This window comes from Podarcis bocagei, assembly GCF_964188305.1.
Source record: "Podarcis bocagei genome assembly, chromosome: 3".
In the NCBI taxonomy this organism is placed as follows: Eukaryota; Metazoa; Chordata; class Lepidosauria; order Squamata; family Lacertidae; genus Podarcis; species Podarcis bocagei.
Genome location: NC_138127.1, coordinates 37,952,194 through 38,078,297, shown reverse-complemented (window position 1 = coordinate 38,078,297; position 126,104 = coordinate 37,952,194). Strand labels below are relative to the sequence as shown.

The 126,104-nt window shown below is 40.9% G+C and overlaps 1 protein-coding gene across 13 annotated transcripts; it reads left to right on the top strand.

The window, feature by feature from the left end:
• The first annotated feature begins 4,523 nt into the window (after nt 1-4,523).
• On the top strand, nt 4,524-114,468 carry FYN (FYN proto-oncogene, Src family tyrosine kinase). Of its 13 annotated transcripts, none has more exons than XM_081186715.1 (14): nt 4,525-5,083; nt 57,136-57,208; nt 69,930-70,008; nt 84,429-84,686; nt 86,851-86,947; nt 90,076-90,174; nt 91,642-91,745; nt 92,590-92,739; nt 98,274-98,438; nt 101,253-101,432; nt 106,295-106,371; nt 106,459-106,612; nt 111,774-111,905; nt 112,830-114,468. In XM_081186715.1, the coding sequence occupies exons 4-14, from the start codon at nt 84,440-84,442 to the stop codon at nt 113,036-113,038; spliced, it is 1,614 nt and encodes a 537-aa protein (XP_081042841.1). In that variant the 5' UTR covers nt 4,525-5,083; nt 57,136-57,208; nt 69,930-70,008; nt 84,429-84,439; the 3' UTR covers nt 113,039-114,468. The 13 variants fall into 13 exon arrangements, with proteins under 13 accessions (XP_081042838.1, XP_081042841.1, XP_081042842.1 ...); XM_081186716.1 differs by having other exon boundaries at nt 69,855-70,008; XM_081186720.1 differs by lacking the exon at nt 69,930-70,008 and adding an exon at nt 63,055-63,142.
• The last annotated feature ends 11,636 nt before the right edge of the window (nt 114,469-126,104 follow it).

Genomic DNA, 126,104 nt, shown 5'->3' with positions numbered 1-126,104 from the left:
TATTGTATTTTAAAATACTGTATTATGTTTGCTTTTGTTTTGTGAACCGCCTAGAGAGTTTCATTGATGGGTGGTAATATAAGTTGAACAAACAAATAAAACAGTAAAATATGTATGTTGGCGCTTTAATTTTACCTGCAGCTTTCATGCACCTGTCATCCTTGGTCAAATTATTTTCCACATCATGATAGCATCCCATCAGGGCAGAGCATATCTAAAGGAGAAGCAACAGAATGCTGCTTTTCACATTGCAAGCTTTGTTCAAGGGAGCAGGACTGCAAAACATTTCCATTGCCAAAAAACGAAAAACAAAACACCACACAAAAAACACATCACTTAAATGTGGGAAGGATTTACAGTGGTACCTCGGGTTACATACGCTTCAGGTTACATACGCTTCAGGTTACAGACTCTGCTAACCCAGAAATAATACCTCGGGTTAAGAACTTTGCTTCAGGATGAGAATAGAAACAGCAGCAGCAGGAGGCCCCATTAGCTAAAGTGGTGCTTCAGGTTAAGAACAGTTTCAGGTTAAGAACAGACCTCCGGAACGAATTAAGTACTTTACCCGAGGTACCACTGTATATTTTTTTTACCTTAGAATCCTGGTGAGTTCCCCAGCATACTTGTTCCTGACTTAAAATTGGAGATGGGTTTTCCATTATGTTTCCACGTTATGTTTTCCATCAAGGATATAGTTCTACAATCACTGTGAGATGCATCATGGATGGCACTGGTTCAAGCCAGTGTTTACCAGCCTAGAGGGATCGTGATGGGGAGTTACCAGACTTTCCTCCTTGGTCACCCACAGTTTCATGCTCCTGTCTTAACTGGGTACATTATAAAGTTGTTTTGCTTGCTCTTCTTCCCCACCCACTCATCTCCTTTGCTCCACAAGCTTTCCCTCTCTAAAGTCTTGCCAAAAGTGAGGCGGAGCAGCTTGAGGGGAATCTGACCTTTTAATATGACAGGCTTTAGCAAGGATTTGTTTTATGTAATCTGATGTGGCACTTCACTTGTAAAAATTATCATAGTAATCATTTGGGTTTTTATTTTCACAGACAATAGAAGATTGGACAGCAAAGCTTAGAGGTTGTACTAGATTTGCATAGTTGGCTGTGAATTTTTATCTCCTTTCAAAATATTTATAATATTTTCAAAGTGAAGGCAGACCTATGAAACCTAATCAAATACATGTTTATTCAGAAGGAAGCCCTGCTGAGTTCACTGAGATTTTAGCTTCCCACAATCTTAAGTCCCGTACTTCACATTTTTACATTAATTTACTCTCTCTCTCTCTCTGTATATGTGTGTGTGTGTGTGTGTGTGTGTGTGTGTGTGTTCATATATTCATGAAAAAGTCATTAGCCTTTTAGCATGAATTTCCCCTAATTTTGATATCAAGGCTAGAGCCGTGTAGGTGCAGCAACATGGCCAATCCATCACTCCAGTTGGTGCAGTTGCTTAGCCACAACCTCACCATCACTCTGCCCCACACAGGTAAGCAGAAACAATGGAAGTAGCACCACTCTCAGGAGGACAGGGGCATGACACTCCCTCATTGTACCAGCCACTCCTGGAGGTATCGCCAGGCTGGGGAAAATCCTGAGGTTTCCAGAAGTACATTTCTTTTAAAAGGAATCAGTGGCGTAGCGTGGGTTGTCAGCACCCGGGGCAAGGCAAGTAGTTTGCGCCCCCTAACCCGTGGATTTGCGCCCCCTAACCCTAACCCCCAGATGTTGCGCCCGGTGCGGCCGGCACCCCCTGCACCCCCCATGCCATGCCACTGAAAGGAATAATCCCTGAGGTGGGTGGAATTCCAAATAGCACAATGAGAACTGATCGTGCTTAATGAGTGTAGAATTTGGAGTGCATGTTAGCAGTGGGAGGTATTGGGCATGGGGAAATAGAGGAAGGCATGGCTGGCTGGAAAGGTGAACAAAAGCACATTACAGTGCAACATTTTGCTACAGATCGCATGTGTGAAACCCTGTTTGTTCTCTCCATCTCAATACCTGCTGTCTTCAGGTTGCTCTTATGAAAGTCAAAGGATCTTTGATACGTGGTTCTGAAGGCTCACAGAAACTGTCAAAATACCACATTTGGAATGATGTGTGATCAAAGGGTAAAGATACGTTGCTCAGAAGTTAGAAGGAGCTAGGAATGTGCAAAAAACCTTGGATGTTTTAATTAATTCTGAGATAAAAGGAAAACAGCTATATGAAATTAACAGCCCAGTCATATCCTATGCACAGAAACCTACTTGGGCTGGAGTAAGTCCCACTGACTTCTGTGTAGATTACTTCTGAGTAAGGATTTATTCAGTTGCACTGGCTGGCTGCTCACATCATTTAAAAAGGAAAACATTGATAGAGAAGGGAATTATTGAAATGTTTCTACACTTAGGCTGCTTCTAGATGGGAAGTGGTATCCTATCATTGTTCTTCTGTTGTAAGCTACAAGGAGGATGACAATAGACTTTTTCTTTGTGTGTATCTTGCTATTTCTCTCATCAGTACTTCGATAACTTGTTTCAGCATTTTATTGATTTGTATTATAATTTTATAGTAAAAATTGACTTCTTATTGGTATTATTATTTATTTTTACATTTATGCCTCACCATTTGCCCAAGGAGTTAGTTAAGTCCATTGGTTAAGACTAACCAATTTGTAGGGTTCAATACATGCTTACCACTAGGTCAGCATGTAAACCCCATGGAATTCAGTGGGGCTTACTTCTGAGTGAATGTAGGCAGAGTGTATGTACAGTTACTGTAGCATAAACCCACTTCTGACCATAGAATATTATGTCACAATAAACATGTTTGTTGGTTGTTGCAGTTAGTTGACTGTTGCAGGTAGTGTATCCTTAATGAGCAATAGCACAGTCCCTGAAATGCTGAAATATATTATGGAGGAGCACAGGCCTATACATGCCCTCTCAAAATTAAGTCTCATTGAGTTAAACAGGTAAGTGTATAAGATTGCAGATCTACCTCTGACCGCAATGCAGTGTCGGGCATAGAATTTAAGAGGCACATAATTTTCTGCACATGTTGAAACAATGAGGGGGTGAGGGAATTAGGTGTTAATCTAATCTGATAGTCTTTAAGGTTCCACAAGTGACTTTTATTCTACACATAGAAATGAGACTATGTTTCTAATTGCATGAGAAGAGGTAAAATTTAATTTGGTGGTTTACTTTTGATATGTTCGTTTTCTGTTTACCTCCAATGTATAGATATCTCACTGCAATCCTACAAACACATCTACTAAGAAGCGAGCCTTAATGAGTTCAATGGGATAATTGTGTATAGGATAGCAGATTACATTACCTTTAAATTATACTTTGAAGACAAGTGCAAATGCCTTGCTGTCACTGCTTTGGGGACCACTGTGTGGGACCAAAAAGCGGCCTAGATATGCTATTCTACATAATCATACTAAAAAAAAAAACCTAAAAAGATGGAGTGTGTCTGTGTATTCCACCTAACACACACACTCATGGACTGCAGTCAGATTGGGAAGCAATTTATTTTTTTCTTTGTCATATGAATGAAGACCAACAAAGTCATGTTATCTGAACCCACCCACATATTATTGCCAAACATTTGGCAGGCTGAACTGAGGATTTCATAATTCTGTGGGCATTACAAAGTGCAACATTTCAGTGAATTCTGTTTTACTGAAGAATAGGAAACAGATGTTTTATGGTGGAAAGAGGTGAGGTGCTAAACGCCAGTGTTCCTCCCTCCCTAATCGGTGGGAAGGTCAAGAAAACTTTGGCATGGTCAAGCTCCCTTTTGGAGTCAAGAGCACCAGAGATCTACAGTGTAAATTTATGCATTCATTCAGTGGCTGAAAAGGAACCAACAGGGGTGTACCACAGGCAGCACCAGAATTTGGTGGCCCCAAATGGAAACTTTGAGCCTCTTTCTAGCATTTGGCCCAGCCCAAACTTAAGTACCAAACCTGCCCACTAGGTCAGTAGAAAACACCTACATTTCTATGGCTTGACAAACTGTGAAAAGCATCAAGTCATTCTGATCAAACTAGCACCACCAGATCCCTATTCACGTTTCCTTGGATTGATTCATACAGGGATGCTGGCGCGGATGGTCACTGCGGGCGGATGAGATGACACGCTGGTTTTTCCAACTCTCTGACTCACTCAGTTCTTGCAATGCAAAGCCCAGGCATTTAAAAAAAAAGAAGAATCTCTCCCTCTGTTCCAGTTTCCTTTCCGTTTCATTGGGCGGCTGGAAGAACCCTTCCCCAACAAAGCGCTCTGTCAGCTGGGCGCACCCACCCCATCCATCCCACAGAGCAACCCGAGATGGGATGTGCAGAAGCGAATCCCACTGCGCCCGCCTTCCCGAGTGGCGCGCGTGCCAATAAGAACTGGAGTCCCCTCTCCCCGCCTAACCCACCCCAAAAGCGCTTCGCCATAGGCCGGCTAGGGATGTCAGTCTTCCCTCCTCCTCCGCGCGTGCGTGCGCCCCCCCCCATCCTCTCCCCGCTTAGTGAACTGACGCAGGGGTGAGGAGGCGAGGGACGGCGAGGCAAGGCAGTGGAGGAGTCCAGGCTCCATCCGCGCGAGCTGGCCAGGAGGAGCGCCAAAGCAGCGATGCTGCGGTTGCGCCATCTGTCAGGAGCCTGGGTGGCGGTGGTGGGAGGAGGAGGAGGGGAGGAGACAGACTGAAGCGGCTTTGGCTTGAGTCTTGGGCACAAAAAGAGAGAGAGAGAGAGAGAGAGGCAACGGAGCCGCGCAGCGCGAGCCCATCTTCCTCAGGACAAGCAGCCCGCGCGCCAGACAAAGCTGCCGCCCCCTCCTCGGCCATTTGGCGCCCCCCGGCAGCTGAGGCAGGGACGTCCACCCCACCCCACACCCTCCTCCCGTCGGTCCTCACGTTAAGAATAGCAAGGGGGAGCGAGCGACAGATATCGCCCGGAGCTTTTTTTTCTCTGGAAAGGGGACGCCTCCCGCCGCCGCCGCCGCCCTCCGGACCCTGCAGAGAGCGCGAGGGGGAGGGGGCGTTGGGGTGAAGGCGGCGCTGCAGACCCAAGTCCGGCTGCGCTTCAGGTAAGCACGAGAACGCGCCGCCCGGACTTCCCGCAGCCCCTGCCTTATAGAAGGGAGGGAGGGAGGGCAGCGAGGCATGCGCCGGCTTTTGTACCACCGGGCTGGGTTCCCCGCTTTGTGCTGGCGTGTGTGTGTGTGTGTATGTGCGTGCGTGCGCGCGCGCTCTTCTCCTGAAGTGGCTCTGGGAGCAATTGTCTTGCTGCATGTCGTTTCTCGCGCGGAGCTCCCACCTCTAGAGCCGTGTGTGTGAACGCCAGATCAAAGGGGATGGGACCTAGAAAGGGAGTGATGATGGGACCAGAGGCGTGGGTCCGTTTATAATTCGAGAGGCGTGGGGGTGGCTGGGCCTAAAGAAGATTTGGAAACCAGAACAGAACGCTTTCATTCCCCATGCAATAACGGCATCGTAGAACATGGCAGAGAGGTGTGGATGGGGAGCCAGAATACTGTAATGTCATTTCTAAAGCATGGCATTCAACGTATTTACTAGCTCTCTAAAGCCCTGCTATTTCGATATGCCATTTGTGTCCAGCTCTTGTTGGATAAGGGTGCCCTGTGCTGGCCTCTGGGAGGAACAGTCTGCAGTTAAGAAGTTTTTCATTTGAGATTTATAGGATGTTGTGTGTGCGTGTGTGGCTGCCTGTCCCACGCCTTTGCAGAAATGCTTCATAGCTATCAAAAGCAGAGATTTATGTGAGCTGCTGTCTGCTCTGTAGGATTGGCCCTTCTTGTGACCCTGCTGCTGACGGGGTTGGTGACTGGCGTGGCCATATGACAGGATTTTCAAAACAGGGGCACTTTGGAGATGATGCCTCTGATCTACAGAGTAGAGCTTGGGCTTTCTCAAATGAGGACTGCTGCCTGCTAGGTTCTACGTGCTGAGATGTTGTGGAATACAAAAACCTTCTTTTTAAAAAGAAGGGGATTCTGCTTCTGTATAAGGGACATTTGTCAACCCCTCATGGGGATGCACTGTGATTGCAAGAGGATCAATTAGATAATGTTTTGTGGCACGTTGAATGAGGGAGAGGGTGAGAATAACTACAATGATGTAATCCTTTAATAATTGATAGTTGTCCTATACAGTAGAGTAGAGTTTTCCACATGCACAAGCTGCTTCCCCCTTCCTTCTTGGCAAAAATGCTGAAATTTGTCCAGATCCCCACCTTCTTAACTCACACAGACTGATGATTTTACTAGAGAGGGGAGGGGAGGAAACAGCTGAGAATCATCCCAAGGCTTTATGTGCTGCAACTTAACTGCAAAAAGGGGGAGTGGGAAAAATAATAAATAAAGTGACTCCTCCCCCTCTTGCAAATAGATCTTGAAGTGTGTGTGTGTGTGTGTGACAAAGAAGGCTTTCAGCGAAGAAAAGAGATTCACACAATGCTCAAGGGTAGTGAGGTTTGAAAGAGACCCCCTTTCCCCCTCCCTTCTTCCTTTGGTTGTTGTTGTTATTATTTGCTTATTCCCTGGGGCTTCTTCTTTCTCTTTCTCCAGAAGATACCAGTGAACTGTTCTCAGTATCTTTCCAGGCACATTTAGTCTAGTGAAGGATTCCTAACACCACACATGGATTGCCAGCATTTTGCTGTGCCTGCAGAATCACAATTTATACGTTAAAGCCAGCTCTCTCACTCTCCCTCTTTTTTAACCTGTGAAATATTAAAAAACATAGAGTGATCTTTGCTGCTTCCATCAGGAAAGATGATGAATGAAGGGAAATTAGTAGAACATCAGGGGCACAATTCTGTGCATGTCTGGTAAGTCACATCAATATCAATGAGACTTACTCCCAGGTATGGGAGTGTATGGGATTGTAGCCTAAAAGACATAGTGTTTGTAAAATGCTCTCTCTCTCCCCCCCCCCTGCTCCATCACTGTGGTACATTCATTTCTTATGCTCAGAAGTGGGGGCAGGGTGTGTTAGAAAGGCATGCATAGAAATTGAAAATTCTCCCAGGATACTTACCTGCTCACATGTGTTCTCAGCCCCACATTCTTCTTTGTATTACCTGAAAAAATGTGTAACAATTTGTAGTTCTTTTAAACAAACTCTTCTCACGAGAACTCTGTCAGCATTTAAACAATTGGTGAGCACTTTTGGTTATGTTTGCAGACGATACAATCTGTTGTGGTTTAGTCTGAAAGGTAAATTTGAAGGGTCCTGTTTTTGCAGTTAATTTAGTTCATTTTTCAATGACAGAAAAAGGAGAATAGTTATTCAGATGCCCACCATTTTATTATAATTTACAGTTCTTGGACAAAATGTAAATTGAGTTCTCTAAAATAACCACTGATTGTAGGGAGCAAAGTGAAGCACATGTTGATTCTTAAATTATGTCTGTGCTTTCTTACAGTGAAATCAAAGACAGTAAGATCCAAATTAGACATGGTGGCAGCAACCCCCCGCCCATTTTAGATGTCTGGATCTGCAAACATCTCATGCAATGGGCTTCAGAATACCCATCTTGGCTGAATTGTGCTTATTCTTTTTATAATTAAATTGGTATAATAAACTCTTTGTTCTAAAATTTGAGGTTGTAAAATATAATTTAATAATTTACAAGCTTTAGGGGCACAGAGCAAGTGAAATGGTAACTTTATTTGAATTACATCATGTTTAAAATGTGGGGTGCAGTATTTTGGGTTGTACATACTGTATAGGATGTTTCTCAAGCTTCATGTTCAAGAAGCAAGAAGGAAAGAACAGAAAGCTGTAGCTGTTCCAGGCACTTTGTCAAATATACTATCTTCAGACTTTTCAATACCATGCCAGAGGAAATGCTAGCATTATCTGCCTTTGCAACAGTGCCACAGTATTTTATGTGAGACAATTGAGGCAGAGAGCTGTATATCTCTGCTGTCCTTGCTATTTCAAAGGAATGCCTGGCACTTGCAAGGTGGTGGTGCTCATGTTGGTGCTACTTCATAAGAGTTGCAAGGAGCTGCATATACCGTAATGCTCATATCCAAAAAACACATACCGAAAATTTGCCTTAGCATTGCTGTTGTGCCATGCAATACTTTCTTTTTCTAGAATAGCAGTGCTAATTATTGTGATCATTTTGAGCTCCTATCCACTCTGAACTTGACAACACAGTTCATGCAGGTCCTACTATCTGGTAAAAGTTAATGGGATCACTTTCAGTTGTATCCTGACACTGTGGACTGGGTGTTGCAGGGGTAGGCCATCATGACTTTTAAGATCTAACAGTGAGGGACTGACTGGCTTGATACAGAGTGGTTAATGCCTCATTGTGGGAAGGTACATGGCTGCTGCCTTGAAAGGGACTGTGGTGTGGTCCCTCCTGAAGAGGTTGTCCCTGGATCCCAATTGAACTACCATTCAATTGCAAATATTTCTTTCCTGGGCAAGGGGATTGAGAGAGTGGTGGCTGGCCTGCTGCACACATGCATGGATAATGTGTAGGCCCATTTCAGTTTCTATTCACCATTGAAACAGCTTTGGTCATCTTGATTATTTATCAGGGGACAAACAGTGTTTGGTATCGCTGACCATGATATCCTTGAGCAGTTGTGCAGATTGGGACTCAGTTACAGTGATTCTGCTTCTGCCTGTGGGGTCATTACCAGAGAGTAGCGTTGAGGAGCTTCCGCTCAGCCCCATGACACAAGGAACTTACTTGTCCCCCCTTCTATTGAAATTCCTAGGAGGTTCATTTGGGGATCTGGAGCATGGTCTCACTGATTTACTGATGACACTACATTACATATGAATTAGGAGAGGTGGACCAATGTCTGGAACAGTGATGGCCTGGATGAGTGCCAGTAAACTGAGAATGAATCCTGACAAGATGCAGGAGCTATGGACAGGTGTTTCTTGGGTCCAAGAATTGGGGGAATTGCCTGTTTTGAAGTGGGTTGTACTTCCCCTGAAAAAACAGGTACATAGTTTGTGGGTACTCATTCATTCCAGGCTGTTGCTAGAAGCCTGAGTGATATCCAGCTATGACTGGTTCACTAGTTATAGCCATTCCAGGACTAGGATAGCCCAGCTTCAGCAGTATTAAACTCACATTTTGACCTTGTGACCTTATGTGGCGGTATCCTTGAAGACAGTCCTGTAGCTGCAGCTGGTATAGAATCATGGAATCACAGAGTTTAGAATTGTAGAATCATAGAATTGTAGAGTTTAGTCAAGTAGCACGATGGGCTCAGATGTCACTAATCCTTATAGAATTGCATTCTGTGTCTGTGAGCTACCAGATGTATTTCAGTGTGCTAGCACTAATATGTAAATGGCTTGGGGCCTGAGCACTTAAAGGAGTGCTTCTTCTAATGCCTACCAGCTCATGCTTTGAGATCAATGGGGGAAGCACAGCCCATGGTCCAGCCGATGAATATGGGTTGTGGTGTTGTAACATGAAAATGAGTCTTCTCAGTGGTAGTGTGCCAACTGTGGAGTTCTCTTCTTGAAAAAGTGGGTCTGTCTCCTATGTTGACAAGCTTTAGGTATCAACTGATCATGCATTTGTTTGCCTGGGCTTTGAGGACATAAATGTGTTATGGAGTCCATGGGATGGATTCAACTAACTAGTCATGCCAGCAGAAGCCCACACAAGGGCTTCCATTAGTGCAACAGGACTTCCCCTGCTCCTCCTTCCTCTCATGTCACACCAAGTTGGCTGTGAAGGGAATTGAGAGACCCCTAGAACAACACTGAGGTCAGGGGAGAAAGTAGAATGTTCGATCAGGGAAGCAGAAATACTTGCACCGGTGGAGTGGCCTGCTTAGCAGTACATTAAATTCCTCCCCAACAGTTTTACTATTGATGTTTGCTGCACTGTGTCTTTGATTTTAGCTACACAGTTTTAGATGTTTTAATTATTGCTTTGTGTTGGTTATATTTTATTATGCTGCAAACCGCCCTGAACTCCTATGGGAGTAAGGGTGGTATAAAAATACATTGAATAATAATAATAGGAACGGCAGGCTTCCAGCATAGCAATCTACTGTTACGGGTCTGAAAACCCTGAACACAATTCTGTGCTCTGTTGTCTTTGCACAGCGGGACATAGGATTTGAGTTTTTAATCATGTCAGAATAAATGTTCTTGACTGTAGTTCATATGTATGCTTTTGGAAAGAGTTGAGCTGCTGAAAACAGGCATTAACTATGCGTGGAACTGTGTCGTTATAATAATGAGCATCCTTTTCCCATAAGCGACATGGCCTATAGTGGATAATTGTTGATTTACTGAGCAAATTCCGTTTTTGCCTCTGTGAAGCATATATACTTCATCAAAAACAATATACATGTTAGAACATTCAGATATGCTATTTAAAGTTAATGTTTGAGCTCACATTGGCATTAGAAAAAACCTAAGTAGTAACAATATTTATTTCTTACCTTCAGTACTGGGCACACAACTCATAACACTTGTAGTAATCTTTGTTACCACTTGATAGAGATGGCATGTTTGCATTCTTTGGAAGCAGTTGTCAGATGGACAAACAGTGGGCTTTTGAAGTAGGGATTATCTGGTGATTTTTTTTCAGAGGGTACAAATGCAAGGCATAGCACGTGACAACTTTTGCTTGTGGAGTTTTCCAACAAAGAAGATCACTTCTAAAACAGATTGCTTTCTATGTATAAAACAGTGAATTTGCAGTTGTGGAATGTGTTAATACGCAACAGTTATCCTGCTTAAGGAGCCTGAGTAATGTTATCTAGATATATATATATATGGAACAGTATGTGAAGATACCATTGAGGCCAACAGCCCCATGGGCTTCATTAGGCATGATATGATTTGCAGTCAATTTATGGTCTAATAAAAATGTGATTGGACAAGTTAAAACTGTCTAGTCTCTGCAGAAGTATGATTCACTTTACAGTATTTTTTAGTCATTGCAGTTAGACTAAAACTGCAGGTTTTGGGGATCCTATTTCCCCACAATTTATTATTCATTTTATTCACACATTCTGTTATTTATTTATTTATTTAGTCACTTTGTTTTTACCAGGCCAGCCCAAATCAACTTAAAACCAAACAAATAGACAGATACCCCCCCTCCCCGAGATAAATTAAAACCAAGAGGAAAAAGAAATACATTAAAAATATCCTGTCCACTTCCATAAGGCCACAGATAGTTAAAGGACAGAGGCCCAGTTACAAAGGGGAAAAATTGCATGGCACATAAAGATACACAATGATGGCACCATCATTGTATGGGGAGAGCATTCCACAAACAGGGAGCCACCACAGAAAATGCCCGTTCTCATGTTGCCACCCTCAGAGGTCTCATAGAGGGGGCACAAGACGAAGGGCCTCAGATGATGAGTACGGGGTCCAGATCCGTTCATATTTTTCCAATCTAGGAAACTGTAGGAAGGCTCAGCGACAGATGTTCAACAAAATTTTGTAGCCTTAATTTGCACTGTTGGTCTTTTTCAGACTAAGGTAGTAAGGTTTGCTTCCCTGTTTAGGGACATTGTTAATATTTGATGTTTTATCGTATTTTTAATACTCTGTTGGGAGCCACTCAGAGTGGCTGGGGAAACCCAGCCAGATGGACGGGGTATAAATAATAATAATATATTATTATTATTATTATTATTATTATTATTATTATTATTATACATAATGAATGCTGAGTGACTGTTAAATCTCCCTTTAAAATATTGCTTTATAGTTATATTTTAGTAGTTCTGCTGGTAGGGCAAGCACAACAAGAAAGAAGAGCTGAAAATAATGCGAGCAAAATTAATAAGGCATAATTCTGTGTGTGTGTGTATTCCCATGCAGATAACTGAATGCTGATGAATGTTGCAGTGAAACTCACATTTGGAAAATTCATGCATTATTTCATGATTTGGGAAGAACTGCTCCAGCATTATTAACTTTCAATTTGATAGGAATTCAAATTGTGTGCTTCTGGGTGCTTAGGGTGCCATTTGTGTTTGCCTCTTTTATCAGTGAAACTGAACCCTTCTGCTGAGATAGTTTGTCCAGCCAACTCAATATTGTCCACTCTGACTGGCAGCAGCTCTCTTAACACAGTCTTCCACACTCTAGTACCTTCTAAATATTTTGAACTAGTAAGTAGTCCCAGCAGCCCCAGCCGGCATAGCTAGTTGTCTAATGGGAGTTGTAGTCCAAAACATCTGGAGGGCATCAAGTTGGTCAATGCTGCTCTAATACAGTGGTGCCCCGCAAGACGAACGCCTCGCGAGACGAAAAACTCGCAAGACGAAAGGTTTTTTCGTTTTCGAGTTGCTTCGCAAGACGAATTTCCCTATGGGCTTGCTTCGCAAAACGAAGCTTGCCCCCGCACCCCGGACCTCTTTTGAAGCAAGGGGCGGCGGGGAGAAGATCGCTTCTCCCCGTTGCCAGCCCCGCAGTCTCCGGGGACAGAAGGGAAGGCGCACGCGCGCCTTCCCCTCTGTCCCCGGACCCCTTTTGAACCAAGGGGCGGCAACGGGGAGAAGCGATTCTCCCCGCTGCCCCTTCCCTTGCTTTAAAACAGGTCCCCTCTGTCCCCGGATGGTCTCCATAGGAACGCATTGATTGATTTTCAATGCATTCCTATGGGAAACCGTGCTTCGCAAGACGAAAAACTCGCAAGAAGAAAGAACTTGCGGAACGAATTAATTTCGTCTTGCGAGGCACCACTGTATATGACAAGGTGTTTTCAGCACTGCTACTTGGAGGTCACCTTTTTAGTGTAGACATTCTGTTTTTTAAAAGCACATAAAATGTATTGAATCCTAGAGAAAGAATAGCATTAAGCATACTCAGCATGCCTGCTTGTAATCAGTTTTTTCCTATACGGTGACATGACTCGTTGACTTCACGTGTCAGCAATGCAGAATGGTGCTGTATTATAATATGAGCATTTGCTCTTTGGAAATTCTGTTTCATTCCACATAAAGCAAAATATTGGCATCATATATGATAGTCTGTCTGTGACTGAGCAGCTGAAACTCTTGATTCCCCACCCCGTTAGAGTAGTTTAAGTAATTTTTTCTAAATCCCTTCATAGTGGTGTGGTGTACAAAGAGAGAAGGGAACACTAGCATTACTATGGAGCCTCTGTGTTTAATGAATGCATCTCAGGAGTCAGCTGTTCTTCTTTTAGGGCTTGCACACGTATTACATTTTGGAAGTTCTTGCTCAGTGGAAAGGACTTGCATTCTTATAGACCAGGCTACAAACTCTAGTTAAGAGACACAGGGAAAATAAGAGGAAAACCAGGCATGACCACAGGAAAAGAAGTTTGTGGTTGTGTTTTCAGAAAATGCAGAGAATTTTATCCTTTAGGTTTAGAGGAGGGTTTTGGGTTGTTTTTGTCTTTAGCTGGCATCTGAAATTGGAAAGCTAAATAAACTTTCCTGCCTTACACTTAAAAAAAAAAAACTGCTGATGATCAGAGTTGCAGACTAAGGCTGCAATCCTGTGCACACTTATCTGGGAGCACGTTCTATGGAACGAATACAGCTTTCTTCTGAGTACAAGTGCATATGATTACACTCTACAATTGCCTTGTTTAGGCCTGACAATTTCACTCAGATTCAAGACTACTTCTTGTTTACGTTTCCTACCTGGGTATGGAATCCTTGGTTTAATAAACAGGCATCTTGTTGATTTAGTTGAGAATGATGCATGTGTGTGTTAAATCCCCGCTTTTGCTCATTAAATATGTACAGACAGCATCAAGAAAGAATTGAGCCACTTTTAGATATAGTTCATTGGAAAAAGTGGCAATTTCAATGTGTATGAGCTGTTCCCAACTAATAGGAAGTTTATGCATTTTGTACTTGAGAAACATACCACATTTTTCGCCCTATAGGACGCACCGGCCCATAGGACGCACCTAGATTTTTTTTTTGGGGGGGGGAAATAAAGGGAAAAAAATTATCCCCCCCCAGGCGCGGGGCTGGGGAAGCTCCGGCTTTGGCAGCTTTGGCATCGCTCTGGGAGCTTGTGGGGCTGGGGGCGGGGAAAGCGGAGCTTCCCCCTCCCCCAGCCCCCAGAACAGGACCCAGAGCCATGTGGAAGCTGCGTGCAGCTTTGGCATCGCTCTGGGAGCTTGCGGAGCTTCCCCCTCCCCCATCCCACAGAACGGGACCCAGAGCCATGTGGAAGCTGCGTGCAGCTTTGGCATCGCTCTGGGAACTTGCGGGGCTGCAGGAGGGGAAAGCCCTCCGCCAGCCTTCTAGCCAAGTCGGGGGACAGCGGGAAAGGCGCGGCGCGGCTCTCCCTCTGTCCCCCGAGTTTGCGGGGATGGCGACGTGGAGGAGCAGGCTTCTCCCCCCCACCAGCCTTCTAGCCAAGTCGGGGGACAGTGGGAAAGGCGCGCCGCGCCTCTCCCGCTGTCCCCCGAGTTTGCGGGGCTGGCGACGGGGCTCTCCTGAAGCCTGGAGAGCAAGAGGGGTCGGTTCGCACCGACCCCTCTTGCTCTCCACGCTTCAGCGAAAGCCTGCATTCGCCCCATAAGACGCACACACATTTCCCCTTTATTTTTGGAGGGGAAAAAGTGCGTCCTATAGGGCGAAAAATACGGTATACATTTATAAAATGTAAAGTGAGAAATTACCTTCAGCTGGCATCTTATTTCAGAGATGCTAAAGGATACCAGCGGATTGCAGAGCCTTTCCTAGAACTTTAGCGACTTCAACTTTGCTCCTGAACCTAAGATACAGCACATTTCTCCAGTCTTCAGCTTTTTTCTTGTAGTCACTTCCTGAACAAATAATCTAGAGTTCAGAGAAAGGAAATGAGGGCAGTGAAGGCTGATGGGGCAACATGCCTCAAGGACTGAGCAAAAAAATAAAATAAAAATTACCTATTTTCTTTCTGGAGCATCTAGAATTTTCCTTCTCATGGGCTGGGATATAAAGCACTCCATGAGGCATGAGACACCATTGCGAGAAGAGTTGTTTGATGACAACTACCCATCATGCATGGAAATGTTTTGTTCATGTGCTTCAATGGATCACAAATATGGTGTACTGGATAATGTGAAATTGTACACAGTAAAGCTTGTAGTTTATAGTGAATGGGATTTATTAGTGTTCATGAATTTATCTTAAAAAATGTCCTCTCACGTTTTCTCTCTGGTTTTAGTATCCTGTGGTTTGAATTCTGAAAGTTAATCAATAGGTAGGTGCCTGAATCCAGCTCTGTGATTCTGTGGTAATCATTGTGAACCCATGAGTGGATGGTTAGTTTGTAAGAAATGGATGGAATGGGCTTCAGAATTCTGGTAAATGTCAGGCTCAAAGGATTTCTTTTATGTTTTGTGAACAGTCACTGGAATGTGTTGTCTTTTTCTAGGTTAACTGTTCTAAAATGCTTGGAAGCACTACCAATACCACTTTGTCCTTTCAGCTCAGGTTGACTTAATAGCAATTTCCTTGCCAATATTCTGGGCAATGAAGGGTGCCAGAAGCAAACCAAGGGACACCTGATACCTTTTCACTCTTCCCAGCAAGCACTTTCATCTCTCCCCCAAATGATTTCCCCCCTTTCCTTTTTGTGTCCAGGTAATTACTTTAGAGAGAGCCTTCAGTCTATTAATATGGCTTCAAAATGGAAACCATCATTCTGTTTAGCAGCCATTATTCTGATAGATGATTTCACACACATACCCTTCAGAACAAGCAACACAAAACACTACTTTCAGGGGAAATCTTAACTTTGCCTTGAGGCATTTAGTCCATCTTACACCCCAAATATATACAATCACTCATTTCTTCGTGAGCTTGTATATCTTCTACACATGAAATATGTTTAGTTGTGGCTTCAGAGGATTTGATAGTAATGCTTCTGCTGTTGCAAATTGAGCTTATGTATTTTCCCTCTAGCCCTAATTTTGAATAACTGTACTTATTCATTTATTTAAGATATTTTTATGTTCTTTTCGATCTGTAAACCAATTCCAAAACAGGTAAAGGTTGAAGGGTTTGAAAAAACAAAAACAAAAAACACCTCCAGCAAATAACTAAAAACAAGAAAATCAGCAAATTAAAAAAAAAAAGCCCTAGAAATTTAAAATCAGGGAATAAAATCAATTCATATACAAACTTTTGGGTTCTGTCCATAAAGCCAGTTAAAATGCCTGGTGAATAAAATAATTTGACCTGCTGTCTGAAACTTGTTAGTGAAGGTGGCATGTGAGTCTCTAGGGTATTCATAAGGGGGCCATCACCACCTGCCTCATTTCCGAATGTAAGGGAGCACAAAGAAGGGTCTCTAATGACAGCAAAACACAGAGCACATAGTTAAATGGTACAATTTGGTCCCACAACATGTAGCAATGGCTATCAACTTCAATAGCTTTAAAGGGAGATTCTGCTAATTTATTGGGGCAGGGAGGGATAAAGCTGCCAATGACTATCATATTTAGTGATTATGTACTACCTCCAGTGGCAGAAGAAATATGTTTCTGAATATCGGTTGCTGAGGAACATGAGTGGGGAGAGTGCTGTAGCACTCAGGTCTAGTTTGTGGGCTTCCTACAGGCATCTAATTGGCCACTGTGAGATTAGATGGACATGTGTTCTAATCCAGTAGGGTTCTTCTTCTTATGCTCTTATGTCTCATTTCTTGTGATGTTCATGCAGGTATCTGGGTCCCACTCCGTATATGGTTGCTAGGGCTTTTGAAACTCATGCTGCCCAGAATTATGGCTGCAAGCAAATAAGTCAACAGAGCTGCTTCTGGTAGCTGTTTCTGTCATCTAGTCATTACATTCTGCACCAGCTGAAGTTTCCAAGGCAGCATCACAAAATTAAACAATGTGATTTGCTCTCATAAGATGTGGAAATGGCTGACAATTTAGGTGGCTTTAAGTGGGCATTAGACAAATTGATAGAGGATATAGCTATCAGTGGCTACTAGTCATGGTGGCTAAATGCATTCCGCAGGATCAACAGCAGGAAGTCTCTTGTGCTGGGGAACAAGAACAGGAGAGGACTATTGCCTTGATGTCCTGCTTGTGTGCTTCCCAGAGGCACCTGGTTGGCCACAGTGGGAAGCAGAATGCTGGACTAGATAAGGTTCTGCTTTTCTAATGCTCATCTAAAGTTAAATGTAACCTTGTTTCTAGTATAAACAGCCTGCTGTTTTACAAATGTGTATTTTCAGAAGGCAAACGCTTGTTATATGTGCTGAGAATAACTTTGTACACTGGACCATTAAAAAAAACAAATCCAGAAGATGGCAACAATATTACTGAACATTTTGTTTAATATACTGCAATCCACCAAAAGTGTTGATCATTAACATATATTCTCCTATTCTATGTACCCTACTCTGAATTTAGTACCTGAGTATATATTTTTTACAGACATTCTTGCTTTTGCTTTCAGTGGAGGAGTCTCACTTGCCCATGTGAAGCTACATCTCAGGTTCACAGCTATTGTTCTTTAAAAAATATTTGCAAACAAAGAAGAAAAATATTTTTGTTTAAATAATAGCTTTCAATTTGGAGATGAGGGGGTTTATTAAATGAAAAGAGGACTCTGGGGTGGAGATGAATGGAACTGTTTTGCTGTATAGTGAAGTGACAGCCTCTAAGGTGCACTAAATTTTATCTATACAGCTCACTGCATTTTGATAGTTGCAATTATAAGCAGAAGCGGAAGATAAAGAGGGTTACCTTCTTTACAGTGACAGATGAAGATTATAAGTCAAAACATATTAGTCTGAATGAAGTCAGTAGACTTTAGTTCAGAGGTAAGGAACTTGTAACCTCCAGAACTTGTAGGTCTGGATCGTCTAGGTTTTAGAGCTTCTCTCCTCTTGTTTTGCCTGGTGCTTTCCTTCATCTCCTTTGTTGTATACTGGAGAAGGGTAGCAGGAATATTCACTATTTTTATCTATTATATACAGTACTGTATTTTGGAAGGTTGTTTGTATGTTTGTTCTCTATGGGTTCAGCCGCATCTCAGGATATAATCACCAAACTTGGCATGATGGTTTCTGATGTAGGGCAGCGGACTTTGTCGCTATTTGGATGCCAGGTGCCATTTTAAATCAAGATGGAGGACCAAAGCACCAGTTTCGTGTGACTTCATCCATTTTTAACATAGGTTCAGCTGCCTCTTCACTGAACTGGGCATGAGGGTTCCTAAGATGAGGGTGGCGGTCTTTGCAGACATTTGGATGCTGGTCACCATTTTGAATCAATATAGTGGACCACAACATAACTTTACCTGGGTTTTGGTATGATGGATCCAAATTCACAAATTACACTATCCATTTAAAAATCACCATATTTATTGCTTTCTAAAAATTCCCAGGCATCACCAAGCACTCCTCATTAGTTGTCTATATATGGCTGGGGCAGCGTGTGTATTTGTGTGCAGAAAAGTAAAATCTGTTTCTTATATGGACTGTTGACAGATTTTAATGAGATTAAGATTTGACTTACTGTTTGAGAACAGCAGTGAATAAATACTACTAACAAAGTCTCAGTTATTAAAAGCTCTTGCATGTCTGCGTGTTAGCCATGTGGCTGTTACAAATTAGTCAACATACATTTTAAAAAAGTTTTTCATTCCTAATTGCATTAAAAAAAAAATCTCAGAGTTTTGTTTATTCACACTGCTGTTGAACCTGTAAATCTAGCTGTGTCACTGTGTCCACTCTGTGCTGGGCCTCAACTAATATTATTGAGGATGCAAATTATATGGAGTTGTTCTATGGACAGCAGCCAAAATAGAAACTGTTTTGAAATTCCTATAGTTGCTTCCCATAGGAGAGACCAAGGAGCCAACATATGGCAGCAACTTGTACATGCCACTGTTGTGACCTGTATAATTTTAAACTAGTGACCCTGAAGGATCTTGATGTTATGTATCTTAGATTCCTCTGATCTCCTGTTCATTTGCATGTTACACACTACTGTCTGCATTGCAGACCTTAAGAAAATGTCAGATTGTAAAATCCCATGAGTAACTTTAAGGGTTTGACCTAAATCCTTGCAGCAAGTAGAAACTTAATTAAGCTAGACAGCTGCACTCTTGGCCCCAGTGATTTTGCCAAATATTGCAAATTCTGCAAATATTGTCTCATCTTGCCTTTAGATGTGCCATTTATGTAGCTGCTACATAAGAACATTTAAAATGTTCTTGTAACATACTTGCTTCCAGTGATTTCCGAAAGTCTTTTTGGGTCTAATGCATTGTAATACAATTCATTTTATGACTACATGCCCATTTTTTGGTGTGAAAATGTAATGATTTATATATATGTATAATTGGCTGGCATCCTGTGGCGCCAGAGAAAAAGACTTGCCAATCTCAAGAGTGTCATCTGATTCCTAGTTTTGCAAGCTGCTGTGATCTCTTCACAATATTAAAAATTAAAGCAAGGCAACGTTACGATGTTTACAAAAGGCTTGGTATTTTGGTTGTGGATTCCAAGGGTTCTGCTTATAAGGAAAGAGACCTAGATGCAAAAAAGAAACCTTTTAGAAAGAAGTCATAGGAGGAGGAAGAAATTTCTTGTCTGATTTGCAATTCAGTGAATAGATTGAGTATTCATTAGTTTCTGGCATTGTTCACCTACGCTGAAGTTACTGGCAAGCTAAAATCTGGAGTGGAATCTCTTTTACTAACATATGAGCATGAATGTCAAGTGAGCAAAATAAATTGTATAGGTTAAGAGAATATAGGAGGAAACATGCTTTGCCGTCATACTTTAAAACATCACATGCTGAGTAGTAAAAACAGCAGATAATAAGAGGATTTGTTGCTGAGTTTGTTTTTTTTCAGTGGCTGCTGTGACATTTAAATATGGAGCAGAATATGTAGCAATGGATTTCTAGCTCATCCTGTATGATGGCATATAAACACTTTGATATATTTAAAAACTGGTTCATATGAGAATGAAAACAAAATCTTCTTGTCCTCAAGGAAAACAGCAGAATCTTCTTGACTTGGCTTTGACACAAAGCGACGTTTGCATGAGAGCCCCAGCTGCTGCCTGAGATGAGCTACTGCTGTATTATTTCATTCAATATGCAGGTATGTATTTCATGTTCTCAATGAAATTGTGAAACCTTGTAAAAAGACGCTGTTAGGCCTTGACCCCTTAAAAGCACTATCTAAGTTGTTTACTAGAACCAACTGAGAAATTATTCAGATGGACCTGGTTGGGGTATTTGGGAACCTGGGTATCTGAGAATACAAGTTAACCAACCACTGAATGTTGAAAAGTTTTGCATTTTTTTATTTTTAGGTTATTTTATTTCTCTTCCTTGATAGCCTTCCCCAGATTTAACAAGAAACATGGCAAGAAAGTGCCGAAACATGCCGTCTTCTTTAACAATTTTTTTCTTTTACATAGGTTATTATGTGCCACCCAAAAACTTCTTTTCTCCTCTATTCTGTTGTTGGTAGGGTCAGGAAATAGTATTTCGTTAGCATTGACATTTGTAACACTGCATGGTTTTTGAGTTTCACAAATGTTAAGGGCATTGGGTTCCTTTGCAGGTTCGGAACTTGAGTGGCACTGATATGTGTGAATATCATTTCAGAGTCAGACACTTGTGAACACTAATTCTGAAATCTTGATTTGTAGTGTTCCTGCTTTCAGAGATGAAAGGTTGGGGAAAGATCTCTCCGCTTTCTCATGAATTTATTGCGTACAGGATAAAAGGAACCTGGGGAGGTCAGTGCTGTGTCCAAATTGCTCTCCAGACATGGAAAGAGCATAAGAAGAGCCCATCTGGCTCAGCATCCTGTTCTCACAGTATCCACTGTGAGTTTTCTCTCCATATTGGATGTTTAGTCCAATTTAGCACTAAAGAACAGGTTTTCCCTGGGAAAGGAGCAGGGCAAGGGGGAAAACCACGCAGACTCTTGCTCTGGGAAACCCCAAGAGCAGATTTAGGGGCACTTGTGTGGAGAAGGATGTTCCCTCATGCAAGGCGAAATCCTTCTACTGACAGAATGTTCGCCATAGTGCTACACTGAATGCAATGTAGGGTATCCAAACGTAAATTCAGGTATGCAGAATTGTGGGGTGGGGTGGGATCATCAGGATATGGCTAAGCACCTTAATACTGCCCCCTTTCTGTGTGTGCCTTAATGCAGATTAAATAAATAAATATCACATGCAGGCGTGTGTGTTTTTTATTAAATGGGCAAGTCTTTTTCAACTGTTTCATTGGGACTGCATGATCCCCAACTGCAACAGTTAATACTGAAGACAAAGTTCCCACTGGCTTGCACTGATTTAAAAAATAAAAAATAAAAAAGGATATGGGAACACTGTTATTTTGTTACTAGTTTGAACAAAAATTCCCAGGGAAAAAGATAAAAATATGTGGGGTGCTTCCCATGGGGTTCATAGTTGTCTTGTGCTATTAAACAAGTAAGATCTCATGCTATATATTTTGCATGTGGTGAAGTCATTAGGTTTCTTATTTGAAGTGCTTAAAAATAATAAAAAGGGACTTTTGTTATACAAGAATTATTATGTATGGTGTGCCCGTTTCAATGCACTTAAAATAAAAAGATCTATTTAACTTGCAGCATTGTAAATCCATTGGGGTGGTTAGAAATGTTTTTAAAATACAACTAAAATTAAGAGCAAAACCAGCAGCCCTATATCTTGCTGAGCCATCTGTTTGCTGTTTTCTCCAACCACATTTTCCAATATTCAACTGCTTTTTATATTATGCTTATCAGTTTTAGTGTGGAAGGGAGCAAAATGGTGAAAAGCTTTAATGGGCCTTCTCGGTAGTGGCGCCCGCCCTGTGGAACGCCCTTCCAGCAGATGTCAAAGTGATAAACAACTATCTGACATTCAGGAGACATCTTAAGGCAGCCCTGTTCAGGGAAGTTTTTAACGTGTGATATTTTATTGTATTTTTGGTTTTTATGGAAGCCGCCCAGAGTGGCTGGGGAGGCCCAGCCAGATGGGCGGGGTATAAATAATAAATTATTATTATTATAATTATTATTATTATTATGTATTTTCTGAGTGGGAAAGTGTGCCGTTTTGTGTGTGTGACGCTGCTGGAAGTCTTCTGTGGAATTTTGCTCTGCTGAATGTTTTATTCGCGTATCAGTATTAATTGACTTAATATTGTCAGATGTGTTCTCAGAATGCCTGTTCTGCCTTCTGCTCCTAAACTTAAAGATCATTGGGATTTTTTTTTTTTAAAAACCCCTATTGAGGTTCATATGATATACAGTGAAAAGAAGGAAAGTGTGTCCATAAATATTTAACATTTTTATCATGTGCAAGAGAACTTCAAGAACCCCGCTTCATAGGGATAAATAGCTTGCATTTTGCCACAGAAGTTTTCATTCTTGGGGAGCTACAAAACTTTGCTTATTCATAGTGGATCGGTCTCATCAATTCCTTATCTTAAAGACTATCAGACAGGATCCAAGTTCCGAAAGTAGAGGAGCAGCAGTATGACAGGACTGATATCTTCTTGGCATAGGAGCCAACTCCTAGGGGCCGTGGGAGTTTTTGGCCCCCAGAATAAAATATTTGAGGGGGCTTGGCCCCCTGCAAAGTTGATTGATTATGCGGGGTGGGGCTTAACTAGGCAATGTACTAGAATTCTTTGATTTGGTACATAACATTGGCTTGGTTCTCGCAGCATGGTAAGCCAAAGTGTGGCTTAGCAAGGCTCCACAAATGTGTGCGGTCCTGGCAAAAACCTTGCAGTCACTTTGCCAAGGTAACAGATCGCAGTTAGCGAGGAGAAAGCTTAACCACAAGTCCCAGTTTGGATGACACGCGAAGCCAAACCTTGGCTTAGTTCAAAGTGGTACAACAGTAAAAAGGACTGGGGGGAAGCAAAGAGGTTGTGAGCTTAGCTCCGGGAGCCCACACATTCATGCCATCTCTCTGCACTATATTTTCGCCTACTCTGTCATGGGAACCAGCCCATAATATTTTGGTGATGGTTGCGTAATTTCAGCTATGACCCGAAATGAGAGCCAGTGTGGTGTAGTGGTTAAGAGCGGTAGTCTCGTGATCTGAGGAACCGGGTTCACGTCTCCGCTCCTCCACATGAAGCTGGGTGACCTTGGGCTAGTCACACTTTTTGAAGTCTCACAGCCCCACTCATCTCACAGAGTGTTTGTTGTGGGGGAGGAAGGGAAAGGAGATTGTTAGCCACTTTGAGACTCCTTAAAGGGAGTGAAAGGCGGGATATCAAATCCAAACTCTTCTTCTTCTATTACTTTTTAAAGCAGCCAACTGATGAAATATGCTATTTTCAGCCTGATCTGTAGTGATGGGGTAAGCTCAAAAACCAAGATATGTTACTCTACTCAGAAAATTGCTCAATTTATTCTCACCCAATTGTCAATCAAATCAGATTATATGATATTCCTAAATATGTCCTTGGGAGCACGATAATGTTTTGTTTCTTTCTTCAGCTACTTTCCATCACCTTAACTTTTTTGCAGATCTTAGGACCAGCAGGTCTCTCCCTCCCTTCCACACCCCTCTGATACATGGCATGTTGTTATAGCCATGCTGAAAATGCATTTTTCCTCATTCAGCTGGCATCTGTCAGGGTGGAAGGGAGGACTTCAAATCTTGACTGGCTTGGATTTTAATCCAAACCAAAGACATTGCAGGGCTATGATGCTTTACCCATATTTGAGATGATGGTTGCAAGCCACCAAAATTAATGTATCTGAGCAAGGAAATGTATAATTTGGCAACTCATTTGAATCTGTCTCTATGTTCAGTTTTGCTCCTAATCTCAAACCCACTGATTAAATAGGGAGTAATACTAATTTTAATCTGTCATTGAAGCTTTAGTAAAGCTATCAATTAAATCGATTGAAAATTGTAGCCCTGGAGAAAATTAATTCAAAAGTTTATTATTACTAGTGGGCAAAAGGCCAAAGCAGCATATTAGCACAGACTTATAATCTTCACAATACAGTTGCCTAGTACATATTAATGTTGTAGTTATACAAAGAACACTTAATTATAAGAACAATCGTTTCTTTTTATAAAAACACATTTTAAAAGACTGTTTCATAGGTCAGAAAACAGCTTACTTAAGCCCATACATATTTATGGATAAAATTATCAGTAGTGAACACCCTTGAAATTCATAGGTCCCATGTATGAGAAGGTTAATGCATAAGTTTATATGAGATATTATATTCAACATCAGGCCTCTTCTTTCTTTTTCAGAGGAACCATAGGCTAAATCCTGCAAATTATAATGTTAGTCTGATTAGTTGACATGTGTTCATTTCTGTTTTTGGCACAAGTGGATGTCCCATGTGCTAACATGATCAGTGGTAAAATGGGTCAGAAAGAGAAGATGAGTATATTTATCTGTGCCAGGGCACACTTCCTGCTCCTGAGTTGTGCAGGAAAATCTACACTTCTTTAAAACAACAACAACAGACACAGACTAAAATGGCAGAAGAAGAAGGCACATGCACACTGCCCTTGGGCTGAAAAGATACTTGCATTCCTGAGATCCCAGTTCCCCCTCCTAATCTTTCCAACCACGAGGCAACATGCTGCCATTTAAGTTACAAGAACGCCAGCAATTCACTACTGTGAATTGTGCATAGGCACATGCACATCTTCCAGTACTGATTTCTTTGCACACAAGACTTCCAACCCCAAAAGTGTCAAGCCTTTTTAAAAAATCATGGCCTCTTTTAGCCTTGGCCAACCTTCTTGAGGCAACACCTCACTCTTGCACTCGCACACAGGCACATGGCCTGGATCAGGCCACTGAACTGGAGGTTTGCCATCTCTGCTTTTAAACTGTAAAGGAGGCATTATCCCAACGTAGCACAGCCCTTTCAGTCGGTGAAAGGGAGAGAAAACAAGCTACTTCTCTCCCTCCTTGCCCCTACCATGAGCCGGTGCCACTGCAGCGACTTCAGGAGATGAACCTGGTTTTTCTGCCTTCAGTCATAAAGCCAAAGACAAGCCAGGTGTAGTTTCTTGGAGGGTCTTGAGCCTGTTACTTCCCAGATGGGGCACATGGAGACCAGAAATAGCTACCTGCAGAGATGGGTGTTTGGAGCCAAGCTCAGGGAGACCCACCCCAGTCCTTATACCTTGGCTAGGTGCTGCCCTGTTGAGCAGAGGCAATGCAATGGGTATCCTAGCTAGGTTGTATTAATCCATCTGAGAAGTTCCACATATGGAAACATGTTTCTTTGCATGGATTTCCCTTTGTTTAATTAGGCATGCATCGTTGATCAGAGTGCTGCTCAGTTATTTGCACTACATTGTTTTCACTGGAGTGAGCATTTGGGCCTTATCCAAATGTACATCCACATGCTCATTCCACTGAAAACAATCCACTGCAATTCGTCATCAACCATTGCCAGTCCAAGTTAGTGTCTCTTAATTGTCTAAAACTGGAATTGGAAATAAGCTTCCAGCAGTGAAACACGCTTGTGAGTTTTTTTGTGTATCACAGAGAACAGCAATCTTGTCACATACTGGGATTGCATAAACATTCTTTTTTTACATAATCTGGATAGCCTTGGGACAACGTAATCAAAATGTTGAGAATTCTAGTCCTTTAATTTGTACTTTTGGCAGGACTTTCACATATTCAATGTCACCAACTTCAACTGCAGCTAAAATGCAGTTTAAGGCGGCATGACAAACTCATTCTGTACTATCTTTAAAGTGGTTGCAGAGATGTGAATGCAGAATAAATCAAATCAGATATCTTACCTGGGTCTGCATAAAGCATACTAATGCCTTTGCAGGGCTAACTGCTTTAAGCTTAGTGGTCTTCAAACATTTTTTCCAAGTTGTTGTTGAATTAAATCTGTGATGTAGCTACTGGAGGATTCTAATGAGAGCCAGTGTGGTGTAGTGGTTAAGAGCGTGGTTAAGTCACGTAATCTGGGGAACCGGGTTCGTGTCTCCGCTCCTCCACAAGCAGCTGCTGGGTGACCCTTTGGCCAGTCACACTTCTCTGAAGTCTCTCAGCCCCACTCACCTCACAGAGTGTTTGTTGTGGGGGAGGAAGGGAAAGGAGATTGTTAGCCGCTTTGAGACTCCTGAAGAGGAGTGAAAGGCGGGATATCAAATCCAAACTCTTCTTCTTCTTCTTATATATTGGTAAAGGACAGTCAAGTCTGAGTGAATTTAAAGAGTGTAGTGCAGGATAGTTGAGATATTTTCAGTGGATTTGCAACGCAATCCTGTACTTAGAAGTAAGCCTGAGCTATTTCTAGGGATTGATTCCCAGGTAAGTGTGAGTAGGATTGCAGCCTAAATGTCTGTAGGAGCAGCATTTGAAGAAGAGATTATTTAATTCTATGATTCTAATGGAAAATGTATGGAAAGAAGTAAGATTGTTGGTATCAGGGTCTCTGAAAGATCTTGCTCAAAAAGGCGGCCCAGGCATTCATGTTGCATCCATCTCTTTGTATGAGATAAAAATTGTGTTTGCATTACAGTTGCTACAATTTTATTTAGTTAGTTTTCTTCCTTCCTGCCAAATGGTCAAGATTTATATCAGCATAGGTGAAATAAATTTATGGAAATCCATATATTGAAACTTTCAACAAGAACCCTAATAGTGAAAGTCACAAAGGAACTGGCTTTCCTCCTCCCCATGTAAACTGATGGGTGTTCTTTTGATCCTCTACATCTGGTTGTTTGTTTGTTTGTTTGTTGTGCAAGCATACCAAATCCATTTTAATTTAACAACCTGAATTTCAAGTATGTTTTTGAATACCACCTGCTAGTCTGGAAGAGCCTTTGGACTACAGACTATGCTGGTAGACTCTGCATGGGAGATAATCAACCTTGTTAGCCAGAAAGGAATCTCCACCACTGGGCAAAGAATGTCTTTGTTTGGGACCCATCTCCTGACCTGAATACTATTTCATATCTGCTTCGTGCCAGCATCGTAGAAATGCTGCAGAGTAGACAGGACTGATGTAATTTCTAATGAAAGGATGCAGCTAGACGAGACGAAAATAGAGGAAAGAGGATAAGATTTGTTAAAGGCTACATGGGAATGCAATAGAATCTAGCTGACCCAGCAGTGTGTAGAAAATGTGAGGTCCAGGAAAATCTTGGCAAAAGTATATTTTGCTTTAAGGAGAAATCTGTAGGCAGAATAATGTGCTAATTTGGTTGATGTAGAGGATAAGGCTGATGCAAGCATGACAAGAGGCATTTAAGACAGGAGTATACAAGACAAAGACAGATTTCACATGCTTAAAAGGGCTTTTGAGGTTCTTTCCCACTGTTGTTGTGCATGTGTGAAAGACAAAAATGAAGCATTAATTGATGTACAGTGGTACCTCTGGTTACGTACTTAATTTGTTCCGGAGGTCTGTTCTTAACCTGGAACTGTTCTTAACCTGAAGCACCACTTTAGCTAATGGGGCCTCCGGCTGCTGCCACGCCGCCGCCGGAGCACGATTTCTGTTCTCATCCTGAAGCAAAGTTCTTAACCCAAGGTATTATTTCTGGGTTAGCGGAGTCTGTAACCTGGTGTATGTAAACCGAGGTACCACTGTACTGTATAATGCTATTAAATTGATTGCTGGCCATATAAGATAGATTTACAACCACATTTCATTCTGCATTTTTCATGTGTGTTGCTGTTGAGCAGATTTTTTCGAAATCTGCAATAGTTTTAGCGATCCACCAACTATTTTCCATAGAGCTTGGCTTACTTGGGAATATGTTTTTTAGCATTTTAATCTCTCCTCACTATGTCACTTTGGTTACTGTTAAGGGGTTCAGCTCCTTTACCCAATTCTACTTCCTTTTCTATGATTGTGTCAGCATCTTCCAAACCTTTCTTTCTTCTTTGATCAAACCAATAAGGTCAGGAAAAAGCCTTGTCTATTTCGTCGTTGTTTTCCAAAAGGGCATGTATAATTTTATGTTCTTGTTTAAAAACCAACAGCTGATAAGATAACTTTCGATTTCACCAGGGCTTTCCATGGTGTTGTCAGCTTCACAGGAAACTAGAAGGGAAGAGAGAATGAATAAATAAATATTCGAATGAAGTGTGGGTAGGAAGGAGTAGTGCAGAAATGTGAGTTAAACACTTTCTTGACAGTCACCAACAATGACATGATGGGATTCTATTTGCATCAAGTTGCAGGAGAGTATGGACCAGTAAGTACACCGGATAGGCAAACAAGGAAAGTGTTACCTTCCACACACTATCAAGAGGGGAGGGTGGCAGTAACAATATCAAAGCAGGTTATTGGATAATCCACAGGAATAGTGGATGGGGTGAAGCAGGGAGAATTTCCTGAATAGCATTTTAACTGCTTGAAAATGCAGATGTGATTTGGGCTAGAGGCACATAGAGCTATGCACTAAGGACAAAAGGAGAAGGACAAATCAGTGACTGTTAGTGTAGGGGGGGATAATCAGAGGTGGAGTGGTAAATACTAGTCAATTCATTTCAGTTTGTAAACTGATAGTGAGACTTAAAGGTTTTAAGGATTGGAACAATGGTAATGAGTGTAGTGGCAGAGAGAGAGAGCTTTAGGACATCCATTCTCAAGGTATTTGGCATGAGTGGAGGCTAGCAAAAGAGGTTATATAGTAACTAGACTAAGCGGCAGAATGTGGCAGTGGCTTGAATGTGCACAGAAGGAACAGAGAAGGAAAGTGCAGTTGAGTCATTGTTTAGCTCAGTATTCTTCTGCAGAGTGCATCAAGAGGTTGATGAAAGTATATTCAAACATTTTATCCTTGTTGCAAAAGACAACAATTGCTGCCCTTTTTTTTTTACTGGAAAAAAAAAGCCTGCATTCATAGTGGAGTGTGTGTTTTTCAAATGTGTATACAATACAATAACACACACACATACACACAGTAAATTTACTCAGTATTTCTAAATCTGCTTGCAGCTTAAAGTGCAAACAATTCCCGATATTTTTAAGATAAGCATTTTCAGAACGTGGCTGGCATATTCATTGGTCTGCATTAAATGAGGCTTGTGGCTTCCAGCTCACAAAAAAACGTGATGGCTGCAGCTCACATAAATAGGATCACTTGTCCCCCTCAGCTGAGATGCTAAAGGGTGAATAGTCATAAAAAACTGAATAAGCTTTTCTTTTCCATTTCCTAATGAAGCCACATGGTTAAGCAGTGTGTGGGAAGCTTGCCTATACCACAACTGTTCAGTTCATAAACGAATTGTTCAAAGCTAGTGCTCTTTGGCAACTGTCAGGAGCAATAAAATATTAGGTACACAAAAATTATTTCTTTTAAAATGTTAAAACTATCTGGGTGCTAATGTGGTGGGTGCTTCATGCCTGAGGGCCAGGGATTAATGAATTTGGATGAGAACTGTAGCTTAGTGCCTCTGTCCCAGTGCTGACCTCCTGCATACTTGGATGACATTATAGGGGTCTACCATTGGGCAGCTACTGATGTCTCAGTGTCCTCAGAGGGCAACACTGCTGCACTGAACAGAGGAAACTGGTGGGCAGATGACCCATTTGATGGGATACTGCTTAGGCTACTCAAAACTAGAACCAGCTATGCTGTCCACTATAACCCCTAAATGATCTCTGGAACCTACTTTGTTTATACTGCAGCCGCATTCTCCATGTTATTATAATTTTGAAAGTAACTACCATTAACCTTTCTATGCTGTCTTACATAGTGCTGGGATCCCTTGGACTGGGGCTATATCTCCCATAATCTCGTTTGCTTACAAGTAGAAAAGCTGTGGAAGATATCATGCAGATGACTTCTTGTTTTGTTCCAATAGTAATAATAATTTATTAAATTTCTATACCACCCTTTATCTGAGATCACAGTGTTTTACAATATAAAAACACAACAGTGCATAACATAGTAACAAACAAAAACAATAACACCCCCCGCCACTGTTTAAATGGCCATCAATTGTTTAATTAGCCAAAGTCCTGGAAGATGAGGAATGTTTTTGCCTGGCGCCTAAAGATATGCAATGTCAGCACCAGGCAAGCCTCGCTGGGGAGAGCATTTCACAAATGGTGAGCCACCACAGAAGAGGCCCTCTGGACCTTATGTGGAGGAGACTCATGAAGAAGGGCCTCAGATGATGATCACAGGGTCCAGGTTGGTTCATATGGGCAGTTATTGAAGTATTGTGATTTAAGTGTACGAGCTGTTTAAGGCTTTATAGGTCAAAACAAAGCCCTTAACTACCGTTAATTTAATTTTAAAACAAACATTAATTTGTGTTTGTGGGGTTTGTTTGTTTTTTAGTGATAAATCTATTAATTTGTTTTGCAATGGCTGCTGAGAGGACATGTTTTCCTCTACAGCTAGAAAGAGTGTGGAACTTTGGGCTTTTGGTTCATTTTATTTTGAAACCTTTACGATAGAAGAGATTATAGTCTTGCTTTTTCCTTAGCATTGCTGTCGCCTTGTTTGTTTAGGAAGGCCATAGCTCAGAGGTAGAACAGTTGCTTTACCTGCAGAAAGGTCCCAAGCTCAATCCCTGGTCTCTCTAGGATGGGCTGGGAAAGACCCCCGCCTAAAAGCCTGAATAGCTGTTGCCAGTCAGTATAGATAGATTTACCAGTAGCGTGACTTAGTATATATTCCTACATCTGGTAAAATGAATCTTTAAACAGTTTAGCACCAGCCACTAATGTAAAGCTCCCATTTGGACATAAAAGTGTATGTCATTAACTTGCATTAGCTGTCCTCTGCTAGGAAATGGCTTGTCCTAATTTCTGCTCACCTTCTGCATGTAACAGGCTTTATGGTGTATTTAAATACAGTGGTACCTTGGTTTACAAACTTAATCCGTTGCAGAAGTCCATTCTTAAACCAAAGCATTCTTAAACCAAGGCTTGCTTTCCCATAGCAACGGCAGACTCAATTTACAAATGGAACCCACTCAACAGGAAACGAAACATGTTCTTATTTCAAAGCAGAGTTCACAAACCAAAACACCTACTTCCAGGTTTGCAGCGTTCTTAATCCAAGTTGTTCATAAACTAAGCTGTTCTTAAACCAAGCCACTACTGTAGTTATTTTCTTATCAGTGTTGTAGTGTTGCTGAACTGGCCGCAGCTCTCAGCACCCTTCTGGTCCCCCCCACCCCCATCATACCAATCAGACTTGTGATTTGGTATCTGACAAATAGATAAGATACGAGGGAAGGAACTGATGTATCAGTTAGTTAGTGGTATTACTAGAGCACTGGCACCAAGTATCCTGTCAGTCATCATGGGGTTTCCTCAAATGTAGTTCTTGGAAGCATTTGAAAGGCATTTCTTCTGAGGTAGTGGGTTACAGAAAACCATAACTAGCCTGTTAATTTCTCCTTCCTCTGAGCTTTCTGATGGTACTTCCCTAGTCCAGATAAGCAAAGCTTTTAAGGAGAAGATGGAAGATATACATGAGTTCATTTGCCCAGAGACGTATGCAGCCTTATAGATGTGAAAGAACAACAAAATTGTATTGTGGCTTAAAAGAATCTTAAAAGTGGACAAATTTATTATGGTATATGCTTTAATGGACTAAAGTCCATTTCATGCTTTTGCAGGTTATAGCGGCCTTGATAAAAATAGTTCAGCCAGTGATGGAAACTGTGAACAGAAGACGAAGGAAACTCAGCAGGCAGCAATTGCATCCAATAGTAGACTACAATGCTCTGGTGTCAGTTTTTCTGAGGAGAGGCTTTGTAAAAAGGAAAATAGCTATTCTACTTCAGTGATAGCATTTGTTGTTTTCTGTTTGGCTTTCCTTACTTTTGATTCAAGAAAAACCTCCAAAGAAGCCCTGTGAGGGTAGGAGAAGCCTCCAGAAGTCTCTGCTTTATAAAGAATAACATGAAAGATTAAAAATAAAAAGGAAGTGAAACATTTTGAATTCCAGCAGTGCCACTGAAAAAGAAGTGAGGATAGTGCGAACTGGCAGAAGTTAGGGGAGGGTTTATGGGCCCACAGCAAAACTGAAATAGGAGGCTGGGTGGGTTGTTCACAACAGTTCCCCCCACCCCATAAGTGAATGAATCCACAGACTGAAATGAGCTTCCTAGCGTAAGGGTGGGTCCTTGACACTACTTCTCTTTCTTCCTCACCCCCAGCAACCCTGGGCAATGGAGAGGGGGAGCATCAGAATGTGCTTTTAGATGCTAAAGTAAGGAACAGATACTGCAAAAGCCCAGAAGGAGATGTAATGCAGAAAGCTAAGGAAAGCCAAGCAGCAAGAGATCATCAAGTCCTGTGCCCTCAGCTACTCCTGTGACATGAATATGTCCAAAGTCATACTCATCAAATGGAAGAGAATTTGGGTGACGGCACTGAACAATGTTCTTTTAAAACATTTTGGTGGCAAAATGCAGACACAGAAAACCCTAATTTTGTAACTTCTCCTTAGGCTTTATTTATACAGGCATGATCTTACCTGTGTAAAGTCTTCACATGTGCCTGAATACATTTAAATGCGGTTACCATGTGTGCTTTCCCTTTCATGTGTAATGTCATCATCCTAACAAAACCAGGCCATTGATCACTGGCATGCTACATTTACAAATGAATTGGGCAGCATACATGGCAGGTACATTTTAATGTGACTGAGCACACATATGAAGTATACATGTTTAAGGACTTTCACCATGGCCCACTATCTTCTGGATTAAGTAGGCCTTGGTAAGTAACTCTTGGTAAGCATTGTCTTGAAGTAGCTCTAACTATCAGTTTCCTATCAGACCTGGGGCTACAAGATTCCTTTCATGGGCTTTGATTAGTTGAGTCTGTTCATTTTTAACAATCACATACCATTTCTTCAGTGCTGTTCTACCCTCCCCCCATGGCAAACACCTCTGCAGCATCTGCATTGCTTCTGAATAGTGTGTTAAGGGATGACTGGCGCTGTGGGTTAAACCACAGAGCCTAGGACTTGCCGATCAGAAGGTCGGTGGTTCGAATCCCCGCGATGGGGTGAGCTCCCGTTGCTCGGTCCCTGCTCCTGCCAACCTAGCAGTTCGAAAGCACGTCAAAGTGCAAGTAGATAAATAGGTACCGCTCCGGCGGGAAGTTAAATGGCGTTTCCGTGCACTGCTCTGGTTTGCCAGAAGAGGCTTAGTCATGCTGGCCACATGACCCGGAAGCTGTCTGTGGACAAACGCCAGCTCCCTCGGCCAATAAAGCGAAATGAGCGCCGCAACCCCAGAATCAGCCACGACTGGACCTAATGGTCAGGGGTCCCTTTACCTTTACCTTTACCTCTACCTTACCATGTCAGTGAGTCTGTTATTCCATCTTCTTGGATGAAAATAGTGAAAATATTTGGAGTTTGCAGGCTGCCTAGAGTTTTTAAGTAGAAAAAAAACCTGGCGGGTGACTTGAACTAAGTTGAAAATGTTGCAACCCATGATGTGTTAATAATTCCTGTGGTGGTATGTTCTGTAGACATGGAATGATTATCGGGCTACAGTCAAGACTTAACACTGATTGTCGGCATTTTTGTTGTGCTGGAAGAACAAATGAGTCACGCAAAGAACTCAGTCTTGAGATAATCTGAGATATTCTGTTAACTTTTGAGGATTAGCTTCTCCTTGGTTGAAAGGGCAATTTGGGTTTCTTTTCACATTTTAGTTCTCAGTGGGAAGTTTGCTTTAACCCCCATTTCCTTGTTCAAGGGGTTTTTGGATGGAAAAGCACATTATATTTTAATAAACTAATAAAAAACAATTTCCCTATGCTTTGGCAGATGTTTTGAGTAATACTTCTAGATGCATTGCTATATGGTAAACCTTTAACTGATTTAATAGTAATTGCATCTTCTTAAAGAACCCTGGGATGCAATCCCTAATTGATGCTGGTCTGAAGTTTTTGCATGTCAATTTTGGGGCTGCAGCAAAAACAATTATATTCAGTCTTCAGGGGTTTTGTAAGAGGCTTAGCTGCTCCTGGCCACACCATGTCCCTGGGATGGGAGAGTGACCTTCCCCATTACCTGCCCACCCCAAAAGTAACCATTCATCCCCTCCCTTTTATGGAGGATGAATGGTCCTCCAAAAGAGCATACATTTATCTTAAACACACTTACTAGGGAATAGGCCCATTAAAAACAGCAGGACTTACTTCTGAGTAAACATGTATACGATTACAGTGCTAGAATCCGAGCAAATTCTTTGAACTTTTGCCAAACAGCAAAAGATTCTTAGGAGAAGGCCGTGATAGTTAAAGATTTCTTCCCCAACCAATATGAAACTTTGTAGTATCTGTGTGCCCTGGGTATGCTTTTCTGAAACCCTCCTCTCATACATGAAGTACCCTGCTCGCATTTTCATTTTGCTTGTGGCTCTTGGCGAAGTTGTGTGATTGCCTCATCATATGCTTAGCTAGCAATTTAAGCCTGCCATGCAACCGCAAAACTGACAGAAGCAAATTGAGCCAAAGCTTGATTAAATGCAGGTTGTGCTGTGAGCTAGGTAGGTTACACATGAAGCAATTCCACAACTTTTCAGATTTTGCAGGTGCATTTATCCTATATTCTTGATGTATCAATACGTCGACTCTTCCTGTAATTGGCATGATAACTTTGAAATTTCTGGAGGATATAGGGCATAAATTAAATGAATTAATAAATAACATAATATGCTAATTGGATAGAGATGTTGGGTACCAGATGCAGGCAACTCCCCATCTGCACACATTTGAGGCACGTAGAACTCATCTGTGCACTGTTTTCAGCACCAGAAGGGGGGGGGGTCTTACGTACGTCCTGCCAACTCGTGCGGTGCCTTGGAATTCACCCCCCTTGCAAACGGGGAGTTGCTTCTTTGAGTGGTTATTTGATTCTCTTTGGGTACTATGAGAAGCCACTGAATGCGTTTCTGAAGTTATCATTTGGTCTAAAACTAGTTTTAAAATATTATATGCCATGTGGCACTAGTATGTGGTTCGGAGCCTGTTACTAGATCAAAAAGCTGTGTTTTGCTCTTGCTGAGTAGACCAGTGCATTTGCTTATATATAAAAATGTCCTTGTCTTTTCTGCTCAGCATTTGTTCTGTGAAATAGATCTGTGTGAATGCTAAAACTGCTTCCAAATGGAAGTGAGACTTATAAGCAAGCTAAATGACACAGTTTAGAATATCTGATGTTTCTATAAATATATAGGAGGGAAAGTATAGCTTGAAAAAGTTAAGAACTTCAAAGGGCTGACTTTATACTTTTAGAGGATAAAATAGAAAGAAAGGAATCAATACTTGTAATTGCATGGATGGAGTTAAAAATATCTTTGGGGGTTAGAAAGTTGTTAACATGACAGCTGCATTTATGCTACAAATCTTTCCCCAGAGCCTATAATCATACCAGAAGTTACTGTAGATCTATATGGCTTTGCATTTTAACATAATCTTCAAAAGTAGAATAAATTTGCACGAGTTTTGGATTTCCTCAGCAGTAAATGTAGTGAATTAATTTTCAGTCAAGGAACCTCCAGTTCAGTTCTGTAATGTATAACTCTGGAAATTATCAATTGCTTGTTTCCTTTTTCTTCCAGGAGAAGATTAAGAAACCACCTTTCATTCTCGTTTTTGAAGGAAATGAATTGAGAATCATTTCACATTATGAGTGATTAAGAGCATTCTCTAGAAACTTGTTTGTACTATCAAAAACCTATCTTGTTTTAAAATACAGTGGTACCTCGGGTTAAGTACTTAATTCGTTCTGGATGTCTGTTCTTAACCTGAAACTGTACTTAACCTGAAGCACCACTTTAGCTAATGGGGCCTCCTGCTGCTGCCGCGCCGTCGGAACACGATTTCTGTTCTCATCCTGAAGCAAAGTTCTTAACCCGAGGTAATATTTCTGGGTTAGCGGAGTCTGTAACCTGAAGCATATGTAACCTGAAGCGTATGTAACCTGAGGTACCACAGTATATCCTATTGCTGTGGGTTCTAATAAGCCATAAGTTGGAGACAGTAAACCAGTAGTGAAAGCCAAAGGCTATCAACCAGTAATCTTTTTAAATACAGGCAGGATAGTCAAGCAAAGGGTACAGAGATTTTAAAAAATGTAGTAAGCTGGATTTTTTAACCAGGTAAGAAAAATCCTTAATACAGCCCTTTGTCTTCATTTGCCTTCCGCAAATCTCTTTTGACCTCCAGTGTTGTATGGGGTCATGCAAAGGGATATGCAGAGCATCCAGAGATCCACCTGTCCCAAATTCTTTTTCAGTACTTCCTCTGACATGTGTTTTGGAATACGACAGCAAAACTCAGATTTGTGTGCACTTATCCACCTGAGATTTAGGAAGAGTAATGCATATTGTTATAAATGGATTCTAAATAGGAGTCATAATGCATCTGTATACAGCTTAAAAAAATTCTGTGCTAACTGCAAACTAGAATGGATTTTATTTCAAACCTTATTAATTCATTCATAATTTCAATTTTAAAAAATAGCAAGCCTGAAAAGACTTTTACTAGTAGGGCTTTTGGAGGATTAGGCAATTGAGGGGAGTTACTAAACTGATGACTCTTTTTTGCTTTTATAAGTTTTCTCCTTTGGGCAGCACTTTCTAAGTGTTACCTATTACAGTCGGGTGAATTAAATCAACAATCTGAAAGAAGCACTAAGCAACTGCATTAGAGTTCATTCTTGGAAGCGTTCACCTATATCACACAGTACTTCCAGGAAGGAAGGCACTGCCTTTACACTGTAGTTACCTTACACTTTAATTTTTTTAAACACCAGGAAAAAGAGGAGACCTTCCTGGAACTATTTCCAATGAGATGAGGTAGAAAGCTTCATACCTTGTCATCAGTAAAGAACACACAGTAAGGCAGCCATCAACACAGTGGCCTGGTTCACAAGTCACAGTAAGCCAAGTCATGGCTTATCAGGACTGTGCGAATCTTCTGGAGATTAGGTTGCACACACTCTGTTTCTTGCTGGTCCTTTTAGCTCAGCGTGATACAGCAGCTGTATCATCCAGATCAGGGATTATGGTTAAACTCTCTCTTCCTTAGCTATGATCTGGAACCAAGAAAAAAACTAGTGCTCTTTCCTTCATGTACCACTTCAGTGCTTTATTTCTAGCTTGTATTAAGCCACAGTTCCCTCTTATGTCAGAACAAGACACTTTGGCTTAAGGTGTGTTCTATTAACATATGACATTAAGCTAGATATGACATTAAGCTAGAATTCCTTGGTTGGACATAATGGGGTAACTGTCTTAATACAATCCAGAAATGAAGTGCCACATTGGTATGGAAGAGGAGAAAAACTCATCCCTGGCATTTGTTCTGGCTTCATAATCATGGTTTATGAAACCTGGAATGATCATCTACATCATGCCATCTGAATAGCTAGACCATGGTTTGCAAATGTCTAGAAACCAGAAACCATGATTTGAAATGGGTTTGTAAACCATAGTTTGCAGTACATCTGTATTGATTAGAACATGATTTTGATTATTGCTCCAGAAACCTCCTTACTGTAGAGATAGAAGTCTTCAAGCAGGCAGAAACCAAAAGCTCACACTGTTGTTTCCTGAGCACAATCTGTTTAGCACTGTGGTTACACTTGCAGGTTGTGTCACTTCAGCTCTTTGCACCTCTCCTCTGTTCAGAACAGGAGGGAGGGAGGGTACCCAGTCCTGGCATCCAATGAAAAGTATGCATGTTAAGGGGGGATTATATAATGTATGAGAGTCTGAGCCACTGCAGATAAGAAGAGCAAACAGTGTTTTATGCATTTTAGATTTTAAGGGAGTATTTACTGAGACCTTTCAAGAGATACTGGTCAGGACGCTGCTGACCACTGTGGAGGGCACCAGGTTGGTAAAAGTTTCCTTGTGAATTCATAGTAACACCTGGGCAAGATATATTCGATGAAGCCTTTGAGTTTGTGTGTGGGTTTAGAGTTTTCTGGATAGTTTATCAAATTATGCTTTACAGGAGGGTTGACAGGGAAGAAGGACTAAAGCACAGCTAGACTAGTAGCAGTGGTGATACATGTCTTGTTAACTTTTGTGTGGTCGTTTCCTCCTGTTTGTAACTGTACAGTGGTACCTCGGGTTAAGAACTTAATTCCTTATGGAGGTCCGTTCTTAATCTGAAACTGTTCTTAACCTGAGGTACCACTTTAGCTAATGGGGCCTCCTGCTGCCACCAGAGCACGATTTCTGTTCCCATCCTGAAGCAAAGTTCTTAACCCAAGGTACTATTTCTGGGTTAGTGAAGTCTGTAACCTGAAGCGTCTGTAACCCAAGGTACCACTGTATATGGTATTTTCTACTCTTTGGCGTACTTTCAAAGAGAAATGGAAGAATGTCTATTTCAGTGGCATTCGACCAATACAAAAGGGTTAATAAAAGCTAAAGAATACACCCTGAATCTAATTGAGATCTCTGGTGTACTTGAACTTCCTGATTATCTTGCTTCCCTCATTATGTTATTTTAGAAAAATTTCTGTAAGTAAGAAAAAAATATGCCTGTTTTCTCTGTCCTGGATGTAGAAACAGCATTAATAACACGAGCTTGAACAAAATAATAAGCACTGAAATGCTGATTTCAAGAACAAGACATAATGAGAGTGAAGGAAGCTGTGCATTACTTCTTGTGTGAGCTCTGTGTGTGAAAGGAAGGCATTTTATAGGTCTTATCATTGTGAAACATCAGAATGGTTTATTGCAACGTCCTTGTGTGTTGATGATTTTGTGTCAGTTATAGATAAAATGAAAACCATGTAGGGGTGTGTGTGTTTCTTGGCTGCTCTTGCACACATGCATGTATACAAGAAATGTATGAAAATGGTTTCCCAGACACCATTGAGGCCCAGACATACATAGTTGCAGAGATGAATGTGCTTTTAGACCTCTGGTGTACATTATATTTGTGTTCATTCTATGGTCTTTGTTAGCTTTGATTGTGGCAGAGGTGTGAACCGATTTATTTGGTCAGGTTATATTTCCTCCCTTTCCTTTTCCTCCGTCACTGGGCACCTCCAGAGTGTGTCACTGTTTCCTGCTGAAATTCAATCACAAACCATCAAATTCAGGCTACACAATTAGAATTGATTTGGAACTATTTTGCAAGAAATTTACTTCTCAAAATCAGATTTTTTTGCAATAAGAAAAGTACAGTAACAGTGAAAGGCCCTGAAAAGTGTGGGATAACATTTGCTGAACTCCCTGCACACAAATCAGAACAAATCCTCAATAAAGAGCTAGTGTCCTCTTATTTTCATGCAAACAAATTAGTATGAATGTTCAATAAGCAGGTTGCCTGGAAGTACCTACTCTCTAACTTTTTGTCCTACTTTCAATGTCTCATTTTGTGTTATCCCTTTGCCTGCATATTAAATCCCCACAACCCTTACCAGAGTTGGGGAAAGAACTATTCAGCATGAAATATAGGTTTGGTACAGCATAGCTTTCATAGGGACCCAAGTACATGCATGCAGTTCAGGAAACTAGGTATAGTGACAGCACCAGTTAAACAAAGATTGATGCTTGAAGCTGGAGGGAAGCTAGGAGCAGCATCTGGTGCTTTGAGGGGCCAAGGAGGGACCTCCTACACTTTAAATTTAATACAAATTAAGGCATTTGATTGAAATAGGTCAGCACTTACTCATCTGGTTTATTGGTTCATTACTTGTATAGAAAATTGGATAAAAGAAAATGAAATGTAGATCTGAATGAATAACCCTGTAAAAATCAAATATTCAAAAAAGAAACTCATGATGAGCAGATTTTTAAAATGAATTGGCAGAAATTGCTTGAGCATAGTGTTGTCTTGAGCAAAGTCTGTCTTGTTGATCTCCAAAAACTCATTGTCATTTACCTGGGCTTTTTCTACATGTATGGAAGTAATTTCCACAGGTATTCTGAAATCTCATGTAATGCTGAAGCAGAGAACTCAGTAGCACTTGGTTGTAACAGAAGAGCAGGGAAGTCTCTCGCTCCTTTCCTTCTGTGGAGAGACCTTCTGAGACCATCCACAAACTCCTTTAGCACTCTTGGGTTAAGCTCATGGGTCCCTGGAAATTTGAATTCATTTAAAGTAGCTAGGTGTTCCCTTACTACCTATTTTTCCTGTCTTGGGCTGCAGCACCCTCCTTACATTCTTTATTCTATTATCACAAGGTTGGGCACCGCTTTCCTTTTGGGTGAAGATAAGAGACAAAGTAGGTGTTGAGCAGTTCTGCCTTCTCTCTGTCACCCAATAGCATTTCTCCACCTTCTCCACTGGGAATTACTTTCCCAGGGCATTTCAATCGCAGTGTTGTGGATGAGAGATGTTGAAATAACAATGTGTTTTACCCCCGTTATATGGGGATAAAATAGAGCTGCAGATTTAACGTATCAGATTTGGACCCAAATAAAGAATTGAATCAAAACAATACAGATCAGGATGCTCTCAAACACGGCAGATACAAGGCAAATCTTGTGGTCACTTCTCACCCCTATTAAATACTTCTGAAATTGTGGCTACCCTTCCACTCTATCAAATTCCAGAGCGCTCTCTTCTGAACTCTTTGCAATTGTTTAGAATATCTTGCCAGACTTCTAATGTCAAAGCAAAGTAGAACAAGGCTGACATTTGAAGCACATGGTGGCATTTTCTCTCCTCCTGTGGTGTGATGTAGCTATCTATTGCTCAAGTTCAAAAAGGAGACATTAGCGTTACAAGAATGGATTTGTGTAAGAGATTTTTTTAAAAAACCAGTTTTTAAAATGTGGCTTATTTTTTTAAGCGCAGTTCCTTTAAAAATGAAATAGAAATGTTTTCTTATAACTAATAGTGTTATGAAGGAGTCTTAATCCAGGCTTGCACCTGCAGGCTGTTTTTGTTTTGTTTTTTAACAATGCTCTCTTGGTTAGACCTTTTCTTTTTTTACTATATTAGGGTGGGGAATTCTTTTCAGCCTGATGCTTATATGCTCTCAGCAGGAGCCTTCCAAGAGCTGCAGAGGCAGAAATGGGTGTAACAATGGATGTGGCTCTTACCTTTGTACAGTGGGCTTCATTCCAGCCATGCAAAAGTTGGAAGTTTCTACACACTCAAACCCACACACTGTCAATCGAGGCAAGCAGGAAGCATTATCACAGCTCCAGTCACACAAGGGCACTCAAGGAGGATGCGGAGGAGAGAGAGAGAGAGAGGGGTGTGGCCTGGGGATAAGACATGTGGCTTGGGAAGGAGATGTGGCCTAGGGAGAGTCCTGAGGGCCAGACAGAGACACCTGAAGTGCCGCCTTCATGTCTGGGCCTCAGGTTCCCCACTATGTGCAATCAGGTATTGGAATTGGCATTGGTTATCATAGCTATCATTCTTACTTACGTTTCACCTAACACTTGAACCAACACAACTTTCTCATGCGCCTCTGTTTTACTCCTCACTTTGTCCTGATACTTTGAAGATTGTTTGTTCAGCTTTGCATTTTATAACTGGTTTTACCTACCTAATAGCCATAGTCGACAAGGAATTTCACAAAGTAAAGTGAGTGGACTGGTAAAGTGAGGTATGCTTAGCTCTGCCCATCTCACTTGAGTGTTTGTGCTTGGTAGTCAGCTGTTTACATCCTCTAGTTTTCAAGGAGTTGTATATCATTGCAAGGTGAATAATATGAACAGAACTTGCAAGATTTTCTCACACTATATCTGTGGTGTCTTGTCCCTTTACAGTGGTGCCTCGCAAGACGAAAATAATTCGTTCCGCGAGTCTTTTCGTCTTGCGATGTTTTTCGTCTTGTGAAGCACGGTCCGTCGCAACTGCGCCTCTTCAAGCGGCTTTAAGAAAAAAGCGCAAGACGTTTCTGTCTTGCGAAGCAAGCCCATAGGGAAATTCGTCTAGTGAAGCAACGCAAAACCGAAAAACCCTTTCGTCTAGCGAGTTTTTCGTCTTGCGAGGCATTCGTCTTGCGGGGCACCACTGTATTCCTTGCCATCAGATATCTTTAAGATGAGGACATAATATGATGGAGAGTAGGATGCTAATGTTTGGACCCTCACAGCTGTCCATAAGGCCTGACACACAGTGGAAACAAACAGGTGTGATTTTCTCTCATCTCCTCCCTTCAGATATGGCAGCACATTCCTTAGTGTTTGATTTACTGAATCCTCTGCAAAGGTAGATAGTGTATATAGCACCAGTTAGCCTAAAGTGTTTTCATTGCCTTGCTTTGACCGGTGCTGCCTTGGCTGACAGTAGTCAGCTGTGTTCATTAGACCCATTGTCAGGCCCATCCCAATGGAACAGTGGTGGGGACCCTCAGGTCCACAGGCCAAACTTGGCTTGACAGGACTTCAGATTTGGCCCACAAGGCCATGCTCATCAAACCATGCCCATAGAGATGCAGGTGCCAGTGCACATTTGGGTTCACTCCTGGTTGTGTATTTGCAATGGAAAGCAGAATTCAACTGATGATAGGCAGTAGAGCAGAAGTCTGCTGGAGGTCCCTACTTTGGGATTTCAGAGCATCCAGTCACCTGTTGTTATTTTGATGTCAAGTGATCAACAGGTAGGTACACCTGCACACATGAAATTGGTCTGTGGAGCCAAAAGGGTTCTTCAACGCTGCAGTAGAAGGAACACAGGATGAAAGTTGTCTTTAAGCCACTGCCCTCTCTGCCAAGAAAAATAGGCTTTCCCCAAGGTGGGCTACACAGCACGGCAGTTAAGAAGCAATGTGCAGTTGGTTATGCCAGTGGAGAGGTGGACACCTCAAACAGGCTGAGGAAGGAGCAGAAATGTAGGTTTCCATAAAATTTTGAATGGAAATTTTGCATATGGTACTGTACTTTGCATCAGAAAGTTTTCAGTTTGCACTGGAAAATGTCCTAGAGACTCATTTATTTTGAAATGTTTCTTTTACTTTTAATATTGTATTTTGCAATGGGCATTCATTTATTATTAATAGTGAACTCAGAAAATGGAAAAATTTGCTTTTCCAGAAAGTTTTCTGCAGCTGAAAATAGGGTGATTAGGAACAGACAGGTAGTGTCACAAGAGAAGATGGGGGCTTGCAGGAGATCATCAGAGTCCAGATTGGGTGACTCTCTGCAACTATTTTAAATCAGCTATGGCAGGAAAACTGTTGAAGCCAGTTTTGTCTTCACAGTGTGTATCAGAAGTTCTAGATAAAGCCTCTCTCACACAAAGAGGCTACCAAACCACTACAAAACCAAGAGAAGTCTGTTGTTATGCTGCTTCAGCTGTAAGTTAACATTTCCTGTATTCAGTACAGCTATCTGTATTCCACCACATTGTTGGTTGGAGTGGTACACACCATTATACTGATTTCCTGTGTTGCTTTTCTAATTCCTTCTAATCCTGTTTTTAGTTCATTAGAGCTGTGTCAGGATAGATTCTAACAGCAATATTTTATGCACTCCACAATCATCATGGTTTTTGGCAGTCTCTTCATTCACTCACCAAAAGTTGTGAGTGAACATGGTTGGGCAAAACAGCTGCTTTTCTAATGGGAAGAAAGTGAAGTAAAGATTTGACCACTTCGAATTACCCTACCCCAAGTTAACTATAGCTAGCTATGGCGAAGGGTTACATTAACACCAATCTTAAGCAAGACAGGCAGTGACTGTTTTAGGCACATTGTGCCAAACTTGGAAGGGCAGGAGCAGGGCAGGAGCAAAATGGGGTGTTTACAGGGTTTTTTAATGGTGCTTCAAATATACATGATTTCACTTAAACACGCAGTGCCTTGGAACGTAACCATCACATAAATTGAGAGTTGCCTGTATTGTTAATTCTAAACAGTGTTGGTTATGTCTAAGTTCATTGTCAACATAACTTTACCCAGAATTAAGATGAATAAGGAGACAATTCATGTTCAGGAGCGATATGTGGATTGGCTCCTGATCTTGACTCTTCCTGTCTTATTTGCTGTCCTGTTACTTCTCTGTTTGCTATAAACTTTAAAAAAGGTAAAGGGACCCCTGACCATTAGGTCCAGTCGTGACCGACTCTGGGGTTGCGGCGCTCATCTCGCTTTATTGGCCGAGGGAGCCGGCGTACAGCTTCCAGGTCATGTGGCCGGGGCATGACTAAGCCACTTCTGGCGAACCAGAGCAGCGCACGGAAACGCCGTTTACCTTCCCGCAGGAGCGGTACCTATTTATCTAATTGCACTTTGATGTGCTTTCAAACTGCTAGGTTGGCAGGAGCAGGGACCGAGCAACGGGAGCTCACCCCGTCGCGGGGATTCGAACCGCCAACCTTCTGATCGGCAAGTCCTAGGCTCTGTGGTTTAACCCACAGCGCCACCTGCATCCCTCGCCATAAACTTTACACCTCATTAAAGAATTCCTAAGTTTCTGATTCCTAGTTGGCAAGTAAAACTTCAAAATATGGAACATGTCGGTAAATTCAAAGTAACAAAAATAAACAATTTAGCAGACACAGAATAAATTCAGCATTACAAAAAACAAACAAGAAAGCAAACCACCACTAGACTTAAGCATATAGATGAAGTATATATGTGAAGCAGTCGATGGCATCATTGGAACAGCCCCCAACAACTGGCAATCAGACCCAAGCCTGCTCCAAACTGTATGGCCCCATCTTGGACTTTCTTTCTTGGAGTGTTGGGGAAAATTGACGGAATGTCGGAAAGTACCTTATGTATACAAGATAATATTTATTTCTTATCTATCATATATGGGCCTTGCACATACAACTACTAAGTTGTACGTGTTATGTTTGTGCATCCTATGCTGCACTGTTTATTTCCTAGCAAAATTTGAATTTTAAAACAAACAACCTTATTTACAAAGACAGTAATTTGCCAGTTGTGCCATTTAGAGTTCTGCAGCAGAGGGGTAACAATTAACACATTGTAGAGAAGAGTGGGGATGTAGTCTATGTTACATAGAAGGTCTATAACAGAAACCTATTGAGTACATTTTTAAAGTACTACAGTGCCAGGAAGTGCCAAAGGATATTTGGACACATGAAAATGCGTCCAGCTGCTTAGAGGAGAAAAAGACCCTGGTAGGATTGTATTTTGTCCATTAGGCATCTGTCAGCAAGTAAACACTATGAATCCAATATTACTATGACATTAAAAAAGCAACCAATAAGTTTTATAGATTGGTTTCACAGAGTTAATTGCATTTTTACAGCATGATCCTTTGCATGTCTAACTGGAAGTAAGCCACACTGAGTTTTCAAGTAACTGCACTTAGTGTTGCTGCCATAGAAAAGTAATCTCTTTCAGACAATATTTCTTTTCATTCCGTTGAGCTCTAGACTAAGAATAGGATTGCTATGAAAAATGAACGGTTTGAACAGCTGGGACTCACAGTTGCTTGCTCTGACACTTTTCCTTTTCTTTTTTTGGAGAGAGTATGTGAGGGACGAATCTTCAAACACGATGTTGATGCTGACTCCCTATAGGGAATTTAGCTATTGAGAATCCGTTTTGTGGAACATTTGCTACATGTCAGCATTCTGAACTTCAGAGTAAATATTGTAGCTCCCCAAGGTTTCCTTCCTCTGAAGCAAGGCCTGAAATAAAATTACATTAACAAATGAAAACCTTTTGTGTGTCATCATTACTTACAGCTATATGTCCAATACATGCAAGGAAAATAAATATCTGAAAAGCACACAATATGCATTCCCAAAACTTGAGCTTTGATGGCCCTATACACTAAAGGCATTTAACTTGGAAGGCCCTAGGACTTGTCCATGTGCACAGAACATACTCTCATGGGCACAAAAGGCTTTTCAGGGCTGCGGTACAAATAAGAATTGGATTGGGCAGTGGCATGCTGAGGCATGTCATCAAAAATGTATGTTCTGTGTAGACTGTGAAGGAAGCTGCGTAGAAAGCTTCAATGAAGGAAAATTGTAAATCCCAATGTGTAGGGATGCCATGTGTGATAATCACATGGCTGTGGTGGGAAGGTAAAGGGCGTTTCCGTGTTCTTTGGTTTCCGTCATGGTGTTCTGTTGCACCAGAAGCGGTTTAGTCATGCTGGCCACATGACCTGGAAAGCTGTCTGCAGACTAACACCTGCTCCCTCAGCCTGAAAGTGAGATGAGCGTTGCAGCCCCATAGTCACCTTTGACTGGACTTAACCGTTCAGGGGTCCTTTACCTTTACCTATTTACCTATTTTACTTTATGCAAGATTTACAGGAGCCAGTAAACTGCATGCAATTGTGTCTTTGCAGGCACAACACGTATGTGCACAAGGTGTAGTAGGCAGATATTCAGTCATCACGTACTATGTGTGGGTTTTAACACTCTTTCCTGCGCCGAATTGCTTTCCAGACAGGAAATGTATCACATTGTGACAGAGCACTCATGCGAACCACAAACGCTCTTGAGTCTAGGCCGATGAAAAACATCAGCCTAGCAAGTAGTAAGAAGCCAGCCATAGGCCCAGTAAGTGCATGAATTGTCTTGGATCCAAATGTGAATTGCAGTCCACAAAAATTTCTAATGCTGGTTGTAAATGTAATTAGATTACGGTATTTTTTAAAATAAAATTCTAAAATATTGGATAAATATATGTTCTCCTTGAAAGCAACAGGAATTTTGGACTTGCAACATGGACAGACATTTTGCTCTTATGTTTCTTAAGCACTCAATATTTTAAGGAATAGTAGGGTGTAGTTCAGTCTTGACCATGGAGTGGCTCATGGTAACACTGCTACAAATAACGTGAAATGTAATTCTTAAATCTACCTGCTTAGCTTAAATTTACTACTTGTGGACATGCTTTAGCCCTGATACTCAGTGGTGTATAGATGAGGGAAGGTGGTTCTAATGAACTACTGTGAAGCACAGCTCTATAAATGGGCTTCCTAAAATAATATCAGAAAAGCCTTCTATTTCAATCAGGCTGCTTGTCTGACATGGGAAGGGAAGGGAAGGGGAAGAACACATGATATTCCTGCAAAATGCCCCAGGTTCAGTTCCCAGGATCCCCAGTTAGAAGGATCACAGATACCAGCCTGGGAAAGACTTGACCCAAGACCTTGGAGAGGTGATACCAATTAGAACAGACAGTACAGTGGAGGATGGAACAATGGTCAGAGTTGGTGTAATGCAACTTCATACCTTCAATTCATGATTCTGAAATTCAACAAAGCTCATCTTGTTGTTTGTTTAAAAAAAGAAAAGCAAAATCCTCAGAATGAAATCACACTTAAATAACAGTAAAGCGCCAAGTAAAGTTACAGGGTAAACAGTGTTTCCGTGCTCTGTGGCTTCCGTCATGGTGTTCTGTTGCACCAGAAGCGATTTAGTCATGCTGGCCACATGACCTGGAAAGCTGTCTGCAGACAAATGCCGGCTCCATCGGCCTGAAAGCAAGATGAGCACTGCACCCCATAATCGCCTTTGACTGGACTTAACCGTCCAGGGGTCCTTTACCTTTTACCTTACAATTCATGCAAATAATATAGTGGTTTTTAAAAAATTGAAAGGCCAAACAACATATCAGAAAAAGGCTGAATTGAAATACATGCCAAGAGAAAGTGGACCCAGTGAGTGTCTCTAGTACATCCCATAGCCTGAGGGGAACCACCAGGAAGGACCATTGTCTGTAGGAAAGGTACTCTTAACAGGACCACCTCTAATGATCTTAAAGTATATGGAGAGATGGTGGTTCTTAAGATAGCCTGGTACTAAATGATGTAGATGTTAATAGTAACTAAATACCATCATTTCTGCAGTGTTTGAGAACCAGAATAGATATTGAGAATAGAATAATATGTTTCCAGTGGCCGCTCTGTATTGCAGCATCTGAACACAATAAAAAGTTACTATACCTTGGTCTGAGCCTATGTCTGTGATCTAGCAACTGGAGTCTTGTAACTCTAGCAGCCCCAGTGCATCTTCGGAGCTCTGCTTCTGCGATTCTTTTTTGAACAAAAGACAAAGGCTTCTGCTGTTCTTTCCTACATGAAGAAAAAAAGTTTGGCTTGTGAGGTAGATTTCTCTACACACACACACACGAGAGAGAGAGAGAGAGAGAGAGAGCGCGCCTCTCTGTACAAAAACAGAAAGTCCTTTTAAATTTGATTAAATCCTTAGTAGATCTAAGGGAATGAAATGGCCTGCAAAATGCATTTACATTTTTTGAATTAGTATGTGCAAGTGGACAATGATGTTCTTCTGCTCTTGGAAAGTGATTTGTACTGAGCACTTGATCTGTGGACCATATGAACTGTGTGGCTGATAGACTAGTAGTAACTGCAGTAGATACTGCAGCAAAATATTATTTCCCTGATTAGAACACAACAGAGAGAGTCCTAAGCAATCAGCTCTGAAATGAAAAATAATTGATAATACTGTGCAAGTATAAGAATGCTGCTGTGTTCAGCACAGTTTTGCTGGAAACACAGTGAGATTCTGTGTCTGCTGGTGGTAGAATATGTGTAATGGAACAAGAACTTGTAAGTTGTAAGTTATTGGGATTCAAAAGAGTTTTCAAGTTGTGAAATGTGATTCCTTAAAAAGGGCAGTCACCAAGTATGGTTCAAGCTATAAACAACTCACTCTATTGACATAAGTTCATTCATTGAAAGAATCCTATAAATGGGGGTTTTGTTCCCATCTGCAAAATGCTTGGTATGTGGCTGCCTCATAGTATGTGCCTGTTTCAGTGTGAGCTCTTGCCTCCTCAAGGGCAAGCAGGGAAGACTATATAGTGAATTATTTGTAATGCAATTAGCTTAGCTATCTTGTAAGGAGTTATAATTTCTAGGTTCGACTTTCACATAAGGCATACTATAAATTTAAACAAATGAATTAACACTTTTGACAGTTTACATAATCAGTTGTTTTGGACTAACATCAATCCCTGATCTTGTCTTGGTTTCAATATTTGTTGTGGTTGAAGGAGGGGGGGATCAGCAGCTAAAATGATTTTAAAGAGAAAGCAGGAGTTGTTGACTTGTGTTTCTTTCATTCAGCGTAAAGAGATGATGCCTGAATAAAAATGGAGGCAAGTGGAACTTGCAGTGAATTGTTTAGTGTGCCACAATGGCTGATCGGCATTCTGTGACCCCTGAGCATGCTTTCAATTTGATCTAACTCTGTACACAGTTTGTGACAAGTTTAGAAGGCAACTGTCTTCCTGTTAACTTTGGTAGCCTCCTGGCTACACTCTGAAACATTTGGTATGAAGTTTTTTATTATGGAATTGTTTTGAAGTCATGAAGGATTCCTGCCTGCTTTTTTTTGTATTATGCTAGAACTTGATGCTTTTTATACCCAAGGAATTATAAAAACTTTCATTCTCATGAATGATAAAACACTCTTTCTAACTGGAGGCAAACAGTAGTTTAAGAAAGTTGAACACAGTGTGAGAGAAGCATTGTTTCTCATGGTATACATTCTCATTTATTTTGACCTGCTGCCATCTTCGGCCCGACTTGTTGTGCAGATTTTTAAAAAAACCTACCAAAAAGTTGTGACCAGATAGAACAGTGGGATTAGTATACATGCCACAGGCAGTAATACTTTTCCCATCCTAATTTCAACACTCATACGAGGGAGAAAAAACACCATACTCTGTCTGCCGTTTATAATATGCAATTTAGAAAGCTCTAAAAACAGCAACAAAACAGTTCATCTCAAATCTAATGAATACAAATATCTTCTGCAGCCTAAGCATAGCCCCTTGCTTGAATGTTTTGTTGTCTTAATTTCTTAATCAGACCACTGAATTTAAATGCTTAAATATTAGCAAATTTTTTACAGATTGAATTGTTCAGACTTGCAAGGCACAGCTAGGAGATAGCAGTGGCAATTAGGGGAACTACTTGAGGCATGCCTAAAGGCTTGTGTGTCCTGCAGGACTTTCTTGGAAAAGCAACATCCATCCATCATGCTGTAGCATAAACTGATTCTGAAGCACTATTGAACTTCAAAAGTGGTGTAGCATGTAGTATGTGAGACTGATGTTGTGGCCCCAGGCACAGTAAAGCAATGGGTGGTGGGCCAAGGCATGGTGAAATTGCAAATAAACAGAGGACAACCACTTGGGATATAAAACAGGCCACAACTTTATTGATTACAGGCACATGCCTTGGGTGTGTATCCTGGCTCAAATTGCCTGTCTGCTGCTTTATTGTTTGATAGGCTTAACCGAGCTTAAGAGTTGCCCTATGATGTACATCAAATCAGGGCAATCCCGCTCAATATTGGTGATGCTGTGGCTCTTCAGTGCCCATCTGGGTGTCTGGACAGAAGCACCCCCACCCTGGATTCATTTAACAGGATACCTTGATTTCTTGGACTGAGGGGACTAAGGATCCAACTTAATACTTTATCCACCACACAAGTTAGTCCCTTCCCACTGACTCACTGCCAAACCAATTGCATCTTCAACCAATCCCTGCTTCTATTACACACACTGAGCAGCTAGCCCTCATTTCCCCCTGCAGAAAGTGCACCCCAGTGGGTCTGTATAGAGCCCCATTGTCAAATCTAATGCCAAGGTGACAAATCACCTGACCCTAGAGTGCCAACACTCCGCGCTGCACTGCCCTGTTCATTTTCTTCCAAGTCTGATTGACTTGTGCAGGCTCCAAAGCACCGCTCCCGTTCTGTCATTCCAACAGTTCTGACCATATAATTGTCATTACAGTTATGATCAGGGCATCTGGGGAACCCACCACTGCAATGCACAACGTCGGCCAAGGCAGCAGGCCACCCCATGCCATACCCCTTAGGCCAAATCATGTAGTATGGGCCCAGGCATTCAGCCCAAGATGTTGGCCCCATGGTGTCCAATGCACAATGCTGTGAACGCAGATCCACCCACCCACCCCAGGTGGCCTGGAGACTTCCTCTGACACTGGGACTTTGGGTTCTCATTCACTTTCTTGCCGACTCCTACATACTTGCAACTTTCTATGACTGGAAGCCGTAGTGCTACCTGGAGTGAGAAGGATACTATAAAACATGCCTGGTATTTTCATGTGTTTCTAGCAGTATCTGCGGTACTCTGAAGCCACTTAAGAGAAGGTTGCATAGACATTTCTTCTATTCATTTTAAGGCCATGATTCAGTAGTGTGCTTCTGTTCATTTGCAGGCCATATTTCATCCATGACCAGTTCCTCACCACTTAATTATGTGATACAGTTGTGTTTGCCACTTGATCTCAAACATCATCTACTTCATTATGAAATGTTTGTCATTGCAGTTCTTAGATGTGTTAAGATATGTATAGTATTCTCTTTGTTTTTCAAGGGTGCATTTTTGTCATATGAAAACTATCCTACGTGATAGCACCTGACATCTACCTAAAACAAGGAAAGCAGTTTGTCTTGCTATCTTGATTTCACCACTATAACATTTTGCATTGTCAGGAGAAAGATCTGGCTTGTCTAGACTTGCTGTATATAGTAATATTGTTGTGATGTTACAGTTTGCTGATGCTTGGGGAAAGAGATAATTTCCCTCAGAAGATTCCTGGTTGCTGTGTTTGGAATCACCCTACTGATCCTACCTTTCGGTTTGGGCTTTTTTCATATTATAGAACCTTAATTATTGCAATTATTGTTTTAAAGCAAGAATGGAAAACCTGTGGCCCTCCAGATGCTGCCAGACTACAGCTTCCATCATTCCTGGCCATGCTCTATGCTACTGATGGGAGTTGTAGTTCAGTAATATCCAGAGAGGTTAGCCATCCCTGTTTCAATTGTACATCAATTTTTATTTCAATGTGAGCTGGGTTTTTGTATTGCTTTGTCATTCTCTCTGGAATCCTTTGGAATTAAGGGCAATCTAAAGATCTAATAAATAATAATAGGTGTTATCATTATCTAAAGCAACATATATCTGTTAGAATCATAAAGGGCCCAAGCCTTTCCAGTTCTGCTAAGATCTTTCATGGTTACGATTACGTTTGTCTTTTCAGCATATGTTGGTGCCCTCTAGGTGGAAAATTCCTTTTGTATTCATATTGGATTTGAACTTGTTATTATGTATGCAATTGTTAATTTATTTTTAATTGTTTTGCAAAATCACTTTGAAATGCTTCATAGGAAATGCTTCATAAATGAAACAAATAATCACAATAATATAATAATACCATTATGGGGAACAAATATTGATCTGTCCTTATCCGTGCTTCTTCTGGACTGTTTTTAGCTGCTACCCATAAAATGAGTAGCAACATAACAGCAAAAACTGAGAACTGTATTCCCAGAGATAGCTTGTGCTCCCCCCCTCCACACACAAAGCACTAAAGGTGGCTAACAATAAAAACATAACATAGATAATATAATTACAAATTAGAGCACTCATTTGCATCATCATTTGGTAGCAATGCAAATGATTTACAGTACATAATAATAGAAATAATATTAGGGAATGCTTCAACTTGATTAATATTCCAAATCCAGAGTTTGGGAGTGAGGAGGAAGGGGGCAGAGGAACTTATTGAGCTAGAGTTGCTTCATAGAATCATGGAACTGTAGAGTTGGGAGGGACCCTGAGGGCCATGTGTCAGAGTTGCTTAAATCAGATTCAGTGGCCTTCAGCGTTTCATGGTTTCGGTTTCCCATTCCAGATTTAATAAACCATACTTTTTAAGCTGGGAAGAACTATTCTGGTTAATTTACCAACATTAAACCAGGGTTCCACATTTTGAGGAGAGAGGGGGAGATGTGAGCCCTGTGCATGTTCCTGGTTTCGTAAACCATGGTTTATGATGCCTGGAGCATTACATCTGAACCAATATCTTCTGCATTAGCATGGCCCAGACTTGCAAACAAAAATATCTTGGTACCACTGTAAGGGCTGCCTCTTGGAATCTGAATATATCATGTTGTATTCGGCTTTTCTTCAAATTTGTTCCATTATTTTAAATTTTAAAAAAGGTGAGGTTATCTAACCAATTTCATTGGCAGTTACGGCAAGCATTTTTCTTTTGCAAAAGCTGAGCTACTGTGTAGCTAACAAGCTAATTAACATAAGCAAGATAATTCTTTGCAAATTTATTAGAGTTTCTGAGCAGAACAGGAAGAAGTCAGAGGGAAATAAGAAATTCCAGTAATTATTGTTTTCTGCTTTGCATAATGTGATCTGAATGAAATCAAGTAATAAAACGTCTCATTTATCTTTAGACTTTCCTTTCACTGTGGTTTGGGGGTAGAAGGATTCTAGGTCAGGGGAAAATATAGTTGTTGCCTTGGTTTTCATATCTATTAGACATGGGAAAATTCTTTCTCCTTAGTGTTTATAGCTGGGGAGCGGTGGACAGTAGAAATGCACACGTTGAGGCTTTGGCTCATAATATATATCTATATATTTCTTTATCTGTGTTTTCTATCTACTTCAGTACTGATCTGTCACAAAATACACTCTGAAATAGTAATCTGGCCTCCCAAAAATAAGTGAATCAGCATTAGTCTGTAAGAATACACTACTTATTGTTTATTTTGTACATACACCACAGCTCTTTTCATACCTAATTTATGTGCCGACTCTATAGTTTGCTGAACAAATCAGATATCACTCCATTGGTTTGTCAGCATAATCTTTTTTTTAAAAAAACTAGTCTTGTTACTAGTAGTTCAGAAAACACAAGTCCAATATGGTAGGGGATGAACATCCCTGAATATAGTGGGTTTTGTTTCTGAGCATAACCATGCATAGGTTTGAGCCCCATGTTGCATTGCAGGGGGCTGGACTAGATGACCCTGGGGGTCCCTTCCAACTCTACAATTCAATGATCAATGATTGTGCTGCATGTTCTTAAGTTACAACATCATAATTTGTTGATCACTGTTTTTGGGTACTTGAAACAAAAATCAAGTACAAAAATAAAAGATTTCTACTTCATTCTTACAAAGCAAAGCCTCTAGGAGTGTATGATTCAACCATAGCCAACATATTATTTAAACATGACCATAATACATTTTTAAAAATCAAAATAAAACAGAGCAGCAGAAAAAGGATGGCTTAGATTTGAAGAAGAAAAACTACACAAATAGAAGCTCATGGAAGGGTTTTTTTCCTTTCCCTCTGAACACCCTCCCCTTTGTGCTGTGGAAAGGTTCCTGAACAGCATGAGAATGGCATGGGGAGCTGGTGTTGGAAGAAGGAATTACCCAAAACCAGACAGAGGCATTTTGCATGTGGGAAACTCTCATTTTACACAATTCAAGAATTCACTTTGTGATTCTTAGGATGCAAACAATTGCAAGTCAAGTTAAAACACACTGTAAAAGCCAGCAACAAAAAGATCTGCCCCCCCCCCAGAAGTCTTTACCTGATACCCAGAAGATGCTGCAAAACCTCCCTGTAGAGAGAGTGTCACAGGCAGGGCAGCTGTCACAGGTTACAACCTGCCTAACATCTAAAGAGGGACCCAAAGACTAACCTCCAAGGAGAATCTTAATTGCAGGGCATGCTAATGTGGGATGAAGTCATATCTCGTGTGTGTGTGTGTGTGTGTGTGTGTGTGTGTGTGTGTGTGTGTGTGTGTTTAAAACATAGATAACAGAACTCTTTTTACATATGCCATTCAAAATATATTTAAAAAACTCCCCTGTGAAGCACTCTTGCCTCTCATGCAGAGACTCCATTTTATTTATTTATGTATTTATCTTGTATATTTATGTATTTACATTCATATCCTGCCTTTCTTTCGTCATGAAACGCAAGGTGGAAATACATGTGGTTTCCAGGCAATCTCTCATCCAAGCACTGACCAGACAGAGGCAGTGACCTCACGTGCCTTCATTCAGACCATACCCTGAGATATATAAAGACCACTATAACTCTTGCCTCCCCAACATCTGCCCTAGGTCCTCAGCAGCTCTCCTCACACTCTAGATTGTATCATGAATGTTCACTTCAAGGAAACGCCATGACTGCCTCGTGGCTTCTATAGAACCACCCACACTTTCCTTGAGATGTGTTATTTGGTGTAATAAGCTGGTTTACTGATTTTTGTGATGAATTTTGAACTTTCGGGTTGGGTTTTTGTTGTCGATCTTATGCTGTTCACTGCCATAATATTTTTTTCTTAAAGCCAGCAATACATTTTTCCAGGGGAAGGGGAAATAAATAAGGCACTTTTCAGAGTAACAGTATTTCATGTAGGGGCTTAAGTAAAATGCAGTTCCTCGATTGCTTTATTGTGCATCTCAGGAGAGCCTCTCCTTGAAATGAATAGTTGAGCTGTGGCAGAGCATATGTGGAGTGGGCATGGGTGAGAAAAGAGCCATACTGACCTCTAATGAAGCCGGTCTATAGCCTGGTTCACAGGTCAAATTAAACTACAGTTTGAAACAAACAATGGTTTAATGTGAATAAGAAGCTTGCTAGTCCCCATGGTGCTCCTTCTGCACTGCTGCTGTTTCCGTATCATAAACAAACCAAACCAATGTTATCAAAACCTGGGCTGCTGGGTTGATTCTTCCCCAACAAACTACATGCGGTAACCAAGGGTTGTTCTTGACACACCACTCATGGTTTGTTTGGGGAAAGCAAACCATAAGCCTAGGTTGAGATGACACAACTCTGCCAGATGACACAGACCATGGGTCAGCAAACTTTTTCAGCAGGGGGCTGGTCCACTGTCCCTCAGACCTTGTTGGGAGCCGGGCTATATATATTGGGGGGGGGGGGGAATGAACAAATTCCTATGTCCCACAAATAACCCAGAGATGCATTTTAAATAAAAGCACACATTCTACTCATGTAAAAACACCAGGCAGGCCCCACAAATAACCCAGAGATGCATATTAAATAAAAGGACACATTCTACTCATGTAAAAACATGCTGATTCCCGGACAGTCCGCAGGCCAGATTTAGAAGGCGATTGGGCCAGATCCGGCCCCCGGGCCTTAGTTTTCCTACCCATGACACAGACTCTGCTTTGCTTCATGGCAGTAGCAGGAGGTGTGCCCTGGGAACAAGTACGCTGCTAATTCACATTAAAGCATAGTTGATTTAAACCTATGTTTAATTAATGGGATCTGTGAACTGGGCCTTTGTGGCCAAGCAGGATTATGCCTTCAGTCTTTAGTCATGTGTACCTTAAACACAATTGTTATCCTTCTCTCAATGCTGAGGAAACAGTTTTGAATTAACCGTAGAGAATGTACTGTACCTCTGTTCTCTTCCTTAATCTTCAGGCATTCAATGGCATTGTACCTCATTCTCCAACCACTCCAAGATCTTGTTTGTTCTGTTTCTCAAATCTTATACTACCACAAGACACAGGCTCTTCTTTTCCCCAATGATTATTGCCATAAAAATTGTTCTGACAGCGCTGCTTGTCTGCACTGCAAGCTGTTCTGTCTATGTATATAGCCTAAGGAAAGAACTCAAGTAGCTGCCATGAAAAAATTAGTTAACTTTGGTGAAATAGTGGCACCTGTTCATTTTACCGTTCTTACTTCTTACAGTGCCCAAGTTATGCCATGTCTGTTTGTATGGCCTTCAGTAACTGGAAAATTGTTTCCAGTTATGATCATGGACTTATTGTATTGCTTATTTTTTTATTTTGTATAACGATAAAGGGTAAACCAGTTGCAGCAAACTGTAACTTTACAAAAAGATACAATTGCAGCTGTAACAATTTGCTGAGTGTGGGAAAGCAATTTGCAGACTTCCATTCTCACAACTACTTTGTTGCACATGATTGAGACACTTTATTGCTATGTGAAATACCAACATGCCAATAACTGAGCAGGTCTGAAGGAATTAATTGTATTTATTGTAACACTTTCCCTTGCTGGATGGACCCTTTTAACAATATGTGAAAATTCCAATTATGTCGGCATTGTAATTTTGAAGGGTACGTTATTTTTGGTTTTATCACAGACCATATGTTTTGTTAATAACGCTCAATCTCAAGTATACCTTTTACAAAGAGGAAAAATCAATACTGTGAAAGAAAGATTGGACAATGCCTTCATCCACTGGTTCTGCTCTCTTGGCCGTTGGTAACTCTATAGCGACATTTTTAAAAAAATGAAAAACAGGTCAACTCCCTGTGTTGGTGTTATGCTCCAGTCCCATCACTGGTGCACAGCCCAATTCAAAAATTGTTATAAAAGGAGTTTTGTTAGAAACACCAGAGTTGTTCGGCACTGTGTAAGTAAATAATGATGGAAGTACATAACTGAGCAATTTCCTCTTTTGTTGCAGGTCCAGTCTTACAGAAGCTCTTGAAAAAATGTGGTGAATAAAAACTTGCTCTGTTTACAGGGGGGAAATTCTGGTAAGCAACTCTATATCTTACGCTTTTGCAGTTGTGCCCATTAAATTGTTTCAACTGTTCTGCTTTAATTTCTACTTAGATAGGAAACCTATAATTTTACAAAGTTGGTTACTGGTGTGGGCAGTATTTTCCTCCTTTTGTATTTTCCTTTATTTTAGTTTTGCATGAAGACTTTTGGGTTATAATGAGAAGTCTTGAAAGAAATCAAGCTGAGCCTTGAGGCAAGGAATGCACTAGACAGTTTAATTTCTGAAACAGCTTCCACTTATTGTGCTGTGGCTTTTATAAAGTACTTAAAAGCCTTGGAGCTAAAATCTAAAGGAGGGATATTATAAAGGTTTGCCTTAAAAAAGAAATTTCCTATGGCATCATGCAAACTAGTATTATGGTTCAGATAGAACTATTTTTAAAAGGTTGATATAAATGATTTTGTAACAGTGTGGAGACTGACATACCGCATCTGTTTCTTATCTCTTGTACCGTGTCTTTTTTTATAGAGGACTGATTTTGTATAATGTTACTCCTTGTTATATCAGACAATGACATATAAAACTCCCTAGAGATGATCCATGCAGATTTCTCATTGGAGGATAGGACTTCCCATATAATTCAACTTTTTGTCCATCAGTTTCCTAGTGTGCTGGCTGAAATTAGTAACTCTTGTTAGAGGCTTGGAAAGAGGTGGAAGATATTAGTGTCTAAACAATTGGGTTTTTTCCCCTCCCTCCCTCCCCCCTGGACAGAAGAGTAATAAATCTATATGTGTAGATGGTAGTTGCCAGTCATCAGAGTGTTCATTTGACTACTTGATAAAGGGGTGCCATATTTCAGGGAAATCGTCCGTATCAGTTGCCATCATTCAGGGCATGTACTCTCTTAGTTTTTCAGATAAAGTAATTGTCCATACGTTCTGCTTCCATTGTGTGATGTGTAGATAATTCAGTCCTTTCTAATTTTTTATTTATATTTTTTGCTATGAGCAATCATGCTGCTACCAGAAGAAAAGTGACAAGTTCCTTGTGCAATAATTTGAGTGACTTAATTATTTTTTTAATAAACCTAGGCATGGGTTGCATTGTACATTGTGATTTGTACTTTTGCTTATTTCTGTAAATAACCTTTCCCCAAATGGCTGCACAAATTCCCATGTCCATCACATATGGAAAGTCATGTCAATTACCTTGCATTATTTCCAGCATGCTGAAGAGGATGTTTTCTCTATATAGCTGAGTCTTATAAGTGTTAAATGCCATGTATCTATTAACTAAAAAATAGCCCAAGGGGGGGGGGAATCACAAGCACCACTTTGCTCTCTCTTCTACCCTTTTGCTGCCTGCTTACCAGGACTTTGGAGATCTTACATCCTCTGCCATCAGTTTTCACCCTACACAACCGTTCAGTAGGATTGCTCTGCAAAAGCAACATAGATTCATTTCCATATCACTAAGCATGGCATACTAGTGCCTTGACATAATTATGTGATTTATTTAAAGATATTTATGGCTTTTCTGTACGCTCATATGCACAACCTCAACAGTAAGGATGTGGCCTCAGTGACAAAACTACACATTGCTTGCTGACTAAAAGATCTCTACAGGTTTTTCTTTTAATCTCTTTGGCACATGAATTATGAAAACAGCATTGGAGCTTGGTGTGATTTAAAAAAAATGAATAACACATGATGAAATATTTTTACAGGGTTGCTTATTAATCAGGTTGCTGAGCTCAAATTAAGACAGAAGCCTGGGAAAGCATCCCAGCTGACCAGTAACAGGAACTGGAATAATGATGCTCATGTGCTAGGTTAAAAAAAAATTCCCAGGAGGACTTTCATCATAGCTATTTAAAAAGAAGCATCTGTTCTATGTATGCATAGCACTTGGACTTAGGATGTTTTCCTGCGTATTGTCTCATTTCTCAAGGATAATTTGGTTCTGATGGTAGTACTGAAGAAAGATAATTATGGGCAAGATAGTTGTGGTCATTGATAGGATTTGTTCATATAAATCATAAGGTAGAAAAGCTTATCTAGTATGATATTGGTGCAAAGTTTTATATTAATACTGTTTCAAAGGATGATTCTGCATTCTTTCTAATGCCTATTCAGTATTTAAAACACTGTGAATAGGAACAAAAATACTTATTCAATGTAGGATTTTATTTATAATAAACATTTGGTGTCTTAACCCTCCATCAGTATAGCATCCTTAGCCAATTACCAGTAGCCATTTTCAAAATGAAGGCCCCCAAAATGAAGCAGGGGAAAACCATAGCACAATAGTAAGACATGTGTTTTGCAAGGCAGAAGTCCCTAGGTTCAGTCTCTGGCATCTCCAGCTATAAACACTGGGTAGGTAGTAATGTGAATGCCTCTGCCTGAGGGTTGAATCAGATGCAACATTCAATGTGGGATTAAATTTAATATGTCCAGTTATTTTATTCTAAATAGCATTAATAGGGGAGGAGGGAAGACCAGGATTGGGGCCGTGGAACATGGGGAAGGAGGACAAGCCTTTCCCCCCTTACCATGAACCTTATGAAGAAGCACCCCCTTAAAGCTGTTGGTTAGCCCCAAAAAGGAAGCTGTCACTGGCATGTTGGCAGACGTCTGTGCTCTAGAATTCAGCTGCTTTCTGACAGTGATCTGGATCTCAGTGTGCCCAACTTTATGAGTGGTGGTCAACTAAATTTTACTCAGACCAGATCTATTTTAATTAATGCCCCTAAGTTATGTTCTAGGTACACAGTATGTTAACACACACATTCATGCTGAGACTTCGCTGTCAAGAGTGGCTCAGGATTATATATCCACCATGACATGTCCCAAATATATTTCATGCCACCCACATTATGGGGCAAACTCTGGACTTCTCATCTTTATCTACCCTTCTTTTAAAGCTCTCACTTTGTGAAAAGCTATGATTTTAAAGCCAAGTCTGCCTCAATAGCTGTGCCAGCACAGAATCACATCCTATATGGGGCTGGGCTCAAGTTCCCACCATCCCTGGCTGTTGCCCATGCTGCTGCTAGAAGTTGGAATTCAACATCTGAAGGACCCTTGCCATGTGGGGTGATATGGCACAGGGGAGCCCAGTGCTGCCACTGCTTTTGACACAGAGCAAACACCATGATCACCATGATGTTGCAGTGAAACTGTCATACATCTAGTGTGAACCCAGTTGAGAGCACATAACTTGATTTTTCCTTGATGTGCAATCTGTGGGCAGGTTGCAATATGAAGGAACAGGGTTGGTGAGTATTTCTGGAGAGCTTGGCAACCAGCCTGAATAACATCTTGCATATCTGACATCTTTGGAGGATTTTAATAGAATAGAATATCTTCTGCTTTGTACTTGTGGGGGGGCTGTGCTAAGGGTTAAAAAAAACAAAACCTGCCACAAAACCGAACAGATTTTGCTCACTGAAATCCAAATATAGTTTCCATTTAATAACCTTAGAAGTGGCTTGAACTGTAGATTGACCCCAGAAATTATGGTTTCTTTCTTGTCCTTTCTTTAATAACACTTCTCTTTAATATGCTCAGAAGTGGCTTGAATTCTAGAAAGACCCCAGAAATTGTGGCTTCTTTCTTTGCCATTTTTAAAATAACGTTTTCTCTTTAACGTGCTGACAGAGCATCCATTTCTAAGTATTAGGTTTGTCTGTATCTGCATTGTTAAGGTTTTGCGTTGAGGGGTGGGAGAGAAGCCTTTTTTTCCAGAAGTGAGATTATGTTTGTTGTTTATGCATTTTGTACACTTTACCACTACTAACAAGAGCTTTAGCAGTGGCTAAGGGGAGGGGGGGAAGGAGATGCTTTTAAATTATTTGCCATCTCAACCCATTACGATGGTTTATTTATTTAAATCTCAATAAATCAGTAGTAAAATCCCCAAGTGTACTATCTATTATTAATCAGTGCGATTTTGAAACTTGCATCACTCTTATTTTAGCTGTACTCCCTTTTTTCTACCCTTGTTTTGATTAGTATTTCCAATACTAGTGTGATATGACTTAGGGGCTGCTGCACCATATATTTCAATATATCTACCTACCACCTTACAGTGGTACCTCTGGTTACGTACTTAATTCGTTCCGGAGGTCCGTTCTTAACCTGAAACTGTTCTTAACCTGAAGCGCCACTTTAGCTAATGGGGCCTCCCGCTGCTGCCACGCCGCTGCTGGAGCACGATTTCTGTTCTTATCCTGAAGCAAAGTTCTTAACCCAAGGTAATATTTCTGGGTTAGTGGAGTCTGTAACCTGAAGTGTATGTAACCTGAAGCATATGTAACCCGAGGTACCACTGTAGAGGCAAATCTGGAGAGGCACAGTATTGGGGCTGGATTGCTTTCTACTCAAGTGGAGTGGAAGGGCGAATGAAACGCAGGGGAAGGTGCACCTAAGCCTGAAACTTTATCCCTTCTTCGTTTCAGGAAATAACTAACAGTGCAATTCAAACCCACGATCTGCCAGGATAAGGGAGCTGGGATTCAGTGGATCCTAGTTCTTCCTGGCTTAGCTGGGGCTACACCAGTAGAAGTCCTTCACCCTGGCTAAGCTGGTGATGTGCCAGAATAAGGCCCTCAGGTCAGCTCAGCTGGTGGAATTTAAGTTGGTAGAATTTATACTGACCAAAGGCCCCAAAAAGGGACATGGTCAGTGCAGGGTGGGGTAAGGAAAGACATACCTATTCTAGACCCCTTTCAGCTAGGACACGTGATCTAGTAACCCAGCAGAATTCAGCTGGCAAATGGTAGTGTCAGTCAAACTTCTCCTGAATGAAGTTTGGGATGGGGTAGCACAACTCATGTAATTTACACACTTTCTATAGTTAGGATTGCACTGTTAGAGCCATTTTGTTGTATAGAACTTGAGAAGCATATTGTACTTTCCAAATGTACAAAGCAGTTCACATTATCTTAGGAACAGCCCACTAAAGTAGATTGGTGTTGTTATTCTCATATTGCAGGGGCAAAGGAGGAAAAAAAACCTTCCCCAATTTCCATGCAGATGGGGCCTCCTGCAGCAGCTATTTAGGAGCAGCAGAACTGTACACGCTACTCTGGGAGTAGACCCCATTGAACTCAGTGGTACATACTACTGAACAGCATTGCACTGTTAAAAACATTTCTGCAATTAGTAAATGAGCGAATAACATCACCTTTCTTTTGGTCCTGAGCTTGTTGCTAAAGCAAGGTTTAAACCAGCAAATTTCTCAAACTTATTCATCTATCTCAAAGTTGGCTAATCTTTCTTCCTCCAGATGTTGTTGGACTCCATCAGCCCCAGTCAGCATAGCTATTGGTCAGGGATGAGGAAAGTTGGAATTAAACATCATCTGAAGGGCTACCCCTCCTCTTGGTTTATATGTTAGCTCTCCAGTTATAATCCTGTTTATCATGTGGAATATAAACTGACTTAGATTTGAAGACAACTACGCATGAGGAAATACAGAAAATCTTATATGCAGAATAAATAAATAGATCCATTTACTATGACTCTTCAAATGCTCAACGTATATTTTCTTTGTAGTATTCAGGGTATATTTGAATTCAGTCCAAATGCTTAAGTGTAGTTTGTACATTTTTTTTTATTTGCATTCATACATGTACCTGGTAGTCTGGGAAGATCTAACTAAAGAGATTTATCGTGTGTGTGTGTGTGTGTGTGTGTGTGTGTCTGTGTCTGTGTGTTCACAAACCTTCAGTTTATTTCCAAACTATAGGAGGTTCAACTCATATTTCATTAATCCATTGGTTTAGTGAAGGCAAAATAGCTCTCCCAGTCTAAAACTTGAATTTGTGCAATCACCTGTTGTTCTAAAAGTATTTTTGAATTATTTCAGGTTTACAGCAAAGTATGCAGATGAACTTTTACAGAGCTGGCACTGTTTTCTTCTGTGCACAAGAATGTGAAATACCTTCAGAAAAAAGGTATTTTTCACATAAGTGTCAATGTTTGCTCTGCTTCCATAGGAAATTTATTTAATTGTCAGCTGTATGTAAATAGCAGTAATGATCCCTTGTCAGCTGATGTGACAGCTGCAGACATGGCTCCTCTGTTCAAGACAACTGTACTATAGAGGATCTGCATTTAAATATCAACACAGGCTGCCTGTACGCAGACACATGTGCCACTCTGTTTTCTCATCAGTACTTTGATTGCTTTAAACCCCATGGGTAATTAGCATGATTGTTACTCAGAATATGCAGATAATCAATTAAATTAAATGCCACTGGCATTGGGAAAAGGTCATACCAGGTTTTCCTAGTCTTTTCACAACCCAAACGGCTTTGAGAAAATAGTGTGTGTTTGTGTGATTCATTCTGTTTTTTCATATTTTGTCTTGATTTGGATTCTGTTCTAGTTCCTTGATAATATTTTGTTTTAAAAATGAAAGTTTCTTTCCCCAAAAGTAATTGCACATTCATTCAAACTCTGATTAAAACTATTTGGTTTAACTGTTAACAAAATTGATGAGCTTGATGCAGTGATTCCAGCTCTTCAAAATCTGATAGCCATTTACACTCAGTTTCAGATACATGCTGCCCTGTCCTACACAAGTTGACTTAATAATGTTTACTTCCAGCCACAAAAGCTGAACCAATATCGTTGTTGTTGTCTGCCTCTCTCAAGATAAAATTGAGTACACCTTTTAAAAATGAAAGTTTTATTGCTTACCAAAACGTTTCCAAATATTTTGAGAACTCTATTCTTTTGATGAGAAAAGGCTGTGCTGAATGTTCTCCAATAAGAACTTTCCCCCTGAAATGAGGTGTGTGGTACTTAGGGGTTTAAATTAGGTGTGATTTTGGGGTTCTGATCCCCACCTTGAAAGAGCTTATCATTGGGGGGCTATTTTAAAGTATATTATAAATTTTATTATCGATTATATGTCATTATTGGCTATTAGGATACAATTCACTTTGCAAATCAGCATTTTAGGTTTGCTGGTATTGCTACATTAGGTTTGTTGCTTATGCCTTATGTACATGTATGCACTATCTCATGAATGTGGAACATAAAGGAAAATTGCTTTAATATAAACTAGTAGCTACTGAGATTATATGTGGGGTGCTATGAATAAGCATTATGAAGTATTTAATTCAAGAGGTAAGGTCATTGTGCATGTCATCACTGAGTGTGTGATTAAGCTGTAATTAATGTGCTAATTACATAGATTGGTTCTTATTCTAAAGGTTATAGAGGAAACCTAAATTCATGAATATGAATCCTTGAATAATCTGGAAATTGTAGAATGCACAACAGATGGGGCAATGAGTACTTAATGCCTGTTGGTAATGAAGAGGGATAGGGGGTTATAACTATACAGTGGTACGTCAGGTTAAGAAATTAATTCGTTCTGGAGGTCTGTTCTTAACCTGAAACTGTTCTTAACCTGAGGTACCACTTTAGCTAATGGGGCCTCCCGCTGCCACCGTGCCGCTGCAGCGCGATTTCTGTTCTCATCCTGAAGCAAAGTTCTTAACCCGAGGTACTATTTCTGGGTTTGCGGCGTCTGTAACCCGAGGTACCACTGTATCATGGAACACAGCAGGAAATTGTACCTCACAAACAAGTGTACTAGGGCTAAGGGATTAATTGTTAAGAAGAATGAATGCCTAGAGTTACTGGAGGATACGGGCACTTCCTAGTTGAAATGTGATTAAATTGCATAAACATTGTTCTTTAGATGCACTCATACCTTGCTTATCTCTTACTACCATATTTCTCTCTGCTCAGCACCTATAATTGATCCTACCTGTTTAGGGAGGTTTTTAATGTTTGATGTTTTATTGTGCTTTTAATTCTGTTAGGAGCCACCCATAGTGGCTGGGAAAACCCAGCCAGATGGGTGGGGTATAAATAAATTATATTACTACTACCTGCCCTTCCACTGTGGTACTCAGCTTCTTAACTACCTTTCTCCAGTTTGCCCACTCCTTCTTTCTGAGACAGGCTTTGAGTTGAGACCTGGTGGTTTCACGCTCCCCATCTCCTTTTCCTTCTGAACCCCTGGGCACATGTCTCTGCTGCTCCATTTGTACCTACCACACATGTCATCTTCACCACCGTTAAACTACCTGTGCTAGGAGAGATCAGTTTTTAATGAGAGCTATGTTCAAATGGCACAAAGAAAATGGAATACAATTGTTGTTGGACACAACTTGACTCTTACACCAAACATTGGGTACTCAGGGCTCCCACACCCCAAAGCTGTATGAGTGAATGTTCAATGGAATGAACTTGGCAGTAACTGCCACCACACCCCTGATTCTGTCTAACCCAATTCACTGAGAGGAACCTTTGACTTTGGGGGAAAGAGAACCTTGCATACATTGTGTACACACAGAGAAAGAGAAAGTTTACACTTACTCTCACTCTGACCTTTTTAGTCCTGTTGGAAAATCCTGTGCACCAATATATGCCTTTCCTATTCCCATTTTCATAAATAATTGTTAAAGTTAAATGTATGTGAAAATAATATGGCTGGCATTTTATTATGACATGCATATATATATATATATGCAGGCATAATTATAGGGTTCTTGCCTAGAGAAGTATTTGAAGAAAGATAATTTTAAATTAAGGCTTAATTACCAAGATACATACCTATTAACTTCACATGATTTATTTTTTTCTAACTTGCTTGGACGACTAGTTGCATTTAATCTGAAACTGTGCTGTTCTCCTCAGACTCATTTCTTCTCCTCGCTACTTTTATCAGTCATCGCATTTCATGCTTTGAAGTCGGGAAATTCTCAAATTTAATTTTATAAAAAAACTTACAATGAGCTCTGAGAAATCCTGCTGTGCCTGAGGTACAGCATGACTATATGTGCTCCTCTGCTAACTGCCAGTGTAAGGCATTAGTAAGATGGAAGTGCCAGTATTTAGTGTAAAATTTGTGACTGAGACCTGCTCTACTTTGGGAAAACAGGAGGAGACAAACGGAGCAGATAACTCTTGGCCTTGAAATTTGATTAATTGGACTCTGCCTCTGTGCCTGGTAATCTGAACCTGCTAAATTAGAAAGTCACTTTCGTTTTAAATAGCAAGTTCTTCTTATACCAAATGAATGGCATACTTTTACATAGCAGTTGCGTGTTCAGTAAGCATTGCATGTTCATCACAAGGTCTGGAAATTATATAGTACCCAGGAATTCCAAATTTAATTATCTCCAAATCCCATTTCTTGAGTAGTTTTCCAAATCATGGCTTAGCATGAATGTGTGGGTGTGTAGACTCCAGGAGAGGAGGTTCAGCTCATCTTCTCCTCCTTGTTCATTCTACTCCTATGAACAATAAGAAGCTGGATCAGGGCAAAGGCCCATCTAGTCCAGCACCCATTTCTCACAGTTACCAACCACAGTGGCAGCTTAGTGCTCATGCATTAACGTATGGCTTGGCATGTTGTCTGAAACCACTCTCTCCAGACTAATCATGAGCTGTATCAAAGGCTTGCGCTTTGGTTTTCCAGCGGAGAGCTAAAACCATTACCACATTCTCCTCTGGAAGCCTGCAGGCTCATGTGGTCATACTAAGCAAAGGTTTAACTTGCTGTGGCATGCGAATCAGGCCATTGTCACTAAAAAAATCAATTTTTGTAGCAATGTGTGGGAGAAGAGCAAGATCCACTGCAGCGCCTCAGTGGGATGGGTGCTTTTGCATGTATAAGGTTCATCTTCTGTTCTGGCCATTTCTGGTAGCAAGACTAAAAATGATCTCTGCCTGAGGCCATGGGACAAACCTGCCACTGAAGATTTACAATAGCAGGTGATGTGCGCCATTTGTCTGACTTTGTGAAATACAGTTATTATGTGTTTTACCCCTGAATCTTGCAGTTCATTGGGCTGTGACCCTCTCCCAACCTTACCTTGCTTCCTACAGAGATGCGATACTAGGGCTGAAGTGAAACCACGTGGGTTCACAACAAGGACAGATGAAATGCCATTCAATTCCCAAGTGTGTGGAATTGTTTCAAGAGCACTGCATTTAAATAGGTTCTGTGCATTCTGTTGATGCATGTAAATGCATGTAAAAATATCTACAGGTGAAACGATCGTTAACTTTCTTGGTTGCATAATTACTGCACTTTTTTCTTACTTCCCCCTGTGTCTCTTTGGCAACCGTTCCTTACCTTGAGGAAAGAAAGAAAGAAAGAAAGAAAGAAAGAAAGAAAGAAAGAAAGAAACCTCAGAGGTTTTAAAATCAGTTTGAGCGGGAAGGCAAAATGAACTTTGGCAAAGTTGTTAACCTACATAGGAATGGTGTGTGGTGTGTTTCCTTCCGCTTTCTCACGCTTAAATGTAACATAGGCATTACTTTGTGGCACCCAATGTAAGGCTAATTTGCCTCATTTGAATCTAAAAAGGAGCCCACATCCTTCCTGTGCCCTTCAGAGAATTCTAAAAGGCTCTACAGAGAAAACAGATGTACGAGTATGTATCACTTACAATTAGGGACGACATGATTAGGTTCTATGCTGAAGAAACTAAAGGACAAAGCTGCCCATGCAGAAAATAGGCTACTGAGATGATGAGGGGTGCTGAACACTCTTCTGTTTACTTTTTCTTGCCGCGGTGATTAAAAGCATTTAAAACAGAATAGCTACAAACAAAGCCAGAGTATTGATTGTTATGCTTCAAGAAAACTATTCTAAAGATGAGAAAATGTTTACAGAAATATTAACAGGAGTGGACAAAATTAACTTCCAGCTCTTCCTTCCTTCCTTCCTTCCTCTCTCTCTCTCTTTCTCTCCTACTCTCCCTCTCTGCTTTTTTTGGGAGAGGGGGGTTAGTGTGGGAATATAAGTTTGTGTGTGTGTGTGTGTGTGTGTGTGTGTGTGTCTGTCTGTCTGTCTGTCTGTCTGTCTGTCTATCTATCTATCTATCTATCTATCTTAGACTCTTTGTAGGGAAACTGCTGTCCAGCTCTGTAAAATGTAACAGCTTAACTAAAGTCAATTTTGAATGTGCACAGTAAGGTGAAGAATAAAGACTGCGTTTTGGGGAGAAGATGATACCATATCTTGCGGAAGAAGCTCTGTGGATTGGGAGTCAGGGGCACCATGTTACAGTTGTTTCATTCTTTCCTGTAGGACTGCTACCAGAAAATAGCATTCACGAACATCTGCCTGGTCCCTAGCACTTGTGCTATTGGATCCCACCGGGTTCCATTCTGCCCCCCATGATATTTAACATCTGTATGATGACACTGAGAGGTGTTATCAGTATGCTGATGCTACTTGGCTGTGTCTCTCAGTTCCATCGGAATTAGGAGATGCTGTGCAGAAACATCACAGGCAACGCTGGGATGGCAAGCCATGGTTGTTTTTGGATCAGAATAGTCTAACTTCAGAAATCTATGCCTGGCTAACCTTGTGACTATGCTACTGCAATGCACTGTACATGGGACTGCCCTTGAAACTGGTCTGGATGCTGCTGCAAGAGCAGAATGTGGCTGTTCAGCGGTTGGACTGTAACACTAATTGTGAAAGGATTGCACTAGTTACCTGTGAGGCACTGGGTTCTATTCAAGGAGTTAGTATTTGAAGGATTGGATAGTTTGAAGCACAGATGACTGCAGAATCACTTTCTCCAATACTGCCAGCTCATACGCTAAAAGCAGTGGTTTTGGCCCTGCTCATGGCCCTATCTGTGGGCATAGCCTGTTTCACAATGGCAAGAGATACAGTGTTCACTTAGATGTCACCCCCAGTGTGGAACCCTCTCTAGGTAGAGCTGCATTTGCCCCCCCCCCCCCCGGCTAACAATTGCACTGATAAGAAAAATACCCAATTGCTTAGAAGTCTTGGAATGTAGTGAATATAGCTGATTATCTGTTATTTCTTGACTCTTGTCCTGTGCATTCTGAAATGTGTTTGTGTGTGTACAGTTGTGTGAAGTTTTTAAGGTTTTAATTTGTTTATAGTATTAGATGATAAGAGTCTTATGCCCTACTGACTGAGCTATATACTTTGACACAAGTTTGTTAATATATTCAGAAATGTTTATCTGAGTGTTTATTATTGCTTTATTTTTAATTTTATGTAATTGTTGCATGACATATGCTCTAATGTAGACAAAGATATATCTCAATGCAACCATGTTAAACAGTTTAAAGATGGAAATGAATAAAAACTATGTTACAATTAAGATTATTTGACATACAAACAATGTATTATTTGGGAAACTATCTTAAGCACGGTGGTGACAAATCTGATTAAGATCTGGCTAAGACTCTACCTTCTAAATCTAAACTTAATGAATTAATCTACTGAGCAATCCTATTAATGCTTTAATTACTGTTAAGAAGGCAGATTGAATTTAGCAGATTGAATACATGCAGACCGTGTGTGTGTGTACATATTCTGAGAAGCAGCCTCCCCCAAATCCAAACTGCCCTTAATACAAACTGTCCTGGAAATTTTGGACGGAAGGCAAGTTAGCTGAGCAAAGGAGAATTCAGTTTCAGAAGCTTAATTTTGTTTTTGTATAAGCTAAAGTACACATTTCTGACAGTTTCTTCTGTCTTGTGCTGGGTCATCCACACTTCTGTTTGTTCTATGATTTCTTCTTTTTCTCCCTTGATTTCTAGTCACGGGTCTGACAGGTTTTAGTTTTTTCCTGCTGCTTTCCCCAGGAATACCTGCTCTTTACTGCTGAATCAGAACAAACGTCAGTCTGCAGAAAACCTGATTGGCATTTGTTTTCCCAGGAAAAGTGGCAAGACGAAAGAACTTTTCAGACCTGTGACTGGAAATCAAGGGACAAACAGAAGTCTGGATGAGCTCTTAGTGAGTACCTTGAATCACATCAACAATTCATAATTTTTCATAATGGGCAAAGATGGAAAGCTGTTTGACCTGGTTCATGGGCACCTTGAGAGTTCGTAAATATGAGTAAAAAGTCTAGTTGCTGCTTAGGTAGCACTTTGTACTCAGTTGCTGATAACAACCAATGTGGTCATTAGCTCCCACATACCATCTATTAATAAGAAGCAGTTATAAGGAAAAAGTGAGTAAAGTTTTTGCAACATGCCATGGAAAAAACTGAGACCAGAACCACTGATTTCTGCTAAGTGTTTGCACTTACAGTTCTGAAGGAGCTGAACAGCAGAAACATACTGCATTGCTTAGTCATTTGAATTTTGTTTAGGCATGACATGAGAGTTATAAAAAAAACCCACAACAAGTGTAAAGAAATGTTAGAAGTTGTGTTGGGAAGCACACAGCTGCCATTTGTAATTTGCTTTTCTTTACAACTTTTAGTAATCCATTGTTTTATACATTTTTAACTGAATATGTAATTCAAATTACTAAGGGAAGATCCACACCAAACATTTAAAGCACATCCAGTGTACATTTAAAACACGTTAGTTTCCTGAAAGAATCCTGGGACTTGTAGTTTCCCTGTCATGGAGCTACAATTCCCAGTATCCTTTACAAAGTATAGTTACTGTGATTCTTTGAAGCCATGCAAAGCAATGAGATATGTATTGATAGGTCACTATTAAAATTGAACGTGTTTAATGCCTTAAGATGTTAAAGTAGACATGAATACGAATTAGTTTTACTAGGTGGACAACCTAGCTCTTGTTGCAGTGGTAAAATGCAGATAATAATAATAATAATAATAATAATAATAATAATAATAATAATAATTTATTATTTATACCCCGCCCATCTGGCTGGGTTTCCCCAGCCACTCTGGGCGGCTTCCAACTGAATATTAAAAACAATACATTTAATCCATATAAACACTAACGAAAAGGGGATATCATTTGTGCCTTGATTACAGAAATGTGTAATGGAGGGTTTGGACTAGATGACCCTTGGTGTCCCTTCCAACTCTGATTCTGTGATTGATTGATTGATTTTTTGTTGTAGAATACATTTTGGTAGGTTCTGCTCCTGGAATGCAGAAAGATATGCAAAATTGAGCAAAATAATCAGCTGATGGGTGTGTGAATGGATTACTCAGGATGGCACCAGGGCTGGCTTCTCTTGCATTACTCTGGCACCGTAGGAGTTGCAGCAGTGCCATTCCTTCCCATGCAGTCAGGCGACATGGGAATCTCATGACCATGCAGCAGGAGTTCACTCAGAGACTCACCCCCAAGCATAGGAAAAATACTCTTCTCACATGGGCTGTGCACACACCATACATTTAAGCCAGATACACCCCCAAGAATCCTGGGAACAGTAGTTTGTTAAGGGTGTTCAGACATGCAGCTCTGTGAGGGATAAACTACAGGTCCCAGGATTCAGGGGGTGCTTTAAATGTATGGTGCATATCCCTGGCAGTGTAGGAAGGATCAGTGCTGCTGCCACTACTGCACCACAGGCATAATGCAAGGCTATTTTTGGATTCATTTAGTTATTAGTATGCTTTTGAGCATCTATAGTACAGCTGTTATTCTTACTATGTATGGGAGCCACTTGGGGGACCCTTTTAAGGGCAAAAAGTATCAATTTATAAAACGATTTGTAAATCCAAAATATCTGTGCCCATGCTGGCTCCTTGCATAAAAATCCAAGTAAATTAAGAAATTGGAAGAGTAATATATATTGGATAATGGGGGGGGGGGGGAGATTCCAAATTACATTTTCTTGGAGGTTCAGTCAATCCATATAGAAAATTCTATTAGCAAATAAACCTTTAGACAGCTGACATTATACCTCATTTAACCCTAGAAGCTGAAATATGTGGTTCAGCTTCTAGATAAAGTACATTTCCACTTACTCAGGTTTTTTTCCCCTTTCTTTTAATAGAGCTCATAGTTGCTGCTCCTTGCACTGTGCTTCCTGGGATTTTTTCCAGGAATCAAAATGAGCTAAAGACAGCAGCTGCCATGGGCCAAACAACTCCCCTCTTTCCAGCTCAGCCACTACCCACCCATACACTCATTGATGGGACTAAAGCCCCTGGCCGTGGTCCCACGTAAAGGAGGACAAAAGCCTGCACTGTGTCCTTGGAGCTCACTAAATGCACATGCTGACAGACGGATTGCCAGAGAGGGTGACTCCTATAACAAAAGGCCCTTCCTTCGAGAGTTCTTCAAGCTTGCAATTTCTATCCCACCTGATAAAATCAGACATGCACTTAAGTCCAACTCTGCCAAAGCTTTAACTTTGCATTCTTCACAGGTTATATAGCACAACCAATGATGTTTAAGACTAGTAAAGCAATGGCCCCTGCAACGTGCTCTACACGGGGCTTCCTTTGAAAAGCACTCACAAACTTCATCTGGCTCAAAAAGCTGCAGCCAGAGTGCTGACTGGGGCTGGTTACTGGGAGCAGACAACTCCCTTATTAGAAAAAGCTCCACTAGTTACCTGTCTGTTTCTGGGCACAATTCAAAGTGCTGGTTATGACCTATAAAGCACTTACATGGCTTAGGCCCAAGCTATCTGAAAGACCGTATTTCCTCATACGAACCTGCCTGGGTTTTGAGATCTTCAGAGGAGGCCTTCTCTTGGTCTCCCTACCCTCACAGGTCCACTTAGTGGGGACACAGGAAAGGGCTTTATTGGTGGCTGCTCTCAGACTCTGCAACTTCCTCCTTGGAGAAGCTAGACTGGCTCCCTCATTGTCCTTCCGCCAGCAGGTGAAGACTGTCTTCTTTCAGCAGGCTTTGGGGAACTGACTGCTTTTTATGAAAGGGCTGGTGCAGTGCTGTTTTCATTGTAATTATTTGTATGTTTTAAACAGATTTTATATGTCTATATAGTTTTAATTCTATTAATGTTTGATTGTTTTTAATGATTTTTTCCCCTGTGTTTTTAGCAATTCTTCTTTTTTTGTAAGCCACCTTAAATTCCATCAGGGAAAAAAGGTGGTGAAAGAATGAATGAATGAATGAATGATTTATTTCCACAATATTATCTTTAGTAAAAACAGGTTTTGTGCTCCTGTTTTATGTGGACTGAAATCTCTCCAAGTTTCTAGATGTCATTTAGGAAAACATTCCCTATTCCCTGTCCAGTTTTTTTCACTACTGGCAATAGACTTGTCCATCTGCTGTCACCAGCATGTAAATGCTTCTGCTTATTTAACAATTTTTACATATTTAACATGGAACTATTCCAATGGTATTTCCTTCCCAATGTTTCTATGATAAAAAGTCCAGTTTCTTTGGAATTCCAGCATGCTGAGAAATTACCCCCCCCCAAAAAAAAACACCAAAGACGCTTATCTTTTTTCTTTTTCTTGCTTCTTTTTGCAATGTAGCCTCAACAATTGCAGAGAACAAAAACCAACAAAGCTTGTACTTTAAAATGTATTCAGAAGGATACATTTGTGCATATTATATCATAATACATAAAGATAATGTTAATCTTTTCCTTAATTTTTTTGCATTCTAGACGAAGATTCAGATCAAAGAGGTTTAAACAGTTCCTCTTTTCCTAAACTTACTTGCTCCCTAGAGTTTAAAATGGAGCCAGTTCATTGTTACAAGTCATTTTCGTCTTTAAGCTCATAACAGTGAATTGAGTTTCAGGAGAATTATCTGCAGGGTGAAGTACATTTTACTACATATTCATACACATCCAAATAGGCCACTGGAGCTTCAAATATTTCGTTTTTATGATGCTGCCTGAAGGAAACATAGCTGGGTAAAGTCCTTAGAAGCTATGTCCTATAAAATGTTGAAAAAATGCTTTTGTTATCATCCTTAGTAGCAATTGGAGTACCAAGTAACTAACATATGAAAAGATTACTCTTTTAGACCTCTCAGGTGTATATATTTTGCTGCAGGTGTTGAAACAGGCATCTACTTCTGAGGGAAAGAACTTTGATATGGCACTTATCAGCTCTGGTTTTTGTAGGTACTTAAGTTTAAAACAGTTTTAAAAAACAAAACCTTCAGTTCAATTAATCGTGGGCATCTTTCTAATCTGACTGATGAGTTAGTTGACCAAATGGTGAAAGCATGATCTAAACACATGTATTCTAAGTTATACACCCCATATAAGTGAATGGAAAAGCCAAATTGCACAAGTGCTCTGCTAGTACTATGTACTCCTCATTGCTAATTGTTCTATCACTCCTGCTTGTACCTACATCAGCTCCTCCTCCTCCTCCTCTGCTCTCTTAACCGATGCATAGAGCAAAGGGGATTGCTGTTCCCTAACACAAGCACTTGATGGATGCTTGTCATGATGGCGCCTAGATAACATTTTCCTAAAGAAAGTCCTATCCTGGATCTGCTATATGCCCCATGGAAATGACTGTTGACTGTTTAGAAGGGCACTTAAAGCCTTATTTTTACCAGGCATTTGCAATTTTTCGGGTTTTGTATTTTGTCTCTCACTTGTTTTATTGTAGTCTATTCTGAAATGATAATGCATCATTGATTTGCTTTTGTTTATAATCTGTTGTAAGCTACTTTGGTAACTAAGAGTGGCATATAAATGTAAATAGTTAAAAGTTAGTCGTAAGAAATCATGTGGAGCAGCTATATTTTTCACAGAGAAGTAATGAGACTGCACAGAGAGGCTCACAGTGTCATTTCCTCCTCGTTCTTAGTATCTTCATGGGGGGGAAACGTAGTGGGGAAAGTGACCAAGATAATCCCTTCCTTTTAAAGAGTACAAAAAGCTTTAAACTTTTGTGAAAGTGGTGTGAAAGGGTACAAAGGTGTGTCTTTTGGATCTTCCATTAAGCTTTCCTTTTTAGTGCACAATAAATATGATTGGGCAAATCAAAGTGAGCTTCTAAAACTAAGGGCATAACTTAATAACAGTATGAATTTGAAAAAAATAGTAATACATCTTTACAATTTATATATTTCTGCTTCAAAGAAGAGTATGCCTCCACTCTTTAAAAATAAAACAGACCTACTTCTTAGCTTATACTAATTAGTGCTCCATGATATAAAGGTTGCATAAGTTCTTTTTATAAAATATAAATAGATTTCTGGGGAAATGACAGAATCTGCCTGTCTTGCAGATGGATTTCAGTGATACTTGCTTAAACAAGTTTGCTGAAATTACTCTCCTTCCAACTGAACACTGCTCTTTTCCTTGACTGAAACTGGTACAAGCGAAGAGAATGGAAAAAGAATTCACTATTAACAAAACAAAACAAAAAAAGGAGGCCCTAACACTCATAGAATTATCTGGCAATGAAACTCTGTTCAAAATGGGAAGAGTTGGCAAAGTGGCCTTTTGTTGGGAGCTTGGAGGTGAGCCTCCTTCTCTTTCATTTCCTGCATTGGAGAGTTTTTGATTACGCCTGCTCAAACAGCCACTTTGTGCTAATGTGTTTTCTTGTGGATTTGCCAGGTGACCCCCTGACTCATGGGCACCCTGCCAGTTCCACCACAGCGACTGTTCCTTAAACAAGCACAGCAAGTGAAGTCAGTTTTTGCTACTGCTGTCCAGATGGAACACTGACTTTCCTGTTCCTTTTCAACTAGTGGTGAATATATCCTAAGGTTGTTTTTGGTGGGTTGTTGTTGTTTTTTAAAGTACCTCAATGGTTCTCAGAATGCCAAAAGAAAGAAGATGGCTTTTGATGATGGTCTGCAAGATAATTCTTCTTCTTCTTGATTACTGCATCACCCAAAATACTAGTGGATTTTCATCCCGTGGAGTGCTCTACTTTGGTTTCTTCAGTTTCCTTCCATCAGCTTCTTTCTGTGAGGCTTATCTGCACATATAAAATGAAAGATAGCTCATAAGCTACAGCATTTGTTCTGGAGAGGGGCAGTTTTGTTAACAGGAAAAGGTGATCATGGGGGTTTATTTCTAGTGTGTGTCCTTCTCCCCACCCCACCACCACCAGAGCAAAGGCAACACATCCATAATTGTAACATTGCTGTTGTCTTTATTGGCTGTAAACATCAGTGCCAATTGGGGGCTGAATCAATGCTGTGAAATGCCACAATATAATCATAAATTTGTTCCATGTAACATAGATATGGAAAGTAGCAACTGAGAGAAGCAGAAAAGAAAACAAGAAAGGGCATACTTAACATGGTACAGTAGATAAGTCATCTTTTTGTTGTCTGTGTTCCTCCTTGACAAATGCCAGGAAATTGTCTCCTGTGGGCAACAAGGACGTCTTTACATGTGCCATTTCTATAGCAGGTAGAGGTGAGTAGCAGCTGTCCTGGAATAAGCATGCTATAAGCAGAAACTATAATGGACTCCAAAGCTGAGCTGTGTGCATATAACTGACCAAAGGCTCCTCTCAGCTGCATGTTCAGGTCAAGAGAACTGGAGAGTACCATGTGAGACTGACTTCATATACATCTCTCAGCCATTTTGCTCTTGGGGTGCTAGGTCATTAAGGCAGAAAGAAGAAACAGGCACATGATCTGTGAGGCGTACAGTGCCATTTCTCTTACATACTAGGCCTGGGCGATATATCGCTATATCACCCAGGACCAGTATGAGGCGCCGGTACAGCTTGTTCCTCCCTCTGCATCTTTAAAATGCTCGACTGAGGAGTGTGCAGCTGTCCTTACCTCAGCCAAGCAGTTAAAGGAGCTCCCAGCCCAGGGCTGGCTCCTGTGAGCCGGCAGCGGAGTGGGGGCTCCGTGAAACTGCTCAGCTGAAGGGAGCGCGGTTCGTGGTTGCCCACTCACCTGTGAGCAGGAGGAGCACTTGGGCTTTCTCAGCTGGGAAGGAGGAACAACCTTCCCGATTCCTAGCTGAATTGTGCAAACAAGCTGCGTTGTCCCAGCCCATGAGCGCCTGGCTGAAAGTGCCTCAGTTCCCGAGGTAACAAGAGAGTTACAAAATAGCATTTAAAAAAAATAAATCCTTGTGTTACTATGAAAAACGTTGAAATAAAAATTTGCTTATCATTGAAGAAAGAGAGAATTAAAAGTATTGGGTAATAGGTCCTAATTAAAGCAGGGCCTATCCCTTCCCTGTAAAGAAATCTGGCATTAGCAACACAGATGTTATACTACTGACATAATTAAACAGGCATACCTCCCACTTGGCACATTATGCTCTTGCTTGGTTCTGGATCACACCTTACACTTTGGCAAGTCACTTAATTTCTGCCTCATTTTCCCATCTCTATGCAGCAGAAAAGACCACATGACTTTGAGATCAGCATTCCTTTGTGAAGGACATTTCTCCTTCCTCTTCTCACTTTTCTTTTTTATTTCCATCATGTAAAATAAGGAGGAAACACCACAATATTGCCTGGAATGTTGTTTGCTGTTATACCTGTCTGGACTTCGTCAAATATTAGTGATTTTGGATGCTTCTTCCCACTGGGTCAAGGAATAAAATACTTTGCATTAAAAATGGAATGAGGTCCCTGTGAATAGAAGGCAGAATTGACATGAATTTATCTTTCTGTCACATTCCACTAGGATGCCTCTCTACATTCTGGGCTAAGCAGAAAATGATAGGAATATATATATATTAAGAGTACACTCTGATTTAAAGGCATGATGAAGCAGGCAAGGCACTTATTCATCCAAGAGGAGTCGAAAGCCTGCAATACCTACCTCACTTTGTTTTCTCTGTGACTCATTTTTTATTAGAGAATTGGAGGGAGAGGGGGGTGATCCTACAGAAAGCAGGATGTGCAGACAATGGAATTAGAAATCTTATTTGGGATAAACTGCTCAGAATGTTTTAAAATATTGAACTAAAAAAGGATGCCTGATGCTAAGGGAATTGTGCCTTTTAAAATTATAACAGTGTGAGGAAATGATTTAGTCTGGGTAAAATAGTGAAGGCAGATAATTACCACTATAGTACTGCTGCTCTGGTTAGACTTGGAGCTCTGTGCAGATTTTTAAAAATCAAAAAGTAAAGATTAAAAAAAAAAAACTTTAGAGGTCCATTTATTAATTCCCCTGTATTGGTCACCAGGCAGGTCAATGGCTTGTGTCTGAGTGCTCAAAGCCTTGCTTATGCAAGTTGTCTCTGCCTCACTATTTCCATCTCTAAAACGGATAACAATTATCTACATACTTGGCTCCTTGAGCACATAACGAAGAAGTGTGACTCAACCTATTTTTAAGGTTTTTGCTCACTCTTGCCATTTAATTCTTTAATGTGTTTTGCGTTGTAGTTGAATGTGACTTAATGCGTAGTCGGCAACTGGGTATACCTGTCCAGTGTTCTGCTCTGCATTGCATTTGGAGTTCTAGTTTTGTGTTTCTAACTATGTTGTATTTGTTAGGGGCTGTGCTGTGTGAATGGAGCTGCTCAGTAGCTGGAGAGTTATGAACATATGTAACAGCTGACAGTATAATTTACATGAACAGAATGTTTTATGTGGGCATTTCCTTTAGGTGACTGCTTTCACAACATTGCACAGATTACAGGAGGTGAGGTGGGTGCCTGGAAAGATTTGAGTATCACCTCCTTTGGGGGGCACCAGTACCCAATGAAAACAGCACAGTGTTTAGCATTGTAGCAAGGATTCTGCCTAAGTTGGACTCTGTGTATTTGGCAGCTCTTGTCTATTCCATACAAAACTGATGACCACAGTGAGTGGGAGGAAAGCAAGGGCAAGAGTTTACAAAAAATGATTTAACGGGTTCTAGCCCGTTTAGCAAGATCAAAAGAGTCTAAGAAATTGTTTTTCCCCTTCTGAACCATACTGCTTACACAAGTTCCAAAATCAAAGCTGTATTTTTAATATTTTTATCTGTTATACACCTGCCATATTGTACACAACAACCCAAGTTCATGAAGGAGTGCAAGGATTTGAATAAAAGACACTGTATAAGCAACAGAATTACCGTCCCTTTAAGGAGGTAACTATATGAGATTAAACTTCCATCCCCTAACTGAACCCTTGCCAAGTACCCTGTCACTCTCCTTCCCAGTTGACACACAACTTAATACATCTAGATGACTTTACATGGAGACTCCAATGTGGTCGTCATTCTGAAGTCCTTCAGGCTGCTCACAGATTGCAGCCTTGGTCTTCAACCCGCAAGCATCAGGTTCACAACAACCAACTATTACTTATCCATAGCTCTTCCTTGAGGGCTGTCATACAATCCTGTTCTCTTGTTAGCAAACCACTTTCAGCTCTTTGCCCCAGTATTATCTGTTCCTGGGTTGAAAGTTCATTACCCTGTCCTACCTTGGTCTGGTAGTAGCATCAAGGCTATCCAAAAACACAGAGGAGAAGCTGAGGTCAAGCACAGTGATGCAAGCCAAGCATGGATGTGGTCCAATAGCAGGGACATGAGACAAAGCCAAAATTAAGCAGTACAAAAGTAGGCAAAATTTCAAAAGCAAGGGGTTAGCAGCGGTCAGTCAGTGTAGGAGGCAGGAACAAGAAGTCAGGCTGAACAGAGTTAAGGGCCTGTGCTTTTCACAACTGGGAAGCTCACAGTAAGGGCTAATATAGCCTGTCTTTCCATCCCCCCACCTAATCGCAGTTGCTGCTGTTTAGGGGTATTTAGAGAGCTCTTCCGTTTTTGAGGAGTACCCTTCCTCATAAGGAGTCCCAGGGTTCATGACACGGGATCCTGCATGTTCCCCAAAGTCAATGGAAGGTTCAGTCCATCCTCCAAGGTGCTTGTGTCCAGTTCAGGGCTACATAGGACAGACATTTCAGATGCCTGCCTCTTAAGTCCAGCTCACTGTGGCCCCTTCCTAAATCCCACCCCTCCTTCAGCTCCAAGAGCTGCTCTACCCACCCAATACAAAACCTGGCCTTTTATTTACATCAGCCAAGACCCTCCATGCAGTCACTAAAATTTGGGTGAAATTCCATCCTCTTACTGACTTATGAGTCAATAAGACGCGGTAGAATGTCCACTAATGGAGAAATTAAAACTGACCACCCTTTTGATGACTGCGTCTCAATACAGCCAACAACCGTTTTACATGCATTCAATGTGTGCTTGACACATAGCCACAAACATGTGCACGTCACCACAAACCCAGAGGTGACTAGAAAAGGTGCAAAAGTGGCCCTTTTTGCAGAAAGGGCAAAAACAGTGTAAAAGCAGCGCCTAGCAATCCCGTAAGCCTTTGCAAGTGCAATCTCAGGAGCCCTTGCACTGACTGTTGAGTCCTGTGGAGAGTTGGAGTTTAGACAGGGCAGTTTGGAAGGAGTAATTGTGGTGGAATTTGGTTTTTTCAAGGGGTTTACAAGGGTTTTCAGAGGTTTAGAGGGTGTTTGTAGGCTTTTTCAATGGTGTTCCTGATATACGCAATTTCACTTAAATGTGTAGTGCCTCAGAACGTAACCCCGGCATAAAATGGTTGTTGCCTGTATAAAGCCAGAAACCTCTCCAAGCAAAGCGCACACCCCCCCATGCTAGACTGCAGTGACAATTTAACTGACACTTTTCTGTCTGCTATTCTGCCTTCAATACAACATACTCCTCTAGCTTCCAGCAGGAACATGTCAGTTAAATGATCATCTTGTTTCAAATGACATAAGATATGTTTAATAAAGTTTACATCAACAGTACAAAGCTTCTCAACAGCTGCGATAGCTCAGTCAGTAGAGCATGAGACTCTCAACCTCATGGTCGTGGGTTTGAGCCCCACGTTGGGCAAAAGACCTGCACTGCAGGGGGGTTGGACTAGGTGACTCTCATGGTTCCTCACAGAATTAGATGAGTCATTGATCCTAACTATCCATCCCTTCCACAGATATTCACTGTATATTCATGCATAAGGATGACACTTGTGGCGTAATTTTGTGCATGTTTTCTCTAAATCAAGCCCCACTGCGGGGCTTACTCATGGGATTCAGCCTTGTAGTGACTCTTATACATAACACCTCAGAAGTAAGCCCTATCAAGTTTAATGGAGCCCATGTAAGGATGTATAGCAGGTTCCCCGCTTCTGGAGTATAGTGTTGCAACTTCACTAACACATTGGTGAGTGTAGAATTGTTGATTCTGTACAATTGAACTTTTGAAAGGTAAATTTGTGCTCTATCACTTGAAGTTTCATTATTCCTGTAAACTTTGTTTAGCTTTCTTTAGAAAATTCCTAATACTGCTCTGGGAAAGTGGATCAAGATTAAACTGCTAAAATTATGGTAACGGTAATGGCAAACTTTGAAACGGTCCTATGACCCAGCAATCCAAACATTTGAGGAAGAAATACATCATCCATTAGAACCATATTAAAATCTTGTTTACCGCTTGTGGTGTTGAACATAAATCTCCAAGGGGTCTGGCACAAATAGTTTCCAGATTTTGTTGAATGATGTCATCACCGCTTGTCCTGAGCATGCATGTTTTCAGCTCTACCAAACCATGAATGCCTCCATTCAGCTCAGGTTTGAATTTGAGATGCTTTGTGATAACAGCGGAAAATAGATTCTTGCCCTCTGGTTGTTCAGAGCTGTGGTGCTACTACTGAATGGAGGATGTATTTAAAAATATCTACAAAAACCCTGGAGTCCTTTTGAATCAAGTCCAGCAATGTGCTTGTACTTCCTCCTGAAACTTAACTAGGCGACTAATGATATCATCCATAGCTAGTGTCTTCAAGAAGGAATAGACAGCTTTTCAAAGTCTTGGCTTGAAAAGAAACATGTAGGTTACACCCTCTGTCACATCTCACACAGTCCTGCAATCAAGCAGCTTTTATACGTGCACTGCCCAGGCACTGGAGCCAAGCTGAAGAGGACAATAGAAAGGGAAATGACCTCTCCATCAAACTTTTCTGCCTGCTCCTCCCCACCTCTCACAAAGAAATACATGCCAGCAAAGAGAGAGAGGAGAAACTGACTAAAATATATTCATTAAAATATGTTGCACTGATGTCACTATTACCTCTTATAAAAATCTGTTTCGTTTGGGTCTCTTTTTTTTTTACAGTTTGGAAGGCCTGTGTACCTATTCATTGCTGGCCTAGTTTTCTGTTACTTGTTTAGTTGGCCTGCATTTCTTGAATAGCTGCTTTATTCCTTTTTCTTTCTTCCCTTTTTTTTTCTTTTTGGCACCTCGAAGTTAATAATTCACTTTTTTGTTGGCTCAGCGTGTGAATAATACATTTAGGGCCATATCCTCCCCTTCCTCTGTAATAAAGTATATCCTTGCTCAATTCAGATTGTGAAAGTGCTCAGATATCTATAAAGCACTATTAAATAGAGATGGGGGCTAAACCTAGTGAAAGAGAAATTCCACATAAATTCATATGCACAAATGTGGGTGCAGAAGTTTTTTTGTTTCATTTTGTTTTATTTTGGGATTCTGATCTCCAAAGCATATTCTGCCCTTTCCAATATGTGCAGTTTGAAATCACAGTGTGCCGCTACTCTCCAATCCTGTGTGGAGGCCTCTAGGAGCCAGTGTGATATAATTGGCCCCTGGAGATGCTTAGAGCACCCACCCGGCAAGGCTGTATGTTGCATGATACAAAATTTGTCCCCATTAGAATCATCTGGTGGGGTTGCATGGGGAGGGATAGAGGGTTAAACCCACACCACACCATTTTTTCCCGTATGGCTCTTACATATGACTGGTATATTCAGGTTTTTTTATATATAATTTTTTGATTGAATTTTATAAATATTTTTGTGACAAAACATCCATCTTACATATAATACAGTGGTGCCTCGCAAGACGAAAATAATTCGTTCCGCGAGTCTTTTCATCTTGCGATGTTTTTCGTCTTGCGAAGCACGGTCCGTCGCAACTGCGCCTCTTCAAGCGGCTTTAAGAAAAAAGCGCAAGACGTTTTCGTCTTGCGAAGCAAGCCCATAGGTAAATTCGTCTAGCGAAGCAACGCAAAACCGAAAAACCCTTTTGTCTAGCGAGTTTTTTGTCTTGCGAGGCATTCGTCTTGCGGGGCACCACTGTATATAAAGACCGCTTGGCCATCTTGGCCTGAGACATCCCTCCTCCTCAACTAATGGTTATCCTAATTATGCTCTGATACTGCATTTTTGTTGTTGTTGTTGTTGTTGTTACCCTTAAATCCAAATCTTAAATACAACATTTAAGCATCATATTGGTAATAATTGATATATCTAACCATACAAAACTTCTTGTAGCCCTACTAACGATGTCAGTTGTTTACAATTGTCTCTCAAATGCAATGTAGATTTATTCCAGTCTTTCCAAAAGGTCTGGTCCTGCTGGTTCTGAATTTTCCCGGTTAGTTTCACCAACTTGGCATAGTCCATAAACTTCATCTGCCACTCTTCTTTTGTTGGGATCTCTTCCATGAGTGGTATATTCTGAATCATGCTGTGTGTGGAAAGTGAAGCAGTGTAAACTCTGAATGCAGCATGTATATGTATATAGGAACTATACGTGCAATAAACCAGTAGCTGTCTCCGAAGTAACAGCCTCTAGCATAAAAGTGCAACTATCTCAGAAATGGCTGCCAGCTCCTTGGCTATATTGAGGGTGAGCAGCTGCCATAGCCATCCCAAAGTGTAGTAGAGAATAGGTGGATAGAGGTGTGGAGCAGGAAGACTATTGGAGGAGCCATGGGATCCATCTCTCTCCAGAGAATCTTACCGGAGGATGGTCAGAACACTTGGTGTGGGGTTAGGGTTTGCCCAGGTCAGGCAGCTAGAGCATGAGTAAATCTCTTGTCAAAGCAAATACAACAGACAGAAGAGCTTGGTGGCCTTTTCTACTTGCAGCTTGCTCAATGTTGGGGAATTTTTGTATTGGGGTGGGAGAAGTTGAGACTATAGAATCAGAAACCAAATGCTCAGTGGTTCATGAGCAATATTTTCCAAAGTGGTAATATGAAGTGACTTCAGAAAGGATGTGAGATGACTTCAGAAAGCCAACACAATTTTAACGTCAATACTTTAACAGGAGAACTATAGAAGAGATACCTATGAGATAAGTTAACAAGAGACTAAAATCATTGGGTGCAAAGATGCTTTTCATGAATTATAGGAGACTTTATCCTGTGTTGGTCCATAGTCTGTCTTTTTGCTGTTCGCATCACAACAAACAAAGGACTGGCATAAGCCATGTTTGAATCACACTTTAGAAATGCAAAAAGGGGGACATTGCCTTGTAAAGGAAACTTCTTTATTGCCCAACCATGTTTTTCAGTTGGAGCACAAACACCAAATGGAAGGTTCAAGAAGTTGCTTTCTAGACATGTCCCAGAAAAGAGATATGTTGCCTTTAGCTACTTGAAACTGATGTATCCCAAAAACAATTCTGCATTTGCTGATTGGTAGAATTAACTGTTTATGTGCCATATCATGTTGGTAAAGTATATCAGACATCAAAATGAAACCAGTTTTTGTTTGTTTGTTTCTTTGTTTACTGCAGGATTTTAGATAATGGGCTGTGTGCAATGTAAGGATAAAGAAGCAACAAAACTGACAGACGAGAGGGATGGCAGTTTAAACCAGAGTTCAGGTTATCGCTATGGGACAGATCCCACCCCTCAACATTACCCAAATTTTGGTGTGACTTCGATTCCAAACTACAACAACTTCCCCACAGCCGGTGGACAGGGGCTGACCGTCTTCGGTGGTGTAAATTCCTCATCACATACAGGCACACTGCGAACAAGAGGAGGCACAGGTATATTGTTTAGAATAACTTTATCTTTTTCAGAGCATATTAGGTTTCTTCAGTACAAAAAAACAAAAACAAAAAATCAGTCTTTTATTGAGGATCATTTGCATTCTTGCAACACCCACCTCTGATTTGAAGACATGAAATTATTCTTGCTCATGTAGGACACAATTCACAATATAATAATAATTCACAATGTAAGCAGAGCACACAAATGGAGGCCTGCACAAAGTCAGATATGACTTTGGGTATAATATATTCTCTGTCTCCATTCCCCCTTCACTGTCTCACACAGTGCACACAGAGCCCCCTCATGCTGCTCATTCTCAGCACTCACGTATATACACTTCTTGCACTCGTAATTTACATGCTGCTCTCATACTTATGCAACATTCATACTTGCAGTCTGTAACAGGTGACCTTGTGATTCACATTGCCTACTGCTGTTTGTGCTGAACTCTTTTCCACAGAGTACATGGAAGCCAGAGCTCTTACAGGCAATAGCTACACTGATTTCAAAGTCTCTAACCTATCTTTACCTCATTTAAATAAATAATAAAGTTTTGTTGAGTGCACGTGCAATCCAGTGTAGCATGATGGTTGAGAGACTGAGATGTGAATTCCCTTGTTCAGATATCACCTGTATGACCCATGAACTCAACAGGTGGCCTTTGGAAAGCCACTGCTATCTCTTCCTTAGACACACACACGCCTCTGCAGTACAGGAATAACGATAGTCCTCTGTCTTGCACAGGTTTTTTTGGTTTTTTTGGTTTTTTTGTTTTGGTTTTTTTTTTTGGTTTTTTGCAAGGATAATACTTCGTGAAGTAAGTGGAACAAAAAACAATTTTTAAACCAAATTCTGTGTGTGTGTGTGTGTGTGTGTGTGTGTGTGTGTGTATATATATATATATATATATGCTTTCGTAGATTTTCACGGGTACAGGAATGCAGGTTTTGGTGTCTTCGGGTGTCTTCCCGTGTAAGAGTTGGGGTGTCTAGGCGACGTTTCGACGAGGTCTCACTCGTCATCTTCAGGCTGGTGCTTTCGGCTTCTTGTTACTGGAACAGAGCAGGATCTCAGTGTTTGAGTTCCTATAAATACTGTTGAGGGGGTGTGGTGTATAGCCTCCAACGTTCTGGGCAGAGAGGAAGTTCCCAGGTTAGTGTGCCTTTTCTTCTTTTGTTCATTAATTACTTGAGGGATATCTTGAGAGATTTCTTGATTTCTATATATATATATATATATATATTTGCTTTCGTAGATTTTCACGGGTACAGGAATGTAGGTTTTGGTGTCTTCGGGTGTCTTCCCGTGTAAGAGTTGGGGTGTCTAGGCGACGTTTCGACGAGGTCTCACTCGTCATCTTCAGGCTGGTGCTTTCGGCTTCTTGTTACTGGAACAGAGCAGGATCTCAGTGTTTGAGTTCCTATAAATACTGTTGAGGGGGTGTGGTGCAGAGAAGAAGTTCCCAGGTTATTGTGCCTTTTCTTCTTTTGTTCCTTAATTACTTGGGGGATATCTTGAGTGATATCTTGAGTGATATTCTGAGTACCACTTAGGTGGGTCATTAAGTGTGGATTAGTTGCTATAGCTTTCGTGTCTTGACCTTTTGAGCTTGTGAAGAGATTTTTCTGAGAAGATGGCTGTACTGCACTGAGTTGAGCCAGAGCACAACTCAGTGCAGTACAGCCATCTTCTCAGAAAAATCTCTTCACAAGCTCAAAAGGTCAAGACACGAAAGCTATAGCAACTAATCCACACTTAATGACCCACCTAAGTGGTACTCAGAATATCACTCAAGATATCACTCAAGATATCCCCCAAGTAATTAAGGAACAAAAGAAGAAAAGGCACAATAACCTGGGAACTTCTTCTCTGCACCACACCCCCTCAACAGTATTTATAGGAACTCAAACACTGAGATCCTGCTCTGTTCCAGTAACAAGAAGCCGAAAGCACCAGCCTGAAGATGACGAGTGAGACCTCGTCGAAACGTCGCCTAGACACCCCAACTCTTACACGGGAAGACACCCGAAGACACCAAAACCTACATATATATATATATATATATATATATATATATAGGCAGAATTTGTTGTCCATCTATTTTCCCCTACCCCTATTATGCAGTAGCAAATTTGTAAACTGCCGTTTTATGTCCCTTAGGTGTAACTCTTTTTGTGGCTCTGTATGATTATGAAGCAAGAACAGAAGATGATTTAAGTTTTCATAAAGGAGAAAAATTTCAGATACTTAACAGCTCGTAAGTTTTATGTTACCACATGACTTTATTAATATTTGTTGAGTGATTTGTACCTTCAGCAGCACTCCCAAAAGATGTACAGGGATGGCTTTAAAGGGGATTAAGACAAATTCATGGAGGATAAAGATACTAAAGGCTACTAACCATGATGGTTGTGTACATCATCCAGTACTGGAGGCAGAATAACTCCTAATACAGTCATACCTTGGTTTTCGAACAGCTTAGTTCTGAAAGCTGCTAACCTGGAAGTGACTGTTCTGGTTTGTGAACTATATTTGGAAGCCAAACGTCTGACGGGGCTTCCATGGCTTCTGATTGGCTGTAGGAGCTTCCTGCAGTGAATCAGAAGCTCCGCTTCAGTTTCCGAACATTTTGGAAGTTGAACGGACTTCTGGAACGGATTCCGTTTGACTTCCAAGGTATGACTGTACCAGTTTCTGGGAATCACAAGTGGCAAGAATGCTGCTGCTCTCATGTCCTGCTTGTGAGCTTCCTGTAAGCATCTGCTTGGCGACTGAGAGAGCAGGAAGTTGGACTTGAGAGGGGCCTTTGCTGATTCAGCCGGAGCTCTTATGTGAAATCTTCACACTCAGAGCAACTTCTGCTCCTGGTGCAAGTGGACATGAGAAGCACAGCTTCAGGTGCTGTAAGCTAAACAGCTGGAGGAAGAGACGCAGGATACCCGAGACAGTCCTGCCCTCACTTGACCGAAACCCTTGGCTTATTGGCTTCCACCCACTCACACAAGGATCCACTGTGTCCTACCTTTCATGATCGCAGCTAAATACTGAATTGGATTTTAGTCCTTGAATCTGAAAGATGGAATAAATTAATTAGCAATGGAAATATGACCTTTTAGAAGTCAGTGCTTATACTGATGCAATTTGCAGAATGTTTATTTCAGACCATGCTTGTACATTGCTCTGGTTTGGATAAGTTTTTAAAACAACACATTTAAACTATAAACAATATTAAGAGCATTATGAGGTTGTGACCATCTCCATGGATTTTTGTAGCAGAACATAGAGCCAAGTAAATTTTTGCAGTCATTGCACAGTCACCAAATATCTTTGGTCTGCATGACCAGTAGAAAATAACTATGGTAAACCATGATAAGCCGTGTTTATTTCTAACTGTAGTTTACTGTGATGTGCAAACCAAAGGCATAATAATAATAATAATAATAATAATAATAATAATAATAATAATAATAATAATTTATTTCTACCCCGCCCATCTGGCTGGATTTCCCCAGCCACTCTGGGCTGCTTTCAACAGGACATTAAAAACAGAAGAAAACTTCAAACATTAAAATCTTCCCTAAACAGGGCTGCCTTCAGATGTCTTCTAAAAGTCAGGTAGTTGTTTATTTCCGTGACATCTGATGGGAGGGCGTTCCACAGGGCAGGAGCGAAAAGGCCCTCTGCCTGGTTCCCTGTAACCTCACTTCTTGCAGTGAGGGAACCACCAGAAGGCCTTTGGCGCTGGACCTCAGTGTCTGGGCTGAACGATGGGGATGTTTAGTTATAGTATTTAGTTATAGTTTTCCATTTATTGCAAATAAATCATTGTGATGTCTGGAAGAGTGAAGTAAAAAGAGGAGATAATTTCAAGGAATACTTCATTATTCTGCCTACCTGAACAGCTTTTATGCACATGAAAGCACAGTCACTTGGGCTATGATTTATAAATGAAAACACCCTTTTCTTTTAAATTGGCAGTGAAAAAAGCTGACAAAATATTTACATTATACACTTTCCTTTATGCTTCAAAATGCTCCTGCTGCAAGCCTAAGAAAGTAATGCTTGAATAATAAACAAATCCATTACAAATTCTTAACTGCAATGGGTGAGTTTGAGGTGCTCTGCTGTCAAGAATCTTGGGCACAGCAAAGAGAGAGAGAGTGTGTGTGATTAGGCATTCTGCTCTAGTGTAAATGCTACCTGCAAAGAGGATGAGAACGGATGTGCTTACTTAGCTCTTCCCCTACCCCATTGCTGTCTCCATCCCCCGTCCACAAGTTGGAGGGAGAAGTGTGAGGTGGGAAGCTGCCTCCTACTTGTGGAGACTCCCCACCTTAGATAATCGTATTCCAGATTGTGGAGAGTGAGAGAGATAGCAATGCAGGAGCAGAGCTTAGCATGCTTGTCCCTGCTCTCATATAGACTTTATACCAACCAATACACTGAACACATCATTGCTTTCATAAACATACTGGAAAAATTGCCCCAATACCATTTTTCATGCCACAGAATTTTTAGACTCCCATTTACTCTGCATCCAGGGCACTCCTTACCACTGGTATGGCAAGGGGGGTACACACAAAATTAACCATAATCCACACCTATCCTCTAACTGTCCTGTCATGGTTTTCCCTGAAATACCACATTTTGATGCGTTTGTCCCTCCGATACCAGCTTTATCCAAGTTACGGGAGAGGGAGACTTGGTGCTTTAAGCCGGTAAAGTGTACACAGCCTCTTTCTCACATTCCTGTTCCGGAGTCCTGCCCACACACATGCCTCCAAAGCAGGGGTGGGAAGCTTGTGCCTCTCCTGATGGTGCTGAACTATAACTCCCGCCATCCCTGACCATTCAGTGACCATGCTGACTGGGGCAAATGCGACAGAATCTGGAGGAGGCACGAGTCCCCCATCCCTGTTCTAAACCCTCTTACAATTCACCTCAGGGGGCTTCCATTAGGGAAAGTCCCTGGTGTAGATGCATATACTTTAGCGCTTCTGAAGCTGCTCATACTGGCACATTCATTAACAGAGAGGCAAACTGTACAAAATGCGGCAATCCGAAACAATCCCTTTCTCTATTTTGCTTGGAGAAGCCCCTATTAAACGACACCAGCCACAGTATTTATGGGTGTGATAAAATATCTCCATCTAGTGGAATTTCTAGGCAGCGGTAGCAAAATAAAAACCAATAAATAGTTTCAATACACATTTGACTCTTCTGTCACTTTTCTGACTCTTTCTGTCCTGTTCCTTTAATTATCTCTTTTTATGCATAATGAACTCCGTAATGAAGGGTGTCAAATTAAGTCTATAACAGTTTATGGTAAGTAGCTTTGAATTCAGAGTGGGAATTCTCTTACTGTTTTCTCCTCTTGTTTTTCAGGGAAGGAGACTGGTGGGAAGCCCGTTCTTTGACTACAGGAGAAACTGGATACATTCCCAGTAATTATGTGGCTCCAGTCGACTCCATCCAAGCAGAGGAGTATGCTTTTTTAATTTTACGGAATCTGTTTAAAGCTGTGCTTAAAGAAAGTGCAAAGGATTTTGTGTGTGATTGATTGGGGTGATTTTCAAATTTCACATTGGTTTCCTTCTTCAGCTCAGTGATAAATAATTGGGTAAATTAGTGGAAGGGAGGAAACTAAACTCATTCTCATTAGGTCAAAGTAGGAGCACCCAAAATTTCTTGGCCTGAGTGTCCTTCATGTTGCAGTTGGTATGTCAGTACAGAAGACAAATTGTATAAATTTTGCACATGCCAATTCACTAGAGATAAAGGCGTTAATAATTGCAAGCTGAACAAACTTTTTATTATTGTGACTACAGTATTTAAATGTAAATTCTATGGGAAATTTTTGCTGCATTTTCAGTACTGTGCAAGGTCCATTGAAGTTGAAAATTTAAATCTTAAACATGCATATTTATTCAATGGTTTCTAGATCTGCCAGCATAAGTGGTTCGGTTTGGAAACTATTCTGAATGCACATTAAATAGCTGTATCCTTCTGTTCTGCATTGTGCATTTCAAATAAATGTCAGGAGTCAGGTCTTGGCAGTTGTCACCACAGGTACAAGTTGTTCAAATTTGCATGAGTCACACATCATGCTAAGCCAAACCATGGCTTTGTGTGAACACATGAGTGTACAGCCTCCCAGAGAAATTAATAACTTTACTCTCTCTCAAAATATATTTAAAAAATGAAAAAATGTCCAGTAGCGCCTTAGAGACCAACTAAGTTCATTCTGGGTATAAGCTTTCATGTGCATGCACACTTCTCCCTGGTCATTCTGCTTCTGCACTGCACAGAGCTAAGACATGGCTTGGCTTAGCATGTCGTTCGAAGTCAGCTCATGGTTTAGCTTTTTCAGAGAAACTGAGAGTCATAAGCCATAGAGCAAACCTTGGTTACAGCTCATGGTTAGTCTGAATAGAGCTAGTTCATGATCCCAGGTTCAGACCACCAGATAAGCCAGGCCATGACTTAGTACAGCGCAAAAGCAAAACCATCAGAGAGGATCAAAGTGGCCATGAACTCTTCTCAGAGAGCCCGCTTCAGACTAAACCGGGGATAGGCAACCTTCAGCCTGCTAGATGTTACTGAACTACAATTCCCATAAGCTCTAGCAAACATGGATAATGGCTAGGAGATGGGGGTTGTAGTCTGGCAACATCTGGAGGATCATAAGTTCCCCGCATCTCCATTATATCATGCTTTGACTTTTCATGAGGTGAACCGTACTTTTGACTGCTATTGCAGTTGTCCTTTTCCATCTTCTGCTTCCAGAAGAGTCCTGTACCATTTACTATCCATAACAAGTTTCCAGATTGTATTTTCAGGGCACAAGATCCTCACAAATCACCCTTAAATAACCTCCTGTTTATACAAATTAAATAATATTTCTCAGCCTTCTATTTAAAATGAAATCTTCTTTCTTGGTGTTTTTGGTAGATGGTACTTTGGCAAACTTGGACGAAAGGATGCTGAGAGGCAGCTGCTAACATTTGGAAATCCTCGAGGAACTTTCCTGATTCGTGAGAGTGAAACCACCAAAGGTAGTATGGCCAGTATTTTAATTGTTAAGTAAACGGGGGGGGGGGTGGATGCTTACAAAGCGATGAGCTGATAACAAGTGGGACCTAATCTATCATACATACATTGATTTTTTGTTTGTATGACCTATGAGTGTCAGTGTTGAGTTTACCAGTATTTGGTATTGAATAATCATCATTTCTAGTTCATTACTTCTGTAGTGCCTTGCCTAAGTATAGAAAAGCAACTGCAGGGTTATGGGGTAACTTCTCCAACTTCTGCTGCATGCTTGTGGAATTTTTCAAAGCTCAGAAAAAGAAATTTATATTCGACACAATAAATAGCAAACCACTGTTTGCAATTGGTTAAGAATTTGATCAAGTGTATCAATAGAATATATATTTAAAAGAAGGGGAGGACGGAGGTTGAAGATGAAGGGATCCTGTGCACAGAGATAGCATTTATAGTATGATTTCCTTTTAGTTTTGCTTAAGTCATCACTTAAAGCATGCCCTAGACATGAGTTTTAAACTGTTATGCAATTCAAAACAATCAAGCAATTCTTTATTTTTAAAAAAACCTATACAGGTGTTATAATTGTTGTTCAGAGCTGACTACAATATAGAGGTATCACTTATCTTAAAATACTGAAAATTGTAGCTGTAAATTTGTATATCCAGCAAGGTCTTCTTTTGGCATACATTATATATGATGCCTTAATTATGCCTTTTGTAATTACAGTGAGTGGTCTTTTTTTTCTTTGGACTGTAATATGTTTTTCAAAAGAATTTAAATTACTTTTAGTTTGAATTAAGACTATTTAATTTACTTCTGATTATATGTAGCTTTTAAAAACTTGTTTAATAGGTGCCTATTCATTGTCTATTCGTGACTGGGATGATATGAAAGGAGATCATGTCAAACATTATAAAATTCGCAAACTTGACAATGGAGGATATTACATTACAACCAGGGCACAATTTGAAACTCTTCAACAGCTTGTGCAGCATTATTCAGGTAATTTTGCAGATAAATGTTTGGTATATATTCTCAGTTCCTATAAGGTATCAATAGTGTATATAGAACTTTTTTCTGTATAATACATTAAAGAATTATTCATTCATTCATTCAATAATTTTGATATTATTCACCAGGAGGTACCAGAGCAGGTTGCAACAATAGAATATACAATTATAAAAACAGATACAATTGCAAAACACATTAAACTGTTCCAAATGTAACACAGCAATATCTGATGAGAGCAAATAAACAGTTTCCTTTTAAAAAACCAAGAAAATAAAAGCAGCTTTGCACTACATAAGCAATCAATCAATTTCTTTATTCGACCGATAGTCAGAATTAAAACATTACACAATAATTATAAACTATAACATCATAGGAGATACATAGGTAAGGTAGGGCCACAGAAATAGACCTCTCACAGATAACCCACATCAAAGCATTCAGTTATACGTTTCCGACGCTTGAGTGCCAGGAAAAGAAATTTAGCCACTGACAAGGTTGTTTTCCCAGAAGACTTATTTAGCAGATATGCTGTCTGGATTCCTCTTTGTCGGGAACTGAGCTGGGGTAAGTATGGAGTTATAAGATACTGTCTTAAATCGTTGTAGAAGGGACAGCTCAATAAAATGTGCTCTGTGGATTCTACCTCACCCAATGCACAGTGGCATAATCTCTGGTCATATGGAACTCCTCCATATCTTCCCTTCAGGACCGCCGAGTCAAGAACATTCAGCCTAGCCGCAGTAAATAGTCTGCGGTATTCCACGTAGTGGATATCCGCCAGGTAGCGAGCTGGGGCAGCCCGATACAACTGCTCCCCCAGAAACAACCCAGGTTTCACACGGGCTATGTCCTCCTGTCTGGCAATATCCCTTAATCTTTGCGCGATCACCGCCTTTGCGTGGCTATACGTCATGGACTCTATATAAAGGGAGGACAACCCACACTTCTGCACTTCCTCCACTATCTCCCCTTCCCATGGAGATTTAAAGTTATCCCTCAGAATCAAGGGGGCCAAACCCACCGGTCTGAAACAGAGCTTGAGCCATAGCCATAGCTTCGCTTTCAGGGCCACATACCTAAAGGCTTGGCAACCGGTTTCCAATCTCACTACATAAGCAATGTTCTTCATTAATTGCACTGCTAGAGTACAAAACCACAAAGAAACTTTTGGGAACATTGACTGGATAATTCTTGCTAGCTATGTAGCATATCAGTAATTTTTCTTTCTTTGATGCTATCCAATGTTGTGCAACCAGACTTCTGCTTGTACAAAAGGACTTCACTTTCCTTTCCCCCATCCTGCATCGCCCTAAGTGCCCCCCAAATAATTTTTAAAGGCAGCCCCATATAATTTATTACAGTAATCCAAACAAGAGGTTGCCAGAGTGTGGATAACTGTAGTAAGGCTGTTTCCGTCCAGGTAGTATTGTACATTATAGTTAACATGCATGTTTTATTACATTGATTTCCATATATTGTCTCTTTAGTAATAATCCATACTTTGCATTGTAGCACAGCTGTGAAATAATTAGAAATCCATGTCTGTATAATTTGCTTAATCATTTAAAATAGTTTCCTCGTACTTTTATGTTGTGTATGTTGTTCCAAATGCGCTCGCGCACACGCACACACATTTCTATAAATATTCTGCAAAGTTCTTATATTCAAGATGTTTCCTACCATTATTTTAAAGTAAATTTATTCATAACTATATTTAAAATTGCTTATTCTAGTCTAGGATATCATAACTATAATGGTGCCTAAGATTGTTCGATCTTTAAAATGTTTCATAAACTGTAGGGGGAGGGGAATCATTTTGGGATTATTGCTACATCATTTTATTTCTGTTTGTAATATTACTCAGAGCTTCTCTGAAAAGAAAATCTGACCTTCGATTTCTGCTTGGTCTAAGGCTATGCTAACTAGAGGAGTGCTGACAATTTATGCTTCAACTATTTCTTAATATTAATCCTACGGCTAATTCTCATACATTGACTCCCTGTTTTGCATTGCACCAAAGCCCTCAATCTTGCTTCTAAGATCTATTTATTCTATCCCTATACGCATTCAAATACTTCTAATATTCTAATACTTTGTGGTTTCTAGTCTCAGCTCTTCTATTGGTGTACTGCTGGAAATGTTATATTTGACAGATTTTTGCCATTGGTAGGAAAATATGTGGCTGCAAAGACATTGGCTTCAGCCTAGAAATTTGAGTGGCTGTTTCAAATTGATGTGTGATGGCTGGTGAGATAGAATGGAGAGCAGTAAATTGCCATCACTGAACAGAAACTGAGAGGGTGGGATGTCTGGGGTAGCCAGTTTTGTTTTGTTTTTTAAGTACAGGGCTTCTTAAACTTTTAATAGTTGTGTAGAAGAAGGAATTTCAGCAGATACAGATGGTCCTGCAAGCCACATCTATTGAAATTCCTTCTTCTATCCTGGGAAGCTGCTTAAACTTAAAGGTGGGCCTGCTTGAGGGTATTTGAAGCAGGGAGAAGCTTCTCCCTGTGGTGTGCAGGTGTGCTGCTGATGAATGGTCAGCATCTCTCTCTTTGGGTGTGGTCAGTTACATTTGCCAGCAGTGTATCTGCATGGGTGCTGCATGAGCCACTGCCTGTCTCTGCTGCCCACTCATAAGGGCGCAGGCCTCCCCTCCCTGTCAGTGGCAGCCATTTTTTGCTTTCTACTCCACCTCACCAGCCACTGCCGGATATGGCTGTCAGCTCTTTTCCTCTACAGCTCCTAGCTATGTGTTCTGTCCCAGTACTCCTTCCTCTTTTAGACTACCTACCCCCCCCCCCCCGCCTTCTGCTGTGAAGGTCACAAACAAACGAAATTCACAAACAAACAAAAAACCTCTGCCTCAAGCTATGGTTTTGTTTCCATTGGGAACATAATTGGCCATGTTGCAAATTCTGATAGTGTTAGGAAAGCAGTTTTGAAAATTCTTGCGCCTAGATTTGAGCTAGCTCATAAACAAGTTACAAGATCCTCCACACATATTCTGGCACTACACCACCCTGAATTGTCTATTAATTGGTTTCCCCTAGCTCTTTCACCCAGTGGCGTAGCGTGGTTTGTCAGCACCCGGGGCAAAGCAAGTAATTTGCGCCCAATAACCCGCGGATTAGCGCCCCCTAACTCGTGGATTTGCGCCCCCTAACCCTAACCCCCAGATGTTGCGCCCGGTGCAGCCAGCCCCCCCTGCACCCCCCACGCTACGGCACTGCTTTCACCCCATCCACCATTTCTCCCTTTTCTTCTCCTTACCTGCAAAAGTTTGCTGCATCTGCTCCATGTTTATTTCAGCAAACCCCATTTAAAAGATTTACAAACTCTAGGTCAGGCTCCTGTGTATTATGATAGAGGTATAACATGTACCTATCAGCTCCAAAGAACAAACTTGATTGTATTAATAGCCATTAATTGATTTTGTCTGATACCCGTGTATTTCTGCACTCATGGGTGAAAAGAAAAACGTTTATTTATCATTTATTTATAATCTGCTCTTCAACCAGGTCCCAGGGCAGACATATACAAACCTAAGCAAGAATTAAGCAATAAAATTAAAACAGCATAAAACAAAATGCAGGCTTCAATTACAGATTGCACCAGCAGCAACAGCTGAGGGTCCCTATAGAGAAAGTCTACTCACAAACTCCTGCCCCATGAATCTCATTGTGCTTTGGGACCACAAGCAGTGCTTATCCTACTGATCTTAAAACTGTAGCAGGTTGGTATGAGAGAAGGCCTTCTTTCACATAGTTAGGGCTTAGATCATTTTGGGCCGTATTAGTTTTAAATCAATGCCAGTTTTTTAAAAAATAAAAACAAGGCACCACAAGCTTGCTTCTGGGCATTTGTTTCCCCATGCCCCTTATTCCTAAAGCACCAATTATGACAAGTAAATCATATATATTTACCCAGTAGTGGATAATCCAGTAGCCACTACTGCATTTATATCTTAGATAAAGCCATCCAGAAGATACTGCAGCCCATCAAATAGCTGTTATTTTAACAATCCTACAGTTTAAATGTCCTTTTCCTGCCTTTCAATATTTGTCCTCACTACTTGTGTTAATTCCTGACTTGGAACCTCTTAACACATTGTAAGAAAGAAGCAAAAAATAATAAAAAAGTAACACTACAAGGAAGCAGTTGGGGTAGGTAGTACTGAGAGTGGGTAGTGCTGTGATCTAAACCACTGAGCCTCTTGGGCTTGCTGATGGGAAGGTTGGGGGTTTGAATCTGCACGACGGGGTGAGCTCCCATTGCTCTGTCCCAGCTCCTGCCAACCTAGGAGTTCGAAAGCACGCCCGTGCAAGTAGATAAATAGGTACCGCTGCAGCGGGAAGGTGAACAGTTTCCGTGTGCTCTGGCTTCTGTCATGGTCCTCCATGCACCAGAAGCGGTTTAGTCATGCTGACCACATGACCTGGAAAGCTGTTGTGGACAAAAGCTAGCTCCCTTGGCCTGAAAAGCATGAGTGCCGCGGCCCCATAGTCGCCTTTGACTGGACTTAACCACCCAGGGGTCCTTTAGCTTAGCTTAGTTTAGCTTACTGTGGTGATAACTTTACAATCAGTCCATCTGTGATTGTGTACAGACAGGGAGCTGTTTTGTGGGGTATGCTAAGCCAAACCATGGTTTGGTGAGACTGCCTGAACATGCAGGTTCCTGGAAGGGAGCTCCCAGCCATTTTCTCCTCCCTGGTCCCTTTTGCTGCTATGCCAAGTTTTAGAATCAGGACAGGGCAAAGAGGCTGCAAGCTCATCTTCAGGAGCTCACACATTTGTGTGGACTTGCTATGCTAAAGTTATTTTCCCTGCCCCACCTGCTTCCTTGTAGCTCAAAGAATTCTGCAGACTTTTGTCATGCCAACCATTTTAAAGATCAATATTACTGTGAAAATACATTCATGGTGACATTAAAATACAAAATGATGTAACATGTATGGCATCCATTCATGGCCTCCTTGGCTTGGGGTGGAGAGAAGAAACACAAATCTCATCAGCATGTGCTTCTTCTTTTAATGGAAACCACAATTTGTAACTTAAAACACTTTTTAGTATAAAAAGTGAGATTCTCATAAAGTTAATAAAGTTAGACTGAGGTGTGAGGATTTTCATTTTATGTGCTGCTTTGTATTTATTAACTTGTTGAATAATTTGAAAATTTAACGAATAAATAATTTATCAAGTCAGACAGTATTAAATGAATATTTTGAACTACATTATGCCAGTTGCCCATAAATGCAGAATGTTGCAATAATAGGAAGAAACTAAGAGATGATTTATCCACTCCTTATGCCAAACAAATAATGGGATTAATAAATGCCCTTGAGTGAATATTTCAGAAGTGAATGTTTTAAGTGTACAGTTTGTTTATCTTCAAGCTTTTGGGGGAGAATGCTACTAACAAATGATGTAACTTGTTTACTAGCATTGTTTTTCTTGCTTCCTGTGTATGTTTCATGTTTGTTACTCTTTTCTTTCCCCTCTGCTTCACTTCTGCTTCATCAGAGAGAGCTGCAGGTCTTTGCTGCCGCTTAGTAGTCCCTTGTCATAAAGGAATGCCAAGGCTTACTGATCTGTCTGTCAAAACCAAAGATGTCTGGGAAATTCCACGAGAGTCACTACAGTTGATCAAGAGACTGGGAAATGGGCAGTTTGGGGAAGTATGGATGGGTATGCAGAGAAAATACATATCTATATATATATCCCATAGTCTCCCAACTTTTGGGGGCAAGTATGGAAGATGGAATGTGGAAGCAAAATGAGCCGTGACCAGCAACATCAAAGAGCAGATGTCTTCGATTACTTAGGATAACATGCTTCTGACTTTGAAAACCTTTCATTCTGAGCACTGAGTAATTTATAGATGAAGAAGAAGAAGAAAGAAAGAAAGATGATCTCATATGCTCTCCTGGCTCTATATGTCAGGTTTGACAAACTACCTTCAGCTTAAGAATCAAGCCTCGCGCACTCTAATCTGTTAATTATGTAAAGGTTGTGATGAGCCTTCTACCTCGAAATTAAGTGAGCATGGGCACTGAAGGACAAAACCACCTTCCATCTTTCTCTGTGCATGTAATAACTGTGTGGATTATAAGTATTTCTTTTATTAATTTCCTTTCCTGTAGAAAAAGCTGATGGTTTATGTTTTAACTTAACTGTGATTGCATCGAATTGCACTCCACAAACTGTCGGATTGGCTAAGGATGCATGGGAAGTGGCACGAGATTCATTGTTTCTGGAAAAGAAGCTGGGTCAGGGCTGTTTCGCTGAAGTGTGGAGTGGTAAGGCAGTGGAAACTGTTCTGTTTGGGATAGATAACTTTAAAGCCGTCATAAAAAAACCTGTGCGTTTCAAAATCAGAAAGCTATCATTAAACCAAGTGAAATAAATCTAACACCTAAATCTAAAGTTAGTGACACCTAAATCTAAATTTTTAATATGGTCTCTTGATGCCTAGTCTGTCAACTTACTAGCTATGCAAGTCCACATGGGCTTTGAGCAGACCACACCAAGTGCTGCCTTTGTGCAGTGTCACAAACTGCAACACTGACATTGCAGAAATTTATTCTGGCACTGCAGGCAGATAATACAGTACATATCATTTGTATTTGGTTGAATACAGCCCTTTGTACCAGTTCCTAAGTTTCAACATTTCCAGAAATGAAATCAAGATTGGGGCTATGCAAATACAGTGGTGCCTCACAAGAGGAAAATAATCCGTTCCGCGAGTCTCTTCATCTAGTGGTTTTTTCGTCTTGCGAAGCAACCCTATTAGCGGTTTAGCGGATTAGCGCTATTAGCAGTTTAGCGGCTATTAAAGGCTTAGCGGCTTAGCAGCTAAAAGGCTATTAGTGGCTTAGCGGCTTAGAAAAAGGGGGGGAGCGAAAAAAATCGCAAGACTTGCAAGACGTTTTCGTCTTGCGAAGCAAGCCCATAGGGAAATTCATCTTGCGAAGCGCATCGAAAAACGGAAAACCCTTTCGTCTAGCGGGTTTTTCGTCTTGCAAGGCATTCGTCTTGCGGGGCACCACTGTATGTACTGACTAGTTTGTCAATAGTTCCTATTGAGTTCTATGAAACAAAGTAAATGACCTATAATTTGAAATACATTAGAAAAGGGAGAAAACCTGCTCCAGATTTCAGAGTAACCAGGGTCAGGCAGCACTGGGCAGGTTTAAGCTCGCCAAAGAGTTGTCCCCAAGTTCACTTTTCCACATATATATGTATGGCTACCACATGTCAATGGGGAAAAGTAAAGCACTACATTAGGAGACTTCATAGTAGTGAGGAAAAAACCTTCACTCTCTCCTGTAGAGTCAGCGAGGTAGGACATCTTTGCTTACCTGACCTGTCACCTGCATTGCTGCAACCGGCTGGGGAGGAGGGGCGAGATGGCAATGAGTTCAGTAAACACACTGGTGGGAGCAGGAGATTGGTTCTGCCCATGCAGTTGCACCACATGGACCTTGCTACCACCTCACGTCTCTCCCTGCCAATAAGCCACAGTGATACCAGTGACAGGAGGTCAAATAGTCATGATGCCTTGCCAGTAACTACTGCCTCAGTTCCTATCAAACTGGTTACAAATAAGTAGCTAAGCAACCCTGGGTGTGGGAGTTGCATGAAGACTACCTATTCTGCAGAATACGTGAGAACAAGTTGCTTGTGTGTATTAACATCTATAGACATGTCAGCATAGCCCCTTTATGATCCAGCTTTCTCTTCTGGATCAAAATAAGTGCCTCTCATTTCAGGGCAGGCGGAATCTATAGATAGCGAACAGCCTTTGGCAATAAACAGATAAAATATTACCAAAAAAGTATTGAGCTAATGTGTGAATTCCTGCATTAACACACTCACCATTGTTGGTTCAATGCAGAACTAAGAGTAAATGAATTCCTTAGCTCTGTGTTTTATTTTAAATAAAAAAACACTATGTGATGTGCTGTTTTGGCCAAAGCTATATATATATTCTTCTTCTTCCATTAGGAAGTCTTTTTATATTGAATTCCCTCAAATAAATGGAACTAATTTTAGCACTGAAATATCAGTCTGCACTAGTCAACTAAATTAGACTTCTGCTGATTTGTGTAAGAAGCTCAAAAAGTATGGCCTCTTTTAATAATAGAGGCAGAAAAAATTATTCCAAGTTGCTCAGGGCTGTGTCTCAGCTGTGCAATAACATTATGAAGTAGATTAGCCTAAGATCAATGGCTTGTCCTTGGTCACTTCGTTTATAACAGAGAAGTTAAAACTAGCTTAGCATATGTGTATTCATCCCTTTGGCCATTACAGTGTATAGATCTAGATTACAGTAACTGGCAACCCAAAAATGCACAGCCTCATTAATGTCCACTGCTTCTTAGATGTCTCACTTACTGATCTTTGCTACTTCTGTTCTTTGTTTACCTACTGCAAGTAGAGTCTTGTGAGTTCTGCAGACACTGGATGTTTCTGCTGACAGCATTTGTGGGTGTTTTGTAGGTACTTGGAATGGAAATACTAAAGTGGCAATAAAGACTCTGAAGCCTGGCACAATGTCCCCAGAATCATTCCTGGAGGAGGCTCAGATCATGAAAAAGCTAAAACATGACAAACTGGTCCAGCTGTATGCTGTGGTGTCCGAAGAACCTATCTACATCGTCACAGAATATATGAGCAAAGGTAGGTTAACACCGTGCTGCTTGTAGATATGAGTCAGGAATTACTCTCTAGCTTGATTAATGCAAATTAGCATCACCTTCAACCATTTGCTTACCCATTATTTTTAAAGCTACCCATTTGAAGGAATTGTTCTTTATTGCATTTTTTCTCTCTCCAAGGAGCTGAAGGTGATAGTGACAAAAGGTGATAATGTACACAAGACTGGGTGGATCCAGAGTGTGATGAACACATCTTTGTGGGAAGAGGTGGTGCTTGGCACCTTGAAAGAGGCAGTAGCATGGTCACTTCAGGGGAGGGGACCCTAGACCTGTTGGTGTTTTAACGACTACCGCCTAGTCACAAATACCTCTTTTTGGGGCAAGGTCTACAAGATGGTTGTGATGGTGCCATTGCCAGCATCATTGGAGGAAACTGGTTTTCTAGTCTCATTCCAATCTGGGTTCACAGCTGCGTTTGGGACTGAATCAGCTTTGATCACCCTTTATCAAGAGAGGAACACTGGAAGTGCAACTCCTGGTGGATCACCCATCAGCTTTTGATACCGTTAATCATGGTAACCTGGACTGTATGAGAGATGCATATTGGAACGCTGTTCCACAGCGTTTCTCATCTTATCTCCAGGGAATATATTTTGGAAGAGTGTTTCCCAGAGACCTGACACTAGAGCTGTATGGTATCACAGGCCATTGAGAGTGAGTTTTAGAAGATTTGAAGCAAGGTGTCTTTAGTACCCTGATTATATCCAGCTTTCTCTATAACATCTCAACTGGGAATGGGTGAGCAGGCCCTGGACCAGTGTCTGGATGCAGTGTTGGGCTGAATGAAGGCTAATAAAATGAGCCTGTATTCTGGCAAGATGGAAGCTCTGGTGGAAGGTTTGAGAAGTCAGTAAATTGCCCGTCCTGGATGTGATTGCATTCTCCCTGAAGGAGCATGTGCATATTCCAGTGGTGCTCCTCAATCCAGTTCTGCTGTTAGAGGAACCAGATTACTTGACAGACCACCCTGTCTAACCCTTACATTTCAGTAGGTCACTGCATACTGCAGGAGAGTTTCTGCTTCAGGTCTCAAAACTATCAAGACTCAAAGCAGGGCTTTCAGTATGGCTGCTCCTGTTTTATGAAGCAGCATTGAGATACACAGAAATAACTGAATTTTTTTGTTTTTGTTTTCAGCAAGCCTTTTCAGCTGGATGAAAAGATCTCTGACTTATAGGCTTAACATATATTTCATTTACAGTCGTTTTCTTCTTTCTGTTTTAAAATCTATTTTAGCTGTTTCATGTTGCCTTGAGACTGCTGTAAAAGGCAATTCATAAATAAGTTCTCCTCAGCCATATTTTATCCCGTTACAATCCTGTGAAATAGTCAGATTGGCTGTACTAAGGCCACACATTGACTGAGCTTCATTGAATAAATGATTGTTTAAACTAGAGTCTCCCTGGCTGTAGTCTGATGCAGTCAAACCTTGGTTGTTGAATGTAATCCATTCTGGAAGACCATTCGACTTCCGAAACATTCAACAGAGCTTCTTGCACTCAAGTGGAAGCCACGTCGGACGTTTGGCTTCCAAAAAACGTTCGGAAACCGGAGCATTTACTTCTGGGTTTTTGGAGTTCAGGAGCTGAAACATTAGAAAATGGAGCCGTTTGAGAACCAAGGTTTGACTACACCATATTGTTGAAAAAAGAATGTATTGCTCAAAGCCTATTCCCCCAGATGAAGTTTATGTCTTGGTGAGTATGCTGTCTCTGGCATTTCACAGCACTACTCTCTGCTTGCTGCCTTTCATTGCTATCCTCTGCTTGCTCACAGGACAGTTTAAGGAGGATTTGACCTGCCATCAGCATGTTATACCTGAGCCTCTACATTACATGTTTCGCCACTGTTCCCCATTGCATTGTTGAAGCAGTGATGGAGAATGCCTCCTTTAATTATTATTGTGTTGACTCGTTGTATTGTATAAACATGGCCTCTGGTTTCTTTGAGTGTCAGATGAATTGATTACTCATTAATTAAACTCTTAATGAGTAAAGAAAACAGCCTTTGATTAATTGGAGGGTATAAAAGTTGCCATTTACTCCATGTCAGAATTATATATTTTGTGGGTGCCAAGTTAAATGGGGATTAGAATTCAGCCTGATAGTCTTGACCAGAACACACCAGGGTTACCTGTGTGAGTGAATGAGGGTTGTTGATTCATTTTAACAATCTTGAATCCCTCATCATATACACATGAAGCCCTATTGAACAACATATTGAAATTAATTTAATAAACTTTAATTAAATCATGTATTTACCCAAAACACTAAAATAGTACTATTCCCCACAAGGCAGCATAAAATAAATTATGTAGGTACACACAATATAAATTCACATGAAAGGGCATTTGTTTCACAAATGGCAATGTTTTCTTGGACAGAATGTGTTGCATCACTAAAACCTTTCTGGTCCCAGAGCATTAAAACTGCCTCTGTCTTCCTGCCCCTGTTGCTTCTGCTGTACAGTGAGGACTGCACAAAATCTCCCTGTCAAAACCCCTCCATATCTCTCTATATAATTATTTGCATGCATATTTTTCTATGCCCACTTGATTGTGGGTGACAATCTAGCAAAGAGTTTTAAGTTGCTATTTTTAAGTGCTAGAAAGGAAACATACTTTTATGTATTTTTAATTGTGTTTTCACTTTGTTGTCAGATTGTTTTCCGCATCCCTTCTCAGACTGCTCTGAGCATTTCCTAGCTACCATGTTTTCATAGAGATGAACATCTGCTTTTGTTTGTTTGTTTCGGACAGAAACTATTTTTAAAAAGAATTTTGCGAAATCTAGCACTTTAGATATTACTTTTGTTTTTGAAGACATGGATGATTCTGTAAGTTATGGTTCAGGGCACAAAAAATTAACCCTTGCCTCTGTGCTACATTCTTCTTACAGAATAACAAAGAATAGAAATCCCTTTTTAAGATTGATGATATTATCACAACTATTTAACCCTTTGTGTCATTTCAGTGTTGAAAAATGGTCCATTTCTTTCTTTCCCATCTTGCTGTTCCTAGCTGCTCTGCAATCCATACCAGGCTATTTTCCCTTAACACTGTATCTTTAAATTTTTATATATTACTCCATCTTATTCTCTCTTAAATGGAAAGGGTTATTGATTTCCACTTCCTAAGGCAATTGTGGCTCCATGGATTTGCTGAGCTCAGGCATTGTTGTGCGATCTAGCCACTTTCTCCATCAGGGAATGCTTAACGAAGCATTCTGAACTGACCTTCTAAATACATTACCTGCATAGAAGGCCTCTGCAAGGTATTGTTAGGGTGGTGAGAACTCATTTTAATGATGAGTTAGCCATGCATGGGCACTGGCATCTTTTACCTTTAAAAAAATATTCATACAAAGTAATTGGTTGATCTTGTTAAAGACTCGCTCTTTGTTGGGTTTGCTCTGATTTCATGCAAACTGATGCTAACCGTTGTAAATTCAGAGTAAAACACTGTTTTCCCTTCTATTTTGTTTCGGCAAAGGAAGCTTTATTAAAATGTTTTACACTTCCCGCTGCATTTACATTTAGGGATAAAAGAACCATATCTTGTTAAGTATATTATATATTAATATATTGTATTCTATATCCAGAAAAATAGTTTACTGAATACACTTGCTAGATATTTCATTTGCTTCTGAGAGGTAACTTTGGTGATAGTTAATGAAAAGCACATACATCCTGGTGACGTGATATATTGGCCTGCTTTGCACCATGGCTTAGCACAAACCAAGTATGTAGTTTCCCAGAGAGGAGGTCATGGCCACTTTTCCCCTTCCCAAAAAGTTTGCTTCTGTGCTGTGCTAAGCCATGGTCTGATTTAACATGTTGTTCAGACCCAGGATGGATTTACTCTCCCAGACAAACCACAAACAGTAAACCATAGGCTAAATTTTGGTTACAGCTCGTGGTTAATCTAGAGAGATATAAATCAGAACCCCAGGTTCTTACTGCACACAAAGCAAGCCATGGCTTTGCAAAGTGCAGCACAGAAGCAGAACTGGAAAGGTGCAAAGGAGCTACAGTCTCCTTTCCCAGAGTCCACACACTTGCATGTCCATGCGAAGACATAGCTTGGTTTGGTGTGGCACACAAGCCAGGTCAATGAAAATTATAACAGTTTCTCAAAATGCACATTTCTACGTTGCTCAAAATGAATTTCACTCGCCAGAACCCAGGCACTCCAAGTAAAGAAATCTCAAAGCCCAATCCCAGCCAAGTGTCAAAACAGCAAGACATCACACTTTCAACATTTGTTTGCCCATCTATCTCTATATGCAACTATGTATCTTTCACTGTATATTAAAATGGAAATTAATGAATGGTATTAAGTGAGAAAAGGTGTGAGCAAGGCATAATGGCCAGTCCAAACAAGGCATATAGTAACTTCTACAATAATATTTTTGGAAGGATTCTCATGAATCCTTTTCATGAATATATGCCCATAAATGTTTAAGATGGAGCGTACAGGCAATTATGACAGCACAATAATCTTATGCTGGTGTCATAATAATAATAATATACATCAGGAGATTTTTAGGTTGGGATAGTTAGGTGTTAGAAAATCTGGTAATAGGTTTGAAGTATGAAAGTAGGGTTGTTGTTCACTTGAATTAATCTACCATTTCAGATTCTGTAACTCTGTAAACTCCATGTGGTTATCTTACCTGAAATCTTCCATAAATTGTATGACCCACACTTTTTTTAAAAAAAAATAATGTATCATTACATTCAATCAAAAACATTGGTGTCTGTGTGTTGTCCAGCACTGAGTACCTAAACCTCTTTAAACCCTTTTTTTTTTGTATTGCATTGCAGGAAGTTTGCTAGATTTCTTAAAAGATGGAGAAGGAAGAGCTCTGAAATTGCCAAACCTAGTGGATATGGCAGCACAGGTAAATTCTGACCATGTGCTTAGTACAATGTACTCCTGTCAAGGTTCTGCGTTCTTTGTTAAGTAGAGTGTATTGTAAATCCAACAGGTTGCTGCAGGAATGGCTTACATTGAGCGAATGAATTACATACACAGAGACCTGCGTTCTGCAAACATCCTGGTGGGAAATGGTCTAATATGCAAGATTGCTGATTTTGGACTAGCAAGATTAATTGAAGACAATGAATACACAGCCAGACAAGGTAGGATTAGTAGTCACTATAACTTTTACTATAGCTTTCAATGGTGATTGACAGAAAACATGCCAAAATCTTGATGGGTCTTCTTCCTACTCATCTAGTGTAAAGGAAATGTGAATCAATGTTTCAATTTACAAGTACAGATTATGAAACTGTTTATCAGTTCCAATACACGGGAAATGTAAGTGTAATTGTACAATATATGACCTCTTGGGCCAATTTGACCAGCGGTTTTCAGTAAGAATTTCTAAAGACAAAGAGGAATAGGATTCTATTGCTGAGTGTAAGGAAAAACAAAACAGGCCCTAAGCCAGGCATAGGCAACTTCAGCCCTCCAGATGTTTTGGGACTACAGTTCCCATCATCCCTGACCACTGGTCCTGTTAGCTAGGGATCATGGGAGTTGTAGTCCCAAAACATCTGGAGGGCCAAGGTTGCCTATGACTGCCCTAAACTCAGTACCATAGAACAGCAGAAATTATGGCTTGTGTTGGATAGCTGCTCAAGGAGGCAGCAACTTGTGCACATGATCTTTATTTTCTGGCGCCTCCCCACCACAGCTCTCTGTACCCCCCAAAACCATCTCACATCGGTTGGGTGCCTAAATCATGAGGGCGGTTAAATATGGGGCTGCAGTGCAAAGGGGAATATCCCAAATTTAGGCAATTCATCCCCTGTACTGCAGACCCATACAGGCCCATACAGAATAGCTCCTATTGTTCAGGATGCTTTTGACCCTACGGAGAGAAAGATCAGCTGTGTGAGCTTAAGCAACCAATGGATAAAACCCTGTCAAAGGGAACAACAGCTATAACTAAAGTAGAATATTATTTCCTTAGTGTACTGTTAAAAACATTTTAGAAGAAACTGGTCTGTAAATTCTTCACTCCATATATGGATCAGTCCATATAGTATTTTTTCTCTTATGGATTAGTACAGCCAGCATACAGTGGTACCTCGCAAGACGAATGCCTCGCAAGACGGAAAACCCGCAAGACGAAAGGGTTTTCTGTTTTGGAGGCGCTTCGCAAGACGAATTTCCCTATGGGCTTGCTCCGCAAGAAGAAAGCCCATAGGAAAATCTCCGGGGACCTCTTTTAAATGCTGGTGGTGGGGAGCAAAGCCTTTCCCCCCCTCCGGCCTTCAGAAGAGGTCCAGGAAGGCCGGCGGGGGCCGAAAGGCTTTGCTCCCCACCGCCAGCATTTTAAAAGCAGTCCGGGATAGCAGGGAAGCGCTTCCCACTATCGCGGACGGCTTTTGAAGGCAGGCGGGGGGGAGCAAAGACTTTCGCCCCCCGCCCGCCTTCAGAAGAGGTCCTGGACCTCTTCTGAAGGCGGACGGGGGGCGAAAGTCTTTGCTCCCCCCTGCCTGCCTTCCCGGGAGAGCGGAGAAAGGCAGCGCGTTTCTCCGCTGTCCCGGACGGCTTTTGAAGGCAGGCGGAGGGGAGCAAAGACTTTCGCCCCCCGCCCGCCTTCAGAAGAGGTCCAGGACCTCTTCTGAAGGCGGGCAGGGGGCGAAAGTCTTTGCTCCCCCCTGCCTGCCTTCCCGGGAGAGCGGAGAAAGGCAGCGCGTTTCTCCGCTGTCCCGGACGGCTTTTGTAGGCAGGCGGAGGGGAGCAAAGACTTTCGCCCCCCGCCCGCCTTCAGAAGAGGTCCAGGACCTCTTCTGAAGGCGGGCGGGGGGCGAAAGTCTTTGTCCCCCCTGCCTGCCTTCCCAGGGGCTTTTACATCGCCCCAGACAGCGGAGAAGTCCTCCGCTGTCCCGGGGTTTTTTAAAATGCTGGGGGTGGGAAGAAAAGCCCTTGTCCCCCCCCCCAGCCTTCAGAAGAGGTCGGGGGACAGACTGTCCCCGGACCTGGTCTGAAGGCGGTTTCCATAGGAACACATTAATTGATTTTCAGTGCATTCCTATGGGAAACCGTGCATCGCAAGACGAAAAACTCGCAAGAAGAAAAAACTTGCGGAACGAATTAATTCCGTCTTGCGAGGCACCACTGTATCTTGAAATTTATCATCCCAAGGAAAACTAAACGTAACAGTCAAACATTCTGGTTGTAGCATGATCATGTAAAAATGAATCATGCAAAGCAATTATTTCCTTGTTAGTTTCTAAATATTTTATTGGTTGAAGTGAATTTACTTCAGAACATGTACCATGCTTTAATTTATAGCATACTTAAACTATGCTACTTTGACTTTATCATATCTATTTGAATACTGTCCAGTATAATTGCCAGTGCAGTACATAAGGACATACAAGCCACAGTAAAATCAATACAGTAGAACAAAAACGAAAATAAAACAAATTCACAGTTAAAAACCCTCAGCGGATTAAAAGTAGTAAATAAAACAGTCTAAAAATGAAAAAAAGAAAAGCCCAAGAGAACACAGGTCTTACTGGGCACCAAAAACATGTAAGCCAAGCAAATTTCCCTAGTGAGAGATTTCCATCCACAGGGCTTCACCGCTGTAAATACCATTGAGAGCAGAATGCTAGACTGTATATCATATGTCCTTAAAAGGCCCTCTCTGTGGAGGAGAGCCTCCACTAGTGACCTTGCTTTTGTGAAAAGCATTAGCATCTTCTCTTAAAGGGCAAACTTAAAATCATTGTCTGGGCCCACAGTAACCAAACTGCTTTGCTAATAGTTCCCCCCAAAATGTATGCTCTATATAAAAATGCAGAATTAAATGAATGTTGATTGTAATACACTTGCAGATTCATCTGTAGATTCTTCTGCATATACATTCTGCAAGAGGAAATTCTATAATCAGCCTGAGTTACATGAATTAATGCAGACCTATTGGCAATGACTTCTCTATATGCATTCTAGAGCCTGTAATTCAGATCACTGTCTGGAATTTCTCCCTTATATTTAAAATAATTTTTGAAGCAATCTTTTAAATGCTGGAGTATTGTATAGATTTCCCCTTGCTCAACATTGCTTAACTCCAGTGGGGCTGTTGATGGCATAGTAACACTTTGAAGCAATAGCTGTTTTTGTATGTTTTCCCCCACGACCCTCTCACATAGATTTTCCAGAGGGATGCAGCTGGGGGATTGTCGTGTTTATCTAGCCAGCTACTGTTCCTATGGTGTCTCTGGCACGCAGGAACAGAAGACTGGCTGGGAAAGTATGATACAGGCTGGCAATTGCTTTTGGAGACAGGAAGCGCTTGTTTCTGTTAAGAGTTGAAGGTTTCATGTCAAATACGCTTGGCTTTCATTTTTTTTTTCCTTGCCACCTGATAGTTTGTGTACTTGACATTAATAGAACTGACTTCCTGCCTCTTCCACTCTCTAAAAAGTGCTCCTATGAGTCTCTGAATAAATTGCTAAAGGAAGCAGATGGTGTTGATACCCATCTCCAGTGGTCTTATAAGATGTGGTACTATTCGTTGAGTCTGATTTTTCAGTGTTTTTCTAACATTTACACTGACTATTTATAAGAGCAAAATAGGCCTGCAAACTTTATTTATTTCCTATCTATCATGTGGAAGCAACGGGTGGGCATGCACTGACATGTGGTTTCCCTGGCATGCAGCAAAAGCTGTCCCTGCCTTCTCACTCTGCCCTGCATAGTGTTGCAAGTCTGGCTGCAAGTCTTGATCACTATGAATGAGTGGCCAGGTCATGATCTATAGGTGCTTGACAAATTAAATTTCTGTGAACTGACTGGATGTAGTCTTCCCAGACATACGTGTGGATTGGAATGTAACTATCCTTTGGCTTTTGCCTTTCACCAAAACATCTTTGAAATGCATATTTAAGGGCAACATTCATTTAGAAACATAGAATCGTAGAATGCATGATAAAATACAACTTCAGTACCAATTTCCATGCAGATCATGTTTTTTAAAAATATCACAGGGTTGCCATATGTCCAGAATTTCCTAGACATATTTTGAAGACTGCAGCCAGAAGCAGTTTTGGTGGCGGTGGATGTATGGCAACCCAGCCAAAAAAAATCGCAACTTTTCTGTCCAGATTCTCACTGTTTGAAATATGGCAACCCTAACATATTATAGTGGAATGAACGCACTTGAAATTGACATAGACTGGAAGGTTGGTATACAGATTTAATTAATAATAAATAGATTGATCCATCTATCCCTGTTCATGACACACCCACACAAAATGCCTGCGTTTTCATATGTAATTATGTATATTTTTTAAATGTTGATTTTATTTTGGGGAGAAAATAAGCTAGTTTTACATAAATGAGACTCCACTCCTCCCCGCAAGGGTCTAACTGCAATGTTGGATGGAAGGAGCAGAATTTTCAGGGGGGTTGACACTTGGGGAGGAAAGGCTTAGCCCTGTCATTGCAGCATGCTACTATGGTAGAAAAACAGAAAATATAATACAAACCATAAAAAAATATTGAAAACATCAAGCCAATAAAAATTAAAAACTACAGAAATAAAATGGGCTAATTCATGAAGCTTTGGGAGAGAAAAAATTTCCTCCTACAAAATATTGGGGCTTGCTTCACTTGCAGGGGATAAGAATTCCAGAGAACTGGTGCAAACAGTGATAAAATCGTGTGCTCAAGTGACAGCATCCTTCACCACCATGGCATGCTGCACTATCAACAATTTTTCATCCACTGATCTCAAGAGACCAGGGTGAAATTAGAGGGCGAGGTGAAGATACCCTGGTCAGGAACCACATAGGGTTTAATACACAAGTAGTAAAACCTTGAATCTGACATGCTAATAGCTGGGGAGAAGACAGGAAAAGGGGAAGAGAGAAGATGGGTGTTTAGATGGGTGTTACAGGGATGTGTTTGAGAGTGATGGGAGGTTCCTCACTTCTCCTCTAGAAACCTTTCATGATACTTAGGTGCCTTTCCATATGCGAGCATCATGTTCAAAATAATTATGCTTCTAGATTTTGCAATAAGAACAGGTAGATTTCGATGGTGCCAAATGCACCCTAATTTCTGATTATTACACACACACACAAATCGCTGTCATTTATATGCAAATATACCCAGAAGCATCATGTTGTAAATATGAGAAAGAAAAGAAAAAAAGAATGTTGTGGCCTGAAGTTGATATCAAGTAGAAAGAAGCTTTGAATTATTTCCCCAAGTAAAGAAATGAAGTGACCTCCTACCAGCCACTGATACCTCAATGGCAGCTGCTTTTTTCTCTCCTAGGTGCAAAGTTTCCAATAAAATGGACTGCCCCTGAAGCTGCATTGTATGGAAGGTTTACAATAAAATCAGACGTCTGGTCCTTTGGAATATTGCTGACAGAGCTAGTAACAAAAGGGAGAGTGCCATATCCAGGTAAGGAAATAAGAAACCATGCTAAAAATGATTTCAGGCAATTATGTGAGTTGGGTGAAATCTGTGGCTTTAATGCTTGGATCCCAAAAAATTATACGTGTGCATGGCAAAGCACCAACAAAAAAACCCCACCTCATTTCAGGCAAAAAACAATATGAAATTCTATCTGTACACAGAGATCTCCTCCGCATATGCACTGCACTTCAAATCCTTGCCATAGTCGAGAGGCCATTTCTCTCAATTGTATGGTGTCAGTAGCCCTGTTTGGCCATTATCTGAACTCTGCTCAGATCACACAGGGGACATGTGGGTATGTGGGCTGGCTCCATCCCTAGCCTTATCATCTCCACCCCTGAACTTCTCACGTCGAGTAGGAAGATCTGAAGGGGGATTTCTAAGTGTGTCTGGCTAAGCACACATAGATGCCTTCCCACAATCAAGAATCCTGTTCAGTCAGTGTTCCCAACCATGGGGGGGGGCGCTTCTGCATGTGTTCTGCAGACCCGCAGGAAATCCCCTCCAGAACTTTGTACTCCCCAAAGAGATGGGGACATTGAGAGAAGGGTTTGGGTGCATGGCCCCGCTGTGCTCTTCATGTGTTTGCAGCAGACACCTGACAACACCTTTTCTGAATCACAGTTTTGATGCACCTATAATTTAGGTGCCATCAAATGCAGATTTAAATATTGTTCATCCACAAACTACTTCTGGGCACTCCAAATACTGAATTTGCTAGTCTGTTTGATAGTTCTGGCACGCTGAAGCCACTGACCATAATGATAATGTGTAATAAATACTTCATCTTGGTATCTGCTACTGGAGTCCTGACAAGATGATGGTTGTTAAGGGAAATATGCCCAGCCCTATTGCTTTTTTCAAAACAAAATTCATTTTCAGTACATCTCTCTGTTGTTATTTTTGCAGGTATGAATAACCGTGAAGTCCTGGAGCAGGTAGAACGGGGCTATAGGATGCCATGCCCTCAGGATTGCCCCATCTCCCTACATGAGCTCATGATCCACTGCTGGAAGAAAGACCCAGAAGAGCGCCCAACATTTGAGTACTTGCAGGGTTTCCTTGAAGACTACTTTACTGCAACTGAACCCCAGTACCAGCCAGGTGACAACCTGTAATTTTTCTGGTCTGTGCAGACTACAGTTATCAGGTGTTCCGACTGCAGCTGACAAAGGCTGACTAGCTACTTCCAAAGGCTGCATCTTAGAGCACCAAAAAGCACTGGAGCCAGAAGCTGAGAATTCCCAGACCTAACCTGCCGTAAAGATCTGAATGTCTTCTATGAACAGAAAAGTGAACACTTGATTTTGTTCTTCATCAGAGACTCAGAAACTGCATTGTTTTGATGTTATGTAAACTGCAAAATCTTTGTTCAGTGTAAATAGTAATTCAGTGCCAATAACATCCTAGTGCTTTCCTTTTTTAAAAAATAATAATAATGCAAAGTTATGTGATTTTAACTAGTCTTCTCCTGATTCAACTAAAGTATTATTTTCCAAAAGTGGCCTCTTTTTGTCTACATTTTTTCACGTTCTAACAAAATAAAATCAGGACCAGTGTTTGGGGATTTTGGTTTCGTTTGGTTGGTTGGGTTTTTTCCTTTTCCTTTTTTGCTTTTATATATAAGATATATGTAAAATATATACATACTTGTATATATAGTTGTGGGTGCTACTGCAGAGGAAACTCATTTCAGAAACGGATTAGCCATAATGCTGAAGCACCCAGAAAAAGACTAATTTCCTTGTAGACATGAAACACTGGTGAAGATTCTGAAAGCCAGTGACTGAATTTTTGGCTTTTGCCAAGCATGACTTTTTAAATTGGATTGCACTTTTGGGTTTGACTATGTACCTGTAGGTCGTTGTAACTTTTGATCTTTCAGAAATCATGTGCAGCATTTCCAGCAACTTTTGCCAACTGCGTGGTTTGAATTTGTGATCAAAATTTAATAACAAACTTATTAAAGCAAGAAAATGCGCCATTACCTGTTCAGACTGGAAGACTGAAACTGCAAGTACTTTCCTGTATCAAAATATGTATACTGAACATTTTCTGATTTTTTAAAAAAATTAATAAACATTGCAACCACATGCAAATAGTCTCAACCTCATAGCATTTTAATCATGTCCCCATGCTTAACCATTCATCAGGCATCCGCTAGAGTACCTTTTTCACATACCATAACCCATCGTAAAGTAGGTGTTTTAAATGTCCTGTACTGCTGATGAAATTACTTTCAATATGTCTGCAAGTGTTTCAGTGGAATTACTATGCACTTCTTTTATGGGGAAACAGGGAGGGAATGGAGGGATACACGCAAGTATTACTTTTTCAGTTGTCTGTATCAGCCTTGGATACCTTCTTTTCTTACCTTTAACCAAAAAGAAACAAAAAAGCCACATCCTTTCTATGTCTCTTTTAAGTTTTTTTTAAAAAAATAATTTTAGTCTTAATTACATTTTGTTGTTGTTTTTATTTGCAAGTTTACATTTTTAAAAATGTTTAACCGTCTTAATTTAGTAATTAAAAGAGTATTTTACATTTGGATTTTTGTTCTTTCATTTAAATCATAGCCAGATGAAGGTTTGTAGCAGAGGAGAAGTGTCCTTGGCCTGTTGGCTCTTGCAGCAGCCTTGTATTATGAAGCTGATGGGAAACAGCTGGGATTCAGCCTAAGAGGGTGGCTGGAAGTGAAAGGGTTTTGTACTCTTATAATTATTCAAGAATTACTTTCTTTAGCGTGAGTCTTTGTGCACTGTTGTCAGAAGGAAGGAAGACTATTTTCTATGTAGAAATAAATATATTTTTCCCAACATTCGCACTTGGAACTCTTATCGCAAATGAGTTGAAGCAAAACAAACGTAAAATCCTATCCATATCTGGAAGAATCCAAAGGGTCATTTATGCTAATAGGTCTTTTAAAATGTTACAAGAAACCTTAGAGGGTGTTTGTTTGCTAGACTACCACCAGCAGCTGATAATGTGGTGGGGTTCCCCTGTTTACCTGACCTCCCATCTTGCTGAGTAACTGCAGCATCCCAGAATGGAGGCGATGCATCGGTGGCAAGGGCAGTGCAGTGCAAATGTGCTGGCAGGAGTACTGGATTGGCTCCACCAGCACATTTGCAATGACCTCACCTCCTCGTGTGCTGCAGCAACTCAGCCAGGCAGATGATAATAATAATAATAATAATAATAATAATAATAATAATAATAATAATAATAATAATATTTTAAAATTTTATTTATACCCCACCCTCCCCGGCCAGGGCCAGGCTCAGGGCGGCTAACACCAAATATAAATTACAATAAAACGTAATAGAAAACAACAACAAACAAACAGTTAATTAAAATATGGCTTAAAATACAGCCTCATTTTAGTAGTAGCCCATAAATCAAGCAGTAGATAGGTAGCCGTGTTGGTCTGCCATAGTCAAAATAAAATACTGGAAGGAATTCTCATAAATCAAGACCATAAAGGGAGGAAACATCAGATATTCACCCTGCCAGCTATCCATCCTACATGGGCCAGCAAAAAAGCCAAGGGAAATTTTATATACCAAATCCCATATAAGGGGACAGAGTGAATCTAAGCCGAAGGCCAGGCGGAACAGCTCCGTCTTGCAGGCCCTGCGGAAAGATGTCAAATCCCGCAGCACAGCCACCCCACCCCTACCATCAGGATGGCACACTAGAACTACAAAAGTACAAGACATTTTTCCATTCAATAAAAATGCTCTGTGTCAATCTTTACAAAGCCCTTTCAGATTTTTTGCACCTACCAGCTGCAGGGAAGAGTGGGGTCTGAATTATACCACTGAACAGCTGTTTATCTAATACAGGGGCAGCCAATCTGTGGCCCTCCAACACCCACGAGGCCTTGGCAAGTGGTCAGGGATGATGGGAGTTGTAGTCCAGCAACATTTGAAGGGACAAAGATTAGCTCAATTCAAAAGCTAGCTCTAATCTGTGAACTCAATTCAAGCATGCGATATCACCTGCATACTTAGTGTGTCTGAATTACACAACTCTCCAAACATTGTGCAGATCCTTAATCTGTTTTTATGGTCCAAATGCACAAAAGTTTTATTACCATGTATAGAGTCAGACTGAGATTAAAACAGCTACAAATGCATTATGTGAATCAGTCCTCTGTAACAGCATGGCAAACATGGTGTGTCCTCAAAGAGTAACTGGTTTCTTTTGACACGGGCTAGCAGCTAGGATCTCGTTTCTTGAAAATTATTTTGGCACTATCTCAGTTGATCACAAACAGGCCTACATTGTCAGGTATGAAGCCCCAGTTTCATGGTGGATCAAATACTTTAAATGAACCAAGTCCTAGGTGTCATTGCTGACATTTCCAAGTTAAAGGATCTTGGAGCTAAGAAATGGCTCTTCATGAGACCCTGGAAAATTGTTCCTAGTCACAGAAGACTGCTCTGTACAATGGGCCACCGCTCTGACTCCGTGAAAGGCAGGTCCATTTATCTTCATTATTAGGTTACCTGATGCCTATATTGTTTGTGAACCATCATGTTGAATAGAGTCCACCACATTGGGCCTTCTGAATGCCTGACCTGCCAGCTTCCCCCACCCCTGTTAATGTTATTGTTGTTGCATTTATGTCCCACCCTTTTCCCCCCAGGAGCTCATAGTTCTTCTCCCCTTCCCCATTTTATCCTCACAACAACCCTGTGACAGTAGGTTAGGCTGAAAGGCAGTGACTCGCCCAAGGCCCACCCAGTGAGCTTCATGGCTGAGTAGAGATTGTTGCCAACAGTGCCAACAAGCAGCAAAAAAAGGAGATCTATAAGGGTCTAACAGGCCACAAAATAAGGCTTGTGTGTTGTATTCAGTTTGGTGGGCCAACGTATAGCAAACCTCTGACAACCTAAGCAAAATGGGTAACAATACTATTTGTTCTCCAGATGTTTTCAGGGTAAGTAGCAGGTAGACCAATCTGCACATTGTCTGATATTCTACAGTGAAAAACACGGTATTTATAACACTTAGAAGAGATATGTGAAAATACGTTGGAGGTTGCTGTGACATATAATTGCTCATATAATTATGTGGAAAACACCTTAAGCAGCTGCTCCGCAAGGATGGTGTAGAAAAATGTGTGGAGGACACAATGTTTGGCTCAGAAAATGGTTTGCCTGTTTCAATTCATAGCCAACAAAAATTACAGATTCATTCATAATACTAAAATCTCACAGCATTGCCACAGCCACACCAGAAAGCAATTGTTATTCAGAGTGTGTAATAGACAAAAAGAATGCATGTATTTTTTATTGAAGCGTGGTATCAAACGTATCTGTTCAGAATGCTGCTGAGAGGATTTCCTTACCTGGCGTTATTTAAATCCTTGGCAAATATAATTTCTTGTGCTTCTAGTACAGCCAGCTTTTGCCAATAAATTATTGTCTGATTATAGTATGTCTTGGTGGCATGATACAGAAAGGATCTCCATATCTCCAGGAGTCTTCGTTTCTAACATTACCCTTGAACAATGCTGTCTCTAGGGGCAAAAGACACCCAAGTGGTTTCGGAAATAATTACTTCTGGCAAAGCCCTTCATCTCTGAGTATTCATGTGAGTACGAATGAATTATTCCAGGAACAGAAGAGGAAACTCCCAGAGGTTGGTATTTTGTATGAGTAATCCTTTAGATTTGGGGGTTGGGGAAAATAGTCTGTAAAAGAAAACACAGAAAGACTGTAATCCCTGAAGTCTCTCACTGAATCTGTTGTGGGCAACCAAGCCTTAAAATGATCTGCTAGTAAAAAGCCTGCAGAACTGTTTTAATGAATTTTAACTGTTGGGGAATGAACTCAAAAGGACTCATTTAAACATGCACAAAGGTACTCTTAACATTTCATAAAGCTAAAAATTCCATAGTAAAGCAATACTGTGATAAATATATTTCAGCATTGAAATCACGTCTTCTCTTTTCAGCTCTTAGACCACTTATTTGAGTACTTTCCCCCTTCCTCAATATTCTAGCCACAGTTTGTGGGCAAGATAACACACACATCCCAAATCCTAACAGCTTCAAATATTTTCAGTTCATTCATTCATTTATTTATTTATAAATCGCATCAAGCCTTTGCCTTGATAATAACTATCTCCCTTTTCATTAGTTTTCTTTTGTCCAGCACAGCTGGTCACTTTTTGGTATATCATCTGCTGCAGATTCTAATTCTTGTTGGGTGTGTGTGGTTTGTCCTCATTCTTTTATCCAACTGAGGAGCATCAGCCTCTTTCTTAACTCCAAAACATCTCTTTTTAACAATGGTGGTAGCAATAGCAGTGGCTGAAGAGTGCCTATAGCTGCTCTCTTTTCACATTTCTTTTAGCACTTGGCATCATTAACACCCCTTCTCCAGGTCTCTTGAGATATCTGTCTACAGCAGGGGTCAGCAACCTTTTTCAGCCATGGGCCGGTCCACCGTCCCTCAGACCATGTGGTGGGCCAGACTATATTTTGAATAATGAACAAATTCCTATGCTCCAAAGATAACCCAGAGATGCATTTTAAATAAAAGCACACATTCTACTCATGTAAAAACACCTGGCAGGCCCCACAAATAACCCAGAGTTGCATTTTAAATAAAAGGACACATTCTACTCATGTAAAAACACGCTGATTCCCAGACCGTCCGTGGGCTGGATTCAGAAGGTGATTGGGCCGCATCTGGCCCCCAGGGCTTTAGGTTGCCTACCCCTGGTCAACAGACTCAAATCTCACAACTTGAGACTCAAACCCAGGCCTCTCTGTCTCTCGCAGAAAGGAAGAGTACATAATGGTGCTTGCTTATACTCCAGTTGGCTTACATAGTCCAGCAAAATCTCCCTGTTAGACTTAAGACTGCCTCTTTATTAATATTAGGCAAGACCAGTAGGTGTTTGTCCTATCTGAATTTATTTATATGCTTTGTAAACTGGTTTCTTCCCCCACCCCACCCGTTTTGTATTTTGAAAATAAATCAACTTTTGTTGTAAGCTGCTTTGGGCACACCCGACTCTGGAAAAGGTGGCAAATGAATGAACAGAATCAAATAAATCAGTAATCTGTAGTCAAAGGGGAAAGGGAGCTTGGCAAAGGATTCAAGGCATGTATACACTGTGTAAGGATCCCCAAATTAGATGAAAGCACACATGCAGAATACCCTCTAAATGATTATGTATTTAGCAACACAGACTTAAATCTTCACCCTCCTCCCATTCTAACACCAGGAGCAATCCAAAAGTCTGGGTACAATGAAATTTTCTATCCACTTCCTATTCTAAGATAGAAAATTACTTAAGCAAGCAGTTAATATTTCATCGCTGTTAAGACCAAAGCTTGCACTTCTTTCAGCGGAGCCCTATCATTAAAACTGACCTTCACGGCTCCTATTATTCCCAATGAGCCTTCAGATAAGATTCGTGTCATTCATTTTAGTCTGTCTCCTGTCACAAAGCAAGCAGGGTGAAAAGTGGGATGTGATTTGTGTTTACTAAGAAAGAACCTCGGATGGGTCACATGGGGAGAGGAGCAAAGGAATCCATATCATGTAGAAGAATGAAGCTGGGTGAACTTTACTGGTGAGGAAGTTTTACTTCACTGGTGGGGAATTCATGGGGGCTGGTGTGGAATTTCCCCACTATTTTATATGTTAAAAAATGCCCTGTGTAGAATTTTATGAAGTGCCCAATCTGATGACAGGTTTGGGTTCAATCTTCTGAAACCATCTAGCAGCCGCAAGATGACTCCTGTGATTACCTCACTGCTCTAAATCCCTTGGTACTGTGTAATGCGAAAGCCAAGGAGTTCAGACTATTCTGGCTTTTGCAAGACTCCTGTAATGTTGTGTGCTCTGAGGACCTTCTCCAAGGAAAAGTAGGTGACTGTCTAAAAGGCAGCCTTGAAATCTGATCAGGCCATGCAAGTGGTCTAAAGGTTACCAGACCAGTTGTGCTCAGAACATCTGTGTCTGAGAGCCTGCCAGGGATTCAAGTAATCAGATTTACTACAGCACAGAGGGATCTGAGCTCCAGATCTCCCTGCCAGAATTTGCAAGCCTCCTTAGTAGGGCAGCAAGCGTAATCTATTTATACTATGCAATGAGAGCAAGTCGGTGAGTGCAGGGATGAGCTTTCAGGAACATTTCTGTACTCGGCTCCCCCAGCTGAAAATATATGTGTGTGTGTGACATGCTTGGTTCTCATCCCTGTTGCCCTGAGACTGCATAACTGAGCGGAAAACACACTCTTAACTTCTGCCTCTGACCAGGTGGCCAAGGGCCACTGGGAGCCTGCATATCCCCTGTCTCCCGGGAAGAACAGCACAGTTAAATGGTCCTCTCCCACAGCCAGAGAAAAATCAGCTACAGAAAGCTCAGTTTCTTCCTTCCCTGCCAGAAGGAAGACTTGGCTCCATTTGCATGGGGACTGCAGAAATGAGGGGGCGTTATGGTCCAGCACCCTCCATCCCCCAGAAGATTAAGGGCAGCTAGGTTGTATGAATATGTGCACTTAAAGGCGGGGAGGCCCACATGCTCAGATGATTCCGCTAAGGTTATTTAACTTGAAAATTTGATATATGAATCTGCTTGCTTTTCTCTTCTATCCCCATTCTTTTTTCTTTTTGTTTTATGTCACTTATTATTTTATTAACTATTAAATTTGCCTTTCGGTCTCAGAGCAGTTACAACATAAAATCACAATATAAAAATACAAAAATTGTAACCTCCTAACTGTGCTTAACATATGTTAGCTTATAAACAATATAGTAATATAGATATCGGCCAGCAAACAAATTACCGTATTTTTCGCTCTATAAGACACACCAGACCACAAGACGCACCTAGTGTTTGGAGGAGGAAAACAAGGGGGTGTTGTAAATAAAAATATGCCCTTTTCCCTTATGGGGTATCCAAGAGCCCATATAGAGTCCTTACATAGGTTCCCTATTGGTAGGAGAAAATAACAGAGGCCAACCAGAGAATATTGAGAAGCAAAGCAGCTAGTAAGCTTGATCTTTATTGATCTGTTGCAACAGGGTACCCCCCTCACACGCAGGAGAGGAAGAGGACCCAGAACAATGGCCGGCAAGGCCTTATAAAGACTTTTGAAATTCCCCTTCTCTAGATCAGGACCACCCCCAGAAACATTATGCATACATCACAGAAGGGGTGTAACCTAAGACCACCCCTCAGATACATCCCACCTACATCACAGAAATTTAAATGTTGTTTTTCTCTTCTCCTTGTTTATCTCCTGTCTAGCAGGTTCCTTGATTGGATTTTCTGGGGAGCCTGGCCATTCTTTTGTAATGCTAAAATACTTATTTCCTGGGCCAGGTCACAGGCTCACACCTTATTCAAACACAGATTAAAGGAAGAGACAATGGGGAGGCTTTTCCATTTTTAACCTTGCAGAGAAAGGATTTGGTCAGTTTAGGAATCAAAATGGTTCCACGTTGGCCTTCCTGTACTGATCTATGTATGTGCAGTTATGAACATTACTATATATCTAAAACCATAAAATTCCTATCACAATTTCCCCCCTCTGGGGCTAGAATTTTTCTTAAAAATTTTTGCCCCACAAATAATAACATCGTATGTTGTAGATGGATGTCTTTGTATGAATATATCATAACACATGTTGCGTTTTGCTACTAAATTACCTGTGGCATTCTAACACTTTGGGAGGGACCATTTACTCAATAGTGTTCTATGCTTTACACCTAGCAGGAAGGTAAGGTCCACTAATGACTGAAAAGTGCAGTTTGCTTCCCCCCCGCCATTTTTGTGTTCTCAGGTGTCAAGGTAGCTCTTCTGTGGTCTCACACTGACATAGTGCTACAGCAACACATCTTGTCTGTTGAATCCCCTCAGGGCTTTCATTTAACCATGTCGCCTGGCATTCACCATAGCTGGCACAGGTTTTGGGCATCTCGTGAGGGAGAGGTCTTCGCCTTGGCCTTTAGCTATGGGATTTTATTATAGGCTGTGGTCTTGGGCTCATGAGAAGTTGCTCACTTGCACTTAAAGGACCAAAAAGCTAATTGCAGCCTGGATACACTTGCCCAATTCAAACTGAGTCCAATTTGAATTTATCTTGCCCCATGGTTCTCAAGTCTTCAAACCAATCTGTTAAAAGAAAACCATTCTTAACAAGGGCAGTTGTCCAAATAAGTCAATTTAAGTCTATAAGGAATCATTCCTGCTAAACCAAAGCATATCCACCTTCATGTACCTGGTGTTTTATGGATCCAGAAGTTTGTCATTGGCAAAAAGAGGTTTAACACATATTAAAATGGATAGGGAAAGTTGGCAGAGTGCCAGGTGGAACAATGTGGTTATAAATTGATCTAAACATTGGACTACGCAATAGTGTGAGCTATTAGAAAGTATAAAATGCATGAGAATTCTCCATTGGTGTGTAAGCAATAAGACATTAAACATAAAAACAGTTACACACAGAAAAAAAATTGCCCCCCTTTGTGGAAATCACACTGTCAGACACATTTCAACATTCTTACATAATAACACATAATAGAAAACAAAATAATTAAATATCTGTTGCATATCTTGACACAATTGTGATCTTTTACGTATGTATCTTTTGAATCCTGGAGCAGAGGCTTGAGGTTCAAGTGAAAAAATGTCCTTGCAATTCAACTCCTCCCCCCTTTGTCAGGTCCACTCCCCCCCCCCCGGCAGTCTATATCCTTTGAAAGAGATAGCTGTGGGCACTTTGAAAACTCTGGCGTTGCAGGTCTTGTGATGGCGAAGGGGTTGTTGCTGCTTTTCATCATTGCACATCTGTAGAAGTGATATCCTGTAAGGGGCAGGGTTTTGGGGAGACTTAAAAACACAGACAAGAAAGAGGCAAAAGGCAAAAAGGATGTCCTCCAGTTTCCATGGGAAGCTGCAAATAATAAAAAATCTTAGCACATTAAGCATTTTATTTATTTCAATATTATTATCACATTTCCACATGATTACTGTTATTATCTGCTAAGTTTGTTTGCTTTCCTTCACTTAATTTTTGTTGTTGTTGTTCTTTTCATATTATAAAATAAAAAATTACTCCACATGTATAGAAAGAGAACTGTAAAAATACAAAGGTTAAAAAATAAAAAGAAAGCAAAAAATTAGATTACCAGTTAGATGAAAATGGACTTGACACAAAGACATCAGATTCAGAAAATAACTATTATTAAATAGTACAAAGATATTATCAAAACCACACAGATTACTACTGGACTGGGGGGGGAAAGGGAAAACAATGGGGAAAACTTAAAATTCACCATGTGCTATCCAATAAAAGAACTTCATGAAACTGACTTTCAACATGTGATGAACATGTCCCCAAAGTAAAACACACACACACAAATGACCTATGAGGAACCAAAAATAAATAAATGCTAAGACACACAATTAATAAGTAACCTGAAGTAATCTGTTTTGGCATTCTAACATCCCAAATGAAAATAAAAGAGTGTTTCTTGATGTGACAACATCAGCTGTAATGTTAATACTGGGAAATGAGTTAATACCAATAAAAAATGAATGGCAATTTTAAAGTTGTGCAAGTAACTTGCACTAGCCAAAATGACAGAATTAATAAGAAATGCTCAGGCCAAAGGTAAACAAGTACCATTCCACAAACAATGTTTGGTTGTGCTTCGATTAACTTCATAGACATCATGGAGAAACTGATTAAATAAATGAAAACAGATTATTTGTAACTTAAAAAAAAATGTCAAAGGCACAAAGAGATAGAGGTCACTAATACAGCAGGGATTCAGACTTGTTCCACAGAACAGAAAAATGTCAAAGGCACAAAGAGATAGAGGTCACTAATACAGCAGGGATTCAGACTTGTTTCACAGAACAGAAAGTAAGTTGCTGTTTGGCTTTTAGGGAAGAAAGACAAAAGAGAAACAAATGCAATTACTTTTTATATACACACACACCAAAAAAAAAACAAAAACAAAAACAAAAACTTATAAAATTTAAATTCCATTGGGAGGCGAACCTTTTGTTAGCCCCTGGGGCAAGACATTAAGGGTGATTTCCCTCAATGGTTCAAAGTTTTACATAAAGAAATTTGTATAGGTTTCAGGCTCTCCAAACCTTCTCTCTCCCCCCCCTCCTTTCTCTCTCTCTCTCTCTCTTTTGTAAGCTGATCTAGCCTCTGTGCATGTGCAGAGTTCATGTCTCAGCAAACCTTTTATACCATTGAAAATGTTGCATCTTTTGGCTCAATTAGAATAAGGAAGGGAAAGGTAAGGAGTAGATTTTAAAAATAGGGTTAGATTTTAAAACAAAAAAGAGAAACTCAGCAATTCAAGTATTCACCATTCAGCCCAAGCTTCCTTTATGTACAGGAAAGGGCTAATATCCCTCTGGCCATTCGCGGAACAATCAACCGCTCTCTTATTTATGAGTAAAAATGGCCAGGTAAGGAGTGGTTTTTTTAAAAATAGGGTTAGATTTTAAAACAAAAAAGAGAAACTCAGCAATTCAAGTATTCACCATTCAGCCCAAGCTTCCTTTATGTACAGGAAAGGGCTAATATCCCTCTGGCCATTCACGGAACAATCAACCGCTCTCTTATTTATGAGTAAAAATGGCCAGAGCGTTAGAATTCATAGGATTTTTTTAACATTCTCAGTCATTTCAGCCTTACCATTTGCAGACAAACAATTATTATTATTATTATTAATATTATTTTCTGCGCCTTAATTTACAGGAATGGCCAAGGCTAATTGTACTTGATTATTCATTTGTATGTGCTTAAACTTTGAATTGACTTTTAAGTTTGATTAAAAAAAAAAATAGTAGACAAAATGATAAATACTGTAATCACTCAAATGCTTGATATTACCAGTTGTGCTTCAAAACATCATGGCTTTTACCTCTCACCTTTTAAAACTAAAAAGCAAAGCTAGGCTGAATTTCAACTCCATTACCACACCAGAATTTAAGAATTACCCTCCAATGCTTGCAGACACATGGTCTTCCACACAGCCACAAATTGGGAGAGTTGAAAGGGACCCTGGGGTCATCTAGTCCAACCCTCCAAAATATAGGGTTCACAGCAAGATTTCGCAGCAAGATTTGTACTACCAGAAACACACACATTCACCTGACATAGCAGCCGGCACAGCGATTTCTTCAAGTAGTTCTTTATTAAGACAAGCTGGAATAGAACTGACTGCGAACAGCTCAGCCGGCCTGTATTTATAGGCAGCCGGCTGTCAACATTGTAACACAACAGCTCAGAGTTCCCGCCTAAACTAACTGCCGCGGACCTGAGTGAAAACTATCTACAGACCTGAGTGAAAACTATATACAGTATCCCCCTGTTGGCCCAGGGTGAAACTACACTACATAACACCCCTCCCCACCGAGATAAGGCGTTAGTTACAATCGTAATGGTTTCCTTATATACAGCACTACGCGTAATGGTTCAATTAGGCACAAAAGCATATTGGTTACATTGCCCATACTTAGACCAACAGTGATACCTGTCCAACAACATAGTCCTTTAAATGAGTTGGCCGCTTGGAAACTCTGCCAGACCGCCGGGGACTGGTAGCCAAGTCCGGAGGGCCACACAGTTCTTGCTGAGGCTGTGGTGTGACCCTAGGTGGCGTTGGAACCAACTCCCCTGGATCCGCTGTTGTGGGTGGAGCCTCCGCAAGTGGAGTGGTCTGAGTCTGTTCTGAGACGGCTTGGTTCGGCTCCACGCTGGCAGTTTGCGAGGGAGGTGTAGGTGGGGCCTCGCCATCTGTACGTGTCTCTTCTGGAGCCGCAAGCGCAGTTGGGGGCACCTCGGTAGTGTCTAAGTCGCCAACCCTGCGCCTAAGCTGGTCTATGTGCCATCGCCACAAACGTCCGTCTTCGAGTGCCACCTGGTACGAGCGAGGTCCAGTGACTCCCACTACTGTGGCTGGCACCCAAGGGATGTCCCCCACATAGTTCCGGGCAAAGACCTGGTTTCCTGGGACAAATGACCGTGGTGCGTTGGCACAGCCTGGGGGTTCAGCCACGGCAAAGTCTGGGTGTAGCCGGTCGAGCGGTGACCTGAGGCGGCGGCCCATAAGTAGTTCAGCAGGACTCCTCCCTGTGGCCGCATGAGGGGTGATGTGTTGCACGAACAAGTATTCGGCGACCC

Bases quoted from the DNA above. Each gene is read 5' to 3' on its own strand.
- FYN (XM_081186712.1), top strand. From the start codon at position 84,440: ATGGGCTGTGTGCAATGTAAGGATAAAGAAGCAACAAAACTGACAGAC. The intron at 90,175-91,641 runs GTATGCTTTTTT...TGTTTTTGGTAG, and splicing joins GACTCCATCCAAGCAGAGGA to ATGGTACTTTGGCAAACTTG. The intron at 92,740-98,273 runs GTAATTTTGCAG...CTGCTTCATCAG, and splicing joins GCTTGTGCAGCATTATTCAG to AGAGAGCTGCAGGTCTTTGC.